Source organism: Quercus lobata, chromosome 10 (assembly GCF_001633185.2).
Source record: "Quercus lobata isolate SW786 chromosome 10, ValleyOak3.0 Primary Assembly, whole genome shotgun sequence".
NCBI lineage: Eukaryota > Viridiplantae > Streptophyta > Magnoliopsida > Fagales > Fagaceae > Quercus > Quercus lobata.
Genome location: NC_044913.1, coordinates 28,264,694 through 28,408,872, shown reverse-complemented (window position 1 = coordinate 28,408,872; position 144,179 = coordinate 28,264,694). Strand labels below are relative to the sequence as shown.

The following is a 144,179-nucleotide window of genomic DNA, read 5'->3' as shown; positions in this document are numbered from 1 at the left end:
TAGGGTATGTTAGGATTGAATTTATTTTTGCTGAAACTAAAAATACTATAATAGAATAATTTTTAAATATGTAAATAGTATTGTGAGAACTATGAACAGTGTGTGAACTATATAAATAGTAATTTTTTTTTTTACAGTAAAATCATGTGATTTTACTATTTATGTGTAAAAAAAAAGAGGACCGAAAACGTTGTTGCAAAACGTAAACACAGGATTAAGTTGAATCCAAACGGGTACTTAGTGAAGAAATTCTAATTTTTTTGTTTACTTTGTAGAGATTTTATTTTATTTTTTCAATAATTTGAGGAAGAGAGAATTGAACTAAAAAAAATAGAGGTGTTCAGCAAACTGCAAAAACCACACTAAAATTACTGGTAAAATGACATAACTGTATTGCACTGTAAATAACACTGCATCGCATGCTATAGTGAAGTATGCGATTTTATAATAAGAAAACTACACAAATCGCACCGCATCGCACCGCACCTCTCTATATATTAATATATTTATTTTTTAATAAAGATATATTATTAATAGTTTAATAATCCTAGTTTTTTTTTATTAGTTTAATAATCCTAACAAGTGTTGATTAGGAAAGTCAACCAAAAATAAAGAAAAATTAGCTCAATAATTTAAAACTTGGTTCGAAATAAAGGGAAAAGTCAATTTTGGACTAGGCAATAAAAGCCCAAAATTTGAAAAATATATCAGCTTCAAACTTCATTTTATATATTGCAAACGTGACTGCAAAAATGAGGTCCAATATGGTTATCGTTTTTGCTAAACTTTAAATCGCAGCACACCGCACATGTGACCGCAAAAGTGAGGTGTGGTGCAATTATGGTTTTGGCTATATTGCACCGCAAAGTGCGGTGCTAAAAATGGCTTAAAACCACACCACATCGTACCGCGAACACCCTTATAAAAAAAATGTGGAAGTTAAGCTAATAAAAAAAAATAGGGTAAATTGCAAAGTACGTCTCTAAAATTTACTCTCTGAAGCTTGGGGTGTTTGGATTTTATACCTTGACGTTTCAGAATTTGGATTTTACCCCCTAAAATTTGCGGGTGTTTGAATTTTATACTGCAAAATTCTGAAACTTTAGGGTGTAAAATCTTAATACCCTCAAATTTTAGGGATGTGATATACAAACACCCCTAAAATTTAGAGGGTAAAATACAAATTCTGAAACGTTAGGGTGTAAAATCCAAACATCCCCAAACTTTAGAGGGTAAAATTCAAATTCTAAAACTTTAGGGGGTAAAATCCAAAAAATCTTTAGGGGTATAATTTGTAATTTATTCAAAAACTATTGACTCATGGTTTTAATTTTGAAATTTCTTCAATTTCTTTTTTATTTTGAATTGAATTCTAGATCGTAATATAAATGGTTCACATGGAGGGTGTGAGAAGATTACCAAAAATCATATGTTGGATCGATTTCATAGCCAACTATTTTAATGTGCTTGCTTTAAAAAAAAGAAAGAATATGTATTTGAAAAACCAGCTATTCGAATTTCCTCAATTGTGTTAGGAAAATATTCACAGGATAATACAAAATATTTTTTTTCCTTTTTTTCTTTTTTTAGAAAAAGTGGGGTGATTCAAGCAAAATAATAACTTTTGCTTTAACCTAATTGTAGCTGTCACAACAAAAGTCTTGTAACTCAATTGGTTATCACTCTTTGATTTTTTAAATGAAGACATTCTTTGTCCAAATCTCGTCTTCCAACTTTTGAATTATCCAAAAAATTAATAATAAAGAATGTGTAAAATGGAATATAATGTGAAGCATTATTTCCTCTTGATTGCTCTTCCTTGCCACTCTTAAGCATGCTTGCTATTAATTGGCTATTCGCTATTTTTTTTTTATATAAGATAGAAATTCTACTCTATGCCAATTAAGTTACAAGTTTTTGACATAAATGTTTCAAAATTATGTTTTAACAAATCATTAGTTCATACAGTGTAAATACTCAATACATGTGATAAGTAATTAACTATCAACATTTACTTTTTTTTTTTTTTTTTGGGGGGTGGGGGGGCTTGAGACTTGCACTTTGTAAGGTTTTCACCAATTCCTCTCTTTCTCCTTAATTATTTAGCAAAAGAAAAAGGTAGCTCTTTAAAGGGTCACTTGAGCTTTGTCTTACGTTGTAGGGAGAGACTTAGATGTTAGCTTTATAAGTGCTTAAGCTACCTTGGGAGTTATAGTACTCATTTTGAGGTATTTATAGGTGCTTAGGCTACCTTGTAAGTTAGAGTATTGTCTAAGCTACCTTCTTAACATTTTCATAGTGACATTTTTCAAAACTATTTTTTCCACTATTTGGTAAGACTGTAAATGAACTAAGTTGTTCATGAACGTCTCGGGCTTGGCTCAATAAAAGCTTGTTTATATGTGATTGTTTATAATTAAACCAAACTTGAACCTTAGTTTTAAGCTTGTCTAATAAATGAATCGAGGTCAAGCTAAAAAAACAAAAGAAGTTTATGAACAATCTCGTGAATCATAAGGCTTGATAAACAAAAAATTCGAGCATATGCCCATTAATGGGCTTGGTAGTAAGCTTGATATGAGTTTGAAAAATAAACTCATATATTACTAAACCTTTAATTAATTAGGAGTTGGGACTATTCATCCAAACCAAATAGGCTTGATAATATACTTGTGTTGGATCTTGAGTTTGAGCTTGATATTTAGTTTGAGCTTAGCTTGACTAACGAATTAAGCTGAGTCAAGCCGAGCTCAAGCTTTTGGATTTTTTACAACCTCAAGTTAGAACATTGTTCGTAGGCTTGGTTCGAACTTGAGGTGACCTTGAATATTTTACTTTTGTTTTTAAGTTGAGGTAAAACATTCAATTCTCAACAAAACTTGACTCATTTACAACCTTACTACTTGGTGTATAACATTTGTTTTGTTGTTGCAGTAATGGGTTTGTTTTCCCTCCCTCTATTTGTCATTGCATTATTATGTTTGGACATGATTTGTGACACGTTAGTGACATAGGCCGAAAAATAAAAGGCTTTTATCGTTGTGTAGTCTAGCAAAATCCAAATTTAGTAAAAGAGAGTTGTGATCCAAATAAAATTTTATTGTGTCAATTATGGTAAGTTATAAGGAGATGTGTGATGTAGGCAAGAGAAAAAATGACTTTTTACACAATCCTATCTATCGAAAGGATAAAGTTTGGTTACAACTCCCACCAAAAAAATTTAAAATGCCTACATATTTTGAAAAACTAACTATTAAATTACATGTTTTTTATGTTCTTAACACACATGTCAAATTTCGTGTCAATTGGATGTTATTTATTATTCCATTCATAAACTTATTTTTTATGCATAATTTTAGACTACAAAAATTTGAAATTTAAACAATTAATTTATTGATGACAAAACTTTGATCTTTGATCTTCTGAAAATTTTGTAAGAATGGAGGAAATAAGAAGAAAATGTAATCTAATGGCTGATTTGTTAAAATTCACATCCAATATAAAAATATTAAGTGAAGTTGTAGCCAAACTTTGTCCATAATAAAAAATAATCTCATATTTTCGTTGCATGATGAGGAAATTATTTTGTAGTCTACTATTGGTCCATGTAAACCCCAGTCATTGACTTCTAAATTGTTTTATAGACTGAATTCAGTGAAATTATGATTAGTGGTGAATGTCTCAAGGAATTGTATTACGCTAATTATTGTTGTACACCGTAACTTTCACACAATCGTACACACAACAGATGAAATTGTGTTTTGAAATTATGATTTCTGACAAAATTGTGAAATAATCAAAACAAAACTCCACAATTTTAACTAAAATTATGTTTTGGAAATGCTATTTCATCATGGTTTTCAAATCCAAATCGGATCGAACAGTCTAACCAGGTTAACCGTGAACCGCTCATAAAATCGGTGTTTTATATGCAAGAACCGAGCATTTAAAAGATCTGAGAGAACTATGTGAACCAAAGTTTAACCCAAAAAATTGTTAGAACCGTAAGCCTGCTCAACTTGGGTAAGGGATTGTATTTATTTTGAAACAATTAAAGAAATGGGCACTACTCTCCCCCATTGAGCAATATGGCTAATAGCATGACCAATAGACAAGGTAAGCTACTTATGAGTTAATGTGGAGTATTATTAAATTTATATTAGATTTACATGATTTATAGTTTCTCAACTTTCGTATCACCTCCATCTCAATGTATTAAATATTACTAAATTTTTTTCACTACTAAATTAACTTGTGATTTAAGAATAGTACCTTTGCATGGTAATTTACTATTATAAATTTATTTTAAAAGTTATTTTTATTTAATAATAAAATTTTTACTTGAAGGATTATTATACAATTTTTATTCATGCTTATTTATGCTAATACTATTTTCTATTGACCTTATAAATGTACTATTTTATGTTAACCATATAATATCATGAAAATTTATGTGAAAGTTTGTTTTAATTTTTAAAGATATTTTAGTCAATTTTGATAATATTTAAAAATTTAATATCTTTATTTTATTTTAATTAACTACTAAATTAATTATGACATCATCATGATTCGACTTTGGTCTAACTTCGGTCCAACCTTGAAAATGTTAAACTTAAATATCTATTTTTATTAGTTCTTTAAGGGTATGTTTGGTTGGGGTGAAAACAGGGAGGATGGAAAATAGGGAGAGGAAAATAAGGTTGAAAATGACATTTTCCACTGTTTAGTTCAGGAGAGAAAACAAGAGAGACAAAAAATAGGGAGAAAAATTTTCCCTTCAGGCCCACCTTTTTTTATCTCCCAATTTGAGGAAAAAGTACTGAATGATATACTTTACACAAATACCTTCACTTTATTCTTCTCACTTGTGACATGATTACTTTTGCCTCTTCATCCTTATCACTTTCTTAGCACTTTCACAGCACAGCAATGTGAACTACTCCAGGCTCTCTCTCTCTCTCTCTCTCTCTCTCTCTCTCCTTGTTTAATCAGCACAACAACGTGACCTGATTAATATCTTCCCATGTAACAATGGTTAGATAAATTTTTTTTTTTTTTTAATGAGTGTAAATTTGCTGACCACGTTTTTGTTGCCCAGTTAAATTATTAGTGCAAATTGATTTGCCCAGTTGACCAATTAAATTATTAATACAAGTTTTGATTTATAAGTTTTGCCCAGTTGAATTGCTTAGCTTATTTATTGCCCTAGTTATAGGAATACCCTGGTTTGAAAACTATGGATTTCACACGTGTATCGCACACATACATCAAACAATAACCACTCCAATAATGCTTGAATCCAATTTGACAAACAATGTTAGCTATCGCTTGACTCGGTTGGGAATCTTTTAATCTAAAGCCTATAGGCTATAGGGTGGTTGTTTTCTTGAAAGTGTGTGGTAAGGCCATTTTTTCATGAATTGCGCCGGTTCTTGGTTTTTACTTCTATATGTATGATGTATCATCACCTTTTGATTAATAAACGTGTTCATTTAGGTTTGTCTTCTAGTTAAATCAGGTCCAAGTCGGGAAACGTCTTTTCTTTTGTTGTATTTTTTTTTTATTGTATCATTAAGTTTTACAATTTATGATATATATATATATATATATATATATATATCTATATCTCTATATATATTAAAGCACGAATGCGTAAAAACATTGTATCTACAGTGATTTGGTTTCGTAAGTCCTTTTTTATCCGTTTGTGGAGGGCTAAACGATGCGTTTTGGCTGAATATATAAAATAATAAAAAGGAGAGAGGCCAAAGAAGATCTAGAACTCTCCGGATATCTTCTTTCTCTTTTTTCTCTCCAGAAAAACTATCTGTATCTCTTCTCTATCTTTTATCTCTATCTTTTGAGGACGAGAGAACCAGATTGACTCAAGAATTTCTGGTTTTGCCAATCACTACCCAAAAATATCTTATTCCTCAATTTTGATTAGGAATCAAACACAATGTAGTTAACAACTCAAACCCCATCATAATCATTCAAAAAGCCAAATATACCATAAAAAGAAAAAAGAAACAAAAGAAAACACACAAACACAAACACAAACAAAAATAAATTCACAATCTTTCTCTAAAAAATATCTTATTTCAAATCACAAAAAACCCATTTAAAAAAAAAAAAAAAAACTGAATCCATTAAAGATCATTCAAAACCATTGAAAATAAAATACATAAACAAACCTCAAAGATAGCATTGTAAGGAGGAGCATCAAAATTCGAAATCTTCTATAAAACTTCCTAAGAATATCAAAAAAGAGAGAGGAAAGAGTGACACTCCAAGAATTGTTATATTAAGGGGCAGAATACGGTGGTAGCAAGTAGCAAGCAGTGGAGGTGGAGGCAGAGAAGTGAGGAGAGAGAAAGAGAGAGGAGGTAGAAATTTATGGGATAGGGAGAGTTTGGGGCTTGGGCGGTTGATGAGAGAGTGAGAGGTGGGTATCTAAATAATTCCAGGGTTTAAAATTGTAATGTTGTCAGTTGTTTTTTTTTTTTTTTTTTTTTTTAAGCTAATACCAAAACGACGTAGTTTTGGAACTAATATTAAACTTAATGTCAAATTCATTTGGTTTGTTCAACAGGTTTTTTTTTCCTTGCTGGTTTGTTTTGTGTTTTGTGTTTTTTTATTTATTTATTTATTTATTATTTATATGTACATATTCAATTACATCGACCTAACAAATTTTTACAATATTTTCACAATTATTTGACAATTAACATCGTTCATCAGCCTTTTTTTTTTCCTTCTACTGGATTGTTTTGTGCTTTTTCTTTTTTGCCTTTTCTTTTAAATATTTATTATTTATATGAACATATTCAATTACATCAACTTAACAAATTCTTACAATATTTTCACAATTGTTTGACAATCTGTACCGTTCATGGGCCTTTATTTTATTTTTTTTTTCACCGTATGCCGGTTTTGCTTGTACTCTTTTTGTCTTTTCTTTTAAATATTTATATGTGCATACAGAGTTACACTGACAATATTATTTGATTTGTTCAACCTGCACTATGCATTGGCCTTCCTCTTCTTCTTTTTTTCTTTTTTTTTCCCCGGTTTGTTTTGTGCTTTTTCTTTTTTTTTCTTTTCTTTTAAATATTTATTATATATATGTATATATTCAATTACATCGACTTAACAAATTCTTACAATATTTTCACAATTATTTGACAATCTGCAATGTTCATGGGCCTCTTTTTTTCTTTTTTCCCACCGTATTCTGATTTTGCTTGTGCTCTTTTTTTCTTTTCTTTTAAATATTTATATGTGCATACACAGTTACACTGACACAACACATTCTTACAATATTTTCACTATTATTGAGGTGTCAATTTTTTAAAGGTCAAAATAAAATAATAAAATAAGAGATTGAGAATTACTACCATTAAAAACTCAAAATACGTTAGGAAAATTTTGGAGATGTTAAAATTTAGTGGGAGTATTTTAGACATTACACAATAAATATTTTAAAAATCATAAGCTTTTATTAAGGTTTAATTGAGAGAATAACAATATGACATATTTGCTATTTTCTATAATAGTAAGGGAAAAATTGCTTGATTTTAAAATTAAGGAGTAATGCTATGTCCACAACATTTTCACAATAATTTTACAACAAATTTTATGTTGCAAGGTATTTTTTATGGATAAAAAGTTGATATCAGTAATGAGCTTAGTTTAAAACCAATAACAACTTGTCATTTAGAATTTGTTCTAAAAATGTTATGGATATAGCATTTCTCTCAAAAAAAAAAAAAAAAAATCTATTCAAATCCTAAAAATGAAGGTATTGTGAAAATGTTGTGATATTTTGTTGAATTCTTAGACTTCTTTTTTAATATAGTGAAATTTGGTGAGCCAAAATTTATGGTTTCACACAATTTTTTGTGTGTTGTCTTTTTGTTTGTTTTTTTTTTAATGCATAATTTTAAAACCAGTAATAATTTTTCACCTAAAATTCGTTGTGAAAATGCTATGGCCATAAAAAATAAATTAATAATATCAAAATGAGACTTACCACAGTCAGGAATAAAAAAAATTGTGAAAATGTTGTGACATTTTGTTGTGTTCCTAGGATTCGTTTTCAGTTTAGTCCATTTGTTGAACCAAAATTCATTGTTTTATGTGTAATTTTTTTAGGTTGCTTTTTTTTTTAACACATTGTTTCAAGTTTAAAATAAAAAAAAAAAAAAAAAAAACACATTGTTTTACCCACACACACACCCAAATTGACGAAGTAACGCTTTTCTCCTTTGTGTTTGGGGTAGTTTCATTCCCCCCTAAATTAAAGTTGAATAATTTCCTCCTTTATATTTTGTAAATGAGCATATACTTCTAGTGTTACTCTCTTAATTAAACCCTAACGAAATCTTATAATTCCTAAAATATTCCATTATGCAAGTCTAAAATACTCCTACTAAATTTTAATGTCCCAAAAAATTTCTTCTTGTATTTTGAATATTATGTAGTAGACTGGTAGTCATGTTTGGAAAGTTAGAAAAATGATATATGGTGTTCAATTTGTTACCTAGAGAGCACTAATTTATTAGGTTTAACTCTTCTTGACTTGTAATTTTATCTAATAGAAACTTTGATGACAGATGTCTTTTGTTATTTTGTTCTTTTTTTAATTTCTTTTCCTACTTAAAAGGGTGTTCATTAAAAATAAGTAAGCTAAACATCGTAGTTAGACTCATAAAATAAGATGACAAAGAATGAAGTATGAATAACAAAATCTTCATTGTAGATGGTTACAAGTATTTATTTTGATGAAAATCTTCAAAAAAATTATAGCATATATCATCATTCATTGCGAAAATTTAAATATTTTGGAAAGATAATGACATTCATTATCATTCCTTGTAGCATTTTTTGGTGAGTAGATATTACATTTAGTCAATATCTAAGAATTTGTCATAGTAAATACTAAATAGATATTCAAATAACTATTTTAAATTTTAGTACATGATTTCATACATCCTCAAAAAAAAAAATATATATATATATATATATATTAATTTTCTTACTAAAGGGGTAGCACGCGCCTTGCACGTGTAGCCCACACAAGTATATATATATATATATAAGCGTGAATGCGCTAAATCATTGTAGCTACAGTACTTTGGTTTCGTGAGCCTTTTTTTAAAAAAAAAATATTTATGTAAGATGGTATATACATTGTTATACTGATACAACAAATTTCACAATATTTTAAAACGTGCGCGAATGCACTAAAGCTTGGTTTCGTGAGCCACTTTTTTTTTTTAGTAATCGGTTTGTGCATGTGTGTGTGTGTGTGTGTGTGTGTGTTTTTTATTTATTTATAAATATTTATGTAAGCTGGTATATATATTGTTATAATGACACAACAAATTTCACAATATTTTTCACAACTATTGACGTGTCAATTTCTTACAAGTCGAAATAAAATAATAACATATGAGACTGTGATCAATCACAACTAAAAATAAATGTTTTGAGAAAACGTTACAACACTTATTGTATAGTGCTTTTGGTTTATTCAACTGGCACGGTAGCTACAGTGTCTAAAGTTTTTTTTTTCCCAGTAATCAGTTTGTATTTTTTTTAAAAAAATATTTAAGTTGATATATATATATATATATATTGTTATATTGACATAAAAAATTTCACAATATTTTCACAATTATTAACGTGTCAATTTCTTATAAGTCGAAATAAAATAATAAAATATAAGACTGTGACTAACTACAACTAAAAATAAATGTTTTAAGAAAATATTACAACACTTATTGTGCAGTGCTTTTGGTTTATTCAATTGGCATGGTAGCTACACTGCCTAAAGTTTTTTTTTTTTTTTTTTTTAAATATTTATGTAAGTTGATATATATATTGTAATATGGACACAACAAATTTCACAATACTTTCACAATTATTGACGTGTCAATTTCTTACAAGCCAAAATAAAATAATAAAATATGAGACTGTGATTAACCACAACTAAAAATAAATGTTTTAAGAAAATGTTACAACACTTATTGTGTAGTAGTGTTTTTGGTTTATTTAACTGGCACAGTAGCTACAGTGACTAAAGTTTTTTTTTAAAATTTTTTTTTCTAGTAATCGGTTTGTGTTTTTTTTTTTTCTTTTAAATTTTTATGGAAGCTGGTATAAATATTGCTATACTGACACAAAAAATTTCACAATATTTTCACAATTATTGATGTGTCAATTTCTTACAAGTCGAAATAAAGTAAGAAAAATATGAGACTGTGACCAACCACAACTAAAAATAAATGTTTTGAGAAAATGTTACAACACTTATTGTGTAGTGTTTTTGGTTTATTCAACTGGCACAGTAGCTACAGTGACTAAAGTTTTTTTTTTAAATTTTTTTTCCAGTAATCGGTTTGTGTTTTTTTTTTTTTTTTTTTTTTTTTTAAATTTTTATGTAAGCTAGTATAAATATTGCTATACTAACACAACAAATTTCACAATATTTTCACAATTATTGACATGTCAATTTCTTACAAGTCGAAATAAAGTAATAAAATATGAGACTGTGACCAACCACAACTAAAAATAAATGTTTTGAGAAAATGTTACAATACTTATTGTTATCACAATATTTTCACAATTCTTGAGATCTCAGTTTCTTATAGATCAAATAAAAAAATGCTGAGTCCACAACATTTTAACATTAATTTCTAACGTGCCTAAAGTTTTTTTTATTTTAGTTATCGGTTTTTTTTAAAAAAAAATATTTATGTAAGCTAACATATCTATTAATTATATAAAAAGAGTCAAAGACTCATGAATAGTGTTTTTTTGGTTTATTCAATTAGTGAGGTGCACTTTTTCTTTTCTTTTTTTACCCCTTCAAGTATGCCAGTTGGTTTGAGCTTTGTTTTTGTTTTTGTTTTGTTTTATTTTATTTTATTTTTTTTAAAAGATCTTTATATGTTTACTTTGTACTTGTAATGCAAGTTTACATTGTAAATACACAAAAGTGGTTAATATTATACACATTTACAAAAATAAATGGCAAATATTGTACAAATTTTGTAAATGTGTACAAAATTTGCCAATTTTTTTGTGTCTACAATATAAATTTACATTGTAATTAAGTATAATGTATACATAGAGATATTATGAAAATATTGTGACACATGTGTCAATTCCTTATTGGTCAAAATAAAATAATAAAATATTATACCAAGATCTAGCACAACTAAAAATGTCGTGACATTTTGTTATTATTACAACATATTCATAACTATTAAGGTGTAAGTTATAGGTCAAAATAAAATAATAAAATATTAGACTGGGATCTGTCACGGTCTTATACGAATGAGATTAACTTTTTATGACATAATTATTAAATTCTTAAAATTAATGTCCCTTTTGATTAATGTAAATCTTTATGTATTTTAAAAATCAAATGATTTATATCTTTATTTTGTGATACAAATAAAATCTAAAATTGATCTTAATTACTACTTTTTTTTTCCCATGACTAGTACGTGCCTTGCACATGCTACCCTGACTAGTATATATATATATATATATGTGTGTGTGTGTGTGTGTGTGTGTGTGTCTTTTTCATTATTTGATATTAGAAGAAATGAGATTTGGACAGAACCAAGGCCTTGCATGGTCCTCGGACTCAACCTATGGGGAAACCAAGTACATAGAAAGATCATATGTTTTGGACAGAACCAAAGCCTTGCATGGTCCTCGGACTCAAGCCTATGGGGAAACCAAGTACATAAACAGATCATAAGTTTTGGACAGAACCAAGGCCTTGCATGGTCCACGGACTCAAGCCTATGGGGAAACCAAGTACATAGAAAGATCATAAGTTTTGGACAGAACCAAGGCCTTGCATGGTCCACGGACTTAAGCCTATGGGGAAACCAAGTACATAAAAAGATCATAAGTTTTGGACAGAACCAAGGCCTTGCATGGTCCTCGGTACTCAAACCTAGGGGAAACAAAGTACAAAGAGATCAATATCAAAAGTTTTGGACAAGAACAGGCCTTGCATGGTCCATCGGACTCAAGCTGGGGAACCAAACACAAAAACAAATCTCATAAACTTTGGACAAGAAACCAAGGTCTTGCATGGTCCTCGACTCAAAACCTATGGGGAAAACCAAGTACAAGAGAATCAATATTCAAAAGTTTATGGAACAGAACCCAGGCCTTGCCATGGTCCACGGACTCAAGCCTGTGGGGAAACAAACACAAATAAAAATCTCAAAACTGGAACAGAACCAAGGTCTTGCATGGTCCTCGGACTCAAAACTATGGGGAACCAAGTACAAGAGATCAATAATCAAAATTTTGGACAGAACAAGGCTTGCATGGTCCACGGAACTTCAAGCCTGTGGGGACCCAAACACGAAAAACAAATCTCATAAAACTTTGGACAGAAACCAAGTCTTGCATGGTCCTCGGACTCAAACCTATGGGGAAACCAAGTACAAGAGATCAATATCAAAAGTTTTGGACAGAACCAAGGCCTTGCATGGTCCACGGACTCAAGCCTGTGGGGAAACCAAACACGAAAAACAAATCTCATAAACTCTGGACAGAACCAAGGTCTTGCATGGTCCTCGGACTCAAACCTATGGGGAAACCAAGTGCAAGAGATAAATATCACGAGTTGTGGACAGAACCAAGGTCTTGTATGGTCTTCGGACTCAAACCTATGGGAAAACCAACTACTCGTAAGGAAAAACTACATTACGTAGAATTTGGATTCATCTGAGGAAAGCTCTCCACTCGCCATTGGGTCAGTTCCCAAATTGCGGGGATTCGCAAGTCTGCTCTTATATCTGCAGCACCAAGGGAATCGACGCGACGTAGGGCAATACGTCCTCTGAGAAACGATTTGAGTTCTTTACCCTCCGTCAACTCCTCGGACGGTACTCATATTTATCACAGAATATTCAATTGTTATCTTTGCTAGTTTCCTGAGTTAAACTTGCTATGAATTATTGCCGTAATGTTTGGTAGTGTTGGTACATTAGAATTGATTGGATTATGTTTCAAAACTTCCTGCTCTAAGTATCATTGAAGAAACAAACACAGGGAGCACACCCTTCCACAAAATAATGTTGCCAAAAGAGCAGTATTCAAAATAAGTAGGCAAAATTTCCTTTTTTATTAAAACAAAGAAACAGTACAGCATACAACAGAAGCTGAAATCAACTTGTGATAAAACTTGCTACATGATAGAAAGGAAAGTTGCAAGAAAGCAAGAGAAGGCCGAGGAGGTAGCACAGACGAGAGGTTGGCTACTGCTTCGAGGCCTTGTCCCTTCCCCCATGCTTTCGCATGCCCATAGCTCCGGCAGCAAAGGAGCCCAACTTGAGCCTCACGCCGCAGTGGGAGGATGCAGGTAGCACAGAGGAGAGGTTGGCTACTGCCTCAAGACCTCGTTTCATCCTCTACGCTTTCACGTGCCCGAAACTCAGGCAGCAAAAGAACCTGACCTCAGGCTAACACCATCTACAAAGAAGGTGCAGGGAGCCGGAAGTTGGGGAGCCCCCGCAGAAATTTGCCGGCTACAAGGTAGACAGTGCTGATGGTGGAAATTCCTTCTTCGGACATACCAAAAATCTGGCATGACCAGAACCTGCTTCGGATTTTGACTAAAAGCGTGGGAAACACCCTCTCCCCTCTGTCATAAGGGAATATCTCTTTGAATCTACGCCTTCGTTGCCCGTATATCACTCTTCTGAGCCTTAGGAGAACGTGGCGCCTTTGCGGCGGAGAGAGTTTTTCTTCCCCGACCCTCGTCTCAAACATGACTTACTGCGGAAGGGAGCTGAAGGAGGAGACTAAGGAGCTGGTGCCTAGGCAAAGAAACTTGCTCTCTTATTTATTTGAGGAGATAGGGTGGTGGCATTTAATTAGCGCAGCTTCCCAAGGAACGCTACAGACAAAACGTCTCCAGCTCGACTTCCAACAAACCTCTGCAACGACAAGACTAAAGGAGCCTCGTGGAGGTGCACCTCGAACATCGGGACACCCAAAAGTGCCGCGTGGCCAAAGACTATGGAAATATCTCCTGATCTGTGGGCCTAGAAAATTCGCGGCCCATGCCCCTGCTACATGATAGCCCACGGACTACGGCCCACGCCGGGTAATAACTAATGCCAGGGACAACCTCCTGCCCGGCTGCGTACGGGGTACCTAAGGAGAGGGAATGAAACAGAACCAAGGCCTTGCATGGTCCTCGGACTCAAGCCTATGGGGAAACCAGGTATAAAAACTATTATTATTACAAGTTTTGGACTGAACCAAGGCCTTGCATGGTCCTCGGACTCAAGCCTATGGGGAAACCAAGTATAAAAACTATTATTATTACAAGTTTTGGACTGAACCAAGGCCTTGCATGGTCCTCGGACTCAAGCCTATGGGGAAACCAAGTATAAAAACTATTATTATTACAAGTTTTGGACTGAACCAAGGCCTTGCATGGTCCTCGGACTCAAGCCTATGGGGAAACCAAGTATAAAAACTATTATTATTATAAGTTTTGGACTGAACCAAGGCCTTGCATGGTCCTCGGACTCAAGCCTATGGGGAAACCAAGTATAAAAACTATTATTATTACGAGTTTTGGACTGAACCAAGGCCTTGCATGGTCCTCGGACTCAAGCCTATGGGGAAACCAAGTATAAAAACTATTATTATTACGAGTTTTGGATAGAGTCAAGGCCTTGCATGGTCCTCGGACCCAAACACGGCATCAAACCTCCAGTTCTCTCCTCGGCCAGCATGGTAATTATTACTTTTCACTGGTCGGCCTTATTGGGCCAAACACTTATATTAAAGTTATGGCAACATCTTTTTATTATCAAGTATTTTGGTCTTAGTTGTCATCGGTTTTAGATACTTTCTCATTGAGCCGAGCAGCGTTTACCAATATACAAAAACATAAACGGAATATGCAAAATGAAATAGTAAACACTTTTATTAATATAAGAGATTATTACAATGTACGAAAAAGGGCTCAAACAAGCCTATACAAAAGAAGAACTGCTAAAGCAACGATAACACTCGCAGTACAGAGAAGTAAACAGTCAGGCTTCTTCTAAACTCATCTTCAAGGTCTCTTCAGTCTCTGTCTCAACATTGCTCATATCGTGACAAGAACCTCCTTCGGAAAAGGATGAAGAACAAGGGAGAAGAACTGAAGGAGAAGGAAGAAGAATTGAAGGAGAAGGAAGAAGAATTGAAGAAGATGGAGGAGATGAATGAGGAAGATGGAGGACATGAGTAAAGAAGGAGGAGAAGAAGAGAGTAGGGATGAAAAGAAAGAAAAGGAACAAAAGAGGGAAAAGGGAAGGCACCAAGACGGAACTGGTGCTGGGAAGACTATAAGAAGAAGGTGGAGGAGGGCACCGAGGAGCAAAAGAGGGAGAAGCAGAAGCACTTAGCCCCTGCCTCAGCCCTGACTCCTAACACGTTGGTGCCATATTAGGTACGCTCATGAGGAGCCGGGTGGTGCTGATATTGGGTATTCTCGACTCAGTCACGCCAAGAGTTCGGCGTGATGAGCCCCTGCTTCGGATTTTGGCTAAAAGAGAGGCGGGACGGATCTTAAGTCTGCGCCACCCTTGCCCTGATCGAGCCATTTCAAGTTTTATCAGAATATGGTGTCTAGAGGAGGGGCATGATTTCTTCATCATTTGTCGTGATCTCATAAGAAGGGAAGGGGGTTAGTACGAAAGTGATGGCCTCCTGCTTGCCTACTTATAGGAAGAGCAGAACGGATGGCATTAAATGTATTCAACTTTCCCAAAGAATCTGAAGAAAAAAGAGGCGTCCGTTTCACTTCTCCACCTTATCAAATGAGCCGCCGGATATAAATGAGCCTCGTTAAGGGGATTCATTAAGGGCGCGTCTGGGACATCCAAGCGGCAGGAGCAGATTCCGAGCGGATTAAAAGGAATCCCTCAAAAACCGCCTAACTTCCTGGGAAACCGCTCACATAAATGCGGGATCAAGCTAAATGGGCCATATTAAGGGCCCGGGTTTGCCAAAACCCTCCTTTCCAATCCGGAATTCGGATAGAAGGGTTTTGAGGGGCTATTGTGGGGCCCAACAATTCGTGGACCAGGCCCATTCACCCTTAGAGAGTCCGAGGGCCCAATCCGAGGAGAATTGTAGCCCAAGCTCCATGACGCAGAGCACAGACCAATTTTGGGAGGCAGCCGAGGACAGTCTAGTCCTCGGCAGGCCCATAATCCCCCCAGAATAAAGGGACAAATTCGGGAGGAAATCCAAAATACCTTGGGGCGATTACCCTAAATACCCTTCTGGATAAGGCCCAATGCCTGACAGAACCGTACTCTGCAGCTTTATCAAGTCATCCCCAACAATTCCGGGATTAGACTGATGGGACCAATGTCAGTATTTGTAAAGACTGACCCTACACGTGGACGAAGGACATCGAACGCACGCTAGTATAAAAGGAGAAGTAAGTGAATCTAGAGAGGGGGGGGGAGAAAAAGAAAAAGACTTCATGAATAAGATCGCCGGAACGATCCATGCAGAGAATAGAAAAGGTCCTCCGTTGGACAGCCGGAAAGGACCACAAGGGTCCTCGGATCCAGTCCGAGGAGCCCATTCTCAGAAGTGGCAGCACGGCGGGGCTTTAAACGTTTAGGCCCAGTCCACTTTCCACAGGGACCTCTCTGAAATCCAGACCGGACCATCGTCCCGTGACCAAGCCCAAGCTTTTCAAGCCCACTCTCTACAAATTGTATTGTGAGGGATCTCTCCCGCGTGAACCCAAAAATGTCACTGGGCCGCGCAGGAATCGTGTCCTTACAATTGGCGCCGTCTGTGGGAAAGCATGCGCGCTTGGCGCAGGTGGCGGTGGAGTCAACTCTCTACTAAGCAAAAATTCACGGAGCTTCCGCCGTCTCTTTTGATGTGCAGCTGTTGTTCCGACATAAACTTCTGCTAGGGGCTACTCCTTGCAGCGCCCATGGCGTAGGCCGCCCTAGGGGCTCTTTGTGTGTGTGTCTTTTTCATTATTTGATATTAGAAGAAATGAGATTTGAATCATAGATATTTTTGTTGAATATATTAGAATTCAAAATATTTTAGTTTAACTAACAAAGCTCTTAATTCATGGTTTTGAATTTTGAAATTTCTCTAATTTTTATTTTGGTTGAATTATAAATCATAATATAGGACTGGTACATGTTGAGGGAGTGACAAATTTAACCAAAAAAATCATAGGGAGAGATCGGGTTCGTGGCCAAATATTTAAATATCTTTTTTATAAAAAATAAAAAAGGGACAATATTCGCAGGGGTCCCCCGCCCCCAAAAAATAAGGGGCCGATACAAGTTGACAACAATAGCTTTTGTTTTAGCCCAATTGCAGCTGACACCAAAAAAAAAAAAAAAAAAAAGAATAAAAAAAAAAGAATAAAATGGAATAAAATAAAGTTTAGCAACGTACAGTTGCACTTACGGGTATATTCAATCTTGTGAAGCATTATTTCCCGTGGATTGCCCTTCCCCGCACCTTTTAGAGCATTAGCATTTAATTTCTAAAATTTATCTCATTTTATTATTTGAAAAGTTATTTTATTCACTATATCATATTATTTTATGGACAAAGTTTAACTACAAAATTGATTGTAGCTTAAGGTTACAAACTCACTCAATAAAATAAATACTACAACATATTTTGAAAATTTAACCGTTGAATTGCATGTTCTTTACGCCCTTAATACACATGTTAAATTTTGTGTCAATCGGATATCATTTACTATATGATCTATAAGTTTATATTTTGTGCATAATTTTAAATTACAAAAACTTGCAATTTAAAAAATTTATTGATGACATAGCTATTGATCTTTAATTTTCTTGAAATTTTGCAAGCATGGAGGATATAAGAAGAAGATGTAATCCAATGGTGAATTTGTCAAAATTTACATCCAATAAAAAAATATTAAGTAAGTTTGTAGCCTAAGGCTACAACTAATATACCTAACATTTCAACTTTTATTTTACTATATAACATATTAAAATAATATATTTACACAATATAATAATATAACCAAAAATTCAGTAAAATATTATTTAAAAAAATCATCTTGCTACAGTACCATCATAAAAGTAGGATGGTACTATAGCTCAATTTTATAATTTTTTAGAATTGGTAGGGTAGGTAATGCAAGATTTATAAGGTTTGATACTAAATTTTAGAATATTTGGAGTTTTAGCATGACAGATACTGGTGCTCTCTTAAGAGTGCTTGATGCTAATTGGTGATTCTCTATTTACAGGTATGGTGGGATTTGGTTTGCTTATATAGATTATAGTCAACCAATGCAAATCAATGGCTTTACATACAACATAGAATGCAAACATTAAGGGAAGTCTAGTTGGTTTGTTTAAGTATGATTGGGTTTCCTCTATAAAATTATAAAAGTATAATTGGTTTTTTTTTTGGGTAAAAAAGAAAAAAGAAAAATGGGAACAATTATGATTATTAGGGGGAGGCTGATTATGAATATCACGTAATTATGTTCAATTTTTTTTTTTTTTTTTGGTTGACAGTAAATGTTTCAAATTTTTAGTGTGGAATAACAAATTAATAGATCATGTAGAATAAGGACAAAACTTATATACAATACCTTAGATACTGTTACTTAGGTTCTCATTTTAAGATTATTCTATGTAGTTACTTAATTAAAAAAATACACTTCTATTCTATGAGAAAAAGGCCACATGGCTGAATCTTAAGAGGAGAATCTAAGGAATAACACCTATGTACTGTATCTAAGTCTTACTCATAGTATAAATACTCATGAATACATGTGATAAGTAATTAATTATTTAGCAACCCCTCTCTTTCTAAGTAATTACACTTAGCTAAGTTTTCAACAACTCCTCTTTTTCTCCTTCATTATTTAGGATCTATTTGGAAACCGCATATTTTGCTGAAACTGAAAACTTTTTGCTGAAAGTATTGTAGATAAAGGTAAAAGTTAGTTGCAATAGTACAGTAAGACTCATGAATAGTATCAAAAAGTGCAGTGGGACCTATAAATAGTAGTAAAAATAAGTTAAATAGTAAAATAATTTAGTTTTTTCATCTGCATCCAAACGCATACTTAGCAAAAGAAAAAGATAACCCTCTAAAAGAGTCAATGGAGCCTTATGTCCCACATTGTAAGGAGAGAGTTAGATGTTGGTTTTATAAGTGCTATGCTCAATTGCGGTTTCAGGAATTTTTTTTTTTAGGGGTTAATAGTGTTGGAGTTAGGAATTTTTTGTGAGGGGAGTAAAAAATCAAATGATTATTATTTTTTTTCTGTATATATAACTTTCATATTGTATACAATAATCTTAAATAGTATTCTAAATACAATTTAGTATACAATACAATTATATTTTAGGATAAACTTCATAATTGGTCTCTAACCTTTACACTATATTTCAATTTAGTCTCTAAACTTTTAATTATGCCAATTTGGTCCATAATCTTTTAATGTAGTGTCAATTTAGTCATTGCGGTTATATCTTAGATGAAAATTATTGACATGATAAACAACCAAAATAAAATTTAAGTTTATTGTCACATCAACAGAAGCTAATTTTTTTTTTATTTTTTTTATTTTGGCCATTAGACACGTCACTAATTTTCATCCAAAAGATAATGGCGTGGACTAAATTGACACAATACTGAAAGGTTAGGAATCAAATTGACACAATTGAAAATTTAGAGATCAAATTGAAATATAGTGTATAAAATAGAGATCAAATACGTAGTTTATCCTATATTTTATAATAGTCTAAAAAATTATTAATAGTTTAAAGATTGATAAGTCAACAACCATTGAATACATAAATAAATAAAATTAAATAACTAACCATACTTTTTTTTTCAAATTAATAATAATATTATATATATATATATATTGTAGGGTCTCAATTTGTAACAACTCCAAGATAATATTGGACTCGTATGTAAAGAGGCCCACACAATATCATTTGTAGAGAGTGGGCTTGAAAGGTATGACCTTGGGCACAGGTGAGCGGTTTTGTCGTAGTATTTACAGGAAATAATGCATGGGCGGGTTTGGCTAGACTCCCTCCAGCGTCCATTCACCCGAGTCTCGCCCCTTCAGGTTTTGCTTCCTTCCTCTTTTATATCAGTGTTCCCTCCCCCTTTTTGTGTCCACGTGTTCATATTACCTTTTTTTGGGGTACAGGCCTGTCTAGTCATTCCATACCTAGAGTGGTTGGGGTTTTTTCTGAAAAAGCACAAGGGCATGGTCTTGGGTATGGGCTTGTCAGATGCAGAGTCCCTAATTACTGTGTTGGCGACTTTTCTCTTGCCCTTTCCCTGTACCGAGTTTGCCTCTTTTCCCGTGCGTTTTGAGAGGAGCCGAGCGTAAGACTGTCCTCGGCCATGTCCTCGTCCCCTGTCTTGGGCTTTCATTAGGTGTCCTTGGAAGACTGCTCTCCTCAGCCTGGGCCTTGGGCCCACATGAGGGGTGAGCTTGGGCCGCAAATTATCAGGCCCCACATATATATATATATATATATATATATGTAATATCAATTAAATAAAAATATATGATAAAGAAGAATAATAACACACCTAGGAGTAAGATTGGGTGTAAACATGAAACTAAGAAAAAATAATAATAACTGATATAAGTTTTTGCTCTTGAAGTGCATGCGGCTTTTAAACCATACACGTGATCATTCTCTTGGAATTGGAGCACTTACTAAATGACTTCTTAGACTTATAAATCTATAGAGCACTTATCAAACTACTTGATTAATCAAAAAGAAAACATTGAAGGGAAGTGTAATTTTTTTGCTAGTGAAGAAGAAAAGTGTAGGAAAAAAAAAATTTCATTCCGTTATCAATGGCAAAGTAAGACAGAGTCTAGAGAGAATTTAAAAAAAAAAAAAAAAAAACGAATGAGCAATTTTAAGAGTAGTACTACTGACACAACAAAATCTAGGTGACAGGGTATGTAAAAAAATGATGTCAATTGTAGGCCTAGAACTAGTTACAACTTGCCACTAAACATTTATTGTAAATTATTGTGAAAATATTGTGAAAGTAGTACTGAGAGGATCATATTCAAGCTTATTCCAACTGGATTTAAACAAAATTTAGGGTAAGGATGTTTAAAATTTTATTTTAGGAGGTCAAAACAATTTTTTATTTTTTTCGAAAAAATTTATATATAATTTTATTTTGACCAAGTTAGGGGGTTCATTTGAACTGGAGATGACAATTTTGCCCCGCCCCTCCTCGCTTTGTCCCACACGAGTTTTCCCTACCCCACAAAGGTGGTAGGGCGAGGATGGGGTGAGATTTTAGACTCGCATCATGAGGCAGGACGATGATAGGTTTAGACTTTTTAGACACAACCCGCCCTGCCCCACATTGATAAGAGTTAAATTATAAATTTTTCATACCCTAAAACTCTACTATTTAAACAGACATATCATTAGCTTGTTTTATTCTACCCAACAAGGCTTTTGGCCTCTTTTTTTTCTCTAGCAAGGTTAGAAATAAGGTACCAATTTTAACATTTTCTTTTGTCTTTGTTATAAATAAATTTATATAATATTGAATCAGTGATTTTGTATTATGAGATTTTTATTTTTATTGTGATATTGTCTTGTTAAACACTTTAAAAATATTATTCAATTTTTGCTAAAAATTAGTTTGATTTGATGGGATAAATTTATTTGTAATTTAAAGTATATTTTTATTAACTAAACAAGTTTTATTAAAAACAATTGTAATAGTTGTGGGCAAATTAACAAGAAGTAGAGTTTTACGGGATAGGACGGGGATTCGTAGGGCCCCAAGGGGCGAGGATAGGCAAGAAAATTTTCCTCATCATGCAGGGCGGGACGGGGATGGCATAAGACAAAATCATGTGGGGTGGAGACAAAAACCCCATCCTTCCGACCTATCCCACCCCATTGTCATCCCTAATTTGAACCCCTTGTAAGTTACCTTGAGAGTTTGAGTACTCATTTTAGGATAATCGCCTAAGCTATTTTGTGAGTTTGAGTACTGTCTAAGCTGCTTTCTCAACATTTTCAGAGTGACAACATTTTTGCCCCGAATTTCCACTATTCGTTGTGCAATCTAGCAAAATTCCAAAATTAGTAAAAGAGAGTTGAGGTTTGAATAAAAAATTGTGTTAATTATGGTAAGTTTTAAAGAGATGTGTGATGTGCGCATGAGAAAACATGACTTTTTACACAACCCTATCTAACGAAAAATGATCTCTTGTTTTCGCTGCAGGATGTGAAAATTATTTTATAGTCTACTATTTGTCCATGTAAACCCCGAACCATTGATTTTTTTAGAAGTATCATACCTTTATTAAAGTCAAGAATTGCATAAATCATAGAAAAAAATCCAAGTAAAAGAAAATGGAGGTATTTTGTTAGGAGGAAAAGGTGGTACCTAAAGCAGGAGTAATAATGGTGGTAAAAAGAACGGGTGTTGGGCATGTCATGAAGATACTAGTAGGGAGTTCTATTGATCATGATTCAAAGAAAGAAAAAAAAAAAAGCCACATGAGATTAGTGATGATGGGGTTGAGTTGTTTTCTGGAGTGAGGTGAAACATGTGAGCAGAGAGTAATTGAGAATTCCAAATCACTAAAATGTCAGGGCGTAAGGCCACATGAAGAAACAGTGTGAGACGTGAAAATTGATGGTGTATTGTATATCATGGAGATTTAAGACATGAGGGGATGATTGCGAAGCTTATTTGAGTCAATGAGGGAATATCTTTTATCTGCTCCATCCCCTATCCTCCTTTGAAAGCAAGGTTGGATAATTGAGGAGGGCCTCTCTAGGATTAGAATATGGAAGCCACTCTAGCTATGACTGCATATATTTCATACTGTCACCCTTTGAAATAGATGAAACTTTCTTGTAATAATTAGGCATGCCTAGAGTCGAGTGATTCCCAAGCCTCACAACATACCAACTAAGTAAAGCTATCTTCCTTCCTAGCAAAGCACCTCTAAGGATGAGTCTAAAGGTGACCTTAAAAATTAGGGAAGAAATTGAGGAAGTTACAAGCCGAGTTTATAAGACTAGCCCAAGTATGTAGAAAAGTTGTCTAACATGATCTCACCCTTAAAAAAAAATCATGAACCAAGGAGGTGTTTAGTTTGGAGGAATTTACATTGTATCAAATTCGTTAAAATTAAATTCTAACATTCCTCAATGACATTTATAATACAAAAATAATTTTTAAATTTTTTGTTTTTCATGCCAATAACAACATCATGCTTTGTTAATAAAAATAATTTATTTTCTTTTACCATTGAACTTAAACCCAAATACTAGATTCTAAAAAAAAAAAAAATCATATAATTCAAGGGGAATTCACATTCCTACAAAATTGGGTTTGAGTGGGAATTCAAATACCCTCACACATCTGATTCAATGTGTAATTTGTAACCAAACATGAGAATGTTAGGAAATCATTAAACATTTCTAAGAATCCTAAAACCTTATGTCATATGTAACATCACCTAAGGATTTGCACTGACTATAGAAACCTAAACATAGCCACGACAAAGGATGAATATCTAATGCCTACAGCAGACTTGTAGTAGATAGGGTTGCTGGGCATAAAGTCTTATGCCAAATGGCCCGATTCAATTGGGACCTTCAAATGGGTTGTTATGCCAAATGGCCTTAAGAATGCTAAAACTACATAGCAAGTGCAATGAATTTAATCTTCCACAATATGATAAGGTATTTTATGGAGGTATATATATATATATATATATATATATATATATATATATATATATGTAAGGGCGGATTTTGGGGCTCAGGCCCAGTGAGCAGGCGATTCTGGCCCCAAAGACCCTCAACAATGAATTTGTAGAGAGTGGGTCGAAGAACTAGGTCAAGACAGAGTGCACGTAATTGTTAGTAAGCCATGCAACCATTTAAACGTGGGAACGTTTTATTAAGCCTTCTGGGATAACGGTTCATGGAACAACAACTTAGGCTTTTCTTACAGAACTTCTCTCATTTTCTCTCTCTTTTCCTTACTTTTTGCTCTCCAGCTTCCCATCCCCTGATCATGGGGGTTTTCTCCTCTTATATAGCATCCTTCGAATGATAATGGCCCTACACTTGTTGATCATCTGGGCCTCTACTTGAGTGCCTGTCCCATAGGACATCATCCTCCTTTTCTGTGAGTTGCACTGGCCAAGATAATACTGTTCTCCTGTCCTCTCCACATTAATGCGGCTGGAAAAGTAGCTTCCTTGCATTTAATGCGGCAGTTGTGGTTGCCTCCCTGTGCGTCTAGCATTTTCCTTCGACTTGGGACGATTTCCCACTATGTGAAGGGTGTGTGTTGGACTCCCATTTGATCCGTCCGAGGAGACATTCCTCCTTGGACGCCTCTTAAACAGGCCCGGCCCGGCCCAACAGGGTTGGGCTGGAAGTCCTCTGGCCATGTCCTCACTTCCTGTTATGGTTGGGCCCCGCATGGGTGCCAAGGCCCGCTGTTGACTGATGAACTTTACCCCCACAATAGCCCCTCAAAATTCCGACTCTTTCTTCTTGATCCGAGGAGGAAAGGCGAGATTTTGATACCCACTGGATAGTTCGCTGGGGATCCCTGCTTTGCACGTGCGGAGGCGTGCCCTTACGTGCCTCATTAATGCTGCAGGCATTTATTGACCCTGGGGGAAGTAACTGCAGCTTTTGGAGTTTTACGTTCTTTCAATCCAACGGTTGGAGACCGGATCAACAGTGGACAACATTTCATTTGCTCTAGGCGGGAGTGTATCTATCCAACTCCCTCTGAGTATATAAGGTTTTGGAAGGCGTTCCTTCCTCGCTTTTGACGAACACTCCAGTATTCAGAACACCTTAGAGCCTTCTCCTTCAGCGCGTTCTTACCTTCGCCGCCGTTCTCTTGAAGATTCTGTCGAGCTTCTTACCCGTAAGTGCACGCTTCTTCTTCGTTACTCTTCATTAGACAAACTGCCTTCACGTTGTCTAGGATTAGAGGGGATGGGTAGGCTTGAAAAAATGGTAAACTCTCCGGCCGGTATGGCGGGCTTCAGGGCGAAGTATCGTATTCCACCGGAGGTAGGTTTAGAGTATTGCCACCAGGAGGAGATTTTGTTCAAGAGAAGAACAGGGGAAGTCGCAATTCCAATGATAGCCTTCGTGGAAGGAGGAATGACGATTCCAATGGGGAGAATAACTAGGGACTACCTACGTGGTCATAGGTTGGCCCCACACCAGTGCACCACGAACCTGTTCCGGATCCTGGGGTGCGCCGACGCCTTAAACGACCAGATGAACCTCGGCCTTTCATGGCACGACGTGGTTCATCTTTATGAATGCCATAAGCTCGGCGACTCATATTACCTAAAGTTCAGGACTGACGAAGTGAGGTTGATATCCTGTCTTCCCAAGTCCAGCAAAGGCTTGAAGGACGACCATCTGATCGTCTCCGGACCATGGCATGACGGCCTTCACTGTCCGACTAGGGCAGGAGAGCCAGGTGAGGTGTCATAGAATTAGATTCTGTGGGGAGGACCTTAGTTTCAAGCTCTCCCCCCTTTTTTTTCTTTCTTTCTTTCTTTCTTTTCCTTTTTAAACTTGTTGGTTTGGTTGCATGCCTCCTCGGATTAACACAAACCCTTTAACGGCCTTTGCAGACAAGGAGCGAACATCCCCTCGGCTGAGCTTGGTCAACGTCCCGGCTCTAAATTTCCTCCTGAGATCTGAGATTTTCGTGAGCGAGGACGGACAATTACGGTCAGCTCCTTTGATTTTGGACTACGTTCCTCTCACTCGATCCTTGGTGGACCCCGGCCAAGCTATAAGGGCTGGCAGTCCAAGATTGGCACGTATTGACGTATCCATACCGGGGTTCCTTGCTTCAACAGACTTACCTCCTATTTAGCTGCCTCCCCAACGTGCCTTTCTCCCAGTGGTTATCCCGGAAGAGGAGGCTGGTTCTTCGCATTCATCCTTGGAAGAACAAATAGACCAGTTCCATTTTTCCGAGGAAGGAGAGGTGTCAGCCAGGGTAGTAGAGCTCTCGGACTCCGACGCCGATCTAGACCGTGCTTCAGCGGCTCCTGATACTGGTCTAGTCATCGCACAAGTTGACACCAGCGAAGAAATTGAAGAAGAAGGAATGGACTTGAAGCCGAGGACAGGCCTCAGGGGCCTTCTATCTAACAGGAGCAAAGGGCAGTCCTCTAAGGATGTCTCGAAGGAATAAGCTGCCACTAAGGCTCCCGCTCCTCCTCTCCCTTCCCCCTCGTCGAATGCGGCGCTGCAGCCTATGCCTAACTTAAGGCGAAAAAGGCAGGTAGAAGAAACGGAGGAGGGAGAGATTGGCCGTGAGAAGGCCAGGCCTCAGAAGAAGGGCAAGGAAACGAAAGAGCCCCGAGATAAAAGGACTAGGTCCACTGATACCCGAGACGAGGCAGCCACTCGTAGGGAACAACGAACATGGTTGCCTCGGATCGAATTGGACGGCGCCCCGATCCCTTGTGATGCAACCCTATGGGAATCCCAACGAGAGCAGGCATCATACTTGGCCGAGGCCCTGCAGCAACCTCTTCTCTTACCTCGTGATATGGAGGGGCTCAGAAAGACTCGCCAGCCAGAACTTTTCATGTCCTTGAAGAGGGACATGGCCATGGTAAGTGGAATCTTCTATCTCGTCCCTATATTGCGCACCCTATTATCGTTATGTTTTAATAGGGTTTTTATTTACTTCTGAGCGCAGGTCACTCAACAGATTTTTGTTGCGGAGGAATGGGCCAAGAAGGCTCGCGAGGACTTGCATAGGGAGGCTCAGTCCCGCTATGCCGCCGAGAAGGCTGCTGGTGATGTCAAACAGGATTTTGAGCGTCAGGATAAAGAAATAAAGGAGGTGAAGAAGGCTCATGCGAGCGCGGAAGCCGGCCTTAAGAATGCCGAAAAACAAGCTGATGAACTGCGCATAAAGCTCCGCCAATCTGAGGAGAACCTTACGGCGGAGCAGCAGGCGGTCTCCATGCTCAAGGCTGAGCTTGCAAGGACCAAGGAGGAGGCCCGCTTGGCTAGGGAAGCTGCTGAGAAGGCTGTGGCGGCCTCCTATGAGCGTGGAGTTCATGATACTGAGGCTAGGCTGGCCGAGGAGGTAGTCATTGTTTGCAGGGAATACATCACCACGTCTTGGGGTGTAGCCTTGGATCAGGCAGCTGTCCCAGCGGATTCTGATCTCAGGAAGGCTGAGAACATCTTCTTCCCAGAGGATGTACGCGAAATTCCTGACCAGGATGTCTCCAAAGAGCCTCTTCCAACAGACTCCTTTATTCTCGAAGTTGGGGGCGATGAGCAGGCCGCGCAGGACAAGCCACCTGAGGACAGCCTTTCCATCAACGAGATCGTCGCACAGGCCAAGGAGGTTGCCCCGGGGACCCAAGCAGCTGATGGTCAGCCCACTCCTGCTCAGGGCTCTTAGGAGACTAGTGTAGGATTTATTTGTCTCATTTTTTGTATTTTGTTTTGTTTTGCCTCGCCAATGTTTGTAAACAGAACTGCTTTTAGATTTTAATGACAAAGGTTATTTTCTTTCAAATATTATTGTCTACCCCCTTTTTTTATCATGAATGGATGTCTTTTTCTTCACTAACTGTTGATAACCGAGCGTAAGTGAATGAATACGTGAATAGAACGATAGTTAATAATTAGGCGCACTGGCTGCGAACCTTATCTTTTCAAGTCCCTGGTCCGAAGAGCCAGACAAGATTTGGGCCCTATTTAACACTTAGTTGGAATTGCTTCGTGGTTAATTTCCCCCAAGTCTGTGGCCGAGGAGCTATGCAGGACTTGGGTTCTGTTTAACACCTAGGGAGAACTGCCTCGTGGTTAATTTCCCCCAAGTCTGTGGTTCGAGGAGCCAGGCAGGACTTGGGTTCTGTTTAACACTCGGCTAGAATAGCTTAATTGTTAATTTCCCCCAAGTCTGTGGTCCAGGGGGCCATGCAGAACTTGGGTTCTGTTTAATACTTAGTTGGAATTGCTTCGTGGTTAATTTCCCCCAAGTCTGTGGTTCGAGGAGCCAGGCAGGACTTGGGTTCTGTTTAACACTTAGGGAGAACTGCCTCGTAGTTAATTTCCCCCAAGTCTGTGGTCCGAGGAGCCAGGCAGGACTTGGGTTCTGTTTAACACCTAGTTGGAATTGCTTCGTGGTTAATTTCCCCCAAGTCTGTGGTCCGAGGAGCCAGGCAGGACTTGGGTTCTGTTTAACACTCGGCTAGAATAGCTTCATTGTTAATTTCCCCCAAGTCTGTGGTCCAGGGGGCCATGTAGAACTTGGGTTCTGTTTAACACTTAGTTGGAATTGTTTCGTGGTTAATTTCCCCCAAGTCTGTGGTCTGAGGAGCCAGGCAGGACTTGGGTTCTGTTTAACACTTAGGGAGAACTGCCTCGTGGTTAATTTCCCCCAAGTCTGTGGTCCGAGGAGCCAGGCAGGACTTGGGTTCTGTTTAACACCTAGTTGGAATTGCTTCGTGGTTAATTTCCCCCAAGTCTGTGGTTCGAGGAGCCAGGCAGGACTTGGGTTCTGTTTAACACCTAGGGAGAACTGCCTCGTGGTTAATTTCCCCCAAGTCTGTGGTCCGAGGAGCCAGGCAGGACTTGGGTTCTGTTTAACACTCGGCTAGAATAGCTTAATTGTTAATTTCCCCCAAGTCTGTGGTCCAGGGGGCCATGCAGAACTTGGGTTCTGTTTAACACTTAGTTGGAATTGTTTCGTGGTTAATTTCCCCCAAGTCTGCGGTCCGAGGAGTCAGGCAGGACTTGGGTTCTGTTTAACACTTAGGGAGAACTGCCTCGTAGTTAATTACCCCCAAGTCTGTGGTCCGAGGAGCCAGGCAGGACTTGGGTTCTGTTTAACACCTAGTTGGAATTGCTTCGTGGTTAATTTCCCCCAAGTCTATGGTCCGAGGAGTCAGGCAGGACTTGGGTTCTGTTTAACACCTAGGGAGAACTGCCTCATGGTTAATTTCCCCCAAGTCTGTGGTCCGAGGAGCCAGGCAGGACTTGGGTTCTGTTTAACACTTAGTTGGAATTGCTTCGTGGTTAATTTCCCCCAAGTCTGTGGTCCGAGGAGCCAGGCAGGACTTGAGTTCTGTTTAACACCTAGGGAGAACTGCCTCGTGGTTAATTTCCCCCAAGTCTGTGGTCCGAGGAGCCAGACAGGACTTGGGTTCTGTTTAACACTCGGCTAGAATAATTTAATTGTTAATTTCCCCCAAGTCTGTGGTCCAGGGGGCCATGCAGAACTTGGGTTCTGTTCGTGGTTAATTTCCCCCAAGTCTGCGGTCCAAGGAGCCAGGCAGGACTGGGGTTCTGTTTAACACTTAAATCAAGTAACTGCACAGCAATACGGCATCAAAGATTACATCTTTCATTAATAACAATACTTTTTCAGGTTGTTTACATTCCAAGGGCGTGGAACTACACGTTCATCCAAATCTTCTAAAAAGTAGGCTCCTACGCCAGCTACGGAAGTGATACGGTACGGTCCCTCCCAGTTTGGTCCGAGCTTTCCCCATGCGGGGTTCCTCGCAGTGCCCAAGACTTTCCTCAGTACTAGATCTCCAAGCGCCAATGGCCTGGACTTCACCTTGGCGTCGTAACCTTGCTTGAGCTTCTGCTGATAGTTAGCTAGGTGGACCATCGCGCCTTCCCTTCTTTCGTCGATGAGGTCCAAGCTCTTTTCTAGAAGTTTGTCATTGGTAGCGGGACAAAAGGTGGTGGTCCTCTGGGTTGGGAAGTTCACCTCCAGTGGAATGACAGCCTCGGCCCCATAGGTCATTGAAAAAGGGGTTTCCCCTGTGGACCTACGAGGTGTGGTGCGGTATGTCCATAAGACATGGGCTAACTCTTCTACCCATCTTCCTTTTGTGTCATCTAGTCTCTTTTTCAGTCCGTTCATTATGGTCTTGTTGACGGCTTCTGCTTGGCCATTACTCTAGGGGTTAGCTGGCGTGGAATACCGGTTAACAATTCCCAGCTCGCTGCAGTACCTTCTGAAGGCTTTGCTATCAAACTGGAGCCCGTTGTCCGACACCAGGGTGTGCGGGGAGCCAAACCTGGTGACTATATTCTTCCAGAGAAACTTCTTGACATCGACGTCCCTAATGTTTGCCAGCGCCTCAGTCTCTACCCATTTGGTGAAGTAGTCGGTGGCGACGAGAAGAAATTTTCTATTCCCTGTTGCCTTAGGGAATGTACCAAGTATATCTAGGCCCCATTATGCAAATGGCCAGAGACTGGACATTGGGTTTAGCTCTCCACCAGGCTGGTGTATGCTCGGAGCGAATCTCTGGCATTGGTCGCACTTCTTCACATAATCCAGGGCTTCCTTATGCATGCTCGGCCACCAATAACCCAGCGTTAAGGCTCTGTGAGACAAAGATCTACCCCCTGTGTGACTTCTGCAAATTCCTTCATGTAACTCCTCCAGGATGAGTTATGCAGCCTTTGGGTGCACACATAGCAAATACGGCCCTGAAAACGAGCGTCTGTAAAGCTTGGAGTCCTCCGATAACCAGAATCGAGTAGACTTTCTCCTGATTTTGCCAGCCTCAACCTTATCATCTGGCAAGGTGTCATGCTTTAAGTACAGAATGATAGGGTCCATCCAGCTCGGTCCTGCCCTGATGTTATGTATTCCAATCCCATTGGCCCTTTCTGTTGATGGACGGAGGACCTCTTCTACCAGAATGACTCGAGGTAGGGGTTGAGCCGAGGAGGTAGCCAACGTCGCGAGAGAATCAGCATGAGTGTTCCCACTTCTGGGTACGTGCGTCAGGCGGAAGTGATGAAATTGGGTCTGCAGGTTCTTAACCCGAACTAGATACTCTTGCATTCTTTCGTCCTTTGCTTCCATGTCCCCATTTATCTGCCCCACAATAAGTCTTGAATCCGAGAACATGTTGATGGATTTTCCCCCCAACTTCCGGATCATTCCCATTCCTTCCAATAGCGCCTCATATTCGGCTTCGTTATTCGTGGCTGAAAACCCGAGTCTCAATGACTTCTCTATGGTTATCCCTTCAGGTGAGAGCAGGACAAGTCCTAACCCGGAGCCCCTTTGGTTCGCTGCGCCATCGACGTGCGCTTTCCACCAGGTGTTTTCATGCTGGGAGACCGTGCTGATCATCTTCTCATCAGCCCCTAGAGGTCCCGCCACGTTTTGTTCCTCTAGCGTGGGCTCCGCAAACTCTGCTATTAGGTTGGCAAGGACCTGGCCCTTTACAGCAGTACGAGGCATGTACCTAATATCGAAAGCGCCCAAGATCGTTCCCCACTTTGCAATTCTGCTTGTGTAATCGGCGCTGCGTAGGACAGACTTTATGGGGAGTTGTGTCAGCACCATCACAGTGTGTGCTTGAAAGTAGTGTGGAAGCTTTCGCGTGGCCTGCACGATAGCCAAGATAGCCTTCTCGAGGGGAAGATAACGTGTTTCTGCCTCCTGCAGTGATTTACTAACGTAATAGACTGGTCGCTGTGTGCCGTTGTCTTCTCGGATTAGCACCAAGCTCACCGCATGCGAGGCTACCGCAATGTAGGCAAACAAAACCTCGTCGGCATTTGGACTGGACATAATTGGTGGTCGGGCGAGGTTCTCCTTTAATTGTTGGAAAGCTACAGCGCAGTCTTCATTCCACTCAAATCCTTTCCACTTGTGTAATAGGAGAAAGAATGGCTTGCATCTATCTGCTAAGCGCGAGATAAAACGGTTTAAAGCTGCTATCATACCAGTAAGCTTCTGGACTTCTTTAGGGTTCCGAGGAGGCTGCAAGTTATGGATGGCTCTTATTTGGTCGGGGTTAGCCTCAATGCCTCTGTGAGTCACCATATAGCCCAAGAATTTTCCAGATCCCACTCCAAATGAACATTTGGTTGCGTTCAGCCGTAGTTTATACTTTCTTAGTATTTGAAAAACGTTGCCAAGGTCGTCAATATGGTTGGGAGCCAACTTACTTTTAACCACCATGTCGTCTATGTACACTTCAATGTTTTTACCCATCTGCTGTTCAAACATCTTGGTCATCATCCTTTGATAGGTTGACCCGGCATTTTTTAGGCCGAAAGACATCACTTTATAATGATAATTCCCAACTGGGGTGACAAAAGCAGTCTTCTCCTGGTCTTTGGCGGCCAAGGGTATCTGGTGGTAGCCCTGAAAAGCGTCTAGAAAGCTCATTCTAAGATGTCCGACAGTTGAATCTACCAACCGGTCTATTCGGGGCATAGGGAAGGGATCCTTTGGGCACGCCTTGTTTAGGTCGGTGAAGTCTACGCAGACCCGCCATTTCCCGCTCTTCTTCCTTACCACTACCGTGTTAGCCAACCACTCGGGATAGAAGACCTCTTTAATAGCCCCTGCTTTCTTCAATCTTGTGACCTCTTCTATCACGGCGTCAGTATGTTCTTTCGACGGTTGTCGAGGGGCTTGCCTTTTAGGTGTTATGGCCGGGTTCACGTTAAGGCGGTGGCAGATGAAGTCTGGGTCGACCCCGGGGGTCTCATAGGGGTCCCAAGCAAACACGTTTGAATTCTGTCGGAGGAAGGCAGTCAACGCCGACTTCTCTTGGGGCGGCAATTCCGAACCAATTTGAAAAAACCTCTCAGGGTCAGATCCGACAAGTACTTTCTCCAACTCCTCACAGTTCACCTCCATGGCTGGTCCTCCACTGCCCGCAGTTGGGACCGTAGTCAGTAATTGCTATAAGCCGCTCTCGGCTGGCGTGGAAGTTAAGCGATCCTGCTGCCGCAAGATTGCCGACACCATGCATTGCCTAGCTACTCCCTGGTTCCCTATTATCTCTTTGATCTGACCTCCTGACGGATATTTCACCTTTTGGTGCAAAGTTGACGACACAGCCCCTAGTGTATGAAGCCATGGCCGGGCCACGATGGCTGTGTAAGGGGAGTATGCATCTACTACAATGAAGTTCACTTCTACCACCTCTGAGTCTGTTTGCACAGGCAACCTTATCATGCCTCTTGGGATGACGACCTTTCCTTCAAAGCTAACTAGGGGGGAATCGTATGGCAACAGGTCTTCCTGCTTCAAGTTCAATCCCTTATACAAATCAGGGTACATTATCTCCACTGCGCTGCCTTGATCAACCAACACTCTTTTGACGTCATAATCTCCTATCCTGAGCGTCACGACTAAGGCATCATCGTGGGGTTGGATAGTTCCTTGTTTGTCTTCTTCCGTGAACCCGATTAATGGCGTGGCGCTCATTCTAGCCCTCTTGGATTCCCTGTCATCTGGCTTAGTCGGGAAGCTGCTCACTGACATTACCCTGAAGGGGACAGAGCTTGTCCTTCCAGGAGCGGTGAGAATGACATTAATTGTGCCAATGGGTGGCCTCAACGTACTTTGTCTGGTTTCATTGTTCGATGGTTCTTGCCATCCTTCAGAGCGATGCAGCAGATGTCTCAGCTTCCCTTCTCGGACGAGCCGGTCTAAATAGTTCTTCAGGTTCCTGCAATCATCAGTAGTGTGACCGGGCTCCTGATGGTATGCGCAATACAGGTTCTGATTAAGCTTCAAAGGGTCGCCAGCCATCTTGTTCGGCCACTGAAAGAAAGGCTCATACTTCACCTTCTCTAGAATTTTGTGAAGAGGTTCTCGGAACACAGCATGGACTGCCTGAGCCCCAGTAGATCTGGACTGCTCTACATAGTCCCTTCTCGGCCTGTTACTGTTGTTAAATCGTTCCGACCTGAAGTCCCTCCTCTCCTGAGGGACGACCTTCGCCTTACCTTTCCCCATCTACTGGTCCTCCTCGACCCTTTTGTACTTGTCAATTCGGTCCATGAGTTGGCGCACGCTGGTGACTGGCTTTCTAGTGAGGGACTTTCTTAAGCCGTGTTCGGTCGGCAAGCCCCTTTTGAACGTACTGATGGCGACGTCATCATATTTCCCTTCGATCTCGTTATACATTTCCCAGTATCTATCCGAGTAGGCCTTCAGCGTCTCTCCTTCCCGCATGGACAAGGATAGAAGGGAATCGAGGGGCCAAGGGACTCTAGTGCTGGTGATGAAACGGAAACCGAAAGCCTGCGTCAGCTGTTTAAAGGAATCTATGGAATTCGGCTGGAGGGAATCGAACCATCTCATCGCCATGAGTCCCAAGCTAGATAGGAATATCCTACACATTAACGCCTTATCCCTGGTGTGGACGGCCATCCTCTGATTAAATTGGCTCACATGCTCCACTGGGTCGGTCCGACCATTGTATATAGCAAATGTTGGTTGATGGAACCGCCGAGGAAGCGCTGCCCTCTCTATTCTACGGGTAAACGGCGACTGGGAGATGCGATCCAAGGCCTTACTCATGGCATCGTTGGCCAGGCCTTGGTAAGATGGGCTCTTGTGGCTGCGTTTACGAGGTCTCTCTTCCTCGTAGGAAAATGTCTCGCTCGGGGGGGTTCTTGATCTTCGCCGATATTCATTATCCTCGTCACTGCTAGAGCCCGAGGAGGGTAAAGGACGTTTCTGCTGTGCTCGGCGCAGCTTTTTCTTCAAGTCATCAATCTCTTTTCGTAAAGCCTTTCGATCGTTTTTCTCATGGGATGCATGATCCTTCCCCTTTGAACGGCTTTTACTCGTATAAGAGGTGTTCACGCTTCCCTCTCGTTGGTTATCTTGGTCGTTCCCTTGTTCGACATTTAAAAAATTGTCCTGCCGTTGAGAATCTGCACGTCCGGTTTGGCGCGGGCCTGATCCTTCCATTTCTTACTGTTCACTTGTCGAGACACAAATTCTTCCCACAGACGGCGCCAATTGCAAGGGCAGATTTTGGGGCCCAGGCCCAGTGAGCAGACGATTCTGGCCCAAAAGACCCTCAATAATGAATTTGTAGAGAGTGAGTCGAAGAACTAGGTCAAGACAGAGTGCACGTAATTGTTAGTAAGCCATGCAACCATTTAAACGTGGGAACGTTTTATTAAGCCTTCTGGGATAACGGTTCATGGAACAACAACTTAGGCTTTTCTTACAGAACTTCTCTCCTTTTCTCTCTCTTTTCCTTACTTTTTGCTCTCCAGCTTCCCATCCCCTGATCATGGGGGTTTTCTCCTCTTATATAGCATCCTTCGAATGATAATGGCTCTACACTTGTTGATCATCTGGGCCTCTACTTGAGTGCCTGTCCCATAGGACATCATCCTCCTTTTCTGTGAGTTGCGCTGGCCAAGATAATACTGTTCTCCTGTTCTCTCCACATTAATGCGGCTGGAAAAGTAGTTTCCTTGCATTTAATGCGGCAGTTGTAGTTGCCCCCCTGTGCGTCCAGCATTTTCCTTCGACTTGGGACGATTTCCCACTATGGGTCTGTTTGGATAGAACTTATTTTACTGAAACTGAAAACTAAAAACTGAAAACACTGTAGCAAAATAATTTTTAAATGTGTGAATAATACCGTGGGACCCATTTTTAATGAAAAAATTGATAAAAAATGAAATTTGTGGGTCCGTGAACAGTGCACAAATGCACTGTTCACATAAGACCAGTCAAAAGTTGCGGCTACTGTTGCATGAACAGTAGCCACTTGTGGGAAAATCACGTGAAAAAAAAAAAAAAAGGGAAAACGCAGAAACGCAAAGCAGCAAAAACGTAAACGCTATCCAAACATTACCTATGTGAAGGGTGTGTGTTGGACTCCCATTTGATGCGTCCGAGGAGACATTCCTCCTCGGACGCCTCTTAAACAGGCCCGGCCCGGCCCAACAGGGTTGGGCTGGAAGTCCTCTGGCCATGTCCTCACTTCCTGTTATGGTTGGGCCCCGCATGGGTGCCAAGGCCCACTGTTGACTGATGAACTTTACCCCCACAATATATATATACACATATATGATGTAGTTATAAAGATATAGCACTGAAGTCAGTACTCTAGTAGACTTAAAAAATAAATAAATAAATTTTTTTATTTAAAAAAAGAAAAGAAAAGAGTTTTTTTTTTTTTTTTTTTAATAAATGAGAAAACATCAACTAAAGATGTACCCATTAAAATGTGCTTTCGGAGTAAGTACAGAGATTTTCTTATGTTTCCTTGTACAAGCAATGTCTCCCTCAGATAGGGAAGAACTTCAAAGATTACTTGGTCAAATTAATTTCCTAAAGATGTTCATTTAAAATTTGGTAGGGAAATTGGAAAGATTTGGTGTTGAATAAAGATCATCATAGAGCATCCGAAGCAATTAAACAGTATCTCTGAAAGCCACTAGTACTAACTCCTTGGGATTAAATTGCACACATTACAGCAACTTGGGATTAAATAGGAAGTTTGTTAGTCCAGAATAACAACGAAGACCACAAAAAAGCTAATATTTTGTTTAAGCAGGCTATTAGACAATGCTGAATATGTAAATATTCTATAATTGAAAAGTTGGACTTAGCTCTGTACTTTAAATTAAGGCATCATCTTTTAACTTATGCGGTTTATATTCAATTGGAAGTAAAATACATGTTATTGAGGACCATCTTAAGTGGAAAAATAGATAAGTGGTGTTTTGCCCTTTTTGAGTTTAATTTAGCAGACCAACCATGTACTTATGAGATCCCTGACATGAAGAAAATCATCTTCGTTAGTCTTGTCCCATGGAATCTGTATTCTGACGGTTGGAATAGATACCTAGGGGTAGTCATCAAATAATCGATGGGAGTATAATCACACAATTAGCCTTTAAATTACAAATTGAATATGAAATGGATTCTCAGGAAATAAAAAATAAATAAATAAATAACTGTAATCATAAGATTGTAAATTCTAAGAGTTTATTTGGTTAAGCGATTTGAGAGCCTAAAAGCGTATTTTTAAAACCCAAAACATTGATTTGCAAATCGTAATAATAATTTTTTATAATTTTTTTACAAACACTTATTTTAAACCTAAATTACTTTTTGCAATACAAATGCATCCTAACTCTACGAAGCCATATTTAAAAAAAAATAAAAAATAAAAAATAAAAAAAAATTCTCTTTGAAGCTAAATTGCCTTGCCCCCAAGGCTAGAGATCAGTAAGACCTCAACTTCATGCTTCTCTATGTATGGGGCATCGAGCCTCCATCCATATCTTGAGAAAATTATTGAGTACTCTTAGAGTACCATAAATGTATACCCCTTCTCTCACATGAATTGTGGTCCCACCATGAATTTAATTAGTGAGATCCACAATTATGTGAGATAGAAGAGTATGCATTTATGGTATTTTGGGAGTACTCAATAAATTCCCCACATCTTGGCATAGCTAATAGTTTCATATTCTTAGTAATAGTGGCTAAGGTAGGGAAAAATGGTTAAATAGCCTTAATTTTTAAACTATGTAGCCAAACAACTCTCTTTTTAAATTATCTAGCAAAATATTACTCTTTAGGAACTTAACATTACTGATATTGAGTTTTGACTTAAACTTGATATTAGTAATGTCGAGTTTTATACATATTTTTAAGTGGAACTCAAAATTCCCAAAGTCCAGTTCTGCCTAAAATTGCCAAAAAAAATTAAGTGACAAAATATGTATAAATCTCGACTTTACTAATGTTAAATTTCAGAACAATGGTATTTGCTACATAATTTGAAAAATGTGTTATTTTGCTGCATATTTTAAAAATTAAGGATATTAATTTAGGCATTTTTGTCAGAGAAATAAGTGTAAGCCCACGAGTGAGACCCCTGGATACAAATTACTCTTCTTCTTTTTTCTTTTTCTTTTTTTGCTGAGATGGATACAAATTACTCACTATAAACAGTATGAAAGGGTATATGTATACACACAAATAGGCCACAAAATAAGGAGTTAGAGCAATGACTTTGAAGGCAGTGCCCATCAAAGGTATTGTCCGCTTTAGGTGGCAGTCTTTGAGACACGTCCGATCGCACGACTTTGTTACCCCAAAGGGCACACCTCCCCACTACAGACAGCATGTGCTAGCAGTTTTTGAGACTTGCTCTAGTACACATGTGTAGTAGTGGTACACCCTTCCTTAGGTCAAAGGCTTATAAGGCAAGAGTGGGAGGTGTCTCTCCTCGATATGGGATTGAGCAAATTCGTGCGGGTGGGACGTTAGTCGATCCTTGCCCATCCCAAAGCGAACAATACCTGATTGGGGGCCGAGACGAAAGTCCTCCCACATGTGTAATAAGGTTTATTTATTTATTTATTTATTTTTATACAAACATGATGTGTAATAAATTGATTGTTTGTTTAATCATAGTTTTTGTTTCTTCAATGCATTAGAGTTAGCATAAAAGTTTGTAATATCATGTTAATGTTAAGTTGGCTTATGGAAATATCATAAAAAAATTATGTCATATTTATGTTATTGAAGTATGCTACTGATAGGTTAAACACTAAGTAAAAATAGTAATATCCTATTAATATAATTTTATTATAATCTAAAGTATGTAAAGAAGGTGAAGTGGAAAGCTAGCTAAATGAAATTTACTCTATCAAAGCACCGCATGTTAGAACGGCATGGTCTTTTTATATGAGAGTTTTTTCTTTCTTATAGTATAAAATTAAAAAGAAAATAAATAACCATATAAAATACTTATAGATAATTAATATGTGTATACAATTTTTAAAAATTAGTGCACACCTATAGATATTTAATGTGTATTTACTCTATTGATACATCCAATAAACTAAAAATTTGACATAAATGCAAACTTTGATGAGGTGGAAGTCTAAATAAAAGAGTTTCATGAAATATGTTACTTGACATAACCTCATGCTCTCTGGCGTGAGGTCTTTGCTATTATATATATATATATATATATATATATATATATATTGACTGATTGATATTAACAAACAAACTAAGTACTAACTACAATATAAAATTATAATATGTCAACAATAAAATAAATGCTAAAATTCAATTTAGTGCCTCTACTTTGTCATATTATCATAACCTTTTTTTTAAAAAAAATTTTGTAACACTTACTTCTGTTAGAGAAAAGTCTATTAGACATTGAACATCAAATTCTTATGAACTACAAACTACAAACAACACACAGAATTCTACAAACAATGAGACCTGATGCTACATAACAAAAATAAAAGGTAAAGATCTCATAGATGCATATGCTACCATTCAGAAACACACGATAGGGGAATATTCTTTACTTTTTCTCCACTGGATCTCTATATGATCTCCTAGCTTTAAGTCATCTAAACAACTAATCTGAAGAACATTGATTTGGTGGACTAGAAGGTAGTGCTATTAGTACCCTATCCTCTATTGCCCCAAACCTGAAGTGCCTCATCAGTGCGAAGAAGGAAGGAGATGTTGGGACCCAGAAACAGAGGAAGCACACACTAGGATACCGAAGGAGGAAGGGGAATGAGAGGGAGTTGGTTTTCTTTTGGTGGGGGGATCTGATTTTCTTTTTGGCAAAAATCAAATTTGGGTAGTTTTTTTATTTCTTAATCCTTTCTCGTGATTTGTATTTTTTTTTAGAAACCTTTCTCGTGATTTGTAAGAGCACTTGCATTAGTGCTTTTATTATAACAAAATGACAATATTTTAGTCAACCAAACACAAAGGTCATGGGTCATCAAAATTGTGTAAAAATATATAATTATTATAATAACTATGTAAATTTACACTGACATTTCATATTGCATTTAGTTTTCTTTTTCTTTTTCTTTACGTATTTCAAGATAAATAAAGAGAGTGGGTAATGATTGTTATGTTTTAAAAAAATAGAAACAATTAAAAAAATCAAGAAAAATTGATATTTCTAATTAATGTAATATGAAATAGAAAATCTAATGTGAGGTGTTTTAAAAAGTTAATTTGTAGAATAGAAAAAATAGATTTTTATACTAAAATAAACATAAATTTTTGTATGAACTGATATGAATGCTCTAAGTGAAATATTCGGCTTAAAATAGCATTGTTGAGGGGGTTAACCATATTTCTCCAACGGATTTTAATAAGGCTATATTGATTCCTTTGACAAAATGACGAAAATGAAATCTCATAGATTAATTTGATAATTAGAGTATAAGTGAAAAAATAAAAATAAAAAAATAACACTATATTGGATTCTATCCTAAAATAAATTTTATAGTGTAAATCAATAGCATATAAATTATCAAAGTCAATATTACATCTTCACTTTAATATACTCACCCAACAGTATCAATGTAGCCAAACAAAGACATGTTTAATTTTATATAATATCATGATTTAGTCGTAAAATTTAATCCCAAAAAAGACAAAAATTTATCTATATATAAAGAGTTTTAATTTACCTTTGATAAGTCTATACATGGGGAAGGGAGGGTGAAATTTAATTTCCAATTTTGATTTTTGTAGAGAGAGAGAGAAGGCTACTAATAGTTTACTATTGAAGCATCAAGTCGTTATGAGAAGCTGATCATCAACAATAATTTGATGCATTTACAACGCCTTTTTTGTTTTGGAAACAGCTAAGGATCTCATTGATGTAAATTACATAATTGATCTCTGAAATTTTGTGCAAATTTACTTTTAGTTTTTGAAATTTAAGAAGGGAGCATTTTGTCACTCCATTATGTTGTCTAGTTTAAATTAGTGGTGATTTGGGGTTAGCAAAACCATATTCACACAAACAACATAATAAAATATCAACACATGACAAAAATATTTAACATAGTAATACGGAATGCGAAAGCGTTAAGAAGCAGAATGCGCCTACTTCTAGAAAGCAAGAAACAAAACACGTTTGCTTATGAAAATAATCTCGAATTCATGAGGGTTCCTTAAATCCACAAGGAGAAAGGGTCTAGAGTCCACCAAAAAATAGAAAGGTAAAAGTCTGAATTTTATTGATTGAATGATTATTATATAAAAAAAAAACTCACAAACATAGAGGCTTATTTAAGGGCATCGTAAAACTTGACAGACAAGAAAATATATTCTAAAATAACTCCTAATTAATACCTAATCATAATATGAACCAAATTTGACCTAAAAAGCATTAAAAGCACCTACAAACAAAAAATAAAATAAAATAACCTAAACCTAAAATAACAAATTTTACATAAAAATACCATAATTAAATAATTAAAAAAATTAAATAGTAGATTTTGTCCTACATCAGACCCTTCCACTTGAAACAAACTCATCAACAAGTTGATAGTTGAAATCTGAAAACTTCCACGCCAAGAGAACAAATACTTTGAATACTTCATCTTCTTTGTATTCTTACCAAACTTGAAAGTCATTAACTGGGCAACTTGAACTTCTTGTCATTTGATCTTCATGCAATTGAAAATATTCACCAAATAAGAATCAATGATCCAATCAAATCTTTCCATCCCAATAAAATCAATAAACTTTGTTTCGATTGCTCCCACCAAAATAATAGGAGCTTGAACGTTGCAATCATTTAACTTGACTTCACCGAGATCGTCGACAACTTCCTCTATAATTTCTTCTTTAATGGTCTCTACTATCTGAACCTCAAGATCTTTCTCTATAATAGGGTCTTCATTAATCTTTTTCTATAATAAGATCTTCATGAACTTCTCATAAACTTTTATATTTTCTTCAAGAAAAATGTGTTGTTCGGCAAACAATGCTTCTCTTAATTGTGGAATATATGGTTCTCCAAAATAATTCAAATGTGAACTTCTTGGCCAAAAATAATCTTGTTTTGTATACGAAAAAAGTTCATCACAATCCAAAGGATAAAATTTGATAGCAAGCATCTTTTTCATCCTTGGCACACCTTAGATGCCACTACTGTTAGACGGAGCGCGGCACAGCTTTTTCATCCTTATTTTTCCGTGATGGGTGCCATAGATGCTGCTACTGTTAGATGGAGCGTGACACAGCTTAGACTAAGGTAGCCCCAGATAGAGACGGCAGTTCCTCCAGCTTCTACCGCTCCATCCACCTCCACTCCTTTGTCTTCTGCAGGTGGAGTGACACTTGAGGCCATCATGGCACAGCTTGTGCGCATGGATGCTCGCCTTGACACTTTCAGTGATGAGTTGTGTCAGGTGAACACCCATATTGGTCATATCGTACAACGACAGGCTGTCATGGGTGGTTTCATTGTTGCTTCTTCTCCATCTCCACCGGCTTCTAAGGATAAGAGTGGCGATGGCTTTGACAATGATGGTGCTGATGAGGATGAGGATGTTAGCTCGCCCAGTGATGATGAGATGTCTACTTGATGTACTTACCCTTTGTCACTCATGACAAAAAGGGATAGTAGTTTTGATATGGGAATAGTCATACATAGGGGAGGGTTAGCAAAGGAGTTTTTTTTGTGATAGGGGGAGTGTATGTGAAGGATGTAGTGAGGATTTTTGTATCCTTTCTTTTCTTTTTATTTTAGATACATATGTTGATATATATATATTGAGGTTGTTATTACTTTCTTTCACCTATCTTTACATGTGTTGTTTCTTTTATGCACATGCTTCTTATATAATGTATGCAATCTTTATTTCTATTTCACACTAAGATGCCTTGATGAGTTTTGTTTAAAATATTTCAGAAATACAGGTTGTCAAAGTCTACTTGCCATAAACTCTCTTCTTGCAAAGTTTTTCAAGAGTTTGTATTAGGATAGATTTTATTGTATTCAACAAGTGAATATGAGTTGAGTGATTTATGACTTCTCTCAAGTGTTCATTTGTTTGTTGTAATTTTGTCACGGATTGCCAAAGGGGGAGATTGTTAGGACATATGTGATTTGATGTTAGGAACATATATCAAATTAGAATTGGCTAATCCTTTGACAAAATGCACTTTACTTGTAATTGGGTAGATCTAGGATGTGTTTAATGTTTTAAAAAACAAGGTTTCAAGATCAAGTGTTAAAACCATGCAAATCTGTCCAAGAAACAAGTGAAGAAGTGCTGAATTTTAAATCTCGACAACTAGTATCTATTGAGGTTTAAAAAGCTGCTGAATCCCGAAACTCGAAGCTCGACAGCTAGCTCGATAAATACTCTATCTGTCGAGGTTTATGGAATTCAGTTTTTCAGAACTGATTTTCATCCAAGCCGTGTGTATATGTTTGGGCTTTCTTTTCCCACAGCCCTAAACATATATAAGGATTATTTTAAGGGCCGTCAAAGGTTGTGCAAGGGTGAAGCAAAGTTTTGTTTATGCAAATTGTGATCGGAGATAAAATTTGCCCTAGTTCATCTTTCTCTTGAAAAAGCTGCTGTGTTTGTACACCTTAGGATTTTGTGACCAAGGAGTTTCGTGATCTACATCGTGTGATGAACTAAAGAACTTTGCAGCCAACACCTTTCTCAAGTTGGTGATTAAGTCACGTAATGGGATCCGCGCATCTATTAGTTAGTCATGTACTGGGAGCCGTGCATTAAAAAGGAGAGATTATCACTACAAAACAAGTCCAATTAAGTATTGAGGTAAGGGTTTAACTGTAAGTTCGTATAAGGTACTGAGATTCCTTTACTTGTAACCACTTGTTGTAATAATAGTGAATTCTCGAGAGTGGTGATCTTAAAATCACCCGGTGGAGTTTTTTTGCCGTGTAGGTTTTCCCCATTCGTAAACAAATCACCATGTCAATTTAATTTCCGATGCATTTAGTTAATTGGTGATTTGTTTATGCTACCACGCGTTTTGCATGCTAATTGAATTAATTAATTAACTTGGCTAATTAATTTGTTAATTCATCACAAGGGGGTCAATATATTCTTGGCCTATCAACTTAATCAACAATGAAGATCAAGAAGCACTTGGTTACAAAACCCTATGATGTACAAACGCAGTAGCTTCTCACATAGAAAATAAATCTCTTGATCTTTGTAGCCGTGTGTGACGGTTCTTCAAATAAGCCTTATATATGTTTAGGGTTGTGAGAAAAGAAACCCTAAACAAATTCAAAAGATTGGGCCGAATTTCAGACCTAAAAATTTTGAAATTGTAATTCTCGATAGATCAAGGATGTGTAGAGCCATCTATTGAGCTTCATATTAAGTCTCGATAGCAGTCATCTGTCGAGTTATCTGTCGAGACTTAATGAACAACTTTTCTTCACTTGTTTTTTGGATCAATCTTTATGTCTTTTAATATGAACACTTGATATGCTTGAACAACATATTTCTTGATGTATTAAACCCAACTTAGATCTACCCAATTACAAATAAAGTGCATTTTGTCAAAAAATTAGCTAATTACATAAAGTATGACCCTAACAATTATTATTATTATTATTATTATATAATGATGCATATAGAAACTTAATTATGAGATTTTGCTAATAGTTTTTTTATTTGATAATCTTTTTGGGTGGAAAATTTTGCAGATTCTACAAAAAAAAATATATATATATATATATATATATATATATCTTAATAGATTATTAACAACAAAATATTTTTTCTAATTAGTCAAATTAATCATTGTTAAGTGACGATTGATACAGCGTTTTGTTTATTTGCAAAGCATCTTCATATGGATATGTTTTGATTCGGTATATTTTTATGGATGTATTGAGATAAGCATTGTCTTTAAGAAGAGAGATCATGATCATACTTTGTATACTTTAAGAGAGATAGGCTAATTTGGGATTAAGGATAGCATTAAAATAGAAAGCTATAGGTTGAAAATTTGAATGGTGGGAAAACTATTTTTCTCATTATTTTCTAACAACCATGATTGGAAAAACTTAATACACACTATATTCTATCACTAGCAAATTGGCTCATAATATGAGTAGATGAAAATTTTAATATTAAAAGAACGCAAAAAATATATATAATTTTTATTTATTGAGAACACAAAAGTCATTACTTAAAAAATATTAATAAAGTATTATAACAATGTTTATTTTAAGGGGGAAAAAAGATCATTGCCCTTATATAAAGAAAATTTTCTTAATTAATAGTTTAATACATCTTGTGCGCGCCTAAAATGAGACTATTGGGCCTGACCTCACTTGGGCTCACAACTTATTTGTAATGTGGGTTTAGGATTTCCTACTTTGGGTTGTTCTTGGCACAGAGACTCAGTGAAGCTGCCTCTCTTTCTCTCTCGCTCTCTCTCTGAATCACTCTTTTTCTCTACTCTCTGTTTCCTTGAGAACCTTTCAACAACCATTTCCTTTCACCAACTTCTCATATTTATAGCTCTAGATTAATGGAGAGATCATGATTACTGCCATAATTAGTGCAATTGGAGGTCCAATATCATCAGTCGTAAATGGATGGTTAGGTGGGAGTGGAATGTGGTGAAAGTGGCCTTGGAACTTGGTTCCCACTCCAGCAGGCATGCTCGACAGCGGTGTTTCCCTAGGCACTGCCGGGCATGCTCAGGATGGTGTTTGGAAGTTATTCTTTCTTTATTGTTCGGGAATGGTTTGCTGAGCAAGGACCAAGTGACAAAACTTGGACTTGCAGTTTGTGTGGGTTCAAACTGGGGTTTTGGGTAGAAAGAGATTGGGGCCATGGGCCACGCTGTTGGGTTAGAATTCAAGGCCCAAATGGATCTGGGTACCTTGGTGCCGTACACATCTAAAATAAAACTCTCTTCTGAGGATAACAATTTGTTATAAATGATTAGTTATGATTATATAATTTTATGAATATTTTAGAAAATAAACAATATATTATATTTCATTACAAAATAATTAAATATCTTCGCAGATTTTGAGGATGGGACTAGTTTTCTTTTAAAAAGGCAACTTTAGAATGGAATGGCGTTTACACTTTAAAATGAAAATGAAGGGCAAGGGAAGAATTATTTTCCCAATCATCCATTATGAACTTCGTAAAGCCATCAATCCATTTAGTAGAAACATACCTCTACTGTAGTAACTTTTATAATTATAAGTTTATAACTTCGAGTTTGTTGCCAAAACCTCCTATAATTTGTCTAAATAGTGATCGAATCAAACAACCACCATACCGTCACATATACTACTTATTTTTTTAGAGAAGGTCACATATACTAGTTTACTTTCCAAGATTGGACAGTTTACAATGATTAACTATGATCACCAATACCATACCTTAAAGCAACCAATGAGATGTACGAAATAAAAATCTGATTCCTGCTAAGCTAACTCATCATTTAGAATTAGATGAGGAATGCCCAATCAAACTTTGCCTAGTAAGCATAAGAGCAAAAAGTTGAAGCTAATATAATCATTAAAAAATAATTTGGTGAACAAAATGGAGTATTATAAGTGGGCTGTCCTTTAACATATTGGGTTAAGGATTATCCAAAGATTAAGTTTTGGTTGATTTTATTATTAATTTATTAGTGACACCCACAGATCATGACAATATCAACAAACAGCCATCATGTCTTTTATGAATGTTTTCACATGTAAATACTCAATACCCTCCAAAAACAAAGACAAAGGAACTGCTAAAATTACTAACCTACGTACATGATTTGGAAAACTCATATATAAATATAAAGACCATCACATAACAAACCATGCCTCAATATTTGTCTCTTTTTTCTTCTATTTCTTCAACAACTTCCTATACTTTATATTTCCTTCTTCACGTTTTTCTTTTTTTAATATTTTTTTTCTTTATATAGAAAGAGAGATATTATAGGTATGGCTGAATCATTTGATGAAGAGTGTGATTACCTATTCAAGGCTGTTCTTATTGGAGATTCTGGGGTTGGGAAATCAAATCTTCTCTCAAGGTTTGCAAAAGATGAATTTCGCTTAGATTCAAAGCCAACCATAGGGGTTGAATTTGCTTACCGGAATATAAAGGTTGCTGACAAACTCATCAAAGCCCAGATATGGGACACTGCTGGCCAAGAAAGGTAATCACCCATCTCATACTTCTCTCTAATTGTATTTCCATTTGCTAGCTAGATCATCATCTTTCGAAAATTGATCATGAACTTTTCTATGGCAACCCAAAGCTTTAAAGAAGCATAAACAAGTTATGAGAATTAGGGATAAAATTATACACAATTCATCAAACTTGTATCGATTGGTTCAAAATTCAAAATATGTAAATTATCCAGAAAAAACAAAATTAATGAACGAAAAAAAAAAAGTCATTTTTAAGCTTAAAAGTTGCTTCTATGGTTATGCTTTCGAAGTTTGGTACAGTGCAAACTCGTGATCTTAAACTAGACGAAACAAACTATTTATATAATTCAATTCAATCTTAACTTAGCTGAGGGTTTTGTTTTGTTTTGTTTTTTTTGTTTTTCCTGGTTATTATAATCGAAAACGAGCTATCAAAAGTTGCTTCTATCCTATGGATACATTTCCGAGGTGGGTCCAGTCTAAACTCGTAGTCTTAACCTTGTCGACACAAACTGTTCAACTGAGAAGATTTCCTCAATTTGAATTTGTCTTCTATTTTATTTTCTTTAGCTTTTTTTATAACATAGAAGATAGAACTCAGTTTGATCATCACCCGCTATTTCGGTGAGTTGAATGGTCTATAGCTTTTGTGATCCACTGTTCATCCGTGAATTGTGATGTACTAATGAAAATAAAGTGAGAGTCCTAATCTCTTCATTAAAATTAAAGGGTAGGAAATTGAATAATTAATCCCACTCAGCTGGGACCCAGAAACCGAAAAGAGATTTTTCCTTATTCATGTTCTTGATCAGTCATAGATTGTTGTAGTTATCATGATAGGAATGAAAAAATGCTAAGATTACGGCAAAGTTCACAACTTTCTTGTTACAGTTCGTTACTAAGTAGATAAGAAAAAGTAATGGTTCATGTAAATCCACACTTTCACGATTTACAACTTGCTGTATAAGCGGATTGTAGCAAAAGTAGATTAAATAGGTTGTGTACTAGTTGATATGAATAATTTCATGTGTAAAGCAGTTGCTGTTGCCTGTTGCTGAAAAGAATGATGCGCAAATTGAATTGAAACACCCTCTCTTGTGAATTTACAGTTGTGTGGGACACTTTATATAGACCTTCTACCCTATAATTTCAACCTTTTTTGGCTATTTAAAGTCATTAGGTAGGAACATGCTCTTTTCATTACACAGCAATCTAGGATTTATGGAGATGTTTTGTCACCTTGCCATCTGGACCGTGACTGCTCCACACGGACTCTCTTTCTTTGACATGTGCCATATTATCACACTATACAATCACGACAAATATCCCACACTAATTTTAGTATTCCCATCCAAAAATACAAAAAAAAAAAAAAAAAAAAAAAAAAAGCTTGATTGACATATAATTCTTCTTCACTGCTGTTTGATTGACATATAATTCTTTGAATGAAGGGTATTAAACTTCTACTCATAGCCCACCTTACAATAAGGCTTGCCTTATATCTAAAGCTTCTCTTTTAGGCCCAAGCCCGGTCCCTACCATAAATATAAATTATAGAGACGAGACAGGACAGGACTACTACTGATTCGTAAATACTTTCTCAAAAAAAAAAAAAAAAAAATCATAAATAAACAAATAAATAAGAGAGAGAGGAGTACCACTACAATTATAGTTATCCTTTTATGTGTGTGTATATATATATTAATGAAATTTATTAATAAAGTATAAGCTAATGAAAAAATATGAATTTAATTATTTAATAACTATTATTCTAAAAAAAATATTTAGAAAATGCTTTTTATAAAAAGCATTAAGGTAAAACTTTTTTGTTTTGCTAAATGAAAATACTTGTATGAGCTTGGATTAATAGAAAATCTTAAACAAAATGTGTATACATGGTTTCGCCACTTCATCATCTCTAGTACAATATCAGATGTAGAAATCTTTGCACTATTTACTAAAGTGTGGAAAATTTCAAAAATGTATTCTCATCAATATGAGCATATATAATCTTGTTGTAGGTTTAGAGCCATTACCAGTTCATACTACCGTGGAGCACTAGGTGCGTTGCTAGTTTATGACATAACCAGGCGAGCAACGTTTGAGAATGTGAAGAAATGGGTGCGAGAGCTGAGACAATTTGGCAGTGCAGACATGGTTGTTATTCTTGTGGGGAACAAATCTGATTTGAGTCACTCTAGAGAAGTGAATGAGGAAGAAGGAAAAAGTCTTGCCGAGGCAGAAGGTTTATGTTTCATGGAAACATCTGCGTTAGAGAATAAGAATGTGCAGGAATCATTTTTACAAATGATTACTAAAATCCATGAAATCACAAGCCAAAAAAGTTTAGAAGCTAAAACATTCGAAACATCAACAACTCTTGGCCGTGGAAAGGAAATAATTAGTATTGATGAAGTTACGGCAACTAAACAACCTAGCTGTTGCTCAAGCTAGAGAGTGCTGAATATATTTCCAATTTTTCTTTTCAAGTATTCTTACATAGTTTCTATATACCCACACATTTTTATTTCCCTTTTGCTACTATTTGTTGTTGTTGTTGTTGTTTTTTTTTTAAATTTTTTTAGTGTTTTGTGTGGTGTGTGTAATGGATATGCATTAAACAACTAAAGCAGAAGTAAAAATATGGAGTTAGAAAATTAGGGGAAATAGGGATATGGTGACAAGATTCCCAAACAAAAGACTAATTAATATACAAACTCTGGTCAGGAATTATAAACCACACTATTGTCCTGCTGGACTAGAACTATTTGCCAAAATATCTGCACATTAGTTGCCCTCATGGTACATATGTTGAAGGACACCATTGTCCACTGTCTGTTTAGAAATTTCCTACCGGTAGTTAAAAAAAATTCTCAGTTCTTCTGTTATCATACACTTTATCATAACTTTTGTCACAACTTGATGGCATGTGCAATTATGATCAATGAACTATTAATCGTACATAGATTCATCACTCACAGTTGCACACATCATCTAGTTACAATTATAATTACTAAACTATTAATCGTACATAGATCCATCACTCACAATTGCACACTTCATCAAGTTGTGACAAAATATATGGGCTCATATTCTCGTACAATTTTTTATATATATGAAATTGAAATTCTACTTTACTTTGATCTAAGTGTATATATATATATATATATATATATATATAAAATTTCATCTTGAAAACTTGAATTTTTAGTTTTATTTTTTCATCTTGAAAACTTGAATTTTTAGTTTTATTTTTTACGTCTCATAATTATTTATACTTGTAATGTAAAGCGCATAGTTACTCTCGTACAATCTTGATCAGTTGTTATTATGTTTAAAATAACTGTGTAATCTAGTTCTTAGGGTAGATATTTGTAGCCCATTAGCCATGGCACGCATGCGGCCTAATAGTGCCACGTGTGCTTGTGGGGATGGTCTCTAAGAAAACCCTTTGACTGGGCTTCAAGCTAGTGACCCTACCATCTGTGGTGGCAGTAATAAAGTGAAGCAGTGATGTTAATAACATGACACCGTGGGCCAGCTAGGTATAAGATAGTAATATTTATTGACTAGATTGGATGTTTTGGTAAAAGCATTACACTAGAGCCAAATCTGTGGGGGAATAGGGGAATGTGGAAGAAGTTTCTCAAAATGTGTGACATCGATTTCGGCCCACTTGTTGAGCCCAAATACCATCTCTAAGGACATCATCTAGTAGTCATTTGATCCACATCTCATGGGTCTCATTTTATTTATGGGTCATCTCATCTCAATCTCATGTGTTTGCAGTTTTCATAGATCAGTGGATAATGAATGCCAACAGTTTTGCCCTATACGTGTTGCTCCTTTCCTCTTTGCATGCGAGAGGAGTCACTCATAGCTCAGGGACAGACACGTGTGTGCCTAGTTACTCTTCTCTTCTATAATAAGAACAAGTTCCATGAATTAAGGTCCAAGAGGCTCATATTTCTCTTGTATACACACTCACAAAAATGGAGGCGAATAAAGAGAGAAGAGAGGTGGTAGAGAAAAAGGAAGATTCAGAGACACAAGGAAAGAAGAAGAATGAATGTTATGATGGTGTTGATCAATGCGCTGCAACGAAGAAGTCAACGACGGGGCTCGATCCAATGACAAAGACATTGATTCATAAATCCATCATCACTGACGGTAATGGAGGAAAAGAAGGTGGTACTGGTGATTATCATGGAGCGGAAACTCGAGATGATGTTCTTGCTTTCTCTCGACCTGTTCACAAAATCGACTCCTCACTCGAATGAAAAATATAGATAATTATTTATTATATGTGACACTGCTATAGCTCGCTGCTTTGTTAATGTCAATGCCCATTATAACAAATGACAATCATCTATATATTGCACACGTTGATTCAGGTTATGTATGTTTTGACTCTTGAGTTCATTTCTCTTTCTGTATGGTTTTATCATCAAATTTACAAATGACTGTGTTTGGGATTGAGGTATGAATTCTTATCTTCTTATTACACGATTGTTCAAGTTCCCATTCTGGGTTATCTGCGGGATACTAAAATATATAAATTTATACAGTTTAAGAAAAATTGTATGTTACATATCTATTTGTTAGGGTGTGACATTTAACAGCATCATAGTGAAATGGAATATTAAATGGTTAATTTATAAGAAATAAAATAAAAATAAGTAAATTATAAAGGTAAAAAAAATAAAGGAATGAAATGAAATAAATTGATTATCAAGCCCAGTAACGACGCCACGTTTAGGCCAGGGTGTTCCCAGGAACACTCTGACCTGAAAAAAAAAATTATATATAATAATTAAAAAAATTATTTGTTTACCCTTAAAAAAAAAAATAGGAACACCCTCAACCAATGTTATTGATTCTGTGTCGTTCCGGCCGATATGTGGATTTCAGCCAGTACTGGATTTGAATCTGACACAGAAGAGGGGGAAAAAAAAAGTGAAAAAGTGGTTGTGACGAGAGCGTAGAGGGTAAGATAAAGAAAAAGTAGAAAGAAGATGAGAATGTAAGAGGCTTACGGTAAAGATCTAGGACATTCAAACGAAGAAGACGAAGGACTATAAGAAGAGAAGACAAACCAACAATCTAGACTCCTTAGAAGAGATGAATCTTAAAAAAATAAAATAAAAAAATCATAAGATCAGCAAACATGTTACTAAGTCTAAATAGTTTCAAGTTTCAATTTATTGGTTTCCAGCTGTATCTAGAGTAGAATGTTGAAGGCTGTTTTTTTATTATTAAAAAAAAAAAATAGTGAGTGGTTGATAAGGTGCTTTGACAATGCTAAAGGCTGTTAACAATACTTATCCAAGAGTAATATTTCTACTGTTTCTAGAATTTATATATATGTAGGTACATGTTTTGCTTCAAAGAAACTCATGTACTCCTAGGCAATTTTTGCTTGTCCTACATTGGAAATATATTTTTCCTCTTTCTACCTTATAAGGGATGAACCAATGGAGTAAGAGTATATGAGTTTCCTAGGAGTACATGAGTTTCCTTCCTACAATATATATATATATATATGAAGTAAAGGATTCTTTTTATACATACAAAAGGGTGCTTTGACTTTCATATTTATTGTACATTTGTACTGTTTACAACTATCCAAAATGTGAATTTTATTTATAAAAAAATTATAAATAAATATTTTAATCCAATTTTATTTAAATATTAAATTTAATTCATTATTTTATATAATTGTGGGGGTAAAATTCATCAGTCAACAGTGGGTCTTGGTACCCGTGCGGAGCCCAGCCATAACAGGAAGTGAAGACACGGCCAGAGGACTCCCAGCCCAATCCTGTTGGGCCGGGCTTGTTTAAGGGGCGTCCGAGGAGGAGTGTCTCCTCGGACGCACCAAATGGGAGTCCAACTCACACCCTTTACATGGTGAGAAATCGTCCCAAATCAAAGGGAAATGCTAGACGTTCAGGGGGCAACTACAACTGCCGCATTAAATGCAAGGAAGTTACTTTTCTAGCCGCATTAATGTAGAGAGGACAGGAGAACAATATTATCTTGGCCAGTGCAACTCACAGAAAAGAAGGAGGATGTCCTATGGGACAGGCACTCAAGTAGAGGCCCAGATGGTTAACAAGTGTAGGGCCATTATCAATTGAAGGATGCTATATAAGAGAAGAAAATCCCCATGACAAAGGGATCGGAAAACTAGAGAGAAAAAAGTAAGGAAAAGAGAAAGGAGTTCTATAAACAAAGTATAAGATACAGCCCCGTGGACTGTTACTTCAGGAAATTTAATGAAATATCCCCACGTTCAAATGGATGCATGGCTTACTAATAATTACGTTTACTCTGTCAAGACCTAATTCTGTGACCCACACTCTACAAATTCATTGTTGAGGGTCTTTTGGGCCAGAATCGCTTGCTTGCTGGGCCTGGGCACCAAAAACCGCCCTTACAATTGGCGTCGTCTGTGGGAAGAATTTGTGTCTCGACAAGTGAAACAGTAAGAAATGGAAGGATTAGGCCCACGCCAAACCGGACGTGCAGATTCTCAACGACAGGACAATTTTTTAAATATCGAACGAGGGAAAAACCAAGATAATCAGCGAGAGGGCAGCGTGAACACCTCTCACACGAGAAAAAGCCGCTCAAAAGGGAAGGATCATGCATCCCATAAGCAAAACGATTAAAGGGCTCTACAACAAGAGATTGATGATTTGAAGAAAAAGCTACGCCGAGCATAGCAGAAACGCCCTTCACCCGGCTCGGGTACTAGCAGTGACGAGGATAACGAATACCGGCGAAGATCAAGAACCCCTCCGAGCGAAACCTTTTCCTATGAGGAAGAGAGGCCTCGCAAACGCAACCACAAAAGCCCATCTTACTAGGGCCTAGCCAACGATGCCATGAGCAAGGCCCTGGATCGCATTTCCCAGTCGCCGTTCACGCATAGAATAGAGAGGGCAGTGCTTCCTCGACGGTTCCATCAACCAACGTTTGCCATATACAATGGTCAGACCGACCCAGTAGAGCATGTACGCCAATTCAATCAGAGGATGGCCGTCCACTCTAGGGACGAGGCGTTAATGTGTAAGGTATTTCCATCCAGCTTGGGACCCATGGTGATGAGATGGTTTGATACCCTCCAGCCGAATTCCATAGATTCCTTTAGGCAGCTGACGCAGGCTTTTGGTTCCCGTTTCATCACCAGCACTAGAGTCCCTCGGCCCCTCGACTCCCTCCTATCCCTGTCCATGCGGGAAGGAGAGACGTTGAAGGCCTACTCGGATAGGTACTGGAAAATGCATAACGAGATAGAAGGGAATTATGATGACGTCGCCATTAGTACGTTCAAAAGGGGCTTGCCGACAGAACATGGCTTAAGAAAGTCCCTCACTGGAAAGCCAGTCACCAGCGTGCGCCAACTCATGGACAGAATTGACAAGTACAAAAGGGTCGATGAGGACCAGCAGATGGGGAAGGGTAAAGCGAAGGTCGTCCCTCAGGAGAGGAGGGACTTCAGGTTGGAACGATTTAACAACAGTAACAGACCGAGAAGAGACTATATAGAGCAGCCCGGATCTACTGGGGCTCAGGCATTCTATGCTGTGTTCCGAGAACCGCTTCACAAAATCCTAGAGAAGGTGAAGTATGAACCTTTCTTTCAGTGGCCGAACAAGATGGCTGGTGATCCTTTGAAGCGCAATCAAAACATGTATTGCGCGTACCATCAGGAGCCAGGTCACACCACTGATGATTACAGGAACCTGAAGAACCATCTAGATCGGCTCGTCCGAGAAGGGAAGCTGAGACATCTGCTGTCTCGCCCTGAAGGATGGCAGGAACCATCGAACAATGAAACCAGACAAAGTACGTTGAGGCCACCCATTGACATAATTAATGTCATTCTCGCTGCACCTGGAAGGACAGGCTCTGTCCCCTTCAGGATAATGTCAGTGAGCAGTTTCCCGACTGAGCCAGACGACAGGGAATCCAAGAGAACTAGAATGAGTGCCACGCCACTAATCGGGTTCATGGAGGAAGACAAACAAGGAACTATTCAACCCCACGACGATGCCCTAGTCGTCACGCTCAGAATAGGAGGTTATGATGTGAAAAGGGTGTTAGTTGATCAGGGCAGCGCCGTGGAGGTAATGTACCCTGATTTGTATAAAGGGTTGAACTTGAAGTAGGAAGACATGTCGCCATACGATTCCTCCCTGGTCAGCTTCAAAGGAAAAATCGTCATCTCGAGAGGCATGATTAGGTTGTCTGTGCAAACAGACTCGGATGTGGTAGAAGTGAACTTCATTGTCGTAGATGCATACTCCCCCTACACAGCTATCGTGGCCCGGCCATGGCTTCATGCACTAGGGGCTGTGTCATCAACCTTGCACCAAAAAGTGAAGTATCCGTTAGGAAGTCAAATCAAAGAGATAATATGGAACCAGGGAGTGGCTAGACAATGCATGGTGTCGGCAATTTCACGGCGGCCGAATGGCGAACCTTCCAATTCAGCCGAGAACGGCTTATAGCAATCAATGACCCCGGTCCCAACTGCGGGTAGTGGTGGACCGGCCATGGAAGTGAAGTGTGAGGAGCTGGAGAAAGTACTCATCGGATCAGACCCCGATAGGTTTTTTCAAATTGGTTCAGAATTACCGCCCCAGGAGAAGTCAACACTGATTGCTTTTCTCCGACATAATGTAGATGTGTTTGCTTGGGACCCCTATGAGGCTCCCGGGGTCGACCCAGATTTCATATGCCACCACCTTAACGTGAATCCGGCTATAACACTTAAGAGGCAGGCTCCTCGACGACCGTCGAAAGAACATATCGACGCCGTGAGAAAAGAGGTCGCAAGATTGAAGAAAGCAGGGGCTATCAAAGAGGTCTTCTATCCCGAGTGGTTAGCCAACACGGTAGTGGTAAGGAAGAAGAGCGGGAAATAGCGGGTCTGCGTAGACTTCATAGACCTAAACAAGGCATGCCCAAAGGATCCCTTCCCTATGCCCCGGATAGACCGGTTAGTAGATTCAACTGTCGGACATCCTGGAATGAGTTTTCTAGACGTCTTTTAGGGCTACCACCAGATACCCTTGGCTGCCAAAGACCAGGAGAAGACTGCTTTTGTCACCCCAGTTGGGAATTATCATTATAAGGTGATGCCCTTTGGCCTGAAGAATGCCGGGTCAACCTATCAAAGGATGATGACCAGGATGTTTGAACAGCAGATGAGAAAAAGCGTTGAAGTGTACATAGACGACATGGTGGTTAAAAGTAAGTTGGTTCCCGACCATATTGAAGACCTCGGCAACGTTTTTCAAATACTGAGAAAGTACAAACTACAGCTAAATGCAACCAAATGTTCATTTGGAGTGGGATCAGGAAAATTCTTAGGTTATATGGTGACTCACAGAGGCATAGAGGTTAACCCTGACCAAATAAGAGACATCCATAGCTTGCAGCCTCCTCGGAACCCTAAGGAGGTCCAGAAGCTTACTGGTGTGATAGCTGCTTTAAACAGTTTCATCTCGCGCTCAGCAGATAGATGTAGACCATTTTTTCTCCTACTACACAAGTGGAAGGGATTTGAGTGGAATGAGGAGTGCGCTATAGCTTTCCAACAGCTAAAGGAATACCTCACCCGACCACTGATTATGTCCAGTCCCTATGCCGACGAGGTTTTGTTTGCCTACATCACAGTAGCCCCACATGCAGTAAGCTTGGTGCTAATCCGAGAAGACAACGGCACACAGCGACCAGTCTATTACGTTAGCAAATCACTGCAGGAAGCAGAAACCCGTTACCTTCCCCTCGAAAAGGCTATCTTGGCCATCGTACAGGCCACACGAAAGCTTCCCCACTACTTTCAAGCACACACTGTAGTAGTGTTAACTCAACTCCCCTTAAAGTCCATCCTGCGCAGCGCCGATTACACAAGCAGAATTGCAAAATGGGGAATGATTCTGGGCGCCTTTGATATTAGATACGTGCCTCGCACCGCTGTAAAAGGCCAGGTCCTCGCCGACCTAGTGGCGGAATTTGCGAAGCCTACGCTAGAAGGAAAAGAAGTGTCGGTATTACTAGGGGCTGATGAGAAGGTGATCAGCACAGTTTCTCCACATGGACACACTTGGTGGAAAGCATACATTGATGGCGCAACGAATCAAAGGGGCTCAGGGTTAGGACTTGTCCTGCTCTCACCTGAAGGGATAACCATAGAGAAGGCATTGAGACTCGAATTTTCAGCCACGAATAACGAAGCCGAATATGAGGCGCTATTGGAGGGAATGGGGATGATCCGGAAAATAGGGGGGAAATCCGTGGACATGTTCTCGGATTCGAGGCTCATTGTGGGACAGGTAAATGGAGACATGGAGGCAAAGGACGAAAGAATGCAGGAGTATCTGGTTCGGGTTAAGCACCTACAGACTCATTTTCATCACTTCCGTTTGATGCACGTACCAAGAAGTGGGAACACTCATGCTGATTCTCTCGTGACGTTGGCTACCTCTTCGGCTTAGCCCCTCCCTCGAGTCATTTTGGTAGAAGAGCTCATCCGTCCATTAACAGAGAAGGCTAATGGGATTGGAGTACATAATATCAGGACAGGACCGAGCTGGATGGACCCTATCGTGCTGTACTTAAAGCACGACACCTTGCCAGATGATAAGGTTGAGGCTGACAAAATCAGGAGAAAAGCTACTCGATTCTGGTTGTCGGAGGACGCCAAGCTTTACAGACGCTCGTTCTCGGGACCGTATTTACTATGTGTGCAACCAGAGGCTACTGAACTCATCTTGGAAGAGTTACACGAAGGAATTTGTGGAAGTCACACGGGGGGTAGGTCTTTGTCTCACAGGGCTTTAACGTTGGGTTATTGGTGGCCGAGCATGCATAAAGAAGCCCTGGAGTATGTGAAGAAGTGCGACCAATGCCAGAGATTCGCCCCGAACATACACCAGCCTGGTGGAGAGCTGAACCCATTGTCCAGTCCCTGGCCATTTGTGTAATGGGGCCTAGATATAATTGGTCCATTCCCCAGGGCAACAGGGAACATAAAATTTCTTCTCGTCGGCACCGACTACTTCACCAAATAGGTGGAAGCTGAGGCGCTGGCAAACATTAGGGACGTCGATGTCAAGAAGTTTCTTTGGAAAAATATTGTCACCAGGTTCGGCACCCCACACACCCTGGTGTCGGACAACAGGGTACAGTTTGACAGTAAAGCCTTCAGAAGATACTGCAGTGAGCTGGGAATTGCTAACCGATACTCCACACCAGCTTACCCACAGGGGAATGGACAAGCAGAAGCGGTCAATAAAACCATAGTGAACGGATTGAAAAAGAGACTAGATAACGCGAAAGGAAGATGGGTTGAGGAGCTAGCCCATATCTTGTGGACATACCGCACCACGCCTTGAAGGTCCACGGGAGAAACCCCTTTTTCAATGACCTATGGAGCCAAGGCTGTCATTCCACTGGAAGTGAACTTCCCAACACAGAGGACTACCGCCTTCTGCCCTACTGCCAATGACAAACTTCTGTAAAATAGCTTGGACCTCATTGACGAAAGAAGGGAAGGCGCGATGGTCCATTTGGCTTACTATCAGCAGAAGCTCAAGCAAAGTTACGACGCCAAGGTAAAATCCAGACCATTGGCGCCAGGGGATCTGGTGCTGAGGAAGGTCCTGGGCACCGTGAGAAACCCTGCATGGGGAAAGTTCGGACCAAACTGGGAGGGACCGTACCGTATCACTTCCATAACCGGCATAGGAGCCTACCTTTTGGAAGACTTGGATGGACATGTAGTGCCACGCCCTTGGAATGTAAACAACCTGAAAAGGTACTATTATTAATGAAAGATATAATTCTTGATGTTGTATTACTGTGCAGCCACTTAATCTAAGTGTTAAACAGAACCCAAGTCCTGCCTGGCTCTTCGGACTACAGACTTGGGGGAAATTAACCGTTAAGCCATTCTCGCTAAGTGTTAAACAGAACCCAAGTCCTGCCTGGCTCCTCGGACCACAAACTTGGGGGAAATTAACCGTTAAGCCATTCTCGCTAAGTGTTAAATAGAACCCAGGTCCTGCCTGGCTCTTCGGACCACAGACTTGGGGGAAATTAACCGTTAAGCCATTCTCGCTAAGTGTTAAACAGAACCCAGGTCCTACTTGGCTCCTCGGACCACAGACTTGGGGGAAATTAATCGTTAAGCTATTCTCGCTAAGTGTTAAACAGAACCCAAGTCCTGCCTGGCTCTTCGGACCACAGACTTGGAGGAAATTAACCGTTAAGCCATTCTCGCTAAGTGTTAAACAGAACCCAAGTCTTACCTGGCTCCCCGGACCACAGACTTGGGGGAAATTAACCGTTAAGCTATTCTCGCTAAATGTTAAACAGAACCCAAGTCCTACCTGGCTCTTAGGACCACAGAGTTGGGGGAAATTAATCCTTAAAGGATTCTCACTAAGTGCTAAACAGAACTCAAGCCCTGCCTTGCTCCTCGGACCAAGGACTTGTGGGAAATTTAGATTTGCGGCCATTTCGCCTAATTATTAACTATCATTCTTTTCACGTATTCATTCGCTTATGTTTGGTTCTCAACAGTTAGTGACGGAATAGACGTCCATTCATGATGAAAACAGAAGAGAAGAAAACAATGATATTTGAAGGGAAATAACTTTTATCATTAAAACCCAAAAGCGGTTCCGTTTACAAACACTAGCAAGGCAAAACAAAACGAAATACAAAAGGAAAAACAAATAAAATCCTACATTACTTTCCTAAGAGCCCTGAGTAGGAGCGGGCTGATCATCTGCTGCTTGGGTCCCCGGGGCAATCTCCTTGGCCTGTGCAATGATCTCACTAATACAAAGGCTGTCCTCGGGTAACTTGCCATGTGCGGCTTGCTCCGTACCCACAGCCTTAGGAATGGAGGAGCCCGTTGGGAGAGGCTCTGCGGAGGCAACTTCGTCAGGAATCTCACGTATGTCCTCTGGAAAAAAGATGTTCTCAGCCTTCCTGAGATCGGAGTCTGCTGGGACAGCTACCCGATCCAGGGCTACACCCTAGGACGTGGTGATTTATTCCCTGCAAACGGTGGCCACTTCCTCGGCCAACCTGACCTCAGTATCATGGACTCCACGATCATACGAGGCCGCCACAGCCTTCTCGGCAGCCTCCCTACCCAAACGGGCCTCCTCCTTGGTTCTTGCAAGCTCAGCCTTGAACATTGAAACCGCCTGCTGCTCCGTCGTGAGTTTTTCCTCAGATTGGCGGAGCTGTATGCGCAGATCGTCAGCCTGCTTTGTGGCGTTCTTAAGGCTAGCTTCCGCGCTCGCATGAGCCTTCTTCACCTCTTTTATTTCATTATTCAGGCGATCAGAATCCTGTTTAAGATCGCCAGCGGTAGAGCGGCGGTAGAGCGGGACTAAGCCTCCCTATGCAAGTCCTCACGAGCCTTCTTGGCCCATTCCTCAGCAATGTAAATTTGTTGAGTGACCTGCGCCCAAAAGGAAATAAAGACCTTGTTAAAACTTGACGACAAGAGGGTACATAATATGAGAAGGAGATAGAAGATTCCATTTACCATGGCCATGTCCCTCTTCAATGACATGAAGAGGTCTGGTTGCCGAGTATTTCTGAGACCCTCCATGTCACGAGACAAAAGAAGAGGCTGTTGCAAGACCTCAGCCAAAAATGATGCCTGCCCTCGTTGGGATTCCCACAGGGTCGCATCCCAGGAGATCGGAGCGCCGTCTAATTCGAGCCGAGGCAACCATGTTCGTTGGTCCCTCCGAATGGCCGCCTTATCTCGGCTATCGACGGACCTAGTCCTCTTGTCTCGGGGCTCTTTCGTCTCCTTGCCCTTCTTCTGAGGCCGGGCCTTTTCGCGGCCAATCTCTCCCTCCTCTGGCTCTTCTACAGTCCTTTTTTGCCTTAAATTGGGCATAGGCTGTAGCGCCGCATCCGATGTGGGAGGGAGAGGAGGAGTAGGAGCCTTAGGGGTAGTTTGTTCCTTCAAGACGTCCTTAGAGGATTTCCCTTTGTTCCTGTTGGATAGAAGGCTCCTGAGGCCAGACCTTGGTTTCAAGTCCATTCTTTCTTCCTCAGTCTCTTCGCTGGTATCAACTTGTGCGACGACTAAACCAGGGTCGGGAGCTGCTGAGGTACGATCTAAATCTACGTCGGAGTCCGAGAGCTCTACTACCTTGGCCGACACCTCTCCCTCCTCGACAAATCTAAACTGGTCTATTTGTTCTTCTAAGGATGAATGCGAAGAACCAGCCTCCTCTTCCGGGACAATCGCTGCAGGAAGGGCGCGCTGGGCAGGCAGCTGAACGGGAGGTAAGTCTGTCGAGGCAAGAAACCCTGGTATGGATACGTCAATACGTGCCAACCTTGGACTGCCAGCCCTTATAGCTTGACCGGCGTCTACCAAGGATCGTGTAAGGGGAACAAAGTCCAAAATCAAAGGAGCCGACCGTAATTGTCCGTCCTCGCTTACGAAAATCTCAGATCTCATGAGGTAATTTAGAGCCGGGACGCTGACCAAGCTCAACCGAGGGGATGTTCGCTCCTTGTCTGCAAAGACCGTTAAAAGGGTTACGTTAGTCCAAGGAGGCATACAATCAAACCAATAATTTAAAAATAAAAAAAAAATAAAAAAAAAGAAGGGGAGGAGAACTCAAAACTAAGGTTCTCTCCACGGAATCTAATTTTATGACACCCCACCTGGCGTTCCTGCCCTAGTCGGACAGTGAATGCCGTCGTGCCATGGTTCGGAGACGATCAAATGGTCGTCCTTCAAGCCTTTGCTGGACTTGGGAAGGCAGGATATCAACCTCACTTCGTCGGTCTTGGACTTTAAGTAGTATGAGTTGCCGAGCTTATGGCATTCATAGAGATGAACCACGTCGTGCCATGAAAGGTCGAGGTTCATCTGGTTGTTTAAGGCGTCTGTGCACCCCAAGATTCGGAACAGGTTCGCGGTGCACTAGTGGGGGGCCAATCTATGACCACGAAGGTAGTCCCTAGTTATTCTCCCCATTGGAATCGTCATTCCTCCTTCCACGAAGGCTATCATTGGAATTGCGACCTCCCCTGTTCTCCTCTTGAACAAAATTTCCTCCTGGTGGCAATATTCTAAACCTACCTCCGGTGGAATACGATACTTCGCCCTGAAGCCTGCCATACCGACCGAAGAGTCTACCATTTTTTCAAGCCTACCCATCCCCTCTAATCCTAGACAACGTGAAGGTAGTTTGCCTAAAGAAGAGTAACGAAGAAGAAGCGTGCACTTACGGGTAAGAAACTCGACGGAATCTTCAATAGAATGACGGCGAAGGTAAGAGCGTGCTGAAGGAGAAGGCACTGAGATGTTCTGAGTACTGGAGTGTTCGTCAAAAGTGAGGAATGAACGCCTTCAAAACCTTATATACTCAAAGGGAGTTGGACAGACACACTCCCGCCTAGAGTAAATAAAACATTGTCCACCGTTGATTTGGTCCCCAACCGTTGGATTGAAAGAGCGTAAAACTCCAAAAGCTGCAATTAATTCCCCCCGGGTCATTAAATGCCTTCAGCATTAATGAGGCACGTGAGGGCACACCCCCGCACGTGTGAAGTAGGAATTCACAACGAACTGTCCAGTAGGTATCAAAATTCCGCCTTTCCTCCTCAGACCAAGAAGAAAGAGCCGGAATTTTGAGGGGCTATTGTGGGGGTAAAATTCATCAGTCAACAGTGGGTCTTGGTACCTGTGCGGAGCCCAGCCATAACAGGAAATGAAGACACGGCCAGAGGACTCCTAGCCCAATCCTGTTGGGCCGGGCTTGTTTAAGGGGCGTCCGAGGAGGAGTGTCTCCTCGGACGCACCAAATGGGAGTCCAACTCACACCCTTTACATGGTGAGAAATCGTCCAAAATCAAAGGGAAATGCTAGACGTTCAAGGGGCAACCACAACTGCCGCAGTAAATGCAAGGAAGCTACTTTTCCAGCCGCATTAATGTAGAGAGGATAGGAGAACAGTATTATCTTAGCCAGTGCAACTCACAGAAAAGAAGGAGGTTGTCCTATGGGACAGGCACTCAAGTAGAGACCCAGATGATTAACAAGTGTAGGGCCATTATCAATTGAAGGATGCTATATAAGAGAAGAAAATCCCTATGACAAAGGGATCGGAAAACTGGAGAGAAAAAAGTAAGGAAAAGAGAAAGAGATAAAGGAGTTCTGTAAACAAAGTATAAGATATAGCCCCATGGACTGTTACTTCAGGAAATTTAATGAAATATCCCCACGTTCAAATGGATGCATGGCTTATTAATAATTACGTTTACTCTGTCAAGACCTAGTTCTGTGACCCACACTCTACAAATTCATTGTTGAGGGTCTTTTGAGCCAGAATCGCCTGCTTGCTGGACCTGGGCCCCAAAAACCGCCCTTACAATAATAGTAATAATATATATTATTTTAAGGAACTCCAAAATACTCTGAAACGGTACATCGAAATTGGCTGGTACCGAAATTGCCCACTCAACTTTTAATTACATTATACATATTATTTATACACATAAAAAATTATAGAAGACAATTAATAAACAAATTAAACAACTAAATTATGTTAGGCTAAATAATAATGAAACAATAAATTGCAAACAAATTAAATTATGTTGGGCTAAAAAATAATTAATAATTTTATAATTAATGAAACAACAATATAACAAATTATAGTTTATAAAAAAGACAAATAAATTAATGAAACAACTAAACAACAATAATTAATATTTGATAGTTTATTGTTTATTGTTTTGCTAGAATTATAGACAAATATTTGATAAGAAAACCACGTAAAAGACAATTGTAAACTTTATGTATTTACGTATTTTTTTATTGTTGTTATTGTCAATATACAAATTTTTCTTTTTATTAGATTGTGTAATTTATGCTTATTGAGGAACATCCTGAAAAAAATTCTTGGAGTCATCACTGATCAAGCCGCTTAAGGTATTTTGGAGCTTAATGTGACGTATGGCTTTTTATTTTTTATTTTTTTTAATATATACTATTTAAACTACTAACTAATTCATGATGGAGATGCATGAGATAGTTAATTAAAAGTCACATTTTTATTTTATTTGTGGTATAATGATCATCATATATTCATATATAATAATGCAAGACATACAATTAAAGAATGATCATTTATTTGATCAATCTCATGCTTGAAGGTATAATAATCATCATATATAATAATACAAGACATACAATTAAAGAATGATCATTAATCAATACATTTTAATCTAAAAGTTAAAACAATAGATGATTACACTAAAGATAAGATTTGTATTAAAAAAAAAATCTCAAATATCTGGAAGAGCAATCTCAATGCCTAGAAAAGCTCTTGGACTGCTAGAGGCACATAACTTTTGAAAAATTACTTAAAGAAAAGTTTCTTCCAAATAAAAAAGTTATTAAAAAAAAAAAACTTTTCATGCAATATTTACCTAGCTTAAAGGCAGAATCTAAATTCAATTTTGCACCAACAAAAAAATATATGACTTCAAATTAATTGCATATCAATCCCCATAAACCAGAGGAATCTTTAAGGGTGATAATAGCCTTTGTTAAGTAGTGAGATGAAAGAATTTAGTATTATTATCTCCATAGGTTAACCAAGTCATCCGAGATTTGAGTTGCCAAAAAAGGAATTTTTGGTATAAAGTATTATTGTAAACATGGATAAGTTGCTGTTCAAGCGTGATGTAACCTATGATGAAACATAGAGAATGAAGATAAGACATAGATAATGAAGATAAGGAGGATGGAAGCAAGGTGGAAGACAACCTACTATCTTTAACTAAACTCGAAAAAGAAAGATTTGAAAGCCACATCTACTCAAATTTGAGAGGATTACTTAATTTTTGAATAAGAGGATCAATATACAGCATTATAAGACAATGATTCGATTTAATACAAGGGAGATAGTGAATTTCAAAATGAGGAGAAAGAAGTTTTCATTCTGTATTACCTAAACCTCTATTCAAAATGAGAAAAAAGAAGTTTTCATTCCATATTACCTAAACTTTTATCTAGTCGTTCTTTAATATTTAGGAGAAAGTATCATCTAAGACGAGCTCATGAGACCCATATCTCACTGATATAAGGGTTCTTTTTATATTATATTGCCAATTTGGGTGTTTATTAGTTCAAGTAAATTTCAGCTCATGAAATCCTAAATCATTAAGGCCACAATGATCAATGCAATCTCTAAAAGCTCTTATCAGATTTAAATTAAGAGGAAAGCCCCCCATTTTTTCTTCTTTTGACAGCATATCAATAAAGTCTCCTAAAAGTATCCAAGGTCAATTGATAGAAGAAGATAACTCTAGTAAAAGATTCTATAATAACTTATGCTTAGCAAAGTTAAGAGAAGCATATATAACTGTAAGAAGAAAAGTATAAGATTCATTAGGTACCTTTATAGGAGCATGGATACTATGTTCGCTGGTTGTGAGAATCTCCGCAATAAACTTGTCTTCATTCCACAACACCCAAACACCACTCGAAAAGCCAATCGGGTCAACACGGTGGGATGAGAATAAGGCAGAGTTTCGATAACTTGATGAGCATGTTCCTCTACAATTCGGGGTTCCACAATGATTAGAATTTAAGGGCAATGCATACGATAGAGTTCGTGTGCATGGGTACAAAAAACCCTCATTACCAGCTCCCTAATAGTTCTAGGCATGCAATTTTCATGGATGAATTATGAGGATTGAGGTAATCATTGGGAACTCTCAAGTAGGTCTTCTGGGTCTTCACTGTCATCCAACTGTTGAAATCGCTAAACATGTCATCGCAATTATCTCATACATGGGCTCCTATTCTACAAGCTTTGGCCAATGTGTGGCAGACACAATGAATGAAAGGCTTTGGTGAGAGAACATGGTGATATAGAGCTTTGCCACCTCCTCCTTCAGTGATATGTCAATTTTGCTTAGATTTAAGAATCGAAAAATGGCTTCGGGCAGTAGTTTCGGAGACATCACACTATCTCTTGGCAACGTTGTCAGGAGGGCTCTAGAAGAAGTGGCAAGCCGGGAGTTCTCGTTTGTTGATTCCATGCCACCATCACTTGTGGGTGAACTGGGATGAGGACTTATGTCACCTCCTCCTGATTATCGTTCTCCGTGAAAGGCTGGCCAAAAGGTGATTGAGATTGTCCAAGTTAGGTGTTTGTTCATGGAGAGTAGGGTAATGCATGTCGGTGTGGTTCAATATTGGATAGGGGGGCTCTTCAGGAAAGAGAACAGGAATTGGAGATCTTATCGATAAGGGTAGGTGACATTGATTCTTGATCGGATGATGGGGCCACATTAGGAGTTAAGAGTCACTGAGGTTTTGGTTTGCTAAAGGTAAATCTTGAGGTCAGAATTTTAACTGGGGTAAGCTTGGGTTGCATGTAATAGTGTCAATTTTACAATTGTCAAGTGAAACAACTTGCATGTTAGCTGAGTGTGACTTATTTGTATTAGTTGGCTCAGAAGAATTACCAACATGTTCCACCTCATGTAACCTACGGTATTAGCTAATAAAACTATTCTCCCTAAATAGCAGCTTCCTTGGAATTTGCTTATTCCTTTCCTTACTTGGCAACTTTAGTTAGGTAGGAATGATCGTATTTTCAATAATCAATCTATCTCTCAATCTCATCTTGTTTATAAATCTGTACAATTAGCAACTGATTTTTATCATCTTGCCTTATCCCGTTAAACCTTTAAAAGTTTTTGTCCCTAAGTAATCTTGGAAAGGCAGGTGTTGGTGGTATTTTGCATAATAGTTCAGGTTTATGGGTTTTTGATTTCTCGTTAAACTTGGGCATAGCTACTAACAATATTGCTGAGTTATATATAGGCTATTCGATAGGGACTATTGTTAGAATGGAATTTGGGATTTAAATTTATTTCTTTAGAGACTAATTCCACTACTGTTATTAATTGACTAATTATATTGATGGTATTTCATTGCAAGATGTTGTTCTTTTAATCTCTGACTACAGGGATCTTATGGCGTGAGCATGGGCAGTCCATCTACTTCACATATACCGTGAGGCTAACAAATTTGCGGATGCGCTAGCTAAATGGGGTTGTCAACAATAAAGCATTTTGGAAGTTTATGATATATGTCCAAATTTTGTGTATCCAACTTTTGTGCAGAATCTGAAGTAACTCAGGACTAGTAAAATATGTCCTTTGGAGACTTATGAGTCTGTTGTTGTATAAACTCTTTATTATCTAAATAATGTTCCCCTTTTTTAATTTACCCAAAAAAAAATCATCTTTAATTTTTCAAAACACAATTACATTCATTGTCTTCAAAATTTCAACTTCAACAAACACAATTACCACATCTGTCTATGTTCTAGGCATTTAATTTGCACAAAGTCCAATATCAACTTTAAGGGCTATCACAATTGCTCAAATACTATGAGTACATTTTCACCTAACAGTCATGACTCATGTGTTTTCCTTCTAAAATCTCATCTCTTTTTTTTAAACCTATACATCAACAATTAAAGTGAGAAAGTTTTTTGATTGTATTTTCGAGTAAAAATTATGTTTTCAAAAAATCTAAGCAACCTAAGGGGGTGTTTGGATCATCAATTTCTATAATTCATAACTCTATTTCCATAATTCATAACTCAAAAATAGTGGGACCTATAACTAAAAGTCCATTTGGCACCACCATAACTCTGTTTCTATCACTCAATTCTTTGATTTTTGAGTAATGAGTTATGAAAATTGAAAACACATTTTAACTGTTTTCAGTTTCCATAACTCTGTTTTCAATGGCATTTTTGTAATTAAAATTACACATGGGTCCCATGATCAGACTTTTTGCTTTCTCTCTCTCTTCTTCTTCTTCTTCTTCTTCTTCTTCTTCTTTTATTTTTTTATTTTTTTATTTTATTTTTTTTCACGGGTCTAGGACACACCTGCTCCTCTTCTTCTTCTTCTTCTTTTCTTTTCACTTTCTGGGTTTGGTTCTTTTTTTTTTCTTCTTCTTTTCTTTTCTATTCTCCTTTTCTTTTTTTCTTCTTTTCTTTTCTTTTCACTTTCTAGGTTTGGTTCTTTTTTTTTTTTCTTTTCTTTTCTATTCTTCTTTTCTTTTCTTTTTTCTTCTTTTCTTTTCTTTTCACGTTGGTTTCTGAGCTTGGGTTCTTTTCTTTTATTTTCTTTTTATTTTTTTCATTGGGTTTCCATTCTTTTTTTTTTCCTTCTCGAGTTCGTTGAAGTTGTTGCCGCTGTTAATGTTGTCGCCGCTGTTGTTGATGTTGTCGCCGTTGTTGATGTCGAAGTTGTCGCTGCTGTTGATGTTGTTGTTGCTGCTATTGTCACTGTGGGTTGTAGCGGCGGCTGCGGCGGTGGTTTTTTTTTTTTTTGGGTTTTTGGAAAAGCATGAAAAGCATTGGGTCAAGGGAAAACGAAGGTGAAAAGCATTGGGTATTTTTTGGTTATATTGTAGATCTAGGAAAAGCATGAAAATAAGGATCATGGTGGGCTTGATTAAAATATGTGTTAACATAGACGAATAGAAAAGCAGAGAAAAACAGGGGAAAACGAAGGGGAGAGGCAGGGAAAAAAAAAAAGGAGAGAGAAAAGTCAACTGACATTGGGTCAGTGTGTGGGTCCCACAAACAGTTGAAAAATATTGAGTGATGGCAAGTGGGTGATAGTGCCAAATAGGTAGGGTATTTTAAAGTGATAAGTGATGAGTGATGGAAATTGAATGACGGAAATTGAGTAATGAAAAAAAGCCATCCAATCAACCCCTAAGTCATGAACTTTAAAAGAAAAACTAAAACATAAGCTTAATATCACATTCCCTACAGGCATCAAGAATGGTCACATCTTTACAGCAAAGAGAACATCAAGGAAATGCCTTCTTTCTTTTCTTTTCTTTTTTTTTTTTTTTTTTTTTTTTTTTTTTTTTGGGGAATTGCAAAGGCAAAAGCAAGAGAACAAAAGCCTAGAAAAGCACAAGTCTCATCAAAGCACTGATGGCATTGATTTTTTGGACCAAAGAGCTTTTTTTTTTTTTTTTTTTTGGAAGGGACCAAAAGAGCTCAATCTTATACATCAGAAGTTCCATAATGTTAGGAGATGGGTAGGAACATCCACAAAGGAGAATCATCAAGACTTGTTATCTTTTACACCAAGCAAGTCTATTTGAATTAGAATCGCAGATGAGTAGGAACATCCACAAAGGAGTTTCATCAAGACTTGTTATCTTTTACACCAAGCAAATCCATTTAAATTAGAAACTAAGAAACAATATAGGAAATAAAAGATTTATATGGCTAAACAAAAACCTAACATGGTTTTCACTACTTAATTGAACAATTTTTGCTTCAAATTATTTCTAACCACAATTCCATAAGCTTGCCAATTTTACCATCCATACAAAATGATTGATAAAAGGAGGGTCCAAGTATTCTCATCCGTAATCTTTAAAGCAAAAAAAGAAAAAAAGAAAAGAAGAAGAAGAAGAAAGGTATTCTCATTTGTAATCAATAATTGAAGAACTAAAATTCAAAATTTAAAACTTTCATTACAATTCCAACAAAATCCCTTTCAATGCGGTCATTGGCATTGGGAAGCGACTCAAAGGCTTGTGGGTTTGCAATTGGTGTGAAGGCTGCGCCTGCGCAACCCATTTTCAATTGCAAATCTCTAATTTAATGCTTCTCGTGTAGGTAGTATAATCCAAGCTATCTATCATAGGAACACTTTGATTAATTTTTTCATTAATTTTGGATTTACTTACTTTGATTCAATCCTCCTTTACTAAAAGACATGGAGAGGAAGAACTTGGTTAGCTTTATAATTTCATTTTGTGTAACCACCATCAAGATTAAGGGTCCATATATAGCAATCACCACTTTTAGCCTGTATCAAATAAATTCTAAACACCTATGATGCTAAGACAGGTCCATAACTTCCAAAATTTTAGCATGATCCCTCCCACCTATATTGTGATCTTGAATTCTTGATAACCTTGAGAGCCCAGTTGACAATGCATTACCATATATATGGCTTTGAAGTTGGTTTGAACCCTTGCATCACTATATATGGTTGTTTCTAACCTTTTTGCATCAACATTTTCTTCATAGATCCCTCCTACTCAAAATAGATATTCATTGCCATGAGTGATTTCATGGAATCCTTGCCTACATTAAGGGGTATTTAATTTTAAGAATTTGTAATCATGCATGTGAATGTGTAAGTTTACTTGATAGTTTTTTTTTTTTTTTTTTTTTTTTTTTTTTTTTTTTTTTTTTTTTGGGGGGGGGGGGGGGGATGTTGCACTCTTATTTTCAGTGTGCTTGTCACTTGTTAGTATAATTTTATGTTAGTAGTCTTCGTTTTTTAGTTTGATTTAGTTAATGTATTAATATTTAAATTTGCGAATTAAAATTGTTTAATAATTATATAAAAATTTACAATTTGTAGTGCAAGCTAAATACCAAAAAAAAATGTTTTTTTTTCATAACATTTTCAAAAACACAACCAAACATTAGAAAAGAAACAATTTTTGTTGTTGATAAATACAATAAACTTAATTTATTAATTGAGCTAATTTAAAAAAAATAAAAAAATAAAAAAACTCAGGGAACAATTTTTCTTGTGACCAAAAAAAAAGAGGCATTCACCACACATAAAAAAAAAAAAAAAAAGAGGCATTCACCAAACCCAACAGATCTAACCCGCGTTCACAAAAATCTGCCACCAAACGGGCCTCATAGTGGAAAACTTCGTTGCTCGGTCATTATCGGGCTTGTGGCACACGTTGCGCTGCGGGTCTTTTCTCTCTCTCATCCGTCACTGCACGTCATCAAAACAATTTGCTACTTTCCGTGTCCCAAATCCATCCACGCCCACAATTCCACATTTTCCCTTTTCACACACCCGCACGTCACTCTAGCACTCCACTCGTCACCGTCCCTCCTCTTCTTCACCTTCTTCATTGTATTTCTTCTTCTGACGTTAACATAACGTCCTCTCTCTCTCTCTCTCTCTCTCTCTCTCTGCAAAAACAAAGAAATAAAAAAGACCGTTACACAATGGCGAAGTGCGTGACTTTCTCTCTCTAAAAAACCTGGAAATCCAGCTGAATCTGAAACGGCCATGGCCAATTGGATCTCATCCAAACTCAAAGCCGCTGAAAGTCTTCTCCAACAGGCACTACTCTCTCTCTCTCTCTCTCTTTCTCTTTCTCTCTATCTAATCTTATGTTTGTTTCCCGAGAAAATTAATTTTAAATTTATACTTCACCAAACTCAATTCGAGTTAATCTTAGCATTTTCTCTGATCCTAAATTATGAATCTAACATTTTTCTACTGCTCTTAACTCTTCTAAATTTGTGATACTACTATATATTGTGATTTGTCTTTGATACTTTCAATTCTTTCAAGATTTTGATGTGTAATATTGGTGTGATGCACGGTTCAGATCGATCAGCAAGCGGCGGACTCGCTTCGCAAGGACGAGAGGCCTTATGCCGATGAACTAAATGTCCATACGCCGACAAAAAGCGAGGGCATTGTGCCTCTGAAAGATCAATTAAAGAAAAAACCACAAGAGAACAATGACTATAATGGAAAATTGCGCAGCGATCCAAATTTCAGTACTCTTAATAGTAAGGAAATTGAGATTTCTAGTGCCCCGAAACCCTCACCTAAACCTAAGTCTTCTACACTTACGGATAGTGATTGGACTGAACTCCTTGGCACGCCTAATCAGACCGCAAGCTCTGTGGTGAATCGCAGTAATGGTGGGAGTGTGATTCGCGGGTTGAGGAAGGATGGTAAGAGACGAGGGAGTTCAGTGGCAAATGTTTTGGTATCGGAGGTGAAGAGGAATCAGAAGAGTAGTGGTAGTGGTAGTGGTAGTAGTGTTTTGAAATCGAGTTGGAAGTCAGGGGAGGAAACTAAGTTTAAAGGGAAAGCGGGTGATTGGGAGGAGTCTAGCTCTTCGGATTCGTTGGGGAGGTCTTCGAGTGTTGATGTGCAGAGTGATGGTAAGTACTTAGAAACGGGTGTGAAGCTCGTAGGAGAATCAAAGAATGAGAGAAATGAAGAGAATGGCAGGCATTTTGACTCTAAGGGTGTTTCTTCGGAGGATTGTTCACCATTGAATCGAACTCTGGAGATAAAGGAGAAGGTTGATGTGGTATCTGATGTGAAGACTAGAATGGATAATGTTCAGGGTAGGTTGAGAAATACTATAGAGGAAAAGCAGAAATCCGTTGCATCATCCAGAAGTTCTGTCTCTGATGATTTAAAGAGAGGTTCTTCTTCGACAATTGATTTGAGTTCTGATTCAGATTCAGATTCAGGTTCAACTTCTGACTCCGAAAGTGAAAACGAGAGGAAGGAAAAGAAGAGGAGGAGGGAAAAGATTCTGGCTGAAAAATTGGCAGCTAGAGCTGTGGTGGCTATCAAAGAGAGGGAGAATGTGGTTGCCAGGTTGGAGGGGGAGAAGCAGAGCTTGGAGAAAATACTAGAGGACCGAGCCAAACAACAAGCACAAGAGGTACAATTATCCAGATTTTGTTATTGTTCTCTTATTTTTGTTGGATTTATACTGGTGATGAGGTTGACCAGATCATTTCTTGTTCAGGACAAGATGCCATGCTCTTTGTGCTTGTGCTTCTTTTTTTTGGCGGGGACTATTATATTATGTGTAATTGTGGAAATGTGATGCACTGTAATAAGGTCTTCTATGGCCACAACAAAATGTTACAACATCTTCACAATTGAGATGTCAATCATAGGTCAAAATAAAATGAAATAAAAAAAAACATATATATTACTGGGACTCACCACAACTCAAAACAAGGGTGTTGTGAGAATGTTGTAAGATTTTGTTTTGTCCCTAGACTTTCTCTTTTATAATTGATTGGTTTTCTTGGAGTAGGGAAGAATCATACATAGTTCGTTTTTCTTTATATAATTGTGTTATAGATCATAAATCTTTCTTTCCCTTTAAAAAAAAAAATAAATAATAATAATAATAATAATAGTAAGATTCTATTGAAACAAAAGGGTGTAGTCCTAGTGCATTGGAAGTATACCATGAACATAAGTTAAAATCACCTCTCTACATATATTTTACAATTTTTGTATCAATCACTCTTGATAAGAGGTATCTTTATACGATCAACTTATAAAATAAAAACCAAAGGAAACAGGAAGAAGTTGTCCGATTGGCATGAAGGGACAATAAAAATGCTTTTATTAAGAGAGCTCCTTTTAGTCAAAGAATCACATCGTGCATCACTATTCATGGTGTTTAATAAAAATGCATAGCAGACAACAAAGTTGCTAACTAATCTAGTATCATCCTATCTGATTGCATTAGCACGATTCTGTTCCATAAATACAATTCAAACCATAGGTTTCAAAACCTCTTATCCCTCACAAATGAATGAAAAGTTCCACTTTTTTCCAAGGTACAATCCCCCATCCCCCAACTATCAAATTATCTCCCCCCCCCCCCCCCCTCTCCCTCTCTTTCTTATCCAAAAAATTAAAAATATTGCCTTTATAGTTTGTGCAGAAACTATTAACACAGAAAATGTTGTGGGTTGATTGAAGCACTGATCTTTTCTAGTATTCTCTATGTTGCTTCCTACCGAAGAGGCTTAGTGAGGTCTTGGGTTCAACCATGTTAGGGGAGGATTTGGTAAGGGAGAGGACTATTTCCAGTTCTGTAGCCTAGTATGGCAATTTGATAGTTCTTGTCATTTCTCATTTTATTGATATTAGTAATTGTTGATTCCAGTTACTATTCACTTTGTCACTTGCCTGCAAGTGAAACTAGAAAAAAAAATACAAATTAAAAAAGAAAAGACATGGAGCTACTTAGGATTCAAGGAACTTGAAACATGCAATTTTACTTCCTCATGTTGTGAGTTTGGAACATTGGTAGTTTACATCTTCTGCTTGTTATCTCCATATTGATCAACTTCATTTGGAGAATATCCTAAAGTTGTCCGCTTTTGATCTTAAAGGTTTGACATATATGGATTGGTTGTGAGAGGTATTGGTGGTTAATGCCCCAAATCTATACTTATGTTAGTTTAGGGTTGGACAAGGAAGGTTGATATGTAGGACTGTCACTTGGAGAGATTGTGCACAATTGAATCTGAGCCCTGGGCAAGGCTGGGCTAAGTTTACAGTTGTCAGGCTTTTGCTTGGGTTGAAAAATCTCAATCTGCCCTCATATTCAAGGTTTGGGTTGATGCCTAGGAAATCTGCCCAGCCCTCATCATTGCTGAACGTTATGAAAAATATACAGCCAGCAACATGCTCAAAAACACAAATACACACACAGATACATATGTCTTTATTTTATTAGTAAAAAATTAAATTTTGTCCAGTTCTGCAAGAAAAATTGAGCCACTTGACTCAGTCTCAATCTCACATGATTTGGAGAGACAGAGTAAGTGCTCATACACAGTGCCTAGGCTATAGGATAGCAGGGCTATATTGTGGCCAAGAAATGGTAAAAGTGGAAAGGACACTGGATGAGTTATCATTTGTGTTGAATGAGAGTCATAGCTTTCATTACATTCTTCCACTTCTTAGTCTCATTTAGGTCATTGTCCTTGTGTTTGGGGCAATAAATATTTTACCTTTAGAATTTCACTACACTTCAGAATGCTATTGCAGATTTGGAGCTTCTGTAGAGATTGAATTTTTGGAGGGTATTGCAACCTTTCTTGAAGCTAGTTTCAGGCAGGGGTGGAGGCACACATAAGCTTGGGGGGGCCATGGCCCCCCCCCCACCCCAAAGATTTTGAAACCCCTATATAATACTATATAAAAACAAGCTGGCCCCTGCAAATGTATCAATTGGCCCCTCCAAAAAAATTCACATACCTAGTCTAATGTTAGTTTTAGTGGTTTCCCCTTTGAAATGTGTTGTGGTTGTATGATCAATCAAAGAGCTGAGGCAATTATTTCTCAAAACTACATAGAATGACACACTAGCAGGAGTGATAAAAAATATTTGATACCATAAGTATGTCTCAATTTTATTGGCTAACGATTGGATGTATCCAGAGCATGGAACTATTAGGATTAAAGAAGGTATATGGAAGTAATGAAAATAATTAGCTAAGTGGGGATGTCTAGCAAATTATGGCATATAAAATGACTAAAAAAAAGTAAAAGTATAAGTTACCTTTCAGTCATTAGCCTTTAGTTCAGCAATTGACTGGAGCAATTGTCATATGTGTTTATTTTGTTGTGGGTCTTATGCATCATACAATGTTAATTTCTTTATAGCATTCATTTTGAAATTTGACTATTTTTACAATTACAATATTTTAGTTTCTCAAGTGGACTTCACCCAGCAAAACACACATTTACTCAAACCAGAAAAAATACAAAAATACAAAGTTGTCCAGATGCTATTTATTTATTTTTAAGTAAACAAAAGTGCACTATGTTTGTGTATGTTCAAATGTGAAAGCCGCTAAAAGTTCATTGTTTTGCTTAACTAGTGATTTTTTTTTTTTAGGTGGCAGTCTTAATCTTTAAGCTTCATTTCTTTATTTCTTTTAACTCTATCTATCTCACACATACACATAAATATATGAGTTATGACTAATGTACAAGCATCTAATTCGGCCCCCCAAGTTAAAAATCCTGGCTACGCCCTTGGTTTCAGGTGTGAAAGATAGTCTTAAACTTAAAGACTAGCAGAGTGCTCTTATATATTAGATTTGTGAGCTGCTTTCTTCACCATATTTCCCTACCTATTTTTAATGTTTGACCAAAAGATAAAATTCTGTGTAACCTCTGTATCTGTGCATTTCCTCTTCCCCCCACCCTCCCTCCAAAGGGGAATGGTTTGGTTAGGGTTGCTCACAAGAGGTCAAAATTAAGTTGAGTTATGGGCGAGGTTATCAATTCGGTTTTGCTAACCGTTTTAGTTTGTCTATTGGAACGGAATATTTCAGTTCCAGTGAACCATTTTGGAGTTAATGATATATATCTATCTGACTATTTATCAAGTTTATGCTATATCGATTCACAAATAATAAAAATTCTTAACACTGTTTTATAAAATACTATAACATAATAAAATGCCCCACTACCACCTGTGTGTACCACTAGTTGTTGGTGGTATACCCAATTGATGGTTAAGTTAGCTTAATATATCCTCTATATATTTCACCCCAAACTACAGGTAAATAATAAAATAAAATATGTAAGTGAAAAAAAAGAATAAGAAAATAAAAAAGATAAACAACATTACAACTTTGGTGTTTCCTTTATTTTGAAAAAAAAAAAAAAAAAATCAGTTTTCTATGGTCCACACTCCACATAAAGAAAGAAAAGAAGAAAATAAGAGAGAGGGAGAAAGCAGGAAGGGAAAAAGAAAGAAATAAAAGGGGGGAGAGAGAGAGAGAGACGATGTTAACTATATTGTCTGAAATCTAAATACTGAAATAGGCTAGAGCATGCTGAAATGAGAAACTCACTGGAATTTTAAGCCGATGGGAATAAAGGGTTCACTGCACCAGTTTTAAAACTGGTATGAAATATTTTGCCCGTTTTGGCTAGAATGGAATGGAATTGACAACTTTGGTTATGGCTGTACCATCTTAATTCTTGGGTTTGAGCTTGGGATGGCCACCTACCTAACAATCCACCTGAGTTGAAGCCCTATGGTTACAAACCCTAGTCTTAAAGTCCAAGGAGTAACAGAAGCTCAGTTGTTTTCCAAAACAACTACTTATCCAAAAAAAAAGGTTTTCCAAAACAACTAAGTGCCAAAACAATGGTAAATCTAATCATCTTGACATCTCAAGAGCATAGTGCATTCCATGGTGCTAGTTACAACGGAAAACACTTTTTATCTGTTGATGCTTCTAGTTTCTTTGTCTGATACATGTGTATATGAAATTGGCCAACTATTAGCAAGATGTCCCTGAAATGCTTGCGGTGATTGTATACTTAATTTTACATTCTTGCTTGCTTTAGGCTTCCGATCTACAGACAACTATGATGGAAACACTTGATGCTGTTGATATAGAGAAACAGAAGCATAATAATACTAGAAGGGAGGCCCTTGCACGATTGGCTAAACTTGAGGTAATTTAACCTGTTTTAGATATCTGCCTCATATTCATGTTTAGACGGTTTTTGTCCTCTCTCTTTCTTCTTTTTGGGGTGTCTGCTACATATGGAAGTCAATGTTTTCTTCTTTATTAAAATTTAAGCAATGCAGTTAATGAGGTTATTTGTTGTTACTAAAGGTCAAAAGTTCTTGCAGACTGCTAATGCTGATCTTGCAAGATCCCTTGCTACTGTGCAGTGGAATCTTGAAGTACAGGTACTATGTGATCCTTTATACAAATGATTGTGTCAATCCTGTGCTTGAATTCTTAAATAAGTTACTGATTGGAATGTTTTTCACTTGGTTTGAATGTTTTGATTTGTGTAATAATAGTGGATGAAATTATATTTTGGAAAGTGTCATGACTTTCAAGTTTATGCTTAGCCTATCTTGGCTGTCTTTTTAGTTTTGATACTTGTTTTTTCATCAGCTCTGACTATCCCCATAACTGTGTTCCTTGAGTTCAGAGTGCTTTGTTCAAGCTCATATGTTATATATGCCAAATAGAAACTTACTATAGTCCTTTATCCTCAAGGGTAGCACAATCAGTTGGGGACTACGCCTAAAGAAGCAAAGGTCATTAGTTTGAATCTCTCATCTCCCCCACCCCTTGGGCCAAAACCTTCTTAAAAAAATAAAAATGAAAAAGAAAGATAGAAACTTTGTCTGGTGCTTTTAGGCCCTTTATTAATTCTCTTAAGTTTGCTGTTGCTTTGAAATGCCTATAGTTGCCATACAACTCTGGTCATCTAAAGAAGTATGCAAATTGCTTGACCTTGATACTGGAAAAAGTTAAAGTTGCAGGAGAGTCAGCAAATATATCAAAGTACAGTTTAGGTTGTTGGTATTGTACCATTGAGCTCTGGCTTAAATGCCACTTCCTTGCATAAGAATGCAGTGGAGGGTGAAGTATTGTACCATTGAACTTCAGAGTAGCTTATACTTTTTATTTTACTTTTGGACCAGGTTAATTGGGTAGCAGAATTACGGGAACAAATTGAATTGAAAGAAGCGACCTGTGAAGGTATGTCTCCTAGCTTACAGTGCAAATAATTGAATAAACTTTTTGATCCCCTCTGACTATGCTTTTGTGTTTTCAACCACAACCTGTACAACTACTTGCCAAAAGAACTGAATAGGGTATTTATAATATCCAATGAGTTTTTAAAGAAACAGATTCCCCTTCCCTCTCCCTTGGGCCAAAATTTCTCTTAAATAAAAAAGTAAAAATCTCAATGCGAGAACATAATCTTATGTGTACAATAGCTTATTAGGTTGGTTATGGGTAGGGGAAATTGTAATTTTAGAGTTTGCTATGGCCTATTGAACGCTTTAGAGTTTATAGGAACTTTTGAGCATAATCTCATCCTTAGTGTAATATGTTTTTATAATTTTCTGGGCTGAGACTAATTTAAGGCTCTTAAGGTTTGTTTTGATAGGTTATTTGCTGACTAATGCTTATTAGCTAAAATTAAGAAATTTAGGGTTATAAAGGTTGTAAGAGAGGGTTAGGGTTTTGAGATGCTAAGAGTCAATAAAATAGTAGTTCAAGAGCTTCTCTGGGGATAAGCAGTAACCCTTGAATACTACAGACGTTCAATACTTAATTCTATTGTAATTTTTTTTGGCTATCTTGTGTCCATTATGCGTGGAGTAGTCTTCTTTTAATAAAATTATTCTTACCTATCAAGAAAAATATATATATCTTGGTCCTTCGTGCCCATTTTCAGTATATTATTATATCAATATATAACATTGTCAATATGAGCTTGGTCCTTCAAACTCCTTTTTCTCCTCGTAGAGATCAAGAGAAGGATCTCAAATTCTCATCAGACTGGAACATCTCTAAAACAAGTGAGTTATATTCTGTCTGTGATGATTATTTTGGGGGGAGAGCCATTTAAAGCTATGTATATTTTCCATCTTTCATAATAACTCTTTGCAGCAACATGAATTTCTTGGCCTTTTGTATAATCTTTACATTAATCTGATAATGTTGTAGTTAGCTGCTTCAAAAGGAATGGAATTTGAACGAGAGATACTAGAGGCAGAATATTCTCTCATAGCTGATAAAGTTATACAATTGCAAGATAAGGTTAGCTTTTCAAACCATTGATATATTCATAAATGATTTCAATTTCTGATAATAATAATAAAAAATTGAATTTAATTTCTAGCTTTAAACACCCCTTGCTCTGTGATGTTGACACCATTGAAAAAGTAAGCTTTTGTAGATGCATGCAGATCATGTCCTGAGTACTTAATATCTATAAACACAAATGTTTTTTTTTTTTTTTTTTGTGTGTGTATACACGCGCATGCTCACATACAATCATTTTGTTTGACAGTGAAAGCTGAAGACTGTTGAAAATATGCTCCTAAGTTAAATGGTTTTAAACTTTTAATATGTGTGTAGCCATTACAATTTATGATGACAACTACTTCTTAGAAGGCCTCCCTTGTGCAGTACATGGAAGTAAAAGGCGAGCCGGGTGTTCACCTAGGTGCGAGGCGCTTTTACTAAGGTGTTCAACTTTAGATCCTTGGTGAGCACCTTAGACCATGAAAAAGGCGCTTAGGCTAGAGCCTCATGTTTTAACATTCGAAGGGCTTGGAACATTCTGCGATGGATGTGAAGCTCAAATTTTTACATACTTTGTTTGGTTGGATGACTACTTTGGGCGGTTATTCATGTGTTCGTCATCATGAACTCCTTGTATTTTCCTTTCCTTTTTTCATCAATAATATTACTCTTATTACCTATCCAAAAAAAAAACTATGGTATATTTACCATTTATTGTATGGTGACATTTTTCTTTTAATGAATGAAATTCACTTATTTATCAAAAAGAAGTAGAAGATATATATATATATATATATATATATTAATATTCTTAATCCTTATTTTAATATATTAGATACATATGATTTAATGGACCTAATTTTACAATTAATAGACCTAATTTCTTCACACAACACATATCAAACACACCTGATTAAAAAAGTTCAATATATTAGATACATATGATTTAAGTCCTACATGTATAATAACTATACATATATATATATATTGATAAGTAATAAAGATATATTGATATAAAAAAAAGAGAGACACCCAAGTACACACCCAAGTACACAGGGAGTATACATGGGTGTACATATCAAATACAAAAATTACATAAATCAACTAAATCCAAAATTGAAGAAAAAGTTTGGTTTCTCCACATTGAGAACTAGTCCAATAAGGTTCTGAAAAATAGAAACTTGAGATTAGGCATAGATCGTTGATTGTCTTCAAAAAACCAACTATTTCTTTCCTTCCAAATACACCACATCAAACAATGAGGAACAACCATTCATATATCTCCATTACGATGGCGACCAAATTGACCTTGCCAGCAAGCAAGAAGCTCAACAATAGACATTGGCATAACCCAACAAACTCCAAATAAACCAAAAACCATATCCCACAACTCCAAAGCAACCGGACAATGAAGGAATAGACGGTCAACAGTTTCACTATTACACTTGCACATATAACACCAATCCAAAATGCATATCTTTCTTTTTCCTTAAATTGTCAATTGTCAATCATTTCCCCAAGGCAGCAGTCCATACAAAGAAAGCCACTTTAGAAGGAATCTTTTGCTTCCAAATGCTTTTCCAAGGGAAAAACTGCTCACTATGGCCAACTAGAAGATGGTAGTACACACTAACCATAAACCCCTTACTCTTACAAGGTAGCCAACATCTCTTATCCTCCCCAATCCTCCTTACAGGAGTGCAATAAATGGTATTTATGAAGCTCCAGAAAGCTTCCAATTCACGATTATGTACACCCCTACAAAAATGTATCTCCCAATGAAGGACTCCATTGGTGTACCTCATTAGATTAGCCACACTTGCCTCTTTGTTTCGACAAATCCTATATATTTCAAGATAGCAGTCTGTAAGAGAAGATGTTCCACACCATTGATCTAGCCAAAACTGTACTTTTGATCCATCTCCAATTTCATACAAAATAAACCAAGATAAAGAGGGCCACCCCCTTCTAATATTTTTCCACAAACTAACTCCATATGGACTAGAGAATGAGTTAGAACACCAACCACCCCAATCACAACAATACTTCACCTCTATCACTTGTCGCCATAGAGCATCCCTTTCTTGCTCAAATCTCCATAACCACTTCCCTAGTAAAGCTACATTAAAGGTTCTCAGGTTCCTAATCCCTAAACCACTTGAAGAAAGTGGAGTACAAACCATAGACCAATTAACAAGATGAAATTTGGGCCCATCCCCCTAGTGCCTTTTTGTTTCCTTACGCTTCAAGCGATATTAAGTCACCTTTTGTTGTTGACTACCTTTGTGCAGTAGAAGTTTGTGTGTGCCCAATATTAAGAGCAATCACATCAGCAGATGTAAAATAGAAAGTGTACAATTTTACACATTTTTGCTCAAAATTTACCCACATCAATCTATCTATAATACTGTGCATATACTATACAGTAACCATGTAAAACGGATATCGTAGCTCTCTATTTTTTTTTCTCTCTCTCATCTCTCATCCGATTCTCTCTCTTCCCCTACCCTCTTCCTCCTTTACCTTCTCTTGAATCCAGCAACATGCCATGAAAATCTATACAAATCATCAAACTCATTTTGAATCTAGATCCCAAATTCATTAAACCCATATACAAATCCATATAAATAATCAAGAAGAAGAAGAAGAAGAAGAAGAAAAAGAAGAAGGGGGGAGGGGATAGGGATAACATATAAGGTTAGATATCCAGACAATAGAAAACGCACATGTAGCCCCCAAAAAAAAAAAAAAAAAAAAACATATTTTATATATAATATACAATCTGGTTGGGTTACTCAGTTGGAAACCCTAAACCTGACACCTGGCCTGCAAGTGACAGATAAGATCTGCTACCAACTGATTCACCCATTTGAAACCATCCATGACCCTTCGGGTCAGACGGGATCAGTAGGATGGGTTAGGATATAACTGGTTAGCGACCAGCCCTAATGTCATGAAACTGATGTTGATAGATGCAAGGATACACATGATATCCAGGGGAGGAAAGCTACAAGACAGTCCATGCCTTGTGTTATGAATTAAGACATGCATCGCCAAATTGGGTTAATATCCTTTCCCCATTTATAGAGATTTTCAAGCTCCTGTAGGCATTACAATCTTTTTGGTTACCCTTGTAATTGGTTCATTTAGCTATATATTTAGGGATTTGATGGTCGCGGCACCTCTTCTATTATTTCTTGTATAATCCATGAAAGTGTGATATTATTGAGATCACATAAAAAGTTATTCTATTTTAATATAATTATATGATTTTTCTACACATACAAATACATAAGTAGATATAACCTTATGGAGTAAGCCTTTGGCGACATAAGAAGAGGTTATGTGGCTCCTAGGCATGAGCATAAACTACCTAGCCTGCCAGGGGTGAATCCCCATGGATTACCTGGCAACTGGTTTGGTGGGTGGAGTCAGTAGCACACAGATTTTATTGGTTCCGAAAATGTGACAAATAGGTACTTTCATTATTATTATTTAACAATAAAGAATCTAAATGCAAAAGTTGATAAACTGTGTACATTGCTTCTTTTGGATAAAGTAGGTTTAGGTTTGAGCATTTTTTCACTGCAATATCCTTGAGATGTCCCCAGCTTCTTTTCTTTTGTAAATGCTGTTAGCATGACTCATTTCTTGTGCAAATGAAAGCCTGATGTTTAATCATGTATCTCCTCTTCCTTTGGTTTCGTTTGAACATGCAAGTTTTAATGGTGAGTCCAGGGGTAAAAAAGGATATAGGTGCTGTGGTCCACATATGGTGAGCTTGACTTGGTGCAAAGACCTCCTAGTGCTCTATAATATCCAGTTTGTTTTCTAGTGTGTGTGTGAGTGAGAGAGAGAAAGAGCATCTATGTGGTCTATTGTAATGGATGTCAGAATGGCCATTTAGTCTCCATACACTGTTGCCAATGGGGCTGGATGGAAGGTAGAGAGTTTTGGAGTTTTTGGGTGTTACTTAAGTTTTGGGTTTAACCAACCGAGAGCATATCCAATTTATATGAAGAATTTTTTTGCTTTTATCTTTGGGGTCTTCTGATGGTTTACCAAAGTTATATTCCAAGTTCCATCTTTTTTGACATATCATGTTAACCTGATTTATTTGACTGATACCATATGTACACGTATATATAAGCTTGGGCAATCAATATATTTTACTTACAGTATCGTCTATATTTCAGGCAAAGAAGCTGGAAGCAAACATTGAAATTACAAAGAAAGAGATAGAGGAGCCAACTGAAGTTGAAACTGAGCTCAAGCAAAGGCTTGGTCAGATGACTGATCATTTAATTCAGAAACAAGCCCAGGTTTGTCTTCAAACATCCTGGATAATTCAGTCGGTGATTTCTTGTACTTATTTTTGTTTGATGAATGGGGGGGCATATGATACATCTGGTTTTTAGCTTAATGCCTTATATAGAAAAGGCAAAAGCATACCGTAAGAGTTTGTAAAGTGTCCTCAGATATAAATGAATCATTCAGCCTTTTGTTGATGAAGAACCAAATTCAGCCGAGACACCTTTTGAGCTTTGAGAGGGATGGGAGCCATAAAATTTAATTACTAATATTCTTATAAAAATTGAAAAAAAAAAAAAAAAGTTAATTAGCTATATTGTTTTGCAATGGGTGTCTCGTCACGTGCAAAAAAAATACTGAATTTACTATCTCTCCCAAAGGTTAACTTGCCAATAAAAAAAATGGAAGACCAAAAAGTCATGTATATAGTATCTAGCTTCCAGGTCTGCCATTACTAGAGCCTCTGCTATTATTTAAGGCTCCTGGTTTGATTTATTGCTAATTTGTTTCACATTCAAATGTTTGTTGCCAGTATATAACATTTTACGATCATGGACATTTTGCATATTGTATGCTATTGGTTATCCTTCTCTGTAATACAACTATCAGCTACTTCAAAAATTTATTATTATCTAGTTCCAGTGTTTGTGAAAGATTCCTTTGTATGATAACTTGAATTATCTTAGGACAGAGTTCATGATTGAGTTCTTTTTCAGTAGTAAAATTATTCTAAATCACAAATTTTCTGTAATAAAATGAAATTCAGTAGTATGTGTAATTATCATTGAGATTTCAATTCTTAATGTTCAACCAGGTTGAGGCTCTCTCCTCAGAGAAGGCAACTCTTCTCTTCAGAATTGAGGTACATTCTCACCCGAGAGTTATTTTATACTGGTATTATCTACATAAAACAGATCTAGTGATTTGCACTTTATACTTTGATGCATTGTGTAGGCGGTTTCAAGATTTCTAGATGAAAACAAGACAATGCTAGCGGATTCTATAAGTACTTCATCAAGGGACTTGGAATCAGGAAGGTGGGAGCTCTCAGAATCAAAGTGGGGGCCTCTGTTTCATGACAGGATGCGTTCAGGCAGGAAACACTTGGGATCATTGCTTCAGCAGTTGGATGCTATTTTCTTGGCTGGTCAGGTATTTTTAAGGAGGAATTCCAGAGCGAAGGTGTGGTCTCTGGCTTACCTTGTATGCCTTCACTTCTGGGTCATTTATATATTCATGTCACATTCTCGAGAATCAAATGGAGCCAAATCTGGTGCTGTCATTTCCTTGGAAAACATTAATAACACTGCAGGTGTATGATTTGTAATATATTGTGCTTTTCTTCATTATTCATTTGATTGCCTCAGCTTTTAAGAGGTCTTCATTTCTTGGTGTATTATGGAAACTAGTCTTCCCCCCACACATCGAGTAACACTGAATATGTAGGGATTGTATTTAGGGATGTAATTAGTCACACAACTTCGCATCAATGCAGTGCAAAAAAATTTCCTACCAGATTTTATTTCAGTACCTAGTAATAGGAGCAGTTTGTTCATTTCCTCTTTTAAGTTGAAGATTTCACACCAACAAAAGGGAAAATTATTTTATGAGACAGTTTCTTGAGGCCACTATCACACATGGGACCCACACATGTTGTGAGTGGGTGGTATAATGAGAGACTACTTCCAACCCTATAGTGGTCTAACAAATTAGCATGAAGGTTCAAAAGTATAATGAATTAAACCCAATGCCTTAGGAATCATTACACCCTATGCCCCAGGAAGATGGATAACATTAACTAGGTGGTTAAATGAAATTATGAAATGGCGTTGAATTAAGTAAAGAAACCCAATTTAAGAAGCCTTGGAGAGCAAAAGTGAAGAGAAGAAAGAGAGGAGGAAGGCAGAAACAGAAAAGAGGGCCAAGCAAAAAGATGGTAGCTGTTTAAGTACCATGGTCAGTTAGTAATAGTCTGAATATAAATCTTTGAGACCAAACGATTTTTTAAATGAATGAAAGGTATATTTAAACTGAATCAATAAGGGTTTAGTGTTCCTGGTTTAGATTTGCTTGCTGAGATTGTAAAGTAAATTGAAATATAGGGAGGATAACTGGATAGCAAGGAGAAAACTATCCTATGCTCAAGCTTCTATTGATTTGAGGCAGAGATAATAATATTCTATTGGTATCAATTGAATTGAAAAACCAATAGGGAAGATCACGTTTCAGAGAGGTGTCTAGTGGAAACCACATTTTATGCAGCTATTGCAAAAAATTTTAAAAAAAATTGCTACGGAGCAAACTTATGCAAGTGTGGAACTTGGAAAGAAAAAACGGGTGCCAAAAATTCCAAGCGTACGCATATTATATTATTATTGTTGGCATTACGGATTATTGTGATTAAATATTTGCAATATTGTCTTAGGGAATGATGGAATTAGATTAAAAAGAACATAAAATTAAAATAAATAAATAAATACATATTTGTAGCCAATGTACAAGTTTTTCACTTCTGCGAAGTTTAAAAGAGGTGGTTGATGGGCAATATTAGAGCCTATTTGGTTTGTTATTTTGAGTTTTGTGTTTTTAAAATGGTTTTTTTTTTTTTTCGAGAATTTTTTACCAAAACAAGTTTTATAGTGTTCATCCCAAAAAATGAAGAATATGTTTGGCACTTGTTCTCTATTTCAATTTTTTTTACTCAATCCTTCTCTTTAAAAAATAAAATAACTATTAACACAACCTAGGCCTCACAACCAGCCAAACCCTCCTCCACGGCACCCAACCACTAATTGCACACTAACAATTAAAATTAACAAAAATCGACCACAATTAATTACAAATTAACCCAAAAAAAAAAAACTAGATCTGACAGAGAGAGAGATAGAGAAATTAACCAAGATGGAAAAAAAATTATGTGTCTAGTGATTTTGAGAATAACAACTGAGTTTTCCAAAAACTGTTTTGCACAATAAAATTTAGAACAGTTCTATAAAAAAACAATTTTCCAAAAACAATTTCCAAACATAAACTATTTGTGTGAGACCCACCACTTTTGTTTATAAAGTGGGAAAAATGTTTTAAAAATCGGTGACCAATACCCTTAATTTTTGAAGAAATTGATTTACAACTTAAATCCGGAACACATCACTTGGAAAGAGAACACTTGTCATTATCAAGGCCTAATCTTTGAATGATAGAAATAGAAATGAAGGGAAAATATTTCCTCTAATAGAATGCAATCACTAAGATCATCTATGCAAAGGAAAAGATCAAGAGTCAATTACCATAACAAAAACTTAGAATCTGAATTTGGCAAAACAAAGATAAAAAGATTATTAAAACAAGAGGATTTTTTTAATAATTTAATTGTTATAATAAGTAGTAAGGGGGGATTCAAACCATTGTTCTCCTTATAAAGGAGACCAGTTAATATCATTAAGTTACAAGACTCTTGATTAGAACAAGAGAATTCATGCCACAAGTTTAGACTATACTAGAAATTTTTATCATTATGTAAATCAAAAACAAAATTAGAAAGTAACGACTTACAAATGGAATGAATTAAAAAAATATACAACAATTTATCAAGACTTATGTTTGATACTATGTCTTTAAGAAAGAATTTTTCCCTCATAATGGTACTTACAAACTTCCTGGACATCTCTCTTTTAAGATACAATGATCTACTACACACAGAAGAATCATGACAATCAGTGTATCCAGTAAACCAAAAATTGTTAATTTTAAAATTCTAACAAATTATGTAAGGGAGAATGATGCAAAACAGTAAAAGAGTGAATATGACGAATATATATAGACCCAATTAAAAAAAAAGAAACAATGATTAATGAGGCAAAAAGCACGTGTTAATGGTGTAGAGATGAAGATGAACAAATGCAAAAAAAATTAACGACAATTAGCTTGAAACGTTTGGCAACAAAATTTAATTTTTAAATAAAATTTGTCCAAAAATATATATAAGCAAGCTTGGCCCATGCACAATCCAAGCCAATGCAAAGCGGGGCAACACTCATATGTGATGGGCCAAGCTCACTTTGGATGGGTCATCCCTATAGTGCTCCTTGGGAACTTTATAACTAAGGAAAGTTATTCTTTCATTGTGAATAGCGAGTGCGGTATTAAACTTCTTCATTAAGTAATGTTCAAGCAGACACTTTTAAAGTTAATTTCTTATTTACTCCTTAAGAGCATCTGCATCAGTCCATGGAAAATCTTGCAAAATACAAAAAGTAATCAATTTTACACATTTTAACCCAAAAAAAAAAAAAACTCACATCAATGAGTGTAAAATTGTACAAAAATGCAAAACTGCTACAGTAACCGTGCATATATACACGGTTATTGTAGCATTTGCATACTAATATTTTAATAATTTCTAATTTCACTCCTTTTTTTTTTTTTCTCTCTTTTCTCCATCTGCAAAACCAATGCATTCTCTCCCTTTTCATCTTCTTTCTTCCTCTGATACACACCCTCCCACTGACACAAAATCAAAAATCAACCACAAAAATAAAAAATCAATATAGCAAAGGGAGGGGGAAGAACAACATAAAAAATAATATAAATAAAATAATAAAAAAAGAGGATAATTAATAGATCCTAATCCAGACATTTCTTTAGGTTCTTGTTAGCATTGGTTTCTTGTTTGATCCCAACATCCACTTGAGGTTGAAGCCGCGGAGAGAGAGAGAGGTGGGGTTCATTTGTTTTGCTGCTTTCAATCCACAACATTGGAAGCCTCGGGTTTGTGAGTTTGGTGTCAATATTCAACTTATATTTTGACTTTATGCTGCATCATGTATTGTTAAACAAAAAATTCATTTCTCCTTGTTCATCGCATATGATGTACTTACTAAATGCAATTTTTTTTAAAACGTAGGAAACAATTTTAAAGGAGAACCCTTTAGACTCGCTTCTAGCTAGTAAAACTTAGGGGTAACTGACCCCACCTGCTCAAATTTGACAGGTAATCTGGGGGCATTCACTCCATACGAGCTGCAGAGTTCATGCTCATGCCCATGAGCATGATAAACTGCATGCATTGTGATACTAATAACAGATGAAAGAGAAAAATGAAGGTACCAATGAAATTGTCAAATTCTCGCACATAGCAACCATTCATATATACATTTTTTTAATTGAACATTGTTGGGGATAACAGGACATGCTTGAACATTAACAAATCAGAATTTCATTTATCATAATAGTAGTCATGGAGAAGAAAAGTGATGAACCATACATCCATAGGAGGATAGAGAAATAAAACATTGCAAATCAAAGAGTCATGAAGAACTAGTGCATCTTCATTCCATCGCTACTTTCTCTCCTGCTTGTTCTATACCTTGCACAGATGGTAACGAACAACCAGAAAAATGGTATTATTAACACTTCAAAAGTTTACAAATACAGAAAAGTAATGCACTGCCAATTAAAACCTTAAGCCATATAATAATATCATAAATTATGGACTTCTTATTTTTTGAAGTCCACTACCTTTCACACTCAGTAAATTGCTTGAAAAAATAACAAAGCATGGGATTAATGACAAAGTCAGGCAAACAAAGAAAAATTATGCACTTCAATCCAAACAAAACCTTAAACCATATTATGATATTACCATCTTGTTGACTATCTCATTATTCCATTCCATCCGCTCTGATGCTACATATGTCCATTCGATTTCTTGTACACAAGGTATGAAGCATATATAACCTAAAAGTTATCTGTGTGTGTGTGTGTGTTTTCCATGTGGAACCCAAGTTGACGAGGACATTACTATTGTAATAGTAAATAACAGAAAACAGCAGTCAATTTCTGATTTCTTTCATATTCATACATTACAGTTAGATGTAAAAAGAAGTCCGGTACTCTTAATTATGGTCAGCTAGGGAAGAGGAAGAAGGTAGGAAACAGAGCAAACAGATGACAAGGGAAAGATCAGGAAGGAACTTGCAGCATCTTCTATGTAACCTTAAATGTAATGAAGTTTGGAGAGAACTGGACATTCTCAATACTTGCAACATGGTTCTGGCTCGGTTTACTTTATTTAGTTTTTTGGTTTCTCATTTCTCCTTCCAACTCAACACCTATCTATAAATCAAAAGGTTTTATTATTTATCTTGGCCTTTTTTTTAATAACTAATTATACTTTAATTAGATAAACACTAATGGGCTCAACCTTAGCACACAGGATCAGGCCCTATTGGGAGAGAGGGGGGGTGGAGAAGGAAATCTAAGGTCCAAATATGAACCATCTAGACACTAACCCTTCAGACACAGAGAGTAAGAAGATGGAAAAAGACTACAACAGTAAGTAATGCTGGTATATATGATAATATATCACTACAGAGTCCTTTGACTCCCAAGGTTCAGAATACAATCCCAAGTGAAATTCTGTTTGCCCAATAGAATAGACATATGTAGCTTCAAGCATCAGTAAAATATTCCATATTCAGAACACGCAACAAATAACTTCACACAATAACCCAAGTTAGATGAAGATTGCAAGTGTGGCATGAGTCTCTTGTCAAGATAAAAGCATTTGCAGAAAGTTTAAGCCTCACCAGTTTGACCCTTCCTGTGGAAGACTACGACTGTAGAAAGGGAATTCAAAAAGGAAAGTTGTTTTGAACCATGAGGGCAAATTCCCATATACTGCTGGTGGCAGCGGAATTAGAGGGCTGCAACATACTATGTTAGGCTTAGTTACTTTCTCCTCCTAAATACACTTAAAAGATTTGGTAAAAGAAGAAAGGAAGAACATAACCTAGTTTTTCTTTTATAAAGCCTATATCCAGTCACATTCCCAAACTTCTTATCTGCCGATTCCTGGTAACAATTATGCAGTATTTATCATAAGCAGATTCAGAATGCAGTGGATATAGTAATTAAATCCAAAGCCGGGAGAAGCAAACCTCAAGCAATGGTATGCCACTGATGAAAAGAAGCAACAATGTGAGGAAGATTGGCCCAAGGATTACAAGCCACTCAGCACCTTCAAGTACAGGTGTGGAAGCCACAAAAATTCCCCACCAGAGGAAAATCTGAGCTCAACATTCATCAAGGTTTCATTATTTTACAGAATTATAATCAAGGTAAATAATGTAACAATGTTGTTGAACATATGATGTATTCATATAATTGTCATGTTCATGAGGTATGGCTTCTGAGCATGTGAGATGTATGAGGCAAGCATATGTTACCAGATTCCCAGAACTGAAGGCTAATTTTAGTCACTTCCTCAAAAAAAGCTATCAAATTTTTCATAATTAAACTATCTATTTTCTTTACCCAGATATATTGAAGAATCAATACAGTAGTGCCACAGCAGTGGAGACTCATATTTAGGATGTCATTTAACCTAAAATTCAACAGCCTAAATGTGCATACTGTCCATTATTCAGTTGAAAGAAGTCTAGATGTTACAAATTATGAGTCATTGATATAGTTTCATATTTAGGAGTTTATAGTTATAGCAGTAAAGTATAAGATAGATAGCACACAAAAAATCTGCACCTTGCATGCAACCAGTAACCATGAGAAAGATATCATCAATTACAAATGATATGGATTAAAACAGAGAAATATATATATATATATATATGTATGTATGTATGTATGTATGTATGTATATCATTACTTTAAGGTTTCTTTTGTTAACAGCGTTTTACATTTCTAAAGCAGCATCATGAACAGAAGCATTCAGCACCAGCTCTAATTATATGTGCATCTAAACGAAATGGCAGCACTAACCTCACCAAAATAGTTTGGATGACGAGAGTATTGCCATAGTCCAACATTGCACCATTTCCCTCTATTTTCTGGAGAGTTTTTGAATGTTAGTTTTTGCTGATCAGCTGTTGCTTCAACTAGAAAACCCACTGACCAAATAATCCAGCCAATTATGTCCTCAGCCTGGAGAGATGGATTTCTGTTGCTTGAATTAACCACTGTAACAGGCAAACTAACTGTCCACACCCAGACAGCCTGCAGTGAAGGGGGTAAATCACATATCGAATGTCAAAAACTATATATAGACACTCCAACTGGCAACTAGAATTCCAGTATACAGTCATAGCTAATCCAAAATAGATATAGAGAAATCCTAAAAAACCTGAAATATCCAGAAAACTGCCAGTTTTCCCAAACTAGCACGCATTTCATCAAAACGCCTATCCTCCCCCCACTGCAAGATCCTGATCATAGTACCCAGAAAATAAAAATTAAATATTAAGTTGATGTCTAGGTGATTGGTGATACTGCACTAAACAGCAACAACATTGTTAAGTTTGGCCTGGCCCTAGGGATAAAAATTATTTGTAAGTCAGTATTCAAGTTAAGGATTTGGACAAGTATATAAACTAATTTTAGAACACCAAAACCAAAGCAAATGGAATGATACAAGAGAAGATAGCAGCATTCAGTAAATTGTGTAAAAAGAAAACAAAACTTTTATTAAATCTAAAAGTAAAATTTGAGTAGAAGAACTGATAGAGTCCACATCCACCACTATGGTTGAAACTAAGCAGGGGCCAAGCATCAAAAACAATAACTAAAACAAAAATGATGCCTACAACATAACAAAGGACATGCCTCAAGGTAGAGGTGAATGCCAGAGATTTCATCTATCCACAACTCCAGGTAGTTCAAAATATGAGGTTTTGTCAAGTTGATTTTCAAGAACTAAAATCAAGTCACAAATTTAATAAGCTGTCTAATAAAATGTACATAGACTAGCCTTGCTAACTAATAAACTTCATCATTTCATGTTAGAATCAAATAAATCATACCTCATTAATAGAAACAGTCCCAGGCGGAGACCCCATATTACTACAAGCAAAGTCAAGACTATCTGAAATCACAGCAGCAAAATTATATATATAATGAGACCATGTTGAACAACACATTGGCCAGCCACAATTGATGGACACTTTATGTGAGGCCTTGATATGACAAGTTGGGATACTGCCTTAATCAAAAACTTAAGCGTATAGATTTGGACCCAACAATGTTATATTAATCACTCAGAAATGTCAGGCTTAATCACTTTCACTCAAACATGAAATTCCAACCATGAGGAATATATTGCACTTGAGAGACACAAATTCCTTCTTTTTATTAATAATCAGAACACAACCACAAAAATCATTTATCCAACAAAAAATATAATTTTTTTTAGAAAAATTGAAAAAATTACCAATTGTTTCAACAGTTTAAGCATCCTCACTTAATAAGTAGGGTCCAACACGTGGGAAAATTTTAAAATAGATGGTAGAGCAGAGAAAAGGTTCAAACTTAGGATCGCATGCTCTGATACCATGGTAAACTATCATTTGTCCCAAAAGCTTAAACCACTAGGAAAGTGTGAATTTAATCATTTAAATATAATTCTAACAAAAATAGAAACTTGGATTCCATCATAAGCGTAAAGCAATACCCACTTAGTATAATAAAGTTGGGTTATTTTTCAAAGAGTAAGAGTCTCTGCAAAAGTGTGAAGCAGAGGGTGTTAACACGTCCAGCCCAATCAAAGAAAAATAGAAGATCATATTTTGAGAATTTTCCACAAACAAACCCTGATAATAGAGAGTGCACAAGCACAAGCACAACAAGACAAACATGATTATTTATACCTGTCTGAAATGCCATGAGCCTTTCAGAACCAGAGTCAATATGGCAATGATAACAAAATTTGTGCTTCCTGCAAATTCAAACAACAAAAACAAGAAAACCAGAGTTAACGTGCAAAACAGCTTTGCAACTCAACAAGCAATAAAATTTCCAATTTCATATTAGCGTTTTAAGCAACAAACGGATTAAAGAAAGAAAACCCACCAGCGAAGTCAGTGACTTTATCGAATTTGAGAAGAGCAGTGACTATAAAGAACAACAACTGATACCCCACCTGCAAATACCAATATCCAATTTATTTTGAAAGGCTTATACATACATCAATAAAGAAAAACTCACAAGGAGAGAGAGAGAGTATTACAGTGACAATGGCAGTTAAGCCCAAGAAATGGGAGTCGATAACGGTTCCCATGAGTATGAAGATCTAACAGTGCCAATGACCAAATAGAATAATAATGGTACTTCTTTATATTATATATATATATATATATATATATTTTTTTTTTTTTATTAACGTGCTACTAAAACTTTTTTGTTTTTTTAGAATGGCATTTGTTAATAAAATATAAGAAAAAAATTTATACTATTTTTATAGGAATATAAATAGCTGTTAAAAAATAAGTTGTTTTTTTTTTATATTTTAACAAAAAATTTATAAATATATTTCTTAAATTAATACTTTTAAGATATTCATTAACTTTTATTTTATTTTTTTAAAATTTTATCACCTACTGTCTTTGGAATAATGCTAGACATATAATCTATTTCATAAAAAATTTTACAAACTACTGATGTGATGAATGATTATTGGTAAATGAAAAAAGTGATATTAATAGTGAGCCTAGATGAAAACAAATAAGAAGTTAGCTACATTTGTAAAATAGTTTGTGGTTATAGCATTACTCATTTCTTTATACACTGTCTTTTTGAAATCATGTTTTAGTTAAAATTATAAAATCATATTTTTGGTGAGTGAGTGATCGATATTTGTCCATGTGTCACTGTTTATTTAAGTGTATGATAAGAACTAATTAAGGAACGTGTGATTATCATTACTCTAATTTTAAATGCGGATACCTCATCAGTATCTCTATGTTTTGTTTGGTTTGGTTAGGTTAGGCATTAATAATTTAATAATACTCCTCCATTCGGGTCTTGTGGTTGGGATTTCATTTCAGCAGACTCAGCAGTCAGCACCGTTGGTCTTGTGGCACTGTTGTGTTCAATTTACAACCTTGCAAGTTTTCATACTGAGATATTTCTATACTGGTCCATATTTGGCAAAAAAAGATATTTCTATATGCCCCAATTCAACTGCTATTTAATTCATTTTCATACTTTTAAGAGCAATAATGATTTCTTGGTCATCGTTTTCCGATCCTTAAGTCCATGAAATTCAAAGTGTCTCGTATGTATATCCTTTTCTTTTTTTTCTTTTTTTTCCTGAGAAGAATGTCTATCAAATAATAGTCAGCCCATGTAACATTCAATATACTCCATTTGGTGGAACTATGACTTTTTTTTGTATTTATATATGTTAAAGTTTCAAAAGTTGGTTTCAATATTCCATTTGGTGGAATTATGACTATTTTTTTTTTTTTACTTATATTAAGTTTCAAAAGTCGATTAATAAAGTTTTTTTTTGTCCAAGAGATTTTAGAACTAATTTTTCCTACATTAAAAAAAAAAAAAAAAAAAAAAAAAAAAAAAACTTGTAATTTAGCAAGACCAACTTAATATATTTTGACTTGTCTAAAGGGATAAGATTTAGTGAGGTTTTTAATATTTGATACAGTATCAATTAAGTATTTTTTATTCAAATTTCCATATTATTATTTTTCTGTTTAAAACAGTTGTATTTTGAAAAGAAAAATTGATAATTAAGTTTTTGTATTTGGGTATTATTGAATTTCTTTTACAAATTGTTGAGTAAAATTTATTGTTTTTTTTTTTTTAGCAAAAATGATAGCAAATTTTATTTATTCAAAACACATTGTACAATAGGAAAAAAGAAAAGAGAGATATTCTTCTAACCAAACAATGATCCTCTCATTCTTTTTTTGTTAGGAAAATTTATTGTTAATGATTATTCGCTATACTCAACAATTTATTGTTTCATCAAAATTAAACATTATCAATTAGGGTCAGGAAAATTTATTGTTAATGATTATTCGTTATACTCAACAATTTATTGTTTCACCAAAATTAAACATTATCAATTAGGGCCAGCCCCAGGTCTAGGCCTAAGACCCTAATTGATAATGTTTAATTTTGTTCGTTGAGTTCTTTCTCTTTTCCTTTTTGAAAAGAGAAAAGAGTGGTCGAATTTTGGATCCTTTAACACTATGGCATCATGAGTTGCACAAATGGAGATAGCTCATAATAATATCTTCATTGTTTTTGGAGAAGACTTCAAGCTTCTATCTTTGTTGTGAAATACAAAAAAGGAAAAAGAAAAATTCATCTTCCAATTATGAGCTATCATATCTAATTCCATTTTCTAATTTAATCCAATACCACATAGTATATGATGGAATCCGCTAATGATCTTTCCTCTTTCCATCCTGTGGTGTTCTAAGATATTCTTGAATTTCATTTAAAGGAGCAAACCACATAAATGGTTCTGTTCTAATACAAACTGAATAAAAATAAGATTAGATTCTCAAAAAAAAAAAAAAAAAAGAATAAAAAAAAGATTAGAATCAATTTTGAATTGGGAGTTGAAACCGGTTAGGTTAATGTGTTTGCTTTGTCTAAACACATTTTAAAACTTTCTTTAGTTTATATTTAGCTGTCATTCATAGGTTATGTAGTCATTTTTAACCTACGTGTGTTGTGTGTATTATGTATCTATTTTATGTGGTTCTCAAAAACAAACAAAAAAAAGGGATCTGTTTTATGTTTGTACGAATGCATTTATTTATATAGGTTTATTAGATAAGTATATTTTGAAAAACTAACTGTTAAATTCAAAAAGTTTAGAACAATTAACAAATTTTGAGCATAAATTTGTGTAGATATAGATTACAAAGTCTATAAGTATGATTAGACAATACTCAAGGTGCTGCAAGTCAAAGTACAAGAACAAGAAAGCTACTGTTTTAAGGAATCTAATTTTAGCAGTTTTCGTTTCTCAAAAAAAAAAAAAAAAATTTTAGCAGTTTTCGACCGATCGAAAGTTGCATCTGCAGATTACGTTTTCAGCCCAACAGTTTATTAAGCCCAGTAAGTGATTAGGGTTTTAGATCTAATTCACATAGTATTTAAAGGAAACCCTAAGGCACGTTTTGAAGAGACTTTGGAGTTGCTCTTTTGAGATCTAAAAGGTTCTATGCCTTCTCCTTTCAAAGTCACTACCAGAAAACAATCTACATACTATTAGAATTGGTAGATCGAAAGTTGCTGCATACTAGTCATCAAAAGTGTTGGATCTAAACCTTCAATGGTGGTCTCGGAGTCATAGACTGGAGGTCTATGTTGGAGATCTATAGCATGAACTGGAGGTTTATGTTGGAGCAAATTCACATCAAAGAATTTTGAGAGTTTCAGAACTAAGTTTGATAATCATAGTTAAGTTTACTACGAATTAAATATTTTTTACTGTAAACTTTTATTTAATATAGTGGATTGTTCTTCTTGGGATAGTTCCCCCCAAGTTTTTTACCTTGAAATTAGTTCATTTCATTAGTTTTTCTGAGTCATCATATCTTGTGTTATTTACTTTTCCGCTGCATGATATATATGATGAATGTTTAACCTAATATCTACATAAAAGACCAAATTCAAAATTAAAAAATAATAAATTAGGCTCCAAAGATTACATCAAGCCACAATTACATCCTATAAAATCTTCAACAACATTAATGACGAAATTCAAAATTCAAAAATGTGATCTGAAAAAGGAATAAATTCTTAAAATAAAATTGATTCTGCTCCCTGCGCTGGAGTCTAAACATATAGGGTTTAATTCCAGCACAAAGTGGGACCCAAAGTGGCTTGTTTGGATGCTGGAAAACCTCTAGCTGTGGGCTTGGAACCAGGCACATATCTGACATATTTTATTAATAAAAATTATAAAGTATGTGTACATTTTACGTAGTGGCTCCCCTTGATATTTTTTTAAAAAAAATTATGCAAACACTCATTTGTAGTACTATTGTCTTAATTTTGGTCGGTGGGGTTGTGTATCCGTTGTTTACTCCTCAATGGTGGGTTCAAAGGGCCCTGTCTTGGTGAGGTTCCATATCATAAAAAAAAAAGTACTAATGTCTTTTAATATATATATATATATATATATAATATTCAGTTTTTTAGTGATATAACTTATTAAATTATGGAGCATTGAAAGCCTATGTTTTCAAAATATATAAATAAATCTTTTTAGTAAGAGTCCGAATGTGGGGATGTTCTAACATTTCTCTTATATATTGAAGTTCGAAAGAATTTTTTTTTTTTTTGATAGGTATCCAAAGAATATTTTAATCCTTGTTAGAATCAAAAATCTTTTTTTTGAGGATATCAAGAATATTTTACTCCTTGTTAAAATCAAGAACCTTTGGTTGCACAATTGCAATACGAGTCATGGATTCTGGGCCAGCAAGCCAACTATTCCACTGCCACTGGGCCAGAAATGCAATTCTCCCAAATACGAGGAGCCATGAATCTAGAGTGGAGCTCACTGCTTGTCCTTTAAATGCCTATATATAGATAGATATCAAAGTTGAAATTTTTGTAATTGGTGCTTATTTTCTCTAATGATTGGGTCTAGCTATAGCACTGTTTAGAAACAGGAAAAAGAATAAAGAATATGCATTTTAAATTTGATTCACTAAAAGTTATCTTTCTTTTATCTCCAGCTCTCTTTCTCTTTGGTGGCTGAAGAAATTGTGAGGAATAAGATGAAGAACACAAGTTAACTTTGGATTTTTTCTGAAAGTTGTAAACTTAGCTTGAGCAAAGTAAGTATATTCTAGTTAAAAACTTATAAAACTCTATATATACTTGTGATATTGGAAATTTGTTTTGTGGTGGGTTGTTGTGTTGTGTAAAAGGACTTGGCATGAGACCTTCCTCTTCTCTAGTAACCATCGCTTCCTCTAATCCAACGGTTAGAAAATGAGATAATTGAGCTCAAAGAGGCAAGAGCTAAAGATCAAGAGGAGCGAGCTAAGGACCAAGAGGCACGAACTAAGCAAAATGAGGTCCAAAAGAATATTCTTAGCTTTTTGAAGAGCAAGGGTTATGATGATGCCCTTACTTATGGGGGTGGTTTATCTTCAAGTTAAAACATTTTTTGATTGGTACTTTATTTGCTTTCTACAACTTATACATTAGGAGTTATGATTTTAATTTATTGGTGTGGTTACTCTTAATGCATTGTTAGAAATGTTTCTTATAACATAGTTAATGTTTTTACTTTACGATTTTAACGAAGTATTGTTTTTATATTTGTACAGATTTCTTATTGGTGGCGTTTAGGGGATTTACTTTTGGCATTACTTGAAGACATATGAGGACATCTTCCGTTAGTTCTAAAATAGGGTTTAGGTAGAGTTATTGTATGTATTGCAAACAATTATTATATGGAATGAGTTTGAATTGGATTCTTGTTTTATTTTTTACTTGTGGAATATATGGATCTTTTTTTATAAATGTGTCGTTGAAATAAATGTGTTATTCAAATGTGAGGTTTTAATAATGTAATGAAAGGTTACAAGTTAATATCAAAGTCATGAAAAAAAAAAAAAAAAAACAGAAAATAAGTTTTAGTGACGAATTTTTTCGTCACAAATATAGCAACAAAAAATTGTTTTAGTGATGAAAATTTCGTCACTAAATATAGCAAAATTTTGTAAGAAATGGTTTTAGTGATGAAAATTTTCATCACTATATGTGCCTGGATTTTATTAAAAATAGTTTTAGTGACGAATTTTTTCGTCACTATATGTACCCGAACATAGTTTTAGTGACGAAATTATTCGTCACTAAATATGATTTAGTAAACTAAAGTGTTTTTAGTGACGAAATATTTTCGTCACTGAATAGTGTTTTTAGTGAGGAAAACATTTTGTGACGAAACGTTTTCGTCACTAAAAGTTTTTTTTTTTTTTAAATCAAGTCGGACTTTTAGTGACGAAATTTTTCGTCACCAGGACTTTTAGTGACGGGGCTACAGTGACGAAATGAGTTTCGTCACTAAAAGTCCAATTTCGTCACTAAAGGTTCTTAGTGACGAAAAACTGGACTTTTAGTGACGAATTTTTTTGTCACTAAAAATACATTTTGTTGTAGTGGCAGTAAAATTAGGTTAAACAATGTGTTTTCAAGGGTCTAAAAACTAATGCTAACTATCAAAATAAACAAATAAATAATGATATAAGCTAATATTTTGAAGATTCCAAAGTTATTTATTACATAAGTTGGTAAATACAAAAACATAGAAAAATATGTAGGAGGTAAAAAAAAAAATTAATTTTTGTAAGATAGAATAAGAAAATTTTAAAATAATTTTGAGTGAATATATAAATAAAAAGGTATATATATGTTTGGAGGAATGTAATTTAAGTAACTAGTTTAAAACGAGTTTTTTTTTTTTTTTTTGGGAAATATCTAATTTAATTTGAATGAATAGTGTTTACTTTAAAACCAATTTAATGAACCAAAGGAATTACTATATAACTTCTTTTTTGTGTTAAGTTTAAGACAAAGGGATCAAAGCAATGTCATTTGACCATTTGGCTATTAGCAATTACGAATTGTGACCATAATAAACAAATAAACTATGTGCCTTAATTTGCTTGTGTCATCAAATAAGGATTTTGAAATTGAATCTTATCTTAGCAGCAATCATATAAAGAGAATGTAATTTGTTTGTTGTTCGGATTTTTTTTTTTTTTTTTTTTTTTTTTTTTGAGAAACGGAGGAATGTGTGATTTAAACCACATATATGAGACACCAAACAAGATATCATTATCATTGGACTATGCTTAAACACCAAAATTTGTAATTTAGTCAAATATTCCAATCAGCCCAACCATTATAAAACTTGGGAAATGCAAATGCTAGACTACAACTGGGGCTATTAAAGGAAAAGGCGAAAAACTAGTGGATAAAAACAAATGTTCCACTGCTAACTCAATATGCTTTGGGCCAAAGTAACAATATTCTCCTTTTTCATTAGTTTAAAAACTTACGAAGCAAAAAAATAGTAAACCAATAAGAAATGTCATATTTTACTGAGGTCAGAATCTACCCATATACATTCAAACTCAAGCGGGTGCAATGGACACTTTTTCAACCTCAACAATATACTCAAGAGTTGCAAAGGGGGGAATTTGCACACCAGGACCTAAATCTGTTCCCTTCTCCCCAAACCCCAAAGTAGGAGGAATTATCACTCTTCTTTTACCCCCAGCCTTCATAGACCTCAATACATATTCTATCCCTTCACACATTCCCCTACTATATGGCCTAGACCCCATTACCAGAGCCAATGGCTTCTTCTCACCACCAAATGTATCCACAAACACTTCCCCATTGCCTTCTATTTTTCCCTTGAGATCGATTACAACCAGGTCCCCTGGCCTTGGAGAAGCTCCGCCGCCAACTCTCAACTCATAATACCTGGGGGGGGAGGGGAAATTGTACATGTTAGGACAGTTATGCACTTCAAAGTTCTAAGGCCAATACTGTCAAGTTATGGACAATGAGAACTTTTACCTTATGCCATTTGGCAAGACCACCTCCTCTTCCTTTTCAACATTTCTGTAGAAGATAAATCATGGTTACTGGTTGCAGTTTAAAAGACCATATGGCTAAATTTACATATAAAGATCAAACCAATATGTGAGAAATCAACAAATTGAATTGATTCTTCCAATACAAAACTATACAATAATTAAAGCATATTGAACCTAGCCTAACCCTATTCTAATCCTAGGAAGCCTAGGTTGCTTGACCTATAAGTACACGTTTGAGCTTTACATGTTTGGACCCAAAGAGTTCTATTATGTCTAATATCTCTCCTCGAACACAAGGTGGCAAATTTAAGACAAGGTTGAGTTTGGACAAAAGCAAGCAGAAATGACCAGAAGCAAAGATGGAGCAAATTAAATTAATTTTCACAATACAAAACTATATACTAGTAGAGCAAATTTAACCTAACACTATTGATAGCCCAAAGAATTCAACCAGCCTTAAAAAAAAAAAAAAAATCTTCCCTAGTCTTAATGTCATGTCCAATCTCATGACAATAGTGTAAGTCCTACTCCTCATCTTTATCTTAACTTATCCTATCAAAATTCCCCCAGGCCATACACTCCTACCATGCACGACTTGATTCGAACTTTACCAAAAATGCCCAATTTCTGAATTATTCGTTAGCTTCTTAAACTTTTAGTCTCCAAGAAAACTGTTATAACCATTTTAACTTGAGTGTCTCCTTTGTCAACCAACCCTAGTGTAGCCATCAAGATATCATATGAAGAATTAAAAGCAACAAGGCTTGATCCTAAATACCAATCTATTAAAAGTTTTGAGATGATCCCTGCTTTCTATCTCCATGTGTAGTTGACACAACTCTCTCTTTAAATACAACTAATTTCGACATATAAATCTCATTTGATTTCTTCCATAATTCTTGAGGAGAAGTCTCGTTTAGACACTCTACTTCTGGAGTAAGATTTGAATGGATAGTACTAAATGTCTTCCTACTTCCTACTAAGCTCTTCTTATTTATCGTTATTCGTTACACATAACATAATAGCTAATTTCTTTAACTTATCCTTAATTAATCTTTTTTGTAACAAAATATCTTTAAATAGAGGTTTGCAAATCACTCCAAGTATCTTCTCCATCAAAGGGTTTCATGCACCTTGAACTTTTTCCAAAAACTGAATCACCCTTCGACTTTTATTTAATATATATATATATATATATATATGAAAACTGAATGGTGGCGGATAGTGAAGTTAGTTAGTTACTACTACTACTCTAGAAGAGAGGAGAGGGTGTAAGAAGATTAGGAAAATTATGGAAGTTGAGTAATGATATAAACTACTATGGAGATGTAAAAAAGAACATGAAAATATGGGATAGAGCACAACACAAGATACAACAAACTGGAAGATATTATTAGATTAAACAACTGCTACTACTACTACTCTAGAAGAGAGGAGAGGGTGTAAGAAGATTAGGAAAATTATGGAAGTTGAGTAATGATATAAACTACTATGGAGATGTAAAAAAGAACATGAAAATATGGGATAGAGCACAACACAAGATACAACAAACTGGAAGATATTATTAGATTAAACAACTTTTTTACATTAGACATTGGAGACTCTGGAGAACATCTTACAAAGACTTACAAGGACTGGTGATCATACAAGGCTTCTAGGGGATTTCTTTCTTTTTTCACTCTTGCCTTTACAGAATTACAAATGTGCTATTTATAGAATACAAAGCTTAGAGATAATGTACTATATTTGTCTCAGTAGATAGTAGGGGCCGAAATGTCTGGTCTACAAGTGGCAGGATGGTAGGGGCCTGATTGAGTTCTGCTATCACCATAATTGTGCATGCCAGGATAGGTTTCAGAGCTAATGAACAAGTGTCCATTTTGGATGGAGGAGTGATCTGTCCTTGGATAAGTTTCTGAGGAGGGAGCAGGGATGCTACTGTTGTGGATAAGGATGCCACGTCTAAAGATGATTCTGGAATTTTTTTTTTTTTTTTTTTTACAACAAACTGGAAGATATTATTAGATTAAACAACTTTTTTACATTATATATATATATATATATATATATGAAAACTGAATGGTGGCGGATAGTGAAGTTAGTTAGTTGACAAACCTAGTATTTGCTTCTTGTTGAGAGACTTCAATTCGGGTCTTAATCTGTTCAGAGATTACACCGACAGCTAGAAAGGCAGCCCATGCAAGGCCTGCACCAAGGCCAAACCGCCTGGTCAATGTGGAAGCTATCCAGTCTGTGCTATCAGCAGTGGCAGGCTTAGGCTTTGTAAGCTTGAATTCTTGTTGGACGTTAACTGAGACTGGTGCTTGTTGGTTGGATGAAGATGTACTTAGCTGTTGAGATGGTGCTGGAGATTGAGGTTGTGAAGGTGGAGTTGATGGAGATGGAGGAGTAGGTGGAGGTGTTTGTGATGATGATGAAGAAAACTGAGTTTTTGTAAGTGGGTGGGACATAAATGGTGGTGAGCCAAAGATGGAAGCCATTTTCAGGATGGAAGATTAAAGAAGCTTGGATAAGGTAGAGATATGAGAAAGAAGAATGCTGATTCAATGTTCACTGTAATTAGTAGGGCTTTGGTCCCTACCCTTTTCTTTTTTTGTGATTTGGACTCTACCTTATCCACATATATATGCGATAGATTTTATATTTTAGGTGGTGGGTCTCTCTTACTCTTTTTTTTTTTTTTTAATTTTGTGTGTGTGTGTGTGTGGCTGCATAAAAAACGTAAAGAAACTTGAAAACAATTTTGTTACGTTTAAGAAAGGATGAACTCTTTTCAGTTTCAGAATGTAAAAGTGGGCTACATCTATCTTGGAACAAGAAAAACTGGTTCTGATTGCACTTCCATGCCTGAAACCTAGATGAAACTATTATGCATTTTAGCTGATATGAAACTATTTAATAACAACCAAGTAGGGGTAGGGTTGCCTAGTAAATATGACTACATAGCAGCCATGATGTCCAAGACATGAAAGTGTCCTGTTGAAAGATGAAGCTTCGGTCTAGTGCATTGGATGGGACACGAAAACAACATAGTTAGTTTTAGAAAGGGAATCCCCTTTTAAAATAGCACTGTTGTTATTTATGATACAAACATCCTCTTATGTAACAAAGGAATCATTAATGATGTGTTATTGAGGAATGGTGAATGGTGATCCCTCTTTAGTTTTTAATACAATTTTCAAGGCACCTTTAGAAGAATCAATTAGTTGTGCTAGAATTGGATTTGGATCCCGTGTAATGGGATGCAGTAATTATCAATGACTGATATTGAGAGTTAAAAAATTAACTTTCAATCTTGGATCAAAAGCATTTTTAACTTTTTCGTTTTTATGATCCAAGGACTTTGAATTTTTTTTTTTTTTTTTTTTTTCACTCTCAATCTCAGTCATTAGGATGATATTCAATCTGCTCGAATTCTGATGAATTACGACAGCTTTGGGGTTTACCATGATCCGAAGCTCCTGAAAAAAATGTAAATTGCAAGATGAATTATGACAGCTCCTGAAAAATACTCTTAAAAATGTAATTTTTTTTCCTACCCACTATATATTTACAGCTTGGAACCAACGAAATTACCAAACCACCAACACCCCCACAAAACAACCCCCCCCCCCCCCCCAAAAAAAAAAAAAAAAACTCTCCTCTTATGCCCAATGCTCCAGTCAGCAAAACGCTTATGCAACTACTCAATAGAACTTCACGTACAGCAAAAATTTCAAACATTGACTACAACAATTTCAATGGCTTTTTACAAACAAATACACAACCTTGACAATAGCTGCACAGTGAAGAATACCAAAAAAGAAAAAGAAAAAAAGGAATTGAGGAAAAGAATCACAATCTCAAATTAGAGTAAATGTCGGGTCATGATTTTCAACCAGTCTCTTTCCCTTGCTTGTCACAAGAAATCTTACCAAATGTTGTCAGTCCAACGAGCAGCAAATCAGTTAGCTTGCTGACTCTCTCTTCTAGCCGGCTGGATCTTCTGCAACTTGTGACGGTTGAGGCCTTTCGCGGGCACTACCAACTAATGCAGTTTGTCTAGGAACTTGAGAACTGGTTATGGGCTTCTGCAACGGCTTCAGAGCGGCCATGATCTCAGTAAATGATGGTCTCAATTTTGGATCTCTACAATGTTTAAATGGATCAATTATCAGGATCTCAAACTAGTGCATTTACAAATATAATTGACACACTGCATTAACCATGACAAACACAAGAATGGAATTTCCCCTACTAATTCACAAGTTTAAGCTTTTAATCTTCTATTTTGTAAAATGCAAGGCTTGCTAATATCTTCTTGGGCAACATATTTAATCAGAAAACAGATTGAAGATCATGTTACCCATAGACAAGAAGTATGTGGCCACTAGATGAGAATTGTTGTAACAACAGAAGCAATGATACTAGTTTGTTTGTTGTGTCAAAAGGGTATTTGAATCGCACTACATCAGAAGATTAGTTATGAACATCATTATGGTCTTGTGAAAGATCTTACAAACAAACAATAGGAAAAAAAAAAAGTTGCTAGACAGCCCCGTACACAAAATATCTTCCTGGGATCAATTTTTATTATTATTTGATATATTCACGTTTCTCGTCACAAAATGACAAGTTAAGATGCTTGCCTTTAAGAAGTTCAAACCTCTACAAGTGAGCAAAAAAGAGAGGAAGGCCCTTTTTAGATGGCTACAATATGTGAGAAGCGATCCAATGGAAATGAAGTTGGAATAAGAGACTGTGTACCAAGCAATAGAAAAAGAGAAAGTTGATCTGCTTGGGGGAGTGCTGGTAGGCTTCAAGTGTCACCGATTTGACCATTCTAAGTGGCCAGAGTGTAGATTGAATGAGCGTGAGCAAGAGGAAATCAAGATTGTTGATCTAAGGTGACAATCCAATTTTTTTCCTCTTTTTTTTCTTTTCAATTTTTGGTCATTGTCTCTTAAATCAGAATAAAATAAAAATAAAAAACACCAAGCAGACACAAATGCAACCATGCCCCAGGCGTGTCCATGTCCAACATGTGTCTGATACCACAAAAGGGTTTTTTCCATGTCTGTGCTTCTATAGAAGACTAAGGTAAGCCAACAAAAGAAAATGCCCATGGATGTTTTGAATCACAATATAAATATGTAAACAATTATTCACACGCATTCCTTAACCAAAAAATACTCACGTCTGCCAGCATTTCCGAATAATATCTGCAATGGAAGGATCCATATCATCTGGAATGTCAAGACGCCGATGTTGAAATCCAACTGCACCAACAACTTGCATTGGATTCATTCCCCCCCACGGTTGTTGCATCGTTGAGAGTTCCCATAGTATGACCCCAAAGCTATAAACGTCACTCCTACAAGTTCAATTATACAATGTATATATAAAAATAAAATAAAAAATCATAAAGGGTCCAAAACAAGGTACTAAAAACATATGTAGGAGAGAGACAGACAGAAAGAAGGCTTACTTTTCATTTGAAGGTTCATTTCTTAGCACTTCTGGGGCCATCCACTCAGCCTGAAGAGTGCAATACAAAATGAACTTATTCAAAACCTAGCTTTAATGGTTGCATGCTTGCAATCAAAGACCGATACAAACAAGTTGATAATCAAGAAAGCAAACATATTCAGGAAATTCATGAATACATATAGGCATGGCCAACGACTGCAAAATTCATTATTTGTTTCACAAATTCTACAATATAGAGATTTCTGCTTTTGAAACCATTGCACATAACAAAGTTACTTCAATGGAAATAATTCCTGAAGTTCTAGTGCAATAGCACCAAAAACCTATTGGAGTAACTTACCTTTTAACATTATTAAATAATAATAATCCGATTGTACCAACTACCACCAAAAACAGCCTTCATTATTTTTAGGCCTAACCAACAAGCTTTTATTTCAATGTTCGCCATCCCTATGAACACCAAAAGTACAGACAGTACACATGTCCTTTAAATATTTCATGATTAGAGAATAAAGCATGTAATTCTACAGTCATGAATGCACTGTTATAAACAGTAAGTCCAAATGATCTTACAATTGAAGAACTTTTGGAATGGTTCTCTCTTTGTGATTTCCAAAGTTTGAGGAAAACATGCATCGATCAATTTCAGCATTAAACAACATCAAAGCAAAACACCAATTCCCTTCACTTAGTCCTGACTCGTATGCCATTTGCCACACCAAAAAAGATGTCTAGTCACCCCCTACCCCCCAATACCACACCTTTAATCACCACAAGAAGATCTACTGAATGCCTGGATACAGGCAACTAACAAGGAAAACGTTTAAAACAAAATGCAACAAATGTGTAGTATCAAGAAAAGCACAAAAGTTTCTACCTTTTCAGTCAAAAAGAAAAGCACAAAAGTCAATGCTTTACTATTATTGGAAGCATAAAGCGGGTGCATAGAAACCAGATATGAAAAAGAAAAGAATATATAAATCAGGGAGGCATGAACATGATAGATCTGTTTGATAGATAACCCAAAAATAAACAGAAAGAAAAAGATTTTGGATGGTTCAACTGGCGGAGGGAAAAAGTGAAGTTGTTATTGGCTTACCGTCCCTGCAGTTGACCTTGAAGAGAGAAATGTGCTATGTTTCATTCGTGATAACCCAAAATCGCACACCTGAACAGGCAGAATATTTTACATCATGCTGGATTAGGCATGGAAGACACATTAAACATATTCAGCAATCACAGTAAAGATGTAAGACACCACCTTCACAACCCAATTTTTATCAACAAGAAGATTTGGGGACTTCAAATCTCGGTGCACTATCATGGGAGAGCAGTTGTGAAGATAGTTCATTCCCCGAGCCTAAAAGCGTAATCATTCAAAAAAAGATAAATTATATAAGTCACCGATTGGAGTAAATTCTGACTGAAATTGGAATAGAGAGCAAGAATGACAGGGTCATACAGCATCAAGGGCCATCCTCAAGCGCCTTCTTTCATCTAATTGATTGTTAGGCCGATGAAGCAACCTATACAAACTACCTCTGCAAAACATGAGCTTTTTTTTAACATTTGAATTGACATAACTCATAAGATCCAAGTGACAATTTATCAAAAAGAAGCATACTGGGAGTGGAAGCTCTGAATCAAACAGAATCATAGTGGCAGATCATCCATTAACATTCTATCTACTTTTTGAAAATGAGATAGTTTTAGTAGACGAAATTAGATATAAAGTTAACGTCAAGTTAAAAATTTGGAGAGATGCTTTAGAATCTAAAGGCTTTCAACTGAGAAAGACTGAAACAGGGTACATAGAATTTAAGTTTAGTAAAAGTAGAAAAAAATATGAAGGGGTTGAAAGACTTAATGGTCAATGATAGCAAAGAGTGAATGCTTTCAATATCTTGGATCAAGAATTCATAAGGATGGAAAAATTGAAGAGAATGTGAATCACAAAATAAGAGCAAAGTGGATGATGTGAAGAAATGCATTGAGAGTATCATGTGATTGTAGAATACCCATTAAGTTAAACTGAAAATTTTAGAAGACTATTATAAGATTAGCTATGCTCTGTTGTACTAAATTTTAGGCTATTAAGAAGCAACATTTTCACAAAATGAGTGTAGTTGAAAATGTTACGATGGATAAGCAGAAATACTAGAAAAGATAAGATTCAAATTAAAAAATAAAAAATAAATAAATAAAAAAAGCTAAAAAATAGGGGTGACCCTGTTGATGAAAAGATGAGGAAGAGACAATTAAGATGGTTTGGTCATGTGCAATAAAGAGCTACTAATGCACCAATGAGGAAGAATGAGTTGAAGAAGTTAAAAAACAAGGATTTGGAACTAAGGCTTGAATTTTTTTTTTTCTATCAATTCTCAAGAAAATCGCACAAGATGGAAAGTTGCAGAAGATACAGTGAAAAAAACAGAAAACAGAATTAAGAAAGTTTAACTATTGTGAAAGGTATTTCTGCCTTAATCAATAATTTCCAAAAGCCGTACCATACAAGAGCCACTTTTGATGCCATCTCATTGGCTATGTGTGCGTATTGATTTCATATTATATGTAGTATTGTACTAATAAGAGTTTTTTCTCCCATAATTTGCAGTATAGTGCATTGACTTCCATAAATCTTTGATTAAGACCACGACACAGTTATGATCAGAAATAGAATGTTACTATACCTGGGAAGAAATTCAGTGATGATTGAAAGATTTGGGGTACGTGTTACAGCTCCCATGAATAGAACAACATTAGGATGCCTGAGTCTTTTCATTATCCGAACCTTGCAATTCAGACACAAGTAAAACAAATTATGTCAATATAATCCTTATATACTTAGAGATACCAACGACAGTTAAATCCTAAAGGAAGCTATTTAGACATGTAAAAATGATGGTGGAAGGAGTGAGGTTTAAAACAAAAGAAAGGTAAGAATTTTCTATGCAGACCACAAAAAAAGATCTTCACATGCTTTAGAGAGTGGAAAGAGTTTGCATGAATCATCACAGGTGCCCTATTCAAATTCATTATCAGAATTCTGAGAATTCTGAGAAATATGTTCAGATATCTCATCCCATAGAATTTTGATGAGAATCATATGCTCAATAAAAATAAGGCAATGATTGGTCACAGAACATTTAGACAGCACATGCAGACTTATAACAGAACAGGTCAGATAAATAACTCTCATTCTGTATAATACTTTAATGTGATCTCCCATTAACCTATATGTCAATCAGCCATGGATAATCAACTCACCACAGTAATGTGAGGGGTCAAGGATGGTGGTAAAGTAGATGAAAATCCCATTATCAATGAATTGAAGTGACACCTCACCAGCACATATAAAAAAAAAATTATAGAATAACTACATATTTGGTCCCCAGCCTTCGCGTTGTATTTCAATTTGATTCCTGACCTTTTAAACATGTCAATTTAGTCCCTAACGTTTTGGTATCATGTCAAAATGGCCCCTACTGTTAAGTGAAGGATGAAAAATGCTAACATAGTTAACAGTGAAAATAAAATATTATTTTCATGCCCAGTAGACTCCACTTGTATTGCCACATCAGCAATTAAACACACTCAATTACAATATATAATATCTTAAAAATTATAACACCAAATCTGTAACCACATCAGCATTTATATTAAAAAATATTCAAATGATCAAACATTAATAAAATGAATAGAAAATCAACATCTTATTTTCTTTGCTCACACTTTCTTGACAAACAAACACAACAATAGAAAAAACAAATCTGCTTTGGGTTGAAATTCACAACTCCTCTTTACTTTGGCTGAAATTTCAACTTGGATTTGAGAGTTTAATGACAAAAAATTCACCCAACTCACAATGAAATTTCCACTGGGATTTGGATCTTCACCAACCAAACATAAACCCCTAAATCTCAACTCTCAAAACATGAAGAAGAAGGTTGCTTTTATTTGAATTTATATAGACTTTTCAAAGCTATTTGTACGAGGCAAATGTGAGAGAGGTTGGTTCCAGTAGCAATAGCTGTAGCTAGTTGGAGATGACACAAGAAGGCAATTAATAGAGAGCTATTTGAATGAGAACTTTGAAATGGTCCCAAAGCGCTCATCTAAAGAGGTGCTTCAGTAAGGAAATTGCACGTTGTTCACACCAAACCTATGAACAACGCACATCATTCTCACCAAACCCAAATCTGAAAGTGAAGAAGGTAAAAAATTAAGGATTTGCCAGTATGGATCTGGGTTTTTTTTAAATGGATCTGGGTGAGAGGCTCTAGAGATTGGGTTGAAACTTGCACGGCTGCAACGAATGATGATTCTGGGTGTAATGGTCCACTAATGGATCTCATGGGTTGATTTGAATGAGCTTTTTTAATTTCAGTTCTTTAATTTCTATCAAATTTCTAGTGGGCTTTTAACATTTTGTCCATTTGGAAACAACTTACTTAGCTGAAACTAAAAACTTTTGGCTAAAAGTAATGTAAATAAAGTTAAAATCTAGCTAAAATAATATAATAGGACCCATGAATAGTACAAAAAAGTGCAATAAGAGTTATGAATAGCAGCAAAGATAAGCTAAATAGTAAAAAAAACTGGCTTTTTCAATTAATGTCAAACGCAACCTTTATCCAATTTTCAGTGTGGGTTGGGTGACTTTTTTCCACCTAATGTCAAACGTGTAAATGGAGTGTTTTAATTGCTGATGTGGTAATATACATGTCAGTCTATTTGGCATGAAAATAATATTTTATTTTCATGCCATTAGTCATGTTAGCATTTTTCTATGAAGCACGGGTGCGTTTCGGGACTCGGGTGCGGGATTCGGCAATTTTTGAAAAAGTAGGGTGCAGGTGCGGCGGGACTCGGCGATTAAAAAATTATTAAAAATATTTTTATTTATATTTTCTATATATTTTTACTATTAAAATATTTTTTAAAAACACATTACTATACTTGATTCACAAAACAAAGAAAGAATAAGGCAAGAAACGCATCTGAGGTCAGAAATTCGGCCTCTCCGGCGAGTTTAAAGGCCGATTTCGGCCTGTTTCTGCCAATTTCGGCCTGTTTCGGCCGATTTCGGCCGTATCGGTCGCCAGCCGATATGGCCGATACGGACCGATTCTGGCCGGTTCGGCGCGAATCGAAGCCGATTCGGCGCGAATCGAGCCGCGTCGGCGCTAATCGAGCCGAGTCGGCGCGAATCGAGCCGCGTCGGCGCTAATCGAGCCGAGTCGGCGCGAATCTAAGATAAAAAAAAAAAAAAAAAAAAAAAAAAAAAAAAAAAAAACGCAGACGCGGCACCGACGCGCGGTCAATCGCGTCGGACTCGGGTGCGGCACCCTCCCAGCCGCGTCCGTGCATTCTAGGCATTTTTCATCCATCACTTAATTGCATAAACCATTTTGACACAATACCAAAACGTTAGGGACTAAATTGACACATTTAAAAGGTCATGGACCAAATTGAAATACAACATAAAGGTTAGGAACCAAATATGTAATTTACCCAAATTATATCAATTGAAGGTGCAAGCACATAGAAGATAAAATTGAAGAAACTAGATTTCTTTCCTTTGGAAACAATAGCTAAGAACACATAATGGTAAATGCAACGACAATGAGAGGGTAAATATAACAAAATAGAGATGATGTTGGAATCCTAATTCTAAAGCACAATTTAATTTGGGACTATTATGATGCCACAAGCCCCAACTGGGATTTATTGGAAGTTTTATTTTATCTTTGCTGCCAGTTTTTTTTTTTCCAGTGCTTTATTTGATTTAGAAGTCAGGTATATTAGTACTTTTGTTATTGTTAGAAATAAAGAGAATTGCATCATTCTAGCAAGATAGCTTTGGTGAGGTGTCCCTATTCTAGATTCTTCAAGAACAGACTATTGGTCAGGTGTACCTAGTGAGCTGTCCCTAACAACTGTCATTATTAGAATATTCTTTGTAAAATTTTGCAAATCTTCTCCTATATATATGGAGTGGATTGGGAAAGGGCTGAATATAGAAACCCCCTTTTCTTTCATATATATCTTCTTATTTGCATCTTCTTTTTTCACTAACAGTCATGTAGGGTCTCCAGAAACTTTATTATAAAAGCTATTTGTAGCCAACTTAAGAAAAAATGAAAGTTTGCAAAATTTTTCTACAACCGTGTGAAGCATTCAAACCCTAGGAGTGAATCCTAGAACCCTAGAGTTAATCTAGGTCTTTTCCCCTCCTGTTTGCCTTTTCCTTCTCGGTTATTGGACTACAATAACTCAAATAACCTGAAATTTGAATGCTTTTGGCCTCCACCAAAACCCAATTTAATTTCCCTAACCCTAACCCTAGTTTTGGAGATACAGCTATATCAGCCCCTTTTGTTCTACATCAAAAGATTAACTCCTAGAAAGTATGGATACTTCAACAAACCTGCCATAATTATATCAAATACGTATCCAATACGGATTACGGTGGGATCCATAAATAAAGGGGAAATTTTTCATGGATACAGCATGGGTATAGCACAAATACATTTGAGGTCAAAAAATTGAATTTTCTTGAGAAAAATGGGATTTTAAATGTATGTTAGTGAAGACATATTGTACAAAACCCATGTTCTTGTTTCTTTTTAGATAAAATTCTTGTAAAAAAATGGAGGTTTAAAGGTAATATAAGGTCCAGTGCTCTCGATGATTTAAAAAGCACACAGAAATAAATTAAATTTACCTTTTTATAATAGTTTGAATTTTAGGGACATGCAATTTATCATGATATAAGAAGAAAAAAATCTTGTGTTTGAGTCAGGAGAATTCCCACATGGTTTAATACTCCACATGTTAGGCCACCACATGGGAAAAGTGTTGGGGCCACATGAAAGGAGGAGAGTTCAAAGAAGTTAAATTCACCATTACCAAATAGCTTAAGCTTCTACACAGTTAGTAATTTATTAAAAGAAAGCATACAAGGAGGTGAAGGGGGAAGACAGATTCTACCTCACTTCTGAACTCTTCAAGTGAGTCACCAGAAATAGCTTGGTCTAGAAATCTCTTCACAGCCACTTCCTGTAAAACCAAATAGGGAAAATAAGTTCAAAATATAAACCTTCCAAAAATGGGAATTTGACCAAAAAATAATTTCTCAAAACAAACAAGGTATTGGTGAGTTATGGCTAGACAGTTTATTTTTCTATTCTAAACTATAAACTAAATAAACTTCCCAAAACAAATCAGAAAATAATGTTATATTAAGCATTTCAGGGAAAGGAAAACGGTGGTCATGATGCATCGGGCTTCAAATATTCAAACAGAAAGTCCAAAAACACCTCAAATTATTCAATTATGGGTAAACAGTCCAGAGATAGACACAACAAGATAAAATAAGCAAAGTGCAGTTTATCAGATTAACGTATTACTCGAACATCATATGTTAATTAAAGCTGAAGTAATAATTTAAGTTAAAATCTCCTGGTGCAGGATCAATGTTCAAGGGGACACCATTTAAAGTAATCAAACATTGCTTCCATATAAGCAGAATAGAATTTAGTAAATACCTGAAATTCATTGCTGCAATATAAACAGAAATAGAAAGTCTAAGTCTTGGATTTGCAGAAATTCATATTTTCAGGTTCAGTCATATTTCAGCCATATCCCAATTTGTTTTGTTTGGTGTCAAATTTAGTGCTTGGAGCCTGTAGGCCACCAATTTTGATTGTACAAAACCCTAAACACCAAATGAAAGGGCCATCCAACATATTCCCATTTTTTGCAAACAGTTTTTCTCTGGTCAGTGTCACATGTAACATACTCTTTTCAGACTGCATATTTGGCTTACAGTTCTCATGTTATTATCCATTCCCACATCTTGCAAAGATAACCATAAGCCATACAGAGGCTTTCTAAACCCACACAGCCAGCACAAAATACATAACACCTCCCAAAACAAGGCAAAACATAGACACCAAAATAACAAACTAAGGATGCACCATGATCATTCAAGGTCTGCATGATAAAACTTACAGTTCCATGCCAGTCTCCACGATAAACCTCCCCATATGATCCTGCAGAACAAAGAACGCACCAAAAATATCAAGTTACTCACTTGTGAAAAGCATCCGTAATTATATTTTTATATTAACAAAAAGTACACAAACTTGATGGCACAAGCATACCAAGTCCAATACGTTCACCCAAGGTGATTTCCTCCCATGGAATCTCACATTCTGCAACTTCATCAAGTGCACCGTCAGATTTTGTACTATCATTACCTCCCGATCTATCTGATATTATCTCACCCTCTGAATTGGCTCCAGAAGCATCATGCTGCCTGTCACCACTACCACGTGTCCCAGAACTAGAACCATCTGCATCTCCATCACTTCTTGCACCCTGCTCGTATTGCTTACTAACAGCTGCAGTTGTTGCTACCACAGCTGCAGCAGTAGCAGTGGCAGCAGCTGCTACAGGAAGTTCAAGATTGGAGTCAGTGCTTGACTTTGCAGCAGCAACTACCATTGAAGATGCTACAACAGCAGCTGCCGCTGCTGCAGCAGCAGCTACAGGTACGTTTTTTGTATATTTTACAGGAGTCACTTCAGATTGTGATGAGATCAGCTGCCCAGTTACTTCTGCTGTATCAAGCGGAAAGTTACTCCCAAAAAATTCCCCCGGTTTAAAATGCTCTGGTTGACCAGAAGAATTACTTGCTTTAGAGTGCACTCTCTGAGGAGGTAGAGGAGGCAAAAAGCGAGCAGGACCAGGATCGTCTTGAGCTTTGATTTCTTGAGTTCCAAATCCCAGCTTATCTTCTTCCCTATCTTCAGTCGGGGACTTGGCCTCAGCTGTCAACACGTCTAACTGCTCAGAATAAATTTCAGTAAACAAGTTTCGTGGAGCAACAACACCGCTCTCAAGTAGCACATCATGAAGTTTCTGAGCTAATTGTGGATTCTCTTTGGCAGCATTAATCATGTACTGTGAAACATCTTTCACTTTCATTCTACGTACAGCAGGGGAGCTAACACCTTCAGTCCAAGAAGGAGATCTTGCATGCATGTAAGGATAATTAGGCCGGCCAGGAGCCTCCCGCACCGGCACCTTCTCTACACTGGAGGGATTTCTAAAATCTTCTGAGGAAACCTTCTGCTCTTCCTCAATTTTAGTTGGCCTGTTTATATTTGCAGAAGACGTGAAATCGCTTCTATCCTCAGATTCTTTTCCTAAAGCAGCTAAATTACTGACCCTAGTCCTCTTCTCAAATATCCCAAAGTCTGAATGTTCTTCAAATGAACTCCCAACCCCACTGCTTGAAGAGGCCATATGAGAGGAATCAATATCTCTAGACAAAGGACTGGCTGAATAGAAAGATTCGTCATAGTCTATATGCGACCCAGCTGCATCAGATGGAATAAGTGTACCAGGATCTGCCATTAGATCAACAATATACTCCCTGAAATTGACATTAACCACATCTTAAAAATGGATAACATTTTCCAACCCTGAATGAAAAAAAAAATTTACAGTGACAAATTATGCAATTTTCAGCTCTGGGATCATTTCCAGCATTATTTGATAAAGGGAAAAAATACAACTACAAGTCTACAACTACACATGCAAATGCAATCCTAAAACACTAATATATAGTCACTGAATAAGATTCTAACTAAAATATAAGTATATAACAGCATTGCATGCATTGAATTAACTGTGAGTGAGAAAGAAGAAATAAGCACCTCATATATGCATACCAAAGTCATGTTTCAGAGAACAGAAAATAAATAACTAAACTCAGACTAATCCAGCTGATTTGACTGCATCACCAAACACAAATTTATAATACCAATTACCTTCCATCATCAATCTTTACAAAGTTCATTGCCACATCGTCAGAACCCGTGTATTGCTGCCCTTTCACCAATCGGCATGGGAAACCCACACTATCAGCCAGAACCTACACAATAAAATGTTAAAGAATAGAGAAACTAGTGCAAGGCCAGGATTTCAAACAAGAAGGAAAACTGATCAAACAAGAGTTAGTGAAGTACAGAACCATATGAAACGAGATAACCAAATAACCTAAGAATAATAACAAAGTTGTGGGATTTAGTGCAATAAAAAAATTTGTAGACAAGTTTTTAGTGCAATAAAATAAGGCTATTGAAAGAACAAAAAGAGAGAGAGAGATATAAAATCCAATGATTTAAGACAGCTGACTCAAAGGACAAAAACAGCTTCAAACAAGCATACCTGCTGAACATCTTGATATCATGGTAATCCAGTACCCATGCAGTTTTCAAGAACAATTAATATGGAGACAGTAACTACCCATCAACCTCATGGTACCAAATATTTGACCAGTCAAAGTCCAACATATCAGAAATGATATACAGGATGCTGTAATAAAAAATCTGCAATCAAGCTATTCACCTTTACCTTCTGAAAGAGGTAACCTAAATTTTAACTACAACGGAGAAGTACTTCATGCACAATTACTAAAATTATGTGCATACTGAGGAGTTTATTTGATCTAGTCCACATTTCTTAACATAAGTCGACTTTGCTAACGTAGGTGTTGGGGAGTTGGGGAGAAAACACCCTAGGAGACTCCAATTGAATAGTTAATATAACATATAGGGACACTACTTAACCCAAAAGCTTAATCTTATGAGCTTGGGCCCAACAATATCATATTAACCACTCACTTCTCATTATTATTCAATGTGAGACTTCCCTCACACGTGTATTCCCAAAAATCTCCCTCTCACGTATGAGTTTTTTCCACTCTGTAGGCCATGAACAAGTCCTACTGGCTCCCCTCCCCCTTGCCTTATGAGCTTTACTTATATACATCATCCATAGGAACCATGTGTGAACCCTGCACACTAATCCATGGGAACCTCACACTTTACCTTGATTTAGCACCATTGACAATGCTCCTTTGTTGGGTCTTTTTCCAAGATCGTTTGTGTAGGCCTTTAGGCTTACTTTTTCCTCGCTCCAATTGCAAAGGTGACCCTAAACTCCTTGTCCCACCCTGAGCTCTGACACAACTTCTTGGGGAGATAACAACTTGCGACATGTCACCCTGAGCTCCAATACCACTTCTTGGGAAGATAACACCATGGGGAGACTCCGGTTGAGTAGTTAATATAACATATAGAGATACCATTTAACCCAGAATCTTAAGCTTATGAGCTTGGGCCCAACAATATTATATTAACCACTCACTCTTCTCATTATTATTCAATATGGAATTTCGCTCACACATATAACCCAAACGTAGGCCAACAAATACTTATTCCATTTCATCTTCACGTGTCTACCTCCAAAAGAGTGTTCCTCACATGGAGCATGAAGTTCATCACCACCCAATGAAAGATATTAACAATAGCTTATAAGGTTGTATAAAAAAGAGAGGTAGAAAAGAGAGCAATTAATGCATCACAAATTCAGACAAGAAGCATAACCGCAGTGCATGATGCAGCCACCACCTCTGAGTCCTTTCTTTTTCTTTTCTTTTTTCTGGCCAGTACCCTTGGGTCTTTTTTGGATTGGGGAGGGGGGGGGTTTGAGTTTTCCTGGTTCCAGTTGACAGTCGACAATTTAATAAACTCCACGTATTTTCTTCAAAATCAGGAGGTGGTTATGAACCACTCTTGTTCTTTAGCCATCATTATAACACCTGCCTTAGCAATATGTTATATCAGGTTGTTCAGGGTGGTATAATTGCAAGGGTCCAGTCAATCTTAAAATGGAAAATATTGACCCATGTAACAAGCATCAAATCTTCATATCTCAAGGCATATCCTAAATTATGCTTTATGTACAGATATGATAAAATGATCTCGGAAAATTAAAGCAAACCTAAGAATAAACCTAGGAAGCAGCAAGATAAGGTGGAAAATATAAACACAGGAAAGATAATGTATCTAAATATGGATCTAAGTGGCTCAAAGGCAGACCACAGATAGTAGGAATGCTGTTGTATGCAAAGTTGAGAGAATGCAACAACACAGAATCCCTAAATTTTTCCAAATGGGATAAATACTCTTATTTGGCACTGCAGTAGATTACCGTCCAAATCATTATGTCTCTGCACCCAAATCTTAAGGATGGGCAGAGACTATAAAGTGGCTAACCACAACATTCTTGATGAATAATAGGAAGGAACTACCGCAGTCGTAAAATTTATAAATCATGAAAGGTCTTTGACAATGTACGCATCAGATTCTCTAACAGGACCTTCATGAGAAAAGACATCAGAGACTTAGCATGGACAAGGAAAGCATTTCTGAAGTGAATAAAAGAAGCATGTGAATAAAATAGAACCAGCAACAACAAGAACCTGATCACACGATTGCATATAAATTGCACTTTTCTCAGTCTTCTTAGTCCGTCATTTCCAGTCTGAAATATATTCATCCTTAACAACAAAGTGTCATTTTGCTCATGCAATCATATTAATTCAAAAACAGCTACGAAATTGATATAATTAAATTATCAGAAGTACCAATAGCATTCTCATCATGAGGGAAACCAAGGCTGTGAGAATGTTGCTTTTGCTTAGACATTTTTGTCAAAACCATCCAATAGGAATTTCAAGTATGGGAATCAAATGCTCCCAGATCACATTAACATATCAATGTAACTTAAGTTTTGAACCATAAAGGAAAAAAGTCAAGCACGTACCTTAAACAACAACGCTCGGTGACGAGCCAACCCAACTTTCAGAGAACCAAGCGGCAAAACCATGCTACCAAGGGTTGCTTTTAAATTGTAACTGAGACTTCGCCATGCTCTCAACATGTTCTCAGGATTCCCAACTGGTCCACCCATAGAGTCAGCAACTAAAATAGCAAGCTTTCGCACCAAATCACTACCTAGAATAACTAGAGAATTGGACCTTGATTTGACAGCCATCTCTAGAGCCTTCTGTTCAAGTTTCAACAAATTAGCATCAGCAACCCTATTGACCAAAACGGCTTCCCAGGTGACACCGTCTGACACTCGTGTTCTTTGCAGATCAACAAGGGATGGCATTCTTTCTGTGGCTGATTCCGTCATAACTCCGTACAGGTCATAGAAACCATCCAAGATCTTGTCATCATAGCTAAGAGAATTGTAATTCTGTGAAGCATGGATAAATCTACGATATGAGATAGGTTAGAAAGGAATAAACATGACAAAAATGATAAACAAAGTTAAATAGAGTAATCTTGTACAATTATGTTAGTCTCCAATTTGTCTTTAAAAAAATAGATATATTTCAAACTCTCAGAAAATGTAGGAGATTTTTTTTTTTTTTTTAAATAGCAATAAAAAGATTAAATGCTTCAGTTTTTCTCATCTACTTTATTCTGAAATATGACCTAGTAAGGAAAGGGGCAATTGGCTTTGTTGGAAGTATGTTTTCAGAAAGAAGATACAAAAAGTCACAAATAATGCAAATTACACAAGTTGGTAAGTCCTTGACAGAACCTTGTGATGTTATTATTCACGTGTTAAACAAAAGCAAGAGGCAGAAAGCTCAACTAGTTGCTAGTTGTTCTCAGTGACAATTGCACATCAATATAAAGAGATCATGGTGAGACATGGATTTCAATATTTCAACAATTTGTCATCTTAAATTGGATTGGCATGAGAGAATCCTTGGAACAGAAAGGGTGAAAACTAAAATTACAAAAATGAAAATGCATGTGAACCAGAATATAATAGACACATATATGTACACAAGAACTTAAAACATATAGCTAAACAAATTAAATCTAAACTAGAGAATGGTAAACAGACAACCCGTTCTGCCCATTCTGCCTATGCATTTTCTTTCAATGCAAAGCAGCTTTGATGGTGACTCTCAACAACATTTCTTACACTATCAGAATGCGACTAACATTAAATTGGTAGATGTTTCTGACTTTCATCATAGGTAATAGTGTTAAAAGACAAAGATCACAGGAGGTATGAGGATGATAACAACACCGTGCCAGATCTTTTTCCTAGTTTCTTTAACAGCTCTTCAAGTCTAATGCATAAAAATATTTTTACGTGTCTTTTATAAGACCATCCAGTTCATCCAAAAAAGAAAAAGCAAACTTAAGGAAGCACCATATGCATTTATGGACAGAAACAAAATTAAACCTTTTTTAGGCACATATTTTTTCTGACATCCATATCATTTTGTATGCAGCAACAAGTGAGTTAACTACACCACAAGAAATTTAAACTTAGACTATAATTGAAGGTTGGACGATAAGCAATTATACCCCCAACAAATTCCTATAATGTGTTGTGATTATAACAACTATGAATGCAACAAGAAGTCAACCAAATTGACATCAGTAAAAATAAGAAGAGACAAGTGCTTACCCAGTATCGGTAGGCAACAACTTCAGCTGGAGTATTATCAAGAGCACAGGAGCCTAAACTGATCTGCTTTACAGCCTCGATCTGAACTGCCTCAGGATCCTCCTTGGCACTCAACTCTAAAGCCAATTGTATCTGATACTCTTCCTCTATATCCGGATCCCTCGAGTTACTAGAACCCGAATCGCGCCTAACTGCATCCAAAGGGACATCTAAACCGCCAGTACTAGCTGAATCAGATGGTTCCATGTTCTCTCCTCTTGTCTCATTCGAAGATAATGGAGGACTGGGGCTGCGTCTATTAGCAACTGAATTCAACCAACCTGAAAGCCCTGAAAGAGGTTTATGCTCAAAATTATGATGGGGCCTAGAGTGCAAAATCCTATCAGGGGATGACCCTTCATTGGGCTTGTTATTTCCCTTTGATGAAGTAGACCCTTCTGCATCTTCTGATTGATTGGACATGATATGAAGCTTCTTAAGAAAGTTCTTCATATTAATATTTTCACTAAGCTAAAGTTTTGAATGCTAAAGAAGTAAAAATCTGGCCATAAACCACTCCATTGTCTTGGACCAAGCATGAAATCACAACCACTATTCCACCAAAAAAGAAAAGTTCATACTCATACAAAAAGCCCCTTTTGTCCAACACATCCCATCCCTTAAACCCCACAAGTGACCCCAAACAAACCTCTCAAATCCAAAAGCTACATCAACCATTACATGCAATACCAATACCCAGTAAAGCTCACACAATATCAAGAGTACCCCAGATGCTTGAATTGATAGCTAACACCTTCCTTATTACAGAAAGACCATGTTTTGAACATAATACAGAAACAAACAAGTATTCAATGAAAGAGCACAAGCTATACAAATATCAGAACTTCTTGATCTTTTTATTACCTTGAAGAAGCAGAACAATCCGAATGAATGAATACCCAGATGAGAAAAAGAAAGAAAAATTGGATCTTACTTGGATATGGAGAAGAAGAAGAAGTAGAAGTAGGGAACATAGAAAAGAGAGAATTATCTATTGGGGAAGTTTGAAAAAGAGGGCAGGTTGTAACACAGGCTGAGACAGCAAAGACCAGCAAGTGGGAGAGAGAGAGAGAGAGTAGGACCTCGTAGAAAAGAATGACCCACTTGAGTTTGAGGCACAAGGATTTCACGGTCCCAGGGAAAAAAGTTAAAATTGGTGGGAAACACAACCAACTGGCTCTGTCTTTCTCTCTCTCTCTCTCTCTCCAAAAAGCTAAGTAAAGCTTGGACTTGTTGGGGTACTCAAATCCTAAATAACCGTGGTGGCATAAATAAGTTGGAAAGCTTTTTTGTACAGAAATGGAATATTGAATGATCAAGTTGAGGGGAAAAAAATTCATTCTTTGCAACTCAACTTTTGCTATTTCGAGTTGTTACTTTGATTTTGTCCTCTCATAAATACCTCTTTTGTAACTATAGATGACAGAAATAATTTAAAATTTGAGGAAAGTGGTAAAATCAAATTTCACTTCAGCCCCGAAAACAAGCCAATTTTTCAGGACCAACGGCTCATATCAATTTTTGCTATATACACGCGCAAAAAAAAAAAATTTTTTTTTTTTATAAAGTACTATACATTCGAAAAGATTTAGAGAAGTCAAAAGGTATGACCAACTTGTAAAAGCTGCACGAGTTTTAAGGAGGAGAGGGAGAGATTGGAACATATTCGCCGTATATTATGAAGGTATAAAACTCTTATCAATAAGTCAATTCTTTTTTATTTTTAATAAAAAATTTGATGTTGGTTATTTTTTTTTAAAGAGATAATTACAGTATATTCTTAACCTGGCAGCTCAAATTATTTTTCTCCTAAATCGGTCAATATTGTATGCATCGGAAGATGCCAATTAAACTATAAGGCTAATAGCATCTTAAGTTCTTAAGATATCAGTTAATTTTTTTTTATTAGGAAAGTTGCAAGAGGCAACATTTTTTTTTTTATATTGTATGTAGAAAATGATCTTATATTAATATTCTTCCATTTTATCGAAAATTATTTCATGTGCTCGCTTTATGGAACGAGTCTCTTCCATCATAGGCTTATCCGCTCCACTAACATAGGACCCACCAACTTGTGAGAAGAAATGCTTTTTCCTTTCAAGCTAAGGTTAGGTTAGGGTCTCCATGTCTCGAATATGTAACAAATTTTTAAGTTTATCTCAATTTTTAATATAACATCCATTTGACTTTGTATTCCCTTTTTTTTAATGAAGATATTGCCAAATTTTAGTATATAAAATTAGTGTTCTTGAGCGCAAGTTGCTTTTGCAGCCCAATTAACCCAAACAACCAATAATTACACATGTATCAACAAAAGTTGAAAGAAGGTATTAATTCAACAACAAAAAAGTTTCTTATTTCAAAAACCTTATAGCTCAATGATGTTATCTAATTATCACGCGTAGGAGAACTTAGATTTGAATTTCTCCCCTACTTTATTATAATCAAAACAAAAAGCTTCTTACAGGAGCAATTTGCATGCAATCATGATAGATTTGCTCATTATCTTTTCTTTTCTTTTTTTCAGTCGAATTTTTATGTTTGCAGTGCAAAATTAAAAAGTAAAAATAAATATTCAGGTAGACAAAGTTAAAAACCAGTAATAACTACTGTTATTTTATTGTAGGAGTTGGATTACACATATGAGTAAAGTCTCACATTCAATAATTATGAGAAAACTGAGTAAATAATATAATATAATTGAGCACATACCCTTTAAATTTAGGTTTTTTAAGTGAAAATGTGACTCTATATGCTATATTAATTACTCAAGAAAATTCCTCAAATTTTTATCTCCCCAACAGTAAACCTTTGGTTAGATCTATCCGACCTAGCAATAGCATTCTTGTCTCTGGAAACATCAACCCTCCCTCACAGGTAAATGACAATTGACTTTTTTTTTTATAATCAAATTGACAATGACTTGGATGCACCTTTTCAAAGGCTTTACTTGTTCTGATTCACTAAAAATGATTACTTTGAGCATATTTCATGAAATTCTTGAATCCTTAAATGCAATACAGGTTAAGGTTGATATTTCTTCTTTATCCAAATCAGGGTGGTAACATAAAAAAGTATTGATGGTCAGGATAACACGAATACGAATTGATGCACTTTTCTCTTTTGTCCTATTAGAATGCCCTAAATAACAGGGATCATAGGGAGCTTTCTCAAGCTCTAGAAGCTACTTTCTTTTTATAATCATAATAATTGTGTGCTTCCCTAATTGAAAGTGATGATAGAAAACTTCTCTGCCTATCAAAATTATATTATTTTCTTTTTGAAGAGAAAGCTGATTATTATGTAGAATTACAATGAAGGACTCAAACGTTTGAGAAAGTCAAATCCATAAACAAATCGATATGAGGAAGTAGCCTACACTTTATCCAATTAATAATGCCAATATTTTTTAGGATTGGGGTGAGTATAAAGCAAGTAGCACTTGATATGTTAGTAGAAGCACATTTATCTTGAAAATATAATTGGTGTACAACACTGTGGGGCCCAATAATTTAAGGACCAAGCCCGATTGCTCCTGGAAAATCCGAAGGCCCAGTCCGAGGAGAGCTGTGGCCCAAGCTCTACAGTACAGAGCACAAAACAATTTTGGAAGGCAGCCGAGGACAGTTTGGTCCTCGGTAGATCCTGAATCCCACCGAAATAAAGGGGTAAAACTGGTATAGGGACGAATTTGTAAGGAGATCCAAAATATCTTGGGGAAGTTATCCTTACTACCCTTCCAGATAAGACCCAACACATGACAGAGCCGTACTCTGCAGCCTTATCAACCATACCCAACAATTCTGGGATTAGACTGATGGGACAAATATCAGTCTTGTAAAGATTGACCCTACACGTGGACGAAGGACAATTAACACAGACGAGTATAAAAGAAGAAAGCAAGTAAATCTAAGGGGGATCCCATCCCACCTCCGAAAAAGGAGGATCACATGGGAGAGAACATCTCAACAACACCGGACTTCACTGAAGAAAGTCCGTCTTTGGATAACCGGGGTTAGGCCTCAATGGTCCTCGGATCAACTCCGAGGAGTCCCATCCCATATGGTGCGACGTCTTAGGGCTTAAATGTTCAGGCCCAACACCTTTTTCTACCTGAATTCCTCTAAAACCAGGATCGGACATCGCCCCGCGACCAGCGGCTAGCTTTTTAAGCCCACTCTCTACAAATTATATTGTGAGGGATCTTCCGTGCGCGAGCCCAACATCCTTATTGGGCCGCCAGAGAATCGTGTCCTTACAAACACATATGAACATTTGGGGTCAATTTCTTTTTATAAGAGTCACTAAAAGCAAAAATTTCGAAGACTAGGTACCCTTTCATGATTAAAATTTAGAAAACAAAAAATGTCTCATGTCCTACGACCTAATTTTTTTTCTTCTTGTTCCTGTTTTTGCCTTTTCTTTTTCTTTTTTTTTCCTTTTTTTTTCCCTTTTTGTGTGTCCTCGGATTGTTTTTCTTTTAAGTTTTAAGCTTGGTTTGAGAAGATTGGTTTGACCCGTTTGTGCCATTCAAAAGAGTTTTCTTTCGGTTGTCTACTTGTGGGAATGTGCTAAAACTGTTTAAGGTGAAACGGCTAGCAAAAACTTACTCAAAAAAGAAACAAGTAACAATTAATTTTGGCTAGTAAATGCTTCACTATTTATGTTCTTTGTTCTTTTTCCTGTTATTTTCAAATTTCTATTTTCTCATTACTTTTTTTTTTTTTTTTCGCTTTTTGTTCCTCAGCATCAAGTTAGTTTTACTTAAAATAAGTCAATTCTGTCATGTCATGGTTGCAAGAGCCTATCCATCACATAGAGTCTCTAAGGACATCATGGCAAATTAAGATTTTTTTTGCTCTCGCACAGTGTATACTCAAGGCTTTCAACCAGAAACTAATCGCTGTTTACGCCGGGTGGGCCCACGAAAGGGTAAAGCGCTGGCCCAAGAAATTCTTTTCAAAGTGCAAGTAGCAAGACTCGAACTGGAGAGCACATCCAGTCAAGCCCAGTACAAGCACCTTGAGACCGAGAGCTCAACCAACTCAGCCAGCCCCCTGGGTTGGCAAATTAAGATATGAAACTTTACTATTTGTGAAAATAATAAATAAGCAAATTGATCAGTTAAATGAATAAAAATTCCATAATAAATGGAGTTTAGCACTGCACTAAATTTCATTGAGCCATATATTCTTCTTATTGATCAAAGATTATTACAATATCAGGTAATCTCGTCATATATTTGATCCGCCCAGATAAGATACCCAAAAATTAGAGAGAAGATTATTAAGATGATAATATCGTTTTCATACTATCAAATAACATGTACACAACACAACAAAAATTTATTCCTCTTGCAAGGTTAAAAAGAGTGGGAATATGCAGGGGCAACTAAAACAAATTAAGCCTTATTGTCTTCATGGATCCAACCGACTCATCTGCTCATCATATTCACATATAGTGCATTATAAAATATATTCAAAGAAACATATAGTAATATTCTTATGCAAAAAGGTATGCAATAATATTATATGCTCTTCGGAACTTGCAGAAGATGGAAAGAAAGTGAGACCCTCCATTAAGTAAGTCTCTCTTCCACTCCACCAATTCTGCTCAATGATTCATATCAAGAACTATGGGGTCAATAGATTTGTTTATTGGTGTACTTCTCTGAAATTCTTCAAAAGCACAGAATAGGCAAATTATCTTATTAATATTGATATATATAGCAAAATTAGGCATGCGCCTTGCTGTAAGGGCACCTAAAAGTCAGGAATATTCGTATCCAAGTATTAAGGGTGATACTATTGCATTGCATATATGACGGTATCTGTGTTGGTGTTTCTTTTCAACTAACATGTTGGATGGACGGACTATCCATGTGTAAATTATTAGTCAATAAAGAGTTCCATAAGCACAACCAACATCACTTAGTTTTTTTTGAGTTCTAGTTAGCTTTACTGATAAAGTTTCTGATGGTTGAATAAGAGATTTAGGGTTTAATTTCTACCTACACCAAAAACCAATTGATGTCTTGGTCTGATGATAAAGAGCTATCATTATGAACGGACATCATTGGTTAGTCTTAATTTGATAGTTACAACGTAAAAATGGAAACTTGAACTCTAGATGTTTTGAAAAATATTAAGAGGTGCTAACCAGTTAAGTTATAAGACTCTTGACATTAAAATTGCTTATAATTGATCTTTTAATTAAGCCGAACTAATTCATGGTTATCATATCAACAAATAGTGATAGGAAACTATATATTATCTACCTCTTAGATTATGTTTGCATTTCGTTAACACGTGATTGGTTGATTCCCTAGAATTTAGTAAAGAACAAGAAAATTAATGATTCATCAAATCATCAACTAGCTAACTGTGTTTTAACATCACAACCATATTTGATATATACTATTTCAATCGCTTTAGCAAACAAGTCCAATAACTTTATTTTATTCTATATTTATAAATATAGAAATGTGATTTTATATATGGTGGGGTTTGGGTGGCGCATGAAAGAACATTTTAATATAAGACGTCAAATCTAGATACAAACGAGAATCATATGATAGAAATAGTCGTCTATAAACAAGGGAATCACTTTACTTTTTTTGGAGAAGAAGACCAAATGAGAAAATTCCAACCTTGCTTGTTAGATAAATTACAAAATTGAAAACATGGTGTTATTTTTTTGGATAAGTTCTCAAGGAAAAAGGAGTGACCATTGCATTCACATGAAAGAAAGTGAAAGCAGCATTTCTTTTATGATGATGTATAAACTATAAAAAGAAAATTCGCACAAATACATATCGATTCTATAACCACACAATTAAAGTTGAATCAATTTTATAAAATTTTATATGCTATATCATATCACGCCATAGAGAATTCCACAATACAAACTTTTTAAATAAAATAAAAAATGTATCATACTTATTTAATCTTAATCACTAACGTAATGTATTGTCTTATACACTTTATAATAATAGATTAAACAATATCATAGACAGTTCACATGATATACAATCATCTCAAATAATAATATTTTATATTATTCTCATAAAAAAAATATTATATATTATTCAATTAACCCCTTCAAAATAATATAATTAAACTTGTGGTGACGAAATAGAAGGAGCTAGTTGCAAAACCATGCTATTTGGATAAAAAAGAATATTTAAAAATATTACATATTTAAATATTTATCAAGAAATAAAAACTTCAAAATTTGTAGAAAACATGTATAAAGGATACATGTTTAATTAATAAGTAGTAATAAATAAAAATTCAAATCAAAGAACTTATAGAAAATAACTTATCTAATGTAATTATAATTTTTTTAAAATAAGATCAAAGTTTAATATTGGGATTGCTTTATCCAAAAGTATGGTAAGTTATTTAAGTATTATTTATAACTCTTAAAATCAAATTAATAGACATATATTAGAATAATAGTTCATTTGAAAAATGTGAACTTACAAAACTTATGTAGCAACAATACAAGAAATTAACAAAAACTCAAAGCCTTTTATTTTATATTATACTAGTGGTTAAATTGTGCAAAGCACAAGTTCAAACAAAAAATCATGTATAATATATATTTAATTGATTAAATAAAAATTAAGAATTTATAATCAAGAATATATTTAATTTGGTTATAATTTGTTGAGAGAATATCAAAACATAAGGATTTATTTTGTGTTGGGTTATTTTATCCCAAAAAAAGGCAATGATTTTTAATTTAATTAAAATAATATAATTTAGCACTATTTGTAATTTTTAATTCCAAATTAAATATATAAAATGAAAAAAAAATGTGAGTTTTAAAAATTTTATACAACAATGTTAGAATAAATCAACAAAAGAAAATTCTTTTAAAATTTATTTATATATATATATATATATAGGATTATATTTAAGAGAAAGGAGAGGGGAGAGGGGAGAGTCCAAGCTCATCTTTAACTTTCGGATTAGAAATCCAATTTGGAAGAGAAGAGATAGTTATAGACCCATCTTCTTTCACAAAAAGCAATACAACATGTTAAGATGTGAGCAAAGTAATTAAGGTTTATAGATACAAATCAAAATTCTCAACTTAAAGGGAATTTTAAAGAAGAAGAAACAATGGGCATAACATCTAATCGAAAATCTAAGATAGTAGGTGGAGGAGATTGTAGATTGTCAATCACAGATTTTGAATCCCCTTCAAATTGGACAAATGTGAGATTATGATTTATGAATATATAAATATATATATATATATATATATAGTTCTAGATTATCTCTTCTCTTCTCTATGGCTGAAATTAAATGTTAATCACTTCAATAGGAATGTCACTTATTTTGCGTATTAAGTTATTTACTATTAAAACTTCAGACTTCAAATCCCAAAAAAAAAAAAAAAAAAAAAAGTGGACTTTAGACATGTCATCCATTTCTAGAAAAGAAGAAGGGTTTTACCGGTGCTAAGAAAAAATAATAATAATAATAATCTATTAATTAATAAAAAATAGATTTCAGTTAGATCAATTCGTAGAGACACTTATAATTGAGTATAATATTTAAAATTTAATAATATAAAAAAATTACCGTAAAACGGAATATCCATTTTATTTAGTAAAAAAGTTTTCATTAGTTTAAGTAAATAGTAATAATAAAAATAAAAACAAAGATAAAATACAAAATTTACCCTCTAAGTTTTTTCAGATTTCATTTCAATTCTCTATTTTTGTTTTTATTCATTTCAGTCCTTTAACTTTCAAGTTTATTCAATTAATATTTTTCCATCAACTTTTGTTATATGTTGTGGTTAATTTTTCAATTTTATCAATTTTTCTTCAAAAATTTTAAATTAAAAAAATTCAATTAATGATTGAAAAATATTTTTTTGATTTTTTTTTTAATTAATAAAAATTTATTAATTGAATAAATCTAAAACTTATAGGATTAAAATAAACAAAAATAAAGTTAAAAAATTGAAATAAAATTGGAAGGAAATTAAGAGTTAGGACGTCAATTTTACCTTCTTCTTTTTTTCTTTTTTTTTGAGAATCACGTCAATTTTACCTTTTAGTGTAAAAGCAAAAAATAAATGAACATTAAATTAAGACAGAGAATACGTCAAGTTCCTATGTTAGTTGGCGTCCGACTCCGACTACTACAAATGGGCGGCTTTGCTTGTCCTAAGCTTTTAATGCAAAAATAAATAAATAAAAAAGTAAATATTTATTGCTCGAAAAGCGTGGGGCTGCTGTCCTTAATCATAACGTTTTAAACACTTTGTGTCTAATGTAACCCACGCGCTGTCCCATCAACCAATAAGTGAACCGAAATTAAAAAGTAAAGAATCTGATTGGAGCGTGAGTTGGCGCCGAGAACAAAGTTAGTATTATTTGATATAGGACCACAGGGTTCCTAAATTGGGGGCCACCGGCCACCATTATCCAACCAAAAATGAAGTAAAAGCAGAATTCCTCAGATTGTAATTGGAGCGTGAAGAAGCGCGTGGCCTAGAATTGCTCATGGCAATGAATGAAATGAAACCTCATTGCGGTATGACCATTTGTATCCAATAGCCTATAGGTCTGTTAATTCAATTTGACTCAGATTTGGGGAAGAGAGCCGATCATGTGCACAAAAATTATTTATGAAAAATGCTAACGAATATCTAACAAAATTAGTTAATAATCTATTTAAAAAAATTATTAAAAAAAGTAATTAATATTTTAACAATTTTTTATATCTCATAAAAGTGATGTCAAAATTTTTCTAAAATAGATTATTAATCAATACTTTAAGTATACTTATTAGCATGACCCATTATTTATAAAACTAGTAACCAATCATTCATGCAATGAGATGTAAACGAACAAAATTTGGACATGTTACCTTTTTTTTTTTTTTATTCACAACTATGGGCAAATTATGAAGAGAAATGCTAAAAATTCATTTAAAGAAAATTTTTATGAAAAAAAAAATAATTAATATTTTGATATCTTTTTTCATTTCCTATAAAAATAATATCAAAATTTTTTTAAAATGGATTGTTAACGTGTACCCTAAGTATGAGCATAACCCAATTATGAATTTAGTTACCTCTATATCACTTTCTTATCTTAGAAACGCAAATAATTATCCATTCATTATCACATCTTATTTATTCGTGCGAACGTGCGTAGTTGGTGAATATTTTTTAATTTGTGTGACTTTGGGCGAGGACATGAAAATTGTAGGAAGCTGTAGCAGTAATTCAAAGTCAAAATGATGTGCCGACGGCTACACACTCATAGGTTCTGCCACACAGTAATTTTGGAAAGTTTAATGTTAAAGGTTGTTGGGGAGGACAGGGGTCTAGAAGGCAAAAGGTAGCGTAGCATAGGGGGGGTGTAGCACACCACAAAACAGTTCCAAAGGACAAAAAATAGGTTACGCGTGGGATCTACTCTTTTTCTTTTTTTCCTGATAAATAAATATTAAAAAAAGAAAACTTTCTTTCTTCTTTTTCTTATAATGAAATCTAATTGGTAAGAGACTCACTGTGTAGGAGGCACTACCATCAATCTCAACAAAAACAACTTTTTAGCAAAAAACTAAATCTACTTAAAATCTTCTTGCATCAGCCTTTACTATTTGTCCCCAAAATTTGTCAATGAATAGCGTCTCAATACACTTATTGAAACTCTGTTCACCATCACGCTAATATAAACTATTATTTTATTTATTTCTCTCTCTCTCTCTCTCTCTCTCTCTCTCTTTGAAAATTTTCACAACCTTTGTCTCACTTTTTCCCACCAATTGACTTTGTCCCTTTGATAGAGAACAATGAATTTTTTGAGATTGAAATTAAGGGAGGAATGCAACAATGGTCGACCGTGATTTACAATTGGCAAATAGCCCACCACATATGGTTAATCATGATTTGTAATTGTGCTGGCTTGGTGCTTGTAAGATCACAGGTCATGTTGAGTGATTAGCGATAATTAGGAATGTTTGGTTCAATGACTATGGTTGAGGTTCGAGGATTTGTACATTCAGGGTGTTTTTTTTATTCTATTTTGGTGTTGATGGTGGATGTTTGTGAGTTGTGAATTGTGAATTGCTTTGGCTATGACTTCAAGGTTGGGGTTTTGGCTAATAATGGTATGGTTTTGGCTAAATCAACAAAAGAAAATTATTTTAAATTTATATATATAGGATTATATTAAGAGAAAGGAGAGGGGAGAGTCCAAGCTCATCTTTAACTTTTGGATAAGAAATCCAATTAGGAAAAGAAGAGACGGTTATAGGCCCATCTCACTTTGTAGGAGGCATTACCATCAATCTCAACAAAACAACTTTTTAGCAAAAACATAAATAAATCCACTTAAAATCTTCTTGCATCAACCTTTACAATTTGTCCCCAAAATTTGTCAATGAATAAAGTCATAATTCACTTATTGAAACTTTGTTCAACATCACGCTAATATAAATTATTATTTTCTCTCTCTCTCTCTCTCTCTCTCTCTCTCTGAAAATTTTCACTACCTTTGTCTCACTTTTTTCCCACCAATTGACTTGGTCCTTTTGATGGAGAAGAGAATAGTGAATTTTTTGAGATTGAAATTATGGGATGATTGCAACAATGGTCGATCATGATTTACGATTGGCAAATAGTCCACCACATATGGTTAACCGTTGTTGGAAATATAGTGTTGAAGACTCCTCAAATTAATTAACAAAATTACAAGGCAATATCAATAATATATCAGTAAAACAAGATATGCTTAGATTAACTTATAAACAAAATAGACAAGTGCAAAAACATATAAAATTAAGGATTAAGTAAAACTTATCGCCGAGGCACGGAACTAAACCTTTCCCATTTTGGTATATCAGCAAGTAAATTTCTAAGCCACTCAGCTTTCGTTCCTGCCTTTTCTAAAGCAACAAACTCAAACTCCATTGTTGATCTATCATTACAAGTTTTTTTAGAAAACTTCCAAGATATAGCTCCTCCACCTAAGGTGAAAACATATCCACTAGTGGAGTTGGTCTCATCATTATCTAATATCCAATTTGCATCACAATAGCCTTCTAAAACTGTTGGACGTCTTGTATATGTAAGACCCAAATTCATGGTGCCTTTCAAATATCTCAAGAGACGAGTTAATGCATTCCAATGTTCATAGGCAAGATTATGTGTATATCTACTAAGTCTACTAACAGCATATGCAATGTTAGGGCGTGTACAATTCATCAAAAACATCACACTACCAGTAATTTTAGCATACTCAAATTGTGCAACAGGGAACCCTCTATTTTTCTTTAAATGTATGCTTGGGTCATATAGAGTTCTCACAGGGTCACAATCAAAATGATTGAATTTTTTAAGCACTTTCTCAACATAGTGTGATTGGGAAAGTGTAATCCCTTCACTATTTCTAATGATTTTTATTCCCAAAATTACATCAGCCTCTCCAAGGTCTTTCATATCAAAGTTTGAAGATAAGAGGTCTTTAGTACCTTTTACAACATTCATGTCAGTTCCCAAAATTCACATGTCATCCATATATAGGCATATGATAACACCACTATCACCAGAGAATTTATTATACACACATCTATCAGATTCGTTCATAACAAATCCATTAGAAATTAAAGTGTTATCAAATTTTCCATGCCATTGTTTGGGAGCTTGTTTCAAACCATATAATGATTTTCTAAATTTACACACTTTACTTTCTTGTCCTTGAACCACAAAACCCTTTGGTTGGTCATGTAAATCTCTTCATCTAAATCACCACTTAAAAAGGCGGTTTTGACATCCATTTGGTGAACAATCAATTTATGTATTGAAGCCATAACAATTAGAATCCTAATTGTAGATAATCTTGTCACATGTGAATAAGTGTCAAAGTAATTTATCTCTTCTTTTTTAGTATACTCTTTTGCCACTAATCTAGCTTTGAATTTATCTATGGTCCCATCTATTTTTAATTTCTTTTTAAACACCCATTTGCAACCAATGGTCATGCATTTTCTAGGGAGTTCAACTAACTCCCATGTATGCTTAGCCATGATTGATCCTAACTCACTATGGATTGCTTCCTTCCAAAAGGTTGCATCTACTAATTTCATGGCCTTTTGATAAGTTTTTAGGTCATCTTCAATAAGAAAAGCAATGATAAAGTCAGGCCCAAAGTTGGTCCCATTTTTAGGTATTTTACTATGTCTTAACTCATGTGTTGAGTGACATTCATCTAAGTTTGAACTTGATCTCACTTGGGGTATTATTGATGAGGATTCATTAGTTAGTCTCGTTCTCTTCATAGGAAAAATATGCTCAAAGAAATCAGCATCCCTAGTCTCCACTATGGTGTTAGTCTCCAATACTAATCACCTACAGGCGGGATTGTTTTGTGCATATCCTATAAAAACACTGTCTTTGGTTTTAGGACCTATCTTTTTTTTATGTGGTTCAGGAATTCCAATCTTTGCCAAACAGCCCCACACCTTAAAGTACCCTAAGTTTGGTGCACGTCCTTCCCATAATTCATATGGAGTTTTTCTAATCTTTTTATGTGGGACTCGGTTTAATACATGACATGCAGAAAGGATAACCTCCCCCCATATGTTGGAAGGAAGACTAGAGCTAATGAGCATGACATTCATCATATCTTTTAGGGTTCTATTTTTCCTCTCAGCTATTCCATTTTGTTCAGGTGTACAGGGTGCAGTGACTTCATGAACAATACCATTTTCTTCACAAAATTTTTTAAGCAAAGCAGAACCATATTCTCCTCCTCTATTAGACCTAAGCCTTTTAACTTTCTTTTTTTTTTTTTTTTTTTCAACTTCTGTCTTAAATTTTATGAACATGTTTTCAGCTTCATCTTTACTACTTAAAAGGTATACCCTTGTATATCTAGAGTAGTCATCTATAAACAAGGGCGGCTCCAAGACCAACCCAGGGGGTTCAAATGAAACCCCTGACCTGGTCCCAAAAAAAAAAAAAAAATTTATATATAATTTTTTTTTTTACTCCAACAATAAAAATTTGAACACCCTAACTTTAAGTTTTTTGTTAAATCCAATTGAAATAAGTTTGAACATGATCCTTAGTTTTTCTCTATTTCTGATTTGTATTTATTTTTTCTTAGTTTTTCTCTATGTCCGATCAAGTGTTTTGATAAGTGCTCTACACATTTTCAAGTCCAAGAAATCTTTTACTATTTACTCCAATTCCAAGAGAGTGACAGTGTGCATATTTAAAAAATCATACACTTCAAAAGCAAAATTTCATTACTGGAGTATTATTTTTCTTAGTTTCACACTTACTCCCACGCTCAGGCCCTACCCCTAAGTGTGTTACTATTCTTATTTATTTGATTTTTTTATTCAATTGATATAACTTATAAATATAAATTATATAATAAGTTATTATTAATTTGATAAAAATGTATAATTAGTTATTTAATTTTATTCATTTATGCATCCAATGATTGTTATCTTAACAATCTTTTGAACGTTAATACTTTTTAAGATTATTGTACAATATAGTTGTGTTGTATATGACGTGAAAGTTATATATACAGAAAAAAAAAAAAAAAATCACTTTATTTTTTACTCACACCTCCCCCGCTAATAAATTCATGGCTCCACCATTATTGACCCCCCTAAATAAAAATCCTAGAGCCATCACTGTCTATAAATGTCATATAATATTTTTTACTTCCTATACTCATATAATTTTTGAAGCCTCCTAAATTACTATGAATGAGTTCTAAAAGTTCAGAGCTCCTTTCAACAATTTTGAAAGGTTTTTAAAAATGTTTTGCTTCTACTCATATTTCACACTTTGAATGCTCTGAATTAGTTAAGTTTGGCATTAGGCTAATTTGTTTTATCCTTTTGCTGGCTGCAACATTTACATGCCCTAGCCTACCATGCCAAAGATCCAAAGACTCAACAATATAAGCAGAAGAGTTACTAGATATATTCATGTTCTCACAATCAGTTTCAAGCACAAATAAGCCTTCATGACAAAATCTCTTGCCCACAAAATCACCATTTTGACTAAGGACAATCTTATTAGATTCAAAAACAAGTTTTATGCCTGCCTTATTGAGCAATAACCCAGACACTAAATTTCTACACATATTAGGAACATGAAGAACAGAGTGCAAGGCTAAAGACTTATCAAGAGTAAATTTCAGAAGTACCTTTCCCTTTCCAGCAACTCTTGCAGTACCAGTCTCCCAAATAAACATTCTCTTCATCTGTTACTTCCTCATAATTAAGAAATAAATCTTTGCTAGAGCAAATGTGTCTAGTAGCCCTAGTGTCCACTACCCAATCAATTATATTATTGACTAACTTCATTTCCGAAACAAGTGCTGCCTCATATTCTAAGATAATATTAGGAACATCATACATTTTGTTAATCAATAAAAACATAAATCGCTTCTTAAGATTGTTGGAAATATAGTGTTGAAGATTGCTCAAATTAATTAACAAAATTATAAGGCAATATCAATAATATATCGATAAAGATATGCTCAGATTAACTTATAAACAAAATAGACAAGTGCAAAAACATATAAAATTAAGGATTAAGTAAAACTTATCACCAAGGCACGGAACTAAATCCGCTATCCTTAAGAAGCGATTTCGCCCCCACTAGAATGAATCCGTGGCTTAGGTGGTCACTCTCTAGGATACAGCGGCAACTCTATTAATGTTCACTCACAAACAAAATTCGAACTCGTCGCAAATGCCCAAGAAAAAGTTTTCAATAAAAACCAGAGGATAAAAGTATCAAAGTAAAGTTCTAATCTTTTGCAACTAATCTTCTTTATATAATTTGAAACTCTAAGGGGGTATTTGGTAGAGTAATTTGAGAATTGTTGTTTGTAGTTTTTTGAAATACGTGTGAGTGAAAAAGTATATGAAAATGTGTATAATATTGTTTAAAATGTGAAAATGTGAGTTTGAAATTGATGACCAAACAAGCCCTAAGTGTCTATTTGGCAAGATTATTTTTGCCAAACTTATTTTACTATTTAGTTTATTTTTGCTACTATTCATGGGTCCCACTGTACTATTTTAGTTAATTTTTATCTTTATCTATAATACTTTCAATAAAAAGTTTTCAATTTCAACAAAATAAGCGGATCCCAAACAAAACCTAAGGCTCTTAAAAGGAAGCAGTCAAGGGAAAAATGGTGAAAAGAGAAAGACAAAATTGGGGGAGGTTTTGTTTCCCATTGATGCTGCAACCATTATGTATTTTCTGCAATAAGTGGGGAAGTTGCTAGCTAACCTATTACTAAGGAAAGAGGAGAAAATTTGGGGTTTTGTTTGCTACCAACAACTTACACGGCTGTAGGAATATTCTAGAGCTTGGGCTTGGGCTTAGACTTTCCAACCAAAGTTCATGGGCTTAAGTTTTAAATTCACCCGATAATTTTAAAACATACCCAACAACTGTGATTTGTAATTGTGCTGGCTTGGTGCTTGCAAGATCACGGGTCACGTTGAGTAATTGGTAGTGATCAGGACTGTTTGGTTCAATAACCATGGTTAAGGTTCGAGGATTTGTACATTCAAGGTTTTTTTATATTTTATTTTGGTGTTGATGGTAGATTTTTGTGAGTTGTGAGTTGTTTTGGCTATGACGTTAAGGTTGGGGTTTTGGCTAATAATGGTATGGGTAGTGTAGTGAAGGACTCATGAAGATTTGTGAATTGGGAAAGATTTTGGCCGAATTGGGAAAAAGGTGGAAGAGATTGGAAAGAGAGAAAAGAAAATATTTAAATTAAATAAATAAACAAATATTGAGCTTCATGCAAATTTATGTGAATTTAAGTTTATTAAATTGACAAAAGTGAGATTTTAAAACCATATTTGGTTAAAACTACATTGAGATTGATGTGAATACTCTTTGAAAATACTTAAAGACAAAAATAATAGTATAAATTTGAGTAATCATAATTCACCTTATTTGAAATTAACATCAAAAAAAAAAGAAAAAACAAAAACTCTAAATCAGTATTGTGGTGCCTCAACCTACAGCGATTGGGCTTGGGGCCCCAATTAATTTGATAGGAGTGTTACTGTACTATTGCATTAGCTAGCTTGGGAAGTTAGTTAGTAATGAGTTGTGAGAGTTGTATTGGTGATTAGTTAGTTAGCCTAAGAGTTGTAACTGATTGTATAACAAAATTCATATTTGTACTGAATGTATAGCAAATTGCTCTACTATAAAAAGGTAGTCTAGATTGTAAGCAAGGACATTGAAGAATGATATGCAATTTCCTTCTCTTTGCTCTTCCTACCACTCTCTCTATTCTTTTCTTTACTCTAATCTACTCTAGAAGGCCTAGTTCCCTCGAAGAATTACCATAGCTATTTTCATTACTTGATTAAGAACTATTGAGTTCTTATCATTTGGTATCAGAGCCACTTTCCTACCACCATAACAAAAACTGGAACAGTTTTTTCAAATCAATGACAAGATTGCTTCCATTGAAGTGAGTGTCTCCCTACACCAAAATTCTAGAATCTCTCCTTACATATTTTGCAACAAATCCAAGCCCAGAACCTATCCAAGTTCCAAAATTTGCGGCAAAACAATTTCATTGTTGAGCATAAACTTTCTTCAAGAACCTAATTTTGGAACTAAGAGAATCAAGCCATGAAGCTTCCTATGTTCAATGGAAATTTTCCATATAGTTGGATTTACCATGCAAATAATTTATTACCTATCATAGAACTCCTTGGTACCACAAGGTTGTTACAGCTTCTTGTTATGTGGAAGGAGAAGCCCTAATATGGTTCCAAGAAGCTGAAGAAGTTGATCACTTCACCAATTGGGGGACTTTTGTGGAAGCTCTTCTCACAAGATGTGGATCCACATCATATGTTGGTTCTATGGAGGGTATTATCAAGCATAAACCAATATCATGTGTGGGTGCAGTTTCGAGGGCTCATGACCATGAAGTACAGCAACCAAAGGATGCATGGAAACTCTTGGAAAGTTTGCAGCAGCAATTGAAGCAACTTTCGAAAAATTTCAGTTTAGAAACACTATTAAGGATTCAAGAGACAACGACCCAAGTTTCAACAACTTTCAAGACCATGATTGAAGAAATACCAAAGATTCAAGAGTCACATAGTCAATTCTTAAAAATAACCAAAGAAGAAAGAATGGAGAAGTTAGAAGGTATGACTGAAGAAGATTTAAGGACTTTAGAGACAATTGACCAGATCTCCAAGGATCAATCCAAGGTCAAGGAATTGAAAGAAACAGAAGAGCTAACATGCAACCAAAGCATGATCAAAATCCTACCATTGGTTGGTGATTTAAAGACTCAAAAGTCCTTGCCTAGAGCTAAGGTAGAATTTTATTGGGAATGCATAGAATCATGCATGTACAAGTGGATGAAGAAGAGTATATCACCAAGGAAATCAAGTTGTGCTCAAGGTATTGGGCAATTGGAAGATCACCCTTGATGTATTGGGAGGTTATTGTACCAGTTGCATAGTAACTGCATTACTTGCAATTATGGTTGCCATATTAGTATTGACTTGAGGACTTTCAAGAATATAATTAACCCAATACTCTCACCTTCACCTTCACCTTGTGGGCAAAGTGTTTTAAAGAGAGATAGAATGATGGTTGATGTTGTAACTAGAGTGCTAGAATGTATCTTTTAATGTTGTGGCTAGTGTTGTAGCAGGAGTGTGTTCTGTTTTGTGTTGTGGTTGGTGTTGCAGCAAGAGTGTAATATGTGTTAGGTAGGTGTGGCAACAGAATTATTCTCTATGTTGTGGATTATAGCATAAGGCGATGTATCTTGGTAGTGTGGTAGTGGTAGTGTGATTTACAACACTACAACACTAGTGCACTATGGTCATATGTTTTGCAAAAATGCATAATTATGGCAGCAGAAATATGTTTTGCAATAGTAGTGCATCTGTGTCTGTGCTATAGTAGTTGGTAGTGTATTGTGATGCATTGTTGTATTCTGCAGCAAAGTATTGCGGTAATGTGTTTTACAACACCAAAGCATGGTTGTGTCCTTTAGTCTTACCTTGTGGAAAAGGTTTTTTAAAGGAGGATGGAATGATAGGATTTTTACTATACTGTTGCATAAGCTAGCTTGGGAAGTTAGTTAGTAATGAGTTGTGAGAGTTGTACTAGTGGTTAGTTAATTAGTCCAAGAGTTGTAACTGATTGTATAACAGAATTCATACGTGTACTAAATGTATAGCAGATTGCTCTACTATAAAATGGCAATTTGGATTGTAAGCAAGGACATTGAAGAATGATATACAATTTCCTTCTCTTTGCTCTTCCTACCGCTCTCTCTATTCTCTTCTTTACTCTAATCTATTCTAGGAGGCCTAGTTCCCTCAAAGAACTACCATAGCTATTTCCGTTACTTGATTAAGAACTATTGAGTTCTTATCATAATTTGTATACAGTTTAAAGGTATAGCCCACAATGGAAGTTCCAAAGAGAAGTTTGGCAAGAGGGTGATGGATAAAGGCTACTATGCGGTGGTTGATAGCTAAAAATATGGCTTTTTGAGGAGGACCTCAAGTGACCAAGGTTCCCTTTTTTGGTGTCCAAGCTGGATAACCTTTTCCAATTAATTGATGAATTACTTCTCTCTTTCGAGATGCTTCTCTCCCCCAAAGAATGTTCCAACCCTTCTTCTTTGAATCTCCTTTCTTTTATACTCTTTCATTAGTGGGCTAGTAATCATGGAAATAATTTTCCTGTGTAGTGGTCTCATCATTTGCCTGATTTAAATGGCTCTTTCAGTATTAGCCACTGTTTCAACTTGTCTAATCTCATACCAGGGGGGTGGGTCTCTTTGGCTCCGTCACTATGATGATTCCCTTGTAAATTGAATTAAGCATTGAGACCCATGCTCAGATGGCAGATTCCCCAAATATATTATTTCTTGCCGGCACTATTTTCCTTCCTCGAGGGTAAGTAGAACCTACTCGGATCCTTTCATGGCAGACTAGTGACTTACACCTCAGTCTAGCTCAGAACTATCATGTGTAGGCCAGACCTGGGCTTAGTGGTCCTCAATGACAGACCCACTTGAGGGCTGGGGGGCCTTGGCCCCCCTTGGTTTTTTGAAATTTTTTCCTAGCATATATGTATGTATGTGTGTGTGTGTGTACAGAAATTTTAAAATCTACCCAAAATATTTGAACCCCAGATCTCTTATACAACCATCAGAGACTTTACCAGTTAAGTTAACTGAAACCTACATGTGAAATGTATTTAGTTGATGTGTAGATGTATGGTTTGACAAAGGACTAAAAAAACATTTTGCTTTGCAGCTGTTATTCAGAACAATCAATAGATATTCTATCGTTATTTGCATAAATTTGTTTTTTTAAACACCAAAATACAAACTGGAGTGGCAGTTTGATAGAGTTAATACCAAAATACAGTTTTTTTTTTTCTTTTTACTAATTTCAGCACAATACAACCATAAGATATAGAATTAAAAAAAATAATAATAAAAATCTTATTTTTGACACAATAGAATTAAATTTTTGTTTTTTGGTTTATGCTTTGGCCCCCCTTAACTTAGAATCTCGATTCAGTCCTAAGTGGTCCTCAGCCGGAGCTCCACATGGGCCGAACTTTGTCCATTCACAAGTATTTATGCCTTTTCTTTTATAGATTCAATATGATTTAAATATATATCATCCACTCAATAATGATTATTTTTTTATTATTAAGCTAAAACATCAATTAGTTTATTTTTAGTTGAACCCAGATCACTTATTCAATTGCAAGAAACTTAAGAATTGAGCTAAATGGTGGAACCTATATTTCCTAGGCCTACTTGGAAATTATCAAATAAGAAATTTTATCATTCAAGAAAACTAACTCGATTAAAGTAAAAGGGTCATGTTAACAGTTGCTCTTAAGACAATTGTTAATAGATCATTTTTAGAAATTTTTAATACAACTTTTATAAAAAAAATATAAAAAAACGTTCAAAAAAGTCAATTAATTTTTTATTTTCCAGTACAAATTTTTTAAAAATAGTTTATAAATCAATATTTTTAGCGTATCCATTAACTTTTTCCAAAGTAAAATAGCACACTTACTACCGTGGATCAATTATTGAATTGTGAAAATAATAGTAACTCTCAAAAATTAGATAAAATACAAATAATAAGATAGTATCAAAATCTTATGTACCAGTAGTAAAAATACAATTTAACTTCTAGTAAGGCCTAGTTTTCCGAAGCCCAAATATTGTTTGTATTTTGTACATGTACGTGGCATAAGCCCACATGAGAAATCTTTGTGTCTACTCCTAACTCAAAACTCCTGGAATCAGCCACCATGGCAGATAAACTATGAAGAAGAAGAAGAAGAAGAAGAAGAAGAAGAAGCGCAAGAGCAATAGACCTATGAAGCATACAGCTGTCAGCTGCTACGCCAGAGCCTCAAAATGCAGATTCAAGCTAGACCAATTCCACCACTGTGGGTTTGCAAATTCTTGCTATTCTAATACCAGCTATGGAGTTGTTACACCACATTTGTTTTACTCCTCATAATGGAACTGGAGTCATCATTATATGCTCAACAAGGGAGCTAGCAATACAGACCCAACTACCATTCTCAGACCCTTGGTTTGGTTATTGGTGGTTCACCTAGTAGAAGTGAAGCAGACCATATTGTCAGAGGAGTTAATTTATTAGTGGCAACATCTAGTCGACTGCTTGACCATCTTCAAGATACCATGGGATTAATTTATTAAAACTTTATTGTATTGCAAACCCAATTCTTTAACATTATTTTTGTTGTTACTATTAATATTTTGGATAGAGTTTTCAAGTTCCTCCAACACACTACATCTACATGTCACTTCAAAAAAAACCAATTCCGGTTCAATACCTATTTTCACAACCATATGATGTGACTTATTGTGATCGGTAGAAAACAAGTGGTGAATCTATGTAAAAGTGCGAGATAACCCATCATCATTTGCCATATATGATAGTTATGAAAATAGGCATGGAATTAGTTATGGTCCTAAAATTACTCTTTGGTCACATGATCCGCTTAATAATAGCCATGTGACTTGCTTTGCTTTATTAGTTGTTTAGGAGAAAGTTGTTAAAGGTGATTTCTCATTAGAGCTCATTTGGTAAAGTATTGTTGTTGTCTAAAATATCCTAATCATTTTTTTTTCTTTTCAAAATTCTAATTTTTTTTTTTTTCCTCTCAAAATCATACCATGATATCCATTTTGGTAATTTCAAATGTTTACAGCACTTCTATAAGAATATTTACCAAAACTCATCAAAGCATTTCGAATGTATATAGCTGCTTCTGCAAATCATTTATCAAACAATATTTTGGTAAAAATGCCACAGCTGCTATATACAGCATTTCTTTGAAGCAGCTTTCACAAAGATGCAACACTACAAAATTAGCCCTTGTTGGATTGCATGATGTAGTGACAACTACCAAGAAAGAAGAGATGATATGGATAGACACTGCTTATATATTTGATATTTGCTTAATAACTACACACTGGTTGCTAGTTCTCATGTCTCACTATTGCAACAAGTGATGGCAATGGGCTGTTTTCAGGTGGATTTCAAGTTGAATTTTGACTAGTCACTTGCTTAGGTTTGAGTTCGCTCCTGTGTTTTATTACATTTGCCTCAGATAAATCTGGCATGTAGTTTATTCATTAGATTATTTAACTTATAATTTACATTTAATTGATTAGACTATTTACCTTATAATGTATATTTAATGTATACATCTGGCATCGATGTATTTGAAGTCCATATTGTTTCCTTAATTTGGCCAAGTTTCCTTGAGTCTAGGGATAGGAATGGGGAGAAAATATAATGAATAATGTTATTTTTTTCTCAAGCTAAAGCTAGTTATTCCATGCATTTTATCTATATACGTTCTAATTGTTCTTTTCTTTTTAAACTCGAACTCGCAGTGACCAATGATTGATGAAGCTGACAGGATATTGTAAGCAAACTTTGAGGAAGAAATGAAGCAGATTATTAAGCTCCTACCAAAGGTAAGCTATATGGTAATCATGTTTATTTTTTATTATAGTCAATAAAGGCGGTTAACATATGGAAGTAAACATGGGATGAAAGTTTAAGGCTATGTCAAGTTTTCACCAAAACTATCAGTATGGCCAGGTTGTGTTTGGTTCAGAGGAAAAAGGAGGGGGGGAGGGGTAAAAAGAAAGGGATAATAACGAGAAACTGACTTTGTTTCCCTAGCATTTCTAAGCTGATTTAGATTGTTTTTCTTTCCCTCCATTTGGTACTTCCCAAGATCCCAATGAATGGAAAGTAAAATTTGTACATATATTTGTTCTAAAGAAGGTTATATTACTTGACTGAGCAGACATGCATTTTTAAT

The 144,179-nt window shown here is 36.0% G+C and overlaps 8 protein-coding genes and 1 long non-coding RNA gene across 13 annotated transcripts; 4 read left to right on the top strand and 5 right to left on the bottom strand.

Moving 5' to 3' along the window:
• Nucleotides 1-30,558: 30,558 nt before the first annotated feature.
• Nucleotides 30,559-32,775, bottom strand: LOC115964591. The gene is made up of 3 exons (XM_031083872.1): nt 32,428-32,775; nt 32,018-32,121; nt 30,559-31,936 (listed from the first exon to the last, which is right to left on the bottom strand). The coding sequence occupies exons 1-3, from the start codon at nt 32,773-32,775 to the stop codon at nt 30,559-30,561; spliced, it is 1,830 nt and encodes a 609-aa protein (XP_030939732.1).
• Nucleotides 32,776-32,820: 45 nt separating this feature from the next.
• LOC115964589 lies at nt 32,821-33,882 on the bottom strand. The gene has a single exon (XM_031083871.1). The coding sequence runs from the start codon at nt 33,880-33,882 to the stop codon at nt 32,821-32,823; it is 1,062 nt and encodes a 353-aa protein (XP_030939731.1).
• Nucleotides 33,883-46,433: 12,551 nt separating this feature from the next.
• Nucleotides 46,434-49,390, top strand: LOC115962998 (ras-related protein RABA6b-like). Its single transcript, XM_031081880.1, has 2 exons — nt 46,434-46,884; nt 48,901-49,390. Exons 1-2 carry the CDS (start codon nt 46,667-46,669, stop codon nt 49,331-49,333), a joined length of 651 nt encoding a protein of 216 aa, XP_030937740.1. The 5' UTR covers nt 46,434-46,666; the 3' UTR covers nt 49,334-49,390.
• Nucleotides 49,391-54,543: 5,153 nt separating this feature from the next.
• Nucleotides 54,544-55,398, top strand: LOC115964588. The gene is made up of 2 exons (XM_031083870.1): nt 54,544-55,014; nt 55,057-55,398. Exons 1-2 carry the CDS (start codon nt 54,544-54,546, stop codon nt 55,396-55,398), a joined length of 813 nt encoding a protein of 270 aa, XP_030939730.1.
• Nucleotides 55,399-70,837: 15,439 nt separating this feature from the next.
• LOC115963697 (golgin candidate 2-like) lies at nt 70,838-84,847 on the top strand. Its single transcript, XM_031082815.1, has 10 exons — nt 70,838-71,116; nt 71,388-72,470; nt 76,934-77,044; nt 77,226-77,285; nt 78,036-78,093; nt 78,871-78,923; nt 79,072-79,164; nt 83,349-83,474; nt 84,278-84,325; nt 84,418-84,847. The coding sequence occupies exons 1-10, from the start codon at nt 71,063-71,065 to the stop codon at nt 84,781-84,783; spliced, it is 2,052 nt and encodes a 683-aa protein (XP_030938675.1). The 5' UTR covers nt 70,838-71,062; the 3' UTR covers nt 84,784-84,847.
• A 3,717-nt stretch (nt 84,848-88,564) lies between these two features.
• Nucleotides 88,565-93,566, bottom strand: LOC115964143. Of its 2 annotated transcripts, none has more exons than XM_031083482.1 (10): nt 93,479-93,566; nt 93,322-93,391; nt 93,120-93,187; nt 92,277-92,338; nt 91,601-91,682; nt 91,240-91,473; nt 90,402-90,530; nt 90,254-90,315; nt 90,051-90,167; nt 88,565-88,828 (listed from the first exon to the last, which is right to left on the bottom strand). In XM_031083482.1, the coding sequence occupies exons 1-10, from the start codon at nt 93,527-93,529 to the stop codon at nt 88,780-88,782; spliced, it is 924 nt and encodes a 307-aa protein (XP_030939342.1). In that variant the 5' UTR covers nt 93,530-93,566; the 3' UTR covers nt 88,565-88,779. The 2 variants fall into 2 exon arrangements, with proteins under 2 accessions (XP_030939342.1, XP_030939343.1); XM_031083483.1 differs by having other exon boundaries at nt 88,565-88,822.
• A 4,411-nt stretch (nt 93,567-97,977) lies between these two features.
• On the top strand, nt 97,978-98,731 carry LOC115963137. Its single transcript, XR_004085717.1, has 2 exons — nt 97,978-98,075; nt 98,574-98,731. It is a non-coding gene; the product is annotated as an uncharacterized LOC115963137 (long non-coding RNA).
• A 1,541-nt stretch (nt 98,732-100,272) lies between these two features.
• On the bottom strand, nt 100,273-103,469 carry LOC115963912 (peptidyl-prolyl cis-trans isomerase FKBP17-2, chloroplastic-like). The gene is made up of 3 exons (XM_031083151.1): nt 102,972-103,469; nt 100,837-100,881; nt 100,273-100,740 (listed from the first exon to the last, which is right to left on the bottom strand). Exons 1-3 carry the CDS (start codon nt 103,355-103,357, stop codon nt 100,386-100,388), a joined length of 786 nt encoding a protein of 261 aa, XP_030939011.1. The 5' UTR covers nt 103,358-103,469; the 3' UTR covers nt 100,273-100,385.
• Nucleotides 103,470-104,094: 625 nt separating this feature from the next.
• On the bottom strand, nt 104,095-122,004 carry LOC115963911 (probable serine/threonine-protein kinase SIS8). Of its 4 annotated transcripts, none has more exons than XR_004085960.1 (14): nt 120,708-122,004; nt 119,031-119,468; nt 116,189-116,292; nt 114,515-115,791; nt 114,363-114,403; nt 113,340-113,408; nt 109,037-109,137; nt 107,809-107,887; nt 107,608-107,706; nt 107,446-107,514; nt 106,345-106,394; nt 106,054-106,230; nt 104,792-105,005; nt 104,095-104,338 (listed from the first exon to the last, which is right to left on the bottom strand). XR_004085960.1 is itself a non-coding variant. In XM_031083148.1 (14 exons), the coding sequence occupies exons 2-14, from the start codon at nt 120,951-120,953 to the stop codon at nt 104,846-104,848; spliced, it is 2,910 nt and encodes a 969-aa protein (XP_030939008.1). In that variant the 5' UTR covers nt 120,954-121,036; nt 121,611-121,998; the 3' UTR covers nt 104,540-104,845. The 4 variants fall into 4 exon arrangements, 3 of the variants coding, with proteins under 3 accessions (XP_030939008.1, XP_030939007.1, XP_030939009.1); XM_031083148.1 differs by lacking the exon at nt 104,095-104,338 and having other exon boundaries at nt 104,540-105,005; nt 120,708-121,036; nt 121,611-121,998; XM_031083147.1 differs by lacking the exon at nt 104,095-104,338 and having other exon boundaries at nt 104,540-105,005; nt 120,708-122,002.
• Between the last annotated feature and the right edge of the window lie 22,175 nt (nt 122,005-144,179).

Bases quoted from the DNA above. Each gene is read 5' to 3' on its own strand.
- LOC115963911 (XM_031083147.1), bottom strand. From the start codon at position 121,199: ATGAAGAACTTTCTTAAGAAGCTTCATATCATGTCCAATCAATCAGAA. The intron at 119,469-120,707 runs GTAAGCACTTGT...CATGCTTCACAG, and splicing joins TTGTTGCCTACCGATACTGG to AATTACAATTCTCTTAGCTA. The intron at 114,404-114,514 runs GTATGCTTGTGC...TTTGTTCTGCAG, and splicing joins GGGTGAACGTATTGGACTTG to GATCATATGGGGAGGTTTAT.
- LOC115964588 (XM_031083870.1), top strand. From the start codon at position 54,544: ATGGCTGGTGATCCTTTGAAGCGCAATCAAAACATGTATTGCGCGTAC. The intron at 55,015-55,056 runs GTAATGTACCCT...AACTTGAAGTAG, and splicing joins ATCAGGGCAGCGCCGTGGAG to GAAGACATGTCGCCATACGA.
- LOC115964589 (XM_031083871.1), bottom strand. From the start codon at position 33,882: ATGGGGAAAGGTAAGGCGAAGGTCGTCCCTCAGGAGAGGAGGGACTTC.
- LOC115962998 (XM_031081880.1), top strand. From the start codon at position 46,667: ATGGCTGAATCATTTGATGAAGAGTGTGATTACCTATTCAAGGCTGTT. The intron at 46,885-48,900 runs GTAATCACCCAT...ATCTTGTTGTAG, and splicing joins GACACTGCTGGCCAAGAAAG to GTTTAGAGCCATTACCAGTT.
- LOC115963697 (XM_031082815.1), top strand. From the start codon at position 71,063: ATGGCCAATTGGATCTCATCCAAACTCAAAGCCGCTGAAAGTCTTCTC. The intron at 77,045-77,225 runs GTAATTTAACCT...AAGTTCTTGCAG, and splicing joins CACGATTGGCTAAACTTGAG to ACTGCTAATGCTGATCTTGC. The intron at 77,286-78,035 runs GTACTATGTGAT...CTTTTGGACCAG, and splicing joins AGTGGAATCTTGAAGTACAG to GTTAATTGGGTAGCAGAATT.
- LOC115964143 (XM_031083482.1), bottom strand. From the start codon at position 93,529: ATGGGAACCGTTATCGACTCCCATTTCTTGGGCTTAACTGCCATTGTC. The intron at 93,392-93,478 runs GTAATACTCTCT...TGGTATTTGCAG, and splicing joins GCTTAACTGCCATTGTCACT to GTGGGGTATCAGTTGTTGTT. The intron at 90,168-90,253 runs GTTATGTTCTTC...AGTATGTTGCAG, and splicing joins CTTTATAAAAGAAAAACTAG to CCCTCTAATTCCGCTGCCAC.
- LOC115963912 (XM_031083151.1), bottom strand. From the start codon at position 103,357: ATGGCTTCCATCTTTGGCTCACCACCATTTATGTCCCACCCACTTACA. The intron at 100,882-102,971 runs GTTTGTCAACTA...TATCTTCTACAG, and splicing joins CAACAAGAAGCAAATACTAG to AAATGTTGAAAAGGAAGAGG. The intron at 100,741-100,836 runs GTAAAAGTTCTC...CTCCCCCCCCAG, and splicing joins GTCTTGCCAAATGGCATAAG to GTATTATGAGTTGAGAGTTG.
- LOC115964591 (XM_031083872.1), bottom strand. From the start codon at position 32,775: ATGGAGGTGAACTGTGAGGAGTTGGAGAAAGTACTTGTCGGATCTGAC. The intron at 32,122-32,427 runs GTAAGGAAGAAG...TTTGAACAGCAG, and splicing joins GGTTGGCTAACACGGTAGTG to ATGGGTAAAAACATTGAAGT. The intron at 31,937-32,017 runs GTATAAACTACG...GGTGACTCACAG, and splicing joins GTTTTTCAAATACTAAGAAA to AGGCATTGAGGCTAACCCCG.